Source organism: Gorilla gorilla, chromosome 20, assembly GCF_029281585.2.
Source record: "Gorilla gorilla gorilla isolate KB3781 chromosome 20, NHGRI_mGorGor1-v2.1_pri, whole genome shotgun sequence".
Classification (NCBI taxonomy): Eukaryota; Metazoa; Chordata; class Mammalia; order Primates; family Hominidae; genus Gorilla; species Gorilla gorilla.
In genome coordinates, this window is record NC_073244.2 from 65598049 (window position 1) to 65717519 (window position 119471).

A 119471-nucleotide genomic window follows, 5' to 3' on the forward strand; every position below is an offset into this window, starting at 1 on the left:
AAAAAAAAAAAAAAGAAAAGAAAAGAAATAGAGTAGATGGTCTTAAGGAAACTGGGTGGAGAACATAGAGAACGTTCTGTACTTTTTGTAACTTTTCTGTAAGTCTAAATTTATTCGAAGGCCAGGCGCAGAGGCTCCTGCCTGTAATCCCAAAACGTTAGGAGGCTGAAGCAGGTAGATCACTTGAGCTCAGTAGTTGGAGACCAGCCTGGGCAAAAAAGTGAGGCTTCATCTCCACTAAAATTTTAAAAAATTAGCTGGTTTTGCTGGTGAGCACCTGCACCAGACTGGTTATCCTGGGCAGCATAGTGAGACCCTGTTTCTATAAATAAGATAAAAATCAGCTGGGTGCCAGGCGTGGTGGCTCGTGCCTGTAATCCCAGTGCTTTGGGAGGCCGAGGGAGGCGGATCACCTAAGGTCGAGAGTTTGAGACCAGCCTGACCAACATGGAGAAACCCCGTCTCTGCTAAAAGTACAAAAATTAGCTGGGCGTGGTGGCATGCCCCTGTAATTCCAGGTACTAGGGAGGCTGAGGCAGGAGAATCACTTGAACCTGGGAGGCGGAGGTTGCAGTGAGCTGAGATCACTCCACTGCCCTCCAGCCTGGCTACAGAGCAAGACTCCGTAGCGGGGTATTGCATGAATGTAATCCCAGCTACTCTGGAGGCTGAGGCAGGAGAATCACTTGAACCTGGGAGGCGGAGGTTGCAGTGAGCTGAGATCACTCCACTGCCCTCCAGCCTGGCTACAGAGCAAGACTCCGTAGCGGGGTATTGCATGCATGTAATCCCAGCTACTCTGGAGGCTGAGGCAGGAGAATCACTTGAACCTGGGGGGCGGAGGTCACAGTGAGCCAAGATCATGCTATTCCCGCCTGGGTGACAGAGTGAGACTCCCTCTCAAAAAAAAAAAAAAGAAATGCATTTACAGAAGCTAGGAAAATCAAATTCAGAGAGGAGGCTGGAGGGCAAAGAGTGGGTGTGGCCAGACTTCAATCCATTCTCCATCTGTGGGTGGTCCCTAGGGTATAAAACAGCTCCAGGGCCCCTGCCCTGCCTTTCATCCTCAGGATGGGAAGTCCTCACAGAGTTCAGTAAGTATTGGCTTCCCATGGCGTTTCTGCACTTTCCCCGTGGTCATATGAGCCTCACATTTAGGTTGTAAGACTCCCCCTAAAATCTCCAACACTGACTCCTCTCTATTTGTCGTCATGACTCCCACACCTTGATTCTCTGCCCCTAATACTCTTTTTTTTTTTTTTTTTTTTGAGACGGAGTTTCACTCTTGTTGCCCAGGCTGTAGTGCAGTGGTGTGATCTCGGCTCACTGCAACCTCTGCCTCCCGGGTTCAAGCAATTCTCCTGCCTCAGCCTCTCGAGTAGCTGGGATTACAGGCATGCACCACCATGCCCAGTTGATTGTTTTTGTATTTTTAGTAGAGGTGGGGTTTCACCATGTTGGCTAGGTCTCAGACTCCAAGCCTTGAGTGATCCGCCCTCCTCAGCCTCCCAAAATGCTGGGTTTACAGGTGTGAGCCACCATTCCTGGACTGCATTATTGATTTGTAAAAATTTTTGGATTTTGTTCAATTAGTGATTGAGTCTCACTGTGTTGCCCAGATGGGGTTGTCTCCCAGGCTGGAGTGCAGTGGTGAGATCGTGACTCACAGTTGCCTCAACCTCCCTCACCCCAGCGTCCCGTGTAGTTGGGATGGCAGGCATGCAGGACCATGCTCAGCTATTTTTTTTTTTTTTTGTAGGGTTGGGGTCTCCCACCATTGTCTAGGCTGGTCATCAACACCTGGGCACAAACATCCTCTCACCCCAGCCTCTGAGCCACTGCACCCAGTACATTTTAGGTTCATTTTATTTTTTATTTAGGTGTCCACAAAGGCAGCTTTTTCCTTTTCTTTATTTTTTAAAGAGACAGGGTCTCACTCTGTTGCCCAGGGTGGAGTGCAGTGGCCAGATCTTGGCTCTCTGCAACCTCCGCCTTCCAGACTCAAGTGATCCACCTTCGTCTCCTGAGTAGCTGGGACTATAGGTGTGCACAAACACACCCAGCTGAGTTTTAAATCTTTTGTAGAGAAGGGGGCCTCAGTATGTTTCCCAGGCTGGTTTTGAAGTCCTGTGCTCAAGCAATCCTTCTGCCTTGGCTTCCCAAACTGCTAGGATTACAGGTGAGCCACCACACCGGGCCTGTCCACGTAATTTAAAAGGTGCTGGACGTGTGCGGTGGCTCACGTCTGTAATCCCAGCACTTTGGGAGGCTGAGGTGGGCGGATCACCAGGTCAGCAGTCTGAGACCAGCCTGGCCAATATGGTGAAACCCTGTCTCTACTAAAAATACAAAAATTAGCCAGGTGTGGTGGCAGGCGCCTGTAATCCCAGCTTCTCAGGAGGCTGAGGCAGGAGAATTGCTTGAACCCAGGAGGCGGAGGCTGCAGTGAGGTGATGGTCGTGCCATGGGACTCCAGCCTGGGCGACAGAGCAAGACTAAGAAAAAAAAAAAAAAAGAAAAAGAAAACAGAAAGTAATTTAAAAGGTGTTATTCAGGAAGGTGTTATTCAGGCTGGGGACTCCGAAAGTGCTGGGATTACAGGCATGAGCCCCAGGGCAGGCCTAGGATTTGCATTACAAGGCTCTGCATTGTTCCTGAGAACTGGAGAGAATGCTCAATCTACCTTTCACTATTGAGCAAAATTCAGAAGTCAGTTTTAAATCTCTTATCTTCTGCATAGAGGATGTGCCTGCAGTTTCCAGGTACTGGACAATGCAGGGAGGGTACTTCTCAGTCTGTGGCACTCAGCCTTGGGGGCACTTTCTGGTGTCAGAATGAAAGTGCTGTCATAGCTGAGGTCCAATGACTGAGGCGAGCACCGAAAAAACACCATGGGGCGGGGAGGGGGGACGGGGGGCTCCAGGAGCCACTGCAGGTAAAAGCTAAACCGTGTGCTTGTTCTGCGCCATAAACTGGACTTCAGTCCAGCTTTAAGGAAATGACCAGGGTCTCTGGGTTGTGAGGCTGGGTTCCGTAGCAGCTATAATGCTTGGATTCAGGGATAGCCTGGGTCACACTGTTGCCAGAAAAGAGGCAACCAATCCAGACCCCAAAAGCGGGTTCTTGGATCTCTTGCTGGAAAGAATTTCGAGGCAAGTCACAACACAACGAAAGAAGCAAGCTGAGGCCTGGGCTCAATCCTCCTGCTTCGTCCTCCCAAAGTGCTGGGATTACACGCATGATCCCCTGTGCCCTGCCAATATTTGGTAATTATAACTGGTGGTCAGCTTACAATGTGGCTATTTCCAGACCATAAGTACCAACTTTATAGGTGCCTTGTGAGTGAGTGCCTTGCTACTTCAAGCAGTTACTCTCGTGTGTTATTAAACCAGAGGCCTGCTAAGCCTCTGTGCCTAGTAAAGATTACAATTTGGAATGTCAGCCCCCAGCTGTCCTGTGTGATTGGCAGGTTAGGTCCTTGTTGAACCAGAAGCAACTGGCCAGTCATACGGATGCAACTTTCGGGCCAGTAGAAAATTTCTATGTCAACCTGGAGACATAGGGATTATACCTTTCTGAATACCCTATTAGTAAATAAATAGTATTTATTTATAAATTATTTATAATAGTATTTATCTGAATATATCCCAAGCAGCCCAAGTGTGTTCCAGACATAACATTTTTATTTACATTTAAATATCACTAAGATTAGAGATACACATCTAACTCAGGTTTTCAACTAGTCTTACCATTGAAAGAACTACTGTGGCAGGACGCAGTGGCTCACGCCTATTATCCCAGCACTTTGGGAGGCCGAGGAGGGCGGATCACAAGGTCAGGAGTTCGAGACCAGCCTGGCCAGCATGGTGAAACCCCATCTCTACTAAAAATACAAAAAATTAGCTGGGCATGGTGGCACGCTTGTAGTCCCAGCTACTCGGTAGGCTGAGGCAGGAGAATTGCTTGAACCCGGCAGACGGAGGTTGCAGTGAGCCGAGATCGCGCCACTGAACTCCAGTCTGGGCAACAGAGCAAGACGCTTGTCTTAAAAAAAAAAGAGAGAGAGAAAGAACTACTTGTTATCTGTAAGCCATGCTGGTTTAGCCAAAATGCTGCAGTTGTGTATGGCCAGGGGTGTTGAGGCTGCAGCGAGCCCCTGGCTGTGCTGCTGCTCTGCAGACTGGGAGACAGAGCAAGAACCTGTCTCAAAAAAACAAAAAGTTAGTGAGACAGACATGCCGTTCTGTTACTTTTCCCCTTGCTGGTTCAAAGCTAGGTAGTTGCCAATTAAATGTAATCTTGTAGAGGAAAAATATTTTCCATTTTTTGAGACAGGATCTCACTCTGTTGCCCAGCCTGGAGTGCAGGTATGGGAGCTCACAGCAACCTCCACCTCCTGGGTTTAAGCAATTCTTCTGCATCAGTCTCCCGAGTAGCTGAGACTACACCTGTGCCCAGAGGGCAGTGGCCAGATCTTGGCTCTCTGCAACCTCTGCCTTACAGATTCAAGTGAGCCACCTCCGCCTCCTGAGTAGCTGGGACTATAAGTATGTACCACCATACCCAGTTAATTTTTGCATTTTTTGTAGATAAGGGGTCTAAGTATGTTTCCCAGGCTGGTTTCGAAGTCCTGTGCTCAAGCAATCCTCATGCCTTGGCCTCCCAAACTGCTAGGATTACAGGCGAGCCACCACACCGTGCCTGTCCACCTAATTTAAAAGGTGTCATTCAGGAAGGTGTTATTCAAGCTGGGGACTCCCAAAGTGCTGGGATTACAGGCATGAGCCACCTGGCAGGCCTAGGATTTGCATTACAAGGCTCTGCATTGTTCCTGAGAACTGGAGAGAATGCTCAATCTACCTTTCGCTATTGAGCAATATTCAGAAGTCAGTTTTAAATCTCTTATCTTCTGCATAGAGGATGTGCCTGCAGTTTCCAGGTACTGGACAATACAGGGAGGGTACTTCTCAGTCTGTGGTACTCAGCCTTGAGGGCACTTTCTGGTGCCAGAATGAAAGTGCTGTCATAGTTGAGGTCCAATGACTGAGGCCAGCACCGAACAAACACCATGGCGGGGAGGGGGGGCAGGGGGCTCCAGGAGCCACTGCAGGTAAAAGCTAAACCGTGGTGCTTGTTCTGCGCCATAAACTGGACTTCAGTCCAGCTTTAAGGAAATGACCAGGGTCTCTGGGTTGTGAGGCCGGGTTCCGTAGCAGCTATAATGCTTGGATTCAGGGATAGCCTGGGTCACACCGTTGCCAGAGAAGAGGCAACCAATCCAGACCCCAAAAGCGGGTTCTTGGGTCTCTTGCTGGAAAGAATTTCGAGGCAAGTCACGGAACACAGCGAAAGAAGCAAGCTGAGGCCGGGCGCGGTGGCTCACGCCTGTAATCCCAGCACTTTGGGTGGCTGAGGTGGATGGATCACCTGAGATCACTATTTTTCTTTTTATTTTTTGAGATGGAGTTTCGCTCTTGTTGCCCAGGCTAGAGTGCAATGGCACGATCTCGGCTCACAGCAAACTCTGCCTCCCGGGTTCAAGCCATTCTCCTGCCTCAGCCTCCGGAGTAGCTGGGATTACTGGCATGTGCCACCACGCCCAGCTAATTTTGTATTTTTAGTAGAGACGGGGTTTCTCCATGTTGGTCAGGCTGGTCTCCAACTCCCGACCTCAGGTGATCCGCCCGTCTCGGCCTCACAAAGTGCTAGGATTACAGGCGTGAGCCACCGCACCCAGCCTGTTTTCTGCATTTTTAGTAAAGACAGAGTTTCACTATGTTGGCCAGGCTGGTCTCAAACTCCCGACCTTGTGATCTGCCCGCCTCGGATTCCCAAAGTGCTGGGATTACAGGCGTGAGCCACCGCGCCCGGCCTTATTTTTCTTTATTTTTTGACAGGATCCCACTCTATTGCCCAGCCTGGAGTGCAGTGCAGTGATCTCAGCTCACTGCAACCTCTGCCTCCCGGGTTCAAGCAATTCTCCTGCATCAGCCGCCCAAGTAGCTGAGATTACAGCCGTGCCTGGCTTATGTTTTGTGTTTTTAGTGGAGATGGGGTGCCACCATGTTGGCCAGGCTGGTCTTAAACTCCTGACCTCAGTTGATCCTCCCACCTCAGTCTCCCAAAGTGCTGGGATTACAGGTGTGAGCCACCGCGCCCAGCAAGCATAAGATTTTTTTGACACATGGAGGATCACTTGCTGGATGTGCACTGAGAAGCAATGTACCCATTTCCCAGCCACACTCTCCCAAAGGCTTTTACAGGCGCTGTCCCCGTGAGGTGGTAGAACAGAATGTCAGAATTCAACACATTCCAACACTGTCTTCTGTTGAGCTGTAGGAGGACTGCCTGTGGAGGGACATGGGTTCTATGCTACCTTGCAAGTTTTCCCTGGGGCTTGTGATCATTGTCTGCTTGGTGACATGCAATCTGGGAGTGCTTTCTGGAGTCTGATAAGAACATACTGGCACATTGCCTGTGACGTGTGGGACCCGGGCATTTTCAGTGCTGAGGTGAGTCCTTGATTGTAACTGATGGGGACTGGTATCTTAACTCCAGGTTACTGAAGACTAGGAATTTCTTGCCTTACAGTAAAATTGCAAAGAAGAGTAGCGTAAGAGGTAGATCAGAAGACTGCAGAATAGATTAACAAATGAATGCCCAAATGCCCAATGCTAAACTTGGATTTGCATCAAGAAGACAGATATTGGTCGGGCGCGGTGGCTCACACCTGTAATCCCAGCACTTTGGGAGGCTGAGGCGGGTGGATCACGAGGTCAGGAGATCGAGATCATCCTGGCTAACACGGTGAAACCCCGTCTCTACTAAAAAAATACAAAAAAATTAGCCAGGCGTGGTGGCAGGCGCCTGTAGTCCCAGCTGCTGGGGAGGCTGAGGCAGGAGAATGGCATGAACCCAGGAGGCGGAGCTTGTAGTGAGCCGACATCGTGCCACTGCACTTCACCCTGGGCGACAGAGCCAGACTGTGTCTCAAAAAAAAAAAAAAAAAAAAAGGACAGGTATTAGGATAGTTTTGAAGCCCACTTGCTCCTATCATGGCATTGAAGCATCAGTTTGCTGCCAATCACTCATTCTTCTGTGTTCATAGACAGGACTGTGGATATGTACACTTGGATTCTTTCACAGGTAATGCTGAGAAATTTAAAACCAAAAACGGCCGGGTGCCGTGGCTCACGTCTGTAATCCCAGCACTTTGGGAGGCTGAGGTGGGCGGATTACAAGGTCAGGAGTTCGAGAGCAGCCTGGCCAATATGGTGAAACCCCATCTCCACTAAAAATACAAAAATTAGCCTGGCATAGTGGCGGGCGCCTGAAGTCCCAGCTACTCAGGAGACTGAGTAGAGGAGGAGAATGGCTTGAACGTGGGGTGCAGAGGTTGCAGTGAGCTGAGATCGCACCGCTGCACTCCAGCCTGGGCAACAAGAGTGAAACTCTGTCTCAAAAAAAAAAAAAAAAAGTGAACTTAAAGTGTATGATTAGAGTGTGTGATTGGTTCTGACTGGATGTGTAACATGTGCGTAGCCTTCTCATAAATCAAAGGTTTTTATGTGAAACCTACCACTAGTGATGTAACTGAATTTGTGTAAATGCTGGTGTGTCTGCCTTTTCCTAGCAACTCCCTGGGCAGCCTGAGGATTCTTTGAGGTTATTTTTTTTCAAGATCTGGCTGGGAGCTTTTGCATGAGTGCTGTGTGAACGTCCTCCGTCTGCAGTGTGAGGACAGCGAACCCTAGTGTGAGTTAACCACGTAGGAAGAGTTTGAAGTCAGACATGACATTCAGACTGAGGTCCTCAAAACTGAGGGGCATTTTCTGTGGTTTGAAAGGAAAGTGCACCCAGTTTTGGGGATGTCAATTGTGAATACTCATCATAACCCATCCCCAGTCCCCCATCGCATTGCACCACATGGATGCACCCAGTGGACTGGCCTTTGCTTTTCTATTGTTTCTTTTTCTCTCCACTGCAATCAGCTTTCTCACATTGAATGCATTCCATTTTCTAAGCTCTCTCCTAGGCAAAAATCCCTCTAAAGCAAAGCAAAAATGTCTGTTATGCAACATTGTTCTGAGACCCCAGGAATTGCAGTTAACTTGGCTCCTTAGTATGTGCTTCCTAAGGCAGGTGGGGTGGCTCACGCCTGTAATCCCAGCACTTTGGGAGGCGGGCGAGGCACTTGAAACCCTGTCTCTACTAAAAATACAAAAATTAGCTGGACATGGTGGCATGTGCCTGTAATCCCAGCTACTTGGGAGGTGCAGACAGGAGAATCGCTTGAACCCAGGAGGCAGAGGTTGCAACGAGCCAAGATAATGCCACTGTACTCCAACCTCGGTGACAGAGCGAGACTCAAAAAAAAAAAAAGTGCTTCCTGAGAAGGTTTCCTTTCCCTCCTGCCCCCCATACCAGTCCATCTATTTAGTAGATGTCCTGGTTTCTACCCAGGATATCATGGACCAGGGTTTCTGTCTTCCAGCCTTGAGTACAATGGTGTGACTACAGCTCACTGCAGTCTCAACCTCCTGGGCTCAAGTGATCATCCTGCCTCAGCCTCCAAGTAGCTGGTATTACAGATGCACGTGCCCCCATTCCCAGAGGTTCTTAAATATATGACAAAAACCCAGAAGCTTGGCTGAAGCAGCTTGTTGGGGCCCACCCACAGATTTTGTTTGGTGCCATAGACCTGGGTTGGGATCTAGGGAGCCATTTTTCTTGGTCTCAATGTAAATGTGTAAGCATTTTCTTTTTTTCTTTCTGTTTTTTTTTGAGACAGAGTTTCGCTCTTGTTGCCTAAACTGGAGTGCGATGGCACAATCTTGGCTCACTGCAACCTCTGCCTCCTGGGTTCAAGTGATTCTCCTGCCTCAGCCTCCCAAGTAGCTGGGATTACAGGTGTGCACCACCATGCCCGGCTAATTTTTTGTTATTTTTTAATTTTTTTTATTTTTTGAGACGGAGTCTTGCTCTGTCGCCCAGGCTGGAGTGCAGTGGTGTGATCTCGGATCACTGCAAGCTCCGCCTCCTTGATTCGTGCCATTCTCCTGCCTCAGCCTCCCGACTAGCTGGGACTACAGGTGCCCGCCACCACGCCCAGCTGATTTTTTTGTATTTTTAGTAGAGACGGGGTTTCACTGTGTTAGCCAGGGTGGTCTCGGTCTCCTGATCTCGTGATCTGCCTGCCTCGGCCTCCCAAAGTGCTGGGGTTACAGGCTTGAGCCACTGCCCCTGGCCAAGTTTTTGTATTTTTAGTAGAAATGGGGTTTCACCATGTTTCCTGCCTATCTATCTGTGTATTTAGACAGGGTCTCACTATGTTGCCCAGGTTGGTCTCAAACTCCAGGACTCAAGCAATCCTCCTGCCTCCACCTCCCAGAGTGCTGGGACTACAGGCTTGAGCCATCCTGCCTGACCATTTGAGAGTTTTTTTTTTTGAGATGGAGTCTCTCTCTGTCACCCATGCTGTAGCGCAGTAGTGCGATCTTGGCTCACTGCGACCTCTGCCTCCCGGGTTCAAGCAATTCTCCTGCCTCAGCATCCCCAGTAGCTGGGATTACAGGCGCCTGCCACTACACCCAGCTAATTTTTGTATTTTTAGTAGAGACAGGGTTTCACCATGTTGGCCAGGCTGGTCTCGAACTCCTGACCTCAGGTGGTCTGCCCACCTCCGCCTCGCAAAGTGCTAGGATAAGAGGCGTGAGCCACCGTGCCTGTCTTCAACAATGATTTCTAATTGCATTTTATGGTGGTGATTGAACATAAAGTACTTCAGTCCTTCTCCGTTGTATGCCTCGTGTATTATGTGTCTCATAACGTCTGTCCCGTCCTATGCTACATGTGCATTTGAATGTTGGGGAGGGTTCAGTAGATGTCCATTGAGTTGGTTTGCAAACTTATTTGGAACTTCTACTTACTTCTGCCTAATTCTGCTTATTATTGAGAGTGGACTGCTCTGGGATGCCTTTTGTTTGTACTGTGATTTCAGATGGACCCTGAGAATGCTCAAGCCCCAAACCCTCCTTGGGAAGTGAAGCTCAGGCTGTGATTTCAAGCCAGGGGGCGTTTTTCTATAACTGGATGAAAAGCACCTCCAGGGCTTGAAGCTCACAGTTTGAGAGCAGTCGTCTAAGGAAGTTGATGGCAATGTTAATAGTTTTTTAAACAAGCATGAAATCAGATTCCTGTGTTTACTTCTGGATGCTGTTGATCCAAGAAATGTACTTAGAAAATTCATTTTAACAGAAATAGTCATAAGCATCTTGGTAATTTCATGAAGCTACAGTGAGTAAATTGCCTGAGAATTTCCCTGCCTGAAAGGTCTTCAGGAGTGTAATTTTTTTTTAATATAGCTTATTTAATACAAATAGAGATGAGGTCTCACTCTTGCCTAGACTGGTGTGCAGTGTCATGTTCACAGCTCACTGCAGCCTCTCAACCTCCGGGGCTCAAGCATCCTCCTGCCTCAGCCTCCCAAAGTGCTGGAATTACAGGTGTCAGCCACCACTCCCTACTCATACTTGTATATTTCTCTTCAAATTCTGTTGAGGTTTTATGGCCTAGCCTGTGGTCTATCGTGGAGAATATTTGTGTGCATGACAATGTGTGTGTGTATATATATATATACATATATATATATATGTATATATATATACATATATGTGTATATATATATATATATTTTTTTTTTTTTTGAGATGGAGTTTCACTCTTGTTGCCCCAGCTGGAGTACAGTGGCATGATCTCAGCTCACTGCAACCTCCGCCTCCCGGGTTCAAGCGATTTTCCTGCCTCAGCCTCCCGAGTAGCTGGGATTACCTTCCACCACACCCGGCTAATTTTTGTATTTTTAGTAGAGGTGGGGTTTTGCCATATTGACCAAGGTGGTCTTGAACTCCTGACCTCAGGAGTCCCGCCTCGGCCTCTCAAAGTGCTGAGATTACAGGCGTGAGCTACCCTGCCCAGGCTGACCATGTATATTCCTAATTTTTGTACTTTTTTTTTTTTGAGATGGAGATTCACTCTTGTGGCCCAAGCTGGAGTGCAATGGCGTGATCTCGGCTCACTGCAACCTCTGCCTCCTGGGTTCAAGCAGTTCTCATGCCTCGGCCTCCCAAGTAGCTGGGATTACAGGTGTGCACCACCACGCCTGACTGACAATGTATATTCTTAAACAGTTCAGATTCCATTTTGGATTCTCCCATCAGGACTGTATGTTCGTGTGCTGGAACTTAGGTGAACACTTGGCTCAAAATTCATTGCTGTTCTCTATAAATCTAGCCAGTTCTCTTGGTTAAATTTAAGGTGTGTATAGTAGTCACTGCTTTTTCTTTCGGGGGACAAAACTCAGGAGGATTGCTTCTTGATTCCTAAGGGCAACCGAGATGTTCATTTAATGGGCTTATAATTTGGGATTCCAGAACACATGCAAACAGGGCAAATGAATGTTTGGCTGTATCTTTATTTTTGTGTTCATTTCAGCCTGGTCAAGGTTTTAGAATCCAAGGAAACCAATAAACACCCAGAGTGCTGGAGCAAGACTGTCTCCTGCTGTGACAGCCTGCTCAACCCAGGCTGGAATGCAGTTGCCCTTCAGACCTAGAACTCCTGGGATGAACTGGTCCTCTATGCCTCAGCCTGCTGAGTAGCTGGGACTATAATATAGGGGTGTGCCGCCATATTTGGTAGATTTTTCAATTTTTTGTAGAGATGGGTCCTCACCCTGGCCAGGATGGTCTCAACTCCTGAGCTCAAGCAATCCTACAGGTGTGAGCCACCGTGCCCATTTTAAAGATAGTTGACATGATCAAGCATAGTGGGGCACACAGCCCCAGCTACTGCAGAGGCTGGGGTGGGAGGTTCCCTTGATTTCAATGCTATACTGTGCACTAATGACACCTTTGAATAGCCGTTGCACTCCAGCCTGGGCCAACATAGCAAGATCCCATCTCTTAAAAAAATACATTACATGGCACCTGGTTCCAGAGACACCATTTGTGTTGGTCAAACAATGGCCTCCTATAAATTTAGTTTAATGAATCCAAACCATGTTTCCTTCATTAAGAGAGTAAATAAGCCTCCAAGTCTATCCAGTCTTTTTGAGACAGAGCTTGGCTCTCCTCACTCAGGCTAGAGTGCAATGGTGCAATCTCAGCTCACTGCAACCTCTGCCTCCTGAGTTCAAGGAGTTCTCTCACCTCAGCCTCCCAAGTAGCTAGAATGACAGGCGCCTGCCACCATGACCGGCTAATTTTTGTGTTTTTACTAGAGATGGGGTTTCACCATGTCTGTCAGGCTGGTCTCAAACTCCTGACCTCCGTGATCCACCCACCTCAGCCTCCCAAAGTGTCAGGATTACAGACGAGAGCCACCACGTCCGGCCTATCCAGTCTTGTTCTGCAGTCCCCAGTGGGGATTTTTTTTTCCTGTTCATTTGTCTTTTTATTTTAATCTACTTGTCCCTGACACTGAAAATTTTTCCTTCCTAACAACTTACCATCATTTCTCAGAATAGACCTGCTTCCTCTGTGAGAAGCTTATAGTTGATTCAACCCTCAACCACTAATGCCAACCCTAGTGAGTTCTTTTGACTACAGCTGGACTGGACCATTTATCCTGTTTCCTGTGGGTAATGGCTCCAATGTACCATTCCAACAGGCAAAACCTCGCCTCTAAATACAGGTTGCTTGGCAAGATCTAAAATGTTTGCTGTGCCCAATATAAACTATTGTAAAGAAAATCAATCTCAATCACAGTGACAAATGTCACATGAGACAAAACCACAGATATTTTCACAAAAATAGGGTCCTTTAGAACCCTAGAAGGGTTTCTCTAGTAACAGGTGGGATGTTCAGCAGCTCTTGTTGCCACAGTGAGCAATGCCTGTTCATCCAGCCCTTAACACCTCCTACTCCGTGGAAGTTATGCCTGCACTGCTTTATAGAACACCTCTTGGGTTGAGGTAGAGTTGGAGGGGACCTCAGTGTCCCTTGCTGATGGGATGTGCACTGCTTAGCAAGAGCACGGAGGTGGAGTGCATGGGCTCTGAGTTTTTATTGGGTAAATGCAGCCGAAATGTAGTGTGCATGAACGGGTCAAAAAATTGCACATTTGATTTAATTTTTAAATTTTAGAGATGGAGATCTCACTGTGTCACCCCGACTAAACTGGGCTATGCTCCTATGCGTACCCTAGTAGCTGGGACTTCAGGTGAATATTAACCCATGCATAGGCAAGGAGAGAGGAAGGCTCTGACAGTCTGATCTCCCCTCACTGCAACCTCCACCTCCTGGGTTCAAGCAATTCTGTTTTTATTCATTCAGTCTCTCTGTGTCTCCCAGGCTGGAGTCCAGTGGCACAATCTTGGCTCACTGCAACCTCAGCCTCATGAGTAGCTGGGATTACAGGTGCATGCCACCACGCCTGTCTAATTTTTATATTTTTGTAGATACTGGGTTTAACCATGTTGGCCAGGATCCACCCACCATGGCCTGCCAAAGTGTCAGGATTGCAGGAGTGAGCCTCCATGCCCAGCCCTGCCTCCGACCTTTCTGAAATGAGGAAATGATCTTTTGAAATAGACTCTGAAATGTGAATGTTTAGCATATTTGCAAGAACACCACTCTAGTTTTAGAAGATTTTCATCAGTCCACTCTTATACCCATTTGCAGTCAGTTCCCACCCCACTCATCTACCCAGACTCTGGCAACCCACTCCGCATCTCTCTAGCTCTGGATCTGCCTCTTGTGGGCATGTCACATAGATCAGTTTTGAATAGGTGGCCTGTTGTGACCACTGTAATTGAGGATAATGGGTTGGTTCTGGTTGTCTGCAGTGTGAATCTTACCACTGAAGGGTGGTCCCTGGAGGGAAGCAGGAGGCTGGGAGAACTGGGCAGAACATCCTTTGGGAATGGGGTGGGGCGGGCAGACCCTGATGTCTGGGAAGCTCACAAGGGTGGAAGACCCCATCTTCCTCCCTGAGAACTGCAAAGTGACCCTCCTGGGGCACTGGAAGGAGTGAAGGCCTCTGGACTGGGAACGTCAGGGCACTGCACCGATGCAGGCAGGATGAGCCGAGGGGAAAGGAGAGCCAGGCATCACTGGCTGGGGACATTTTGGGTTTGATCTGGATGGAGCAGGTGTCTTCTGGAGAGAGAGCCCCTGGGATTTTCACTCTGCTCCCCGGCTGTCTTAGTCATGGAATCTGACAACAGAGACTCCTGCCCAGGGCCACTTCATTTGGTTTCTGGAGCCCAGTGGTCCTTCCTGCCTGGACTCGGGATCTTTTGGGGAAGTTTGGGATCTGGCAGGGCGTCTGCATAATCCATAGAAATCCCTGAGAGTCACTTCCCTTGGCTGACATCTCCATGTTCCTACCCATTATCTTCCAAAGTAGACCCTTAACTGAATTACCAAAGGGGGCTTCCCAGAGCAGGGAAACCCGGTTAACTTTGTATTTCAGGTCAACAGTATACTTGAGATGTACTTGAACTAGAAATGATTGGTTGTTTAGGTGTGGGCATTTGTTTTTCCTAACTTAGTCTCCAAGAAAAAAAAAATTATTGAGGTTTTACAGCCTAGCCTGTGGTCTATCCTGAAGAATGTTCGTGTGTGTGACAATGTACATTCTTTCTTCCCCCCCGCTCTGTCAAATCTTACTGAGAGCTTTTACGGCCTAGCCTGTGGTCTGTCCTGGAGGGTATTTGTGTGTACAACAATGTATATTCTTAAACATTATCTTAGATTCCATTTTGGATGTTCCCATCAGGACTGTATGTCCCTGTGCTGGAACTCAAGTGAACACTGGCTCAAAATCCTTAGAAATCCAGCCCAATTCTCTTGGTTAAAGATAAGGTATGTGTAGTAGGCATTGCTTTTTCTCTTTGGGGACAAAACTCAGCAGGATTGCCCCTTGATGAGCAAGGGTAACCTGCTGAGCCTTTGAAGCGAGGAACTGCAGATGGTCCTTTCAGGGGTTTATGTTCTGGATTCCATAAAACATGCAAACAGGGGCAATGAATGCACCTTTTTTATTTTTATTTTTATTTTTTTTGAAATGGAGTCTTACTCTTGCCAGTCTGGAGTGCAGTGGCACGATCTCGGCTCACTGCAACTTCTGCCTCCTGGTTCAAGTAATTCCCCTGCCTCAGCCTCCCGAGTAGCTGGGACTACAGGTACATGCCACCACAAGCGGCAAATGGTTGTATTTTTAGTAGAGACGGAGTTTCACCATGTTGTCCAGGATGGTCGTGGTCTCTTGACCAGCCTCCCAAAGTGTTGGGATTCCAGGCGTGAGCCACCGTGCCTGGCCAATGAATGCATCTTTATTTTTGTGTTCATTTTAATCTGGTAAGGAAAATTCCAACCAAAAACCCAGAGTTTTGGAGCGAGAAGATCTCATGCAGTCATTCTCCAAAAGAAAGCACTTTCTGTTGTCTGAAAGCAGAGTGCCTTCTTTTGGAGCGTTACTGTTTGAGAAAAACCACGTTGAAGTTGATGGTGATCTTGGTAACACATTTGCAGAGCGTGCTTATCATCAGACTTGCATGATGTTGGGGTTCTGTTTTTGTTTAGTTTTTTTGCAACACAGGGTCTCTTGCCCAGGCTGGAGTGCGGTGACACTTCCAACCTAGACCTCTTGGGCTCAGTTGGTCCCCGCCCCCACCCCCCCCCCTTTTTTTTCTCTTGAGACAGTCTCTCTCTGTGGCCCAGGCTGGAGTGCAGTGGTACGTTCTCTGCTCACTGCAACCTCTGCCTCCCGAGTAGCTGGTATTACAGGCACATGCCACCACGCCTGGCTAATTTTTGTATTTTTAGCAGAGATGGAGTTTCATCATGATGGCCAGGTTAGTCTTGAACTCCTGACCTTAGGTGATCCGCCTGCCTCGGCCTCGCAAAGTGCTGGGATTACAGGCATGAGCCACTGTGCCTGGCCCACAACGTATATTCTTAAATATCATCTTAGATTCCATTTTGGTTGCTCCCATCGGGACTGTGTGTTTCTGTGCTGGAACTCAAGTGAACACATAGCTCAAAATCCGTTGCTGTTCTCTAGAAATCCAGCCCAATTCTCTTGGTTAAATATAAGGTATGTGTGGTAGGCTTTGCTTTTTCTCTTTGGAGACAATACTCAGGAGGATTGCCCCTTCATGAACAAGGCTAACCTGCTGAGCCTTTGAAGCAAGGAACTGGAGATGGTCCTTTTAGGGGTTTATGTTCTGGATTCCAGAAAACATGCAAACAGGGACAATGAATGCATCTTTATTTTTGTGTCCATTTTAACCTGGTAAGGAAAATTCCAACCAAAAACCCAGAGTTTTGGAGCGAGAAGATCTCATGCAGTCATTCTCCAAAAGGGAGCACTTTCTGTTGTCTGAAAGAAAACAAAGTGCCTCCTTTTAGAGTGTTACTGTTTGAGAAAAACCACCTTGAAGTTGATGCTGATCTTGGTAACACATTTGCAGAGCATGCTTATCATCAGACTTGCATGGTTCTGTTTTTGTTTAGTTTTTTTGCAACACAGGGTTTCTGTTGCCCAGGCGGGAGTACGGTGGCACTTCCAACCTAGACCTCTTGGGCTAGTTGGTCCCCCCCACTTTTTTTTTTGTTGTTCTTGAGACAGAGTCTCACTATGTGGACCAGGCGGGCAGGCAGTGACACATTCTCTGCTCACTGCAACCTCTACCTCCCGAGTAGCTGGTATTATAGGCACGTGCCACCACGCCTGGCTAATTTTTGTATTTTTAGCAGAGATGGAGTTTCACCACATTGGCCAGGTTAGTCTTGAACTCCTGACCTCAGGTGATCTGCCCGCCTCTGCTTTCCAAAGTGGTGGGATTACAGACATGAGCCACCCTGCTCGGACTCCAGGTTTTTTTTTTTTTTTAATTATTATTTGTATTTTTTTGTGCTGCCAAAGCAAGCACTTGTGTGTAGGAATTTTGTTTTTTTTTTTTTTTTTTTTTGAGATGGAGTCTCATTCTTGTCGCCCAGGCTGGAGTGCAGTGGCATGATCTCGGCTCACTGCAACCTGCGCCTTCCAGGTTCAAGTGATTCTCCTGCCTCAGCCTCCTGAGTAGCTGGGATTTCAGGTGCATGCCACCACGCCCGGCTAATTTTTGTCCTTTTGGTAGAATCGGGGTTTTGCCATGTTGATCCGGCTGGTCTCGAACTCCTGACCTCAGCTAATCCACCTGCCTCGGCTTCCCAAACTGCTGGGATTACAGGCATGAGCCACCGCACCCGGTGAGGAGTTATTTTTAATGTGAGCAAACAGTATATTCTTTTTTTTTTTCATAGACAGGGTCTCAAAAATATACGATGTATATTTAATCATATAGTCTTATCATGTATATAATGTAGTCATATGTACACCAAACCCTGTTCTACACACGGAGAATACTCTTGTATCACTTTGGGTATTTATTTACTTGTTTCTTTCTGTGTTTTTCTTGTTTGTTTGTTTTGTTTTGAGACAAGGTCTAGCTTTATCACCCAGGCTGGAGTGCAGTGGTGCCATGTCGACTTACTGCAACCTCCACCTGCCACCTCAGCCTCCTGAGTACCTGTCTACAGGTGCGCACCACCACACCCAGCTAACTTTTCTATTTTTGTGCACAAGGTTTCACCATATTACCCATGCTGGTTGAGCTCCTGAGCTACCATGCACTCCTGAGCTCAAGTGATCCTCCTGCCTTGCCCTCCTTAAGTGCTGGGTTTATTGGTGTGAGCCACCACGCCCCACCCATACTTGTGTATTTCTGTATTTATTGAGGAGCTTTTACAGCGTACCCTGTGGTCTGTCCTGCAGGATGTTTGTGTGTGAGACAATGTATACTCTTGAACATAGTAGATTCCATTTTGGATGCTCCCATCGGGACTGTGTGTCCCTGTGCTGGAACTCAAGTGAACACTTGGCTCAAAATCCATTGCTCTTCTCTAGAAATCCAGCGGAATTCTCATGGTTAAATATAAGGTATATGTGGTAGGCATTGCTTTTTCTCTTTGGGGACAGAACTCAGGAGGACTGCCCCTTGATGAACAAGGCTAACCTGCTGATCCTTTGAAGCAAGGAACTGGAGATGGTCCTTTTAGGGGTTTATATTCTGGATTCCAGAAAACATGCAAACAGGGCCAATAAATGCATCTTTTTGTTTTGTTCTGTTTTTTTGAGATGGAGTCTCGCTCTGTCACCCAGGCTGGAGTGCAGTGGCACAATCTTGGCTCACTGCAAGCTCAACCTCCCGGGTTCACGCCATTCTCCTGCCTCAGCTTCCCAAGTAGCTGGGACTACAGGCGCCCACCACCACGCTAGGCTAATTTTTTGTATTTTTAGTAGAGGCGGGGTTTCACCCTGTTAGCCAGGATGGTCTTGATCTGCCTGACCTCGTGATCCGCCCGCCTCGGCCTCCCAAAGTGCTGGGATTACAGGCGTGAGTCACTGCGCCCGGCCCCAATAAATGCATCTTTATTTTTGTGTCCATTTAAACGTGGTCAAGGAAGATTCCCACAAAAAAATCCACAGTGCTGGAGCAAGAGGATGTCAGGCTGTGACCCTCTAAAGGGAAGCGCTTTCTGTGGTCAGAAAGAAAAGCAAGTGCTTCCTTTTAGAGGGTTACCGTTTGGGAAAAGCAATGTTGAAGTTGATGCTGATCTTGGTAAAATATTTGCAGAGTGTGCTTATCATCAGACTTGGATGATGGTGGGGTTTTGCTTTTGTTTTGTTGTATTCCAAGACAAGGTCCCTGTTGCCCAAGCTGGAGTGCGGTGACACTTCCAACCTACATTTCTTGGGCTCCGGTTGTTTTTTTTGTTTGTTTGTTTGACAGGGAGTGCCACTGTGTGTCTCAGCAATGCAGTGGCACTATCTTGGCTCACTGAAACCTCAGCCTCTTGAGTAGCTGGGATCACAGGTGCGTGCAACCACGCCCATCTAATTTTTGTATTTTTTGCATTTTCAGTAGAGACGGGGTTTCACCGTGTTAGCCAGGATGGTCTCGATCTTCTAACCTCGTGATCCGCCCGCCTCGGCCTCCCAAAGTGCTGGGATTATAGGCGTGAGCCACGGCGCCAGGCCGAGAAACTAATCTTTTGAGATGAACTCTGAGATGTGGATATTAGCATATTTGCAACCACCCCCACTCTAGTTTTGGAAGATTTTCATCACCCCGAAGAGGCTTATTCCCATTTGCAGTCAGTACCCACCCACCTCTTCCACCCAGACCGTGGCAACGACTCCCCATCTCTCTAGCTCTGGATCTGCCTCTTGTAGGCCGGTCACGTAGACCAATCTTGTATGGGTGTCCAGTTGAGGATAATGGGTTGGTCCTGGTTGTCTGCAATGTGAATCTTACCACTGAAGGGTGGTCCCTGGAGGGAAGCAGGAGGCTGGGAGAACTGGGCAGAACATCCTTTGGGAATGGGGTGGGGCGGGCAGACCCTGATGTCTGGGAAGCTCACAAGGGTGGAAGACCCCATCTTCCTCCCTGAGAACTGCAAGGTGACCCTCCTGGGGCACTGGAAGGAGTGAAGGCCTCTGGACTGGGAACGTCAGGGCACTGCACCGATGCAGGCAGGATGAGCCGAGGGGAAAGGAGAGCCAGGCATCACTGGCTGGGGACATTTTGGGTTTGATCTGGACGGAGCAGGTGTCTTCTGGAGAGAGAGCCCCTGGGATTTTCACTCTGCTCCCCGGCTGTCTTAGTCATGGAATCTGACAACAGAGACTCCTGCCCAGGGCCACTTCATTTGGTTTCTGGAGCCCAGTGGTCCTTCCTGCCTGGACTCGGGATCTTTTGGGGAAGTTTGGGATCTGGCAGGGCGTCTGCATAATCCATAGAAATCCCTGAGAGTCACTTCCCTTGGCTGACATCTCCATGTTCCTACCCATTACCTTCCAAAGTAGACCCTTATCTGAATTACCAAAGGGGGCTTCCCAGAGCAGGGAAACCTGGTTAAATTTGTATTTCAGATTAACAGTATACTTGAGATGTACTTGAAGTAGAAATGATTGGCTGTGGGTGTAGGCATTTGTTTTTTCCAATTTTAAATATGGGACCATCATGAATTTGGGTGTCACTTTGTGCAGGGGACGTGGGAATCTCTGTCTTTTTTTTTTTTTTTAACATATGCTGCCAGAGAAGGCACTTAGGTGGAGAAATTACTCTTCATGTGAGCATTCAGTATATAGAACTTCCTTTTCTGGGGGCTGTGTCTTATATATGATACACATTTTATCGTATCATCTTATATAGATAATATAATGATTAACACAATACTCTTCTACACACACAGAATACTCTTGTATCACTTTGGGTTTTTTTTCCTTCGTGTGTGTGTGTGTGTGTGTGTGTGTGTGTGTTATGAGACAAGGTCTGGCTCCGTCACCCAGGCTGCAGTGCAGTGTTGCAGTCTTGGCCCACTGCAACCTCCATGCCCCACCGCAGCCTCTGGAATAGCTGTCTGCAGGCCAGGCACGGTAGCTCAGGCATGTAGTCTCAGCACTCTTGGAGACCAAAGCAGGCTAATCACCTGGAGTCAGGAGTTTGAGACCAGCCTGGCCAAGATGGCGAAATCTCATTTCTACTAAAAGTACAAAAATTAGCCGGGCGCGGTGGCTCACGCCTGTAATCCCAGCTCTTAGGGAGGCAGAGGCAGGAGGATAGCTTGAGCCCAGGAGTTTGAGACCTGCCTGGGCAATATAGTGAGACCCCGTTCTCCACAAAAAGAAAAGAAAAAAAAAGTGTAAAAATGCAAAATTAGGTGGGCATCGTGGCACGTGCCTATAATCCCAGGTACTCCAGAGGCTGAGACAGGAGAATTGCTGGAAACCTGGAGGCAGAGCTTGCAGTGAGCTGAGGTCACGGCACTGCACTGCAGCCTGGGCGACAAAGTGAGACTTTGTTTCAGAAAAAAAAAAAAAAGTTTTGTTGAGGAGCTTTTATGGCCTAGCCTGTGTTCTATCCTGGAGAATGTTTGTGTGTACAACAGTGTATATTCTTAAACATCATCTTAGATTCCATTTTGGATGCTCGCATGGGGACTGTGTGTCCCTGTACTGGGACTTATGTGAACACTTGGCTTCAAATCCATTGCTGTTCTCTAGAAATCCAGCCCAATTCTCATGGTTAAATATAAGGTATGTGTGGTAGGCATTGCTTTTTCTCTTTGGGGACAGAACTCAGGAGGATTGTCTCTTGATGAACAAGGCTAACCTGCTGAGCCTTTGAAGCAAGGAACTGGAGATGGTCGTTTTCGGGGTTTATATTCTGGATTCCAGAAAACATGCAGAGAGAGTCAATAAATGTATCTTTATTTTTGTGTCCATTTTAACCAGGTAAGGAAAATTCGGTCAAAAAACCCAGAGTTTTGGAGCGAGAAGATCTCATGCAGTCATTCTCCAAAAGAAAGCACTTTCTGTTGTCTGAAAGCAGAGTGCCTTCTTTTGGAGCGTTACTGTTTGAGAAAAACCACGTTGAAGTTGATGCTGATCTTGGTAACACATTTGCAGAGCGTGCTTATCATCAGACTTGCATGATGTTGGGGTTCTGTTTTTTGTTTAGTTTTTTTGCAACACAGGGTCTCTTGCCCAGGCTGGAGTGCGGTGACACTTCCAACCTAGACCTCTTGGGCTCAAGTGGTCCCGTGCTTGCTTTTTTTTTTTTTTTTTTTCTTGAGACAGAGTCTCTCTCTCTGGCCCAGGCTTGAGTGCAGTGGCATGTTATCTGCTCACTGCAACCTCTGCCTCCCAAGTAGATGGGATTACAGGTGCACGTGCCACGACGCCTGGCTAATATTTGCATTTTTAGCAGAGATGGAGTTTCACCACATTGGCCAGGTTAGTCTCCAACTCCTGACCTCAGGTGATCCGCCTGCCTCAGCCTCCCAAAATGCTGAGATTATAGGTGTAAGCCACCCAGCCTAGCCTCCAATTTTTTTTAATGTGTGCTGCCAATGCAAGCACATTTGTGTAGGAATTATTTTTCATGTGAGCACATAGTATATGGAACTTAATTTTTATTGATGTACGGTCTCAAAAATATATATTTTATCATATTCTTATTATACATGTAACATAGTCATATACACACAAAACACTCTTCTATACACAGAGAATACTCTCGTATCACTTTGGGTAATTTTTTGTTTGTGCGTGTGTGTTTTTGTTTTTTTTTTAGGTAAGGTCTGGGTCTGTCACCCAGGCTAGAGTGCAGTGGTGCCATCTCAGCTTATTGCAACCTCCACCTGCCACCTCAGCCTCTTGAGTAGCTGTCTACAGGTGCACACCACCACACCCGGCTAACTTTTCTGTTTTCTCTACACATGAGGTATCACCATGTTGCCCAGGCTGGTCTCAAACTCTTGAACTCAAGTGATACTCCGGCCTCAGCCTCCTAAAGTGCTGGGTTTAGAGGTGTGAGCCACCACACCTCACCTGTACCTGTGTGTTTCTGCTCATTTTATTGAGGAGCTTTTACAGCCTGGCCTGTGGTCTCTCCCGGAGGATGTTTGTGTATGTGACAATGCATATTCTTCAACATCTTAGATTCCATTTTGGATGCCCCCGTCGGGACTGTGTGTCACTGTCCTGGAACTCGAGTGAACACTTAGCTCAAAATCCACTGCTGTTCTCTAGAAATCCAGCCCAATTCTCATGGTTAAATATAAGGTATGTATAGTCGGCATTGCTTTTTGAAACAAGGAACTGGAGATGGCCCTGATAGGGGTTTATGTTCTGAATTCCAGAAAATATGCAAACAGGGCCAATAAATGCATCTTTATTTTTGTGTCCATTTTAACCTGGTCAAGGAAAATTCCAACAAAAAAATTAATGGTGCCGGAGCAAGAAGATCTCAGCCTGTGACCCTCTAGAGGGAAGCGCTTTCTGTTGTCTGAAAGAAAGGAAAGTGCATCCTTTTAGAGGATTACAGTTTGAGAAAAGCAACGTTAACGTTCATGCTGATCTCGGTAATACATTTGCAGAGCGTGCTTATCATCAGACTTGGATGAGGGTGGGGTTTTGTTCCTGCTTTGTTTGTTTTCTAAGGCGGGGTCTCTTTTGCCCAGGCTGGAGAGCAGTGGCACTTCCAACCTAGCTCTCTTGGGCTCAAGTGGTCCTCTTTTCAGGGTCACGATCTCTGCTCACTACAATCTCCCCTTCCCGGGTTGAAGTGGTTCTCCCACCTCAGTCTCCTGTGTTGCTGGGGGTACAGGCCCATGTCACCACGCCCGGCTAATTTTTGTATTTTTAGCAGAGGTGGGGTTTCACCGTGTTGACCAGGATGGTCTCCATCTCCTGACCTCGTAATCCACCTGCCTCGGCCTCCCAAAGTGCTGGGTTTACAGTCATGAACCACTGCACCCGGCCTTTGATCTTAATTTTGAGTATGAGACCCATCATGAATTTGGGCATCACCTCTGTACAGGGGCCATGGTGACCTCTGTCACTCCATTCATTTCTTATGTGTGCTGCCAAAGCAAACATTTATGTGTAGGAATAATTCTTTATGTGAGCATACAGTATATGGAACTTTCTTTTTTTTTTGAGATAGGTTCTGAAAAATAAATGATATACAGCCAGGTGCATGAGTATATGAGCAGTTTTTGTGTGTATACGACATGAGCGGTGGCTCATGCCTGCAATATCAACACTTTGGCAGGTTGAGGCGAGTGGATCACTTGAGGTCAGGAGTTTGAGACCAGCCTGGCCAACATGGTGAAACCCTGTCTCTACTAAAAATAAAAAAAATCAGCCAGCTATGGTGGCGCACGCCTGTATTCCCATCTACTGGGGAAGTTGAGGGAGGAGAATCACTTGAACGGACAGATGGAGGTTGCAGTGAGCCAAGATCACGCCACCACACTCCAGCCTGGGCGAGAGAATAAGACTGTCTCAAAAAATATATATATATACATATATATTTATATATAGAGAGAGACTCTGTCTCAAAAAATATATATATATATATGGGTGTGTTAGTGTGTATACATATATATGATGTATATTTCATCATATAGCCATATATATAATTATATACACAAAAAATACTCTTCTACACACAGAGATGACTGATATCACTTTGGGGTGGTTTTTGCTTGTGTGTTTTTTTAAATTTGTTTTTGCCACAAGATCTGGCTCAGTCGCCCAGGTTGGAGTGCAGTGTTTCAATCCTGGCTCACTGCAACCTCCACCTGGTCTTGATCTCCTGAGCTCAAGTGAATCTCCTGCCTTGGCCTTCTGATATGCTGGGATTAGAGGTATGAGCCACCACACCCAACTGGTACTTGTGTATTCCTGCTCAAATTTTATTGAGGAGCTTTTACCACCTAGCCTGTGGTCTATCCTGGAGGATGTTTGTGTGTGCGACAATGTATATAGTTCAACATCTTAGATTCCATTTTGGATGTTTCCAGTGGGACTGTGTGTCTCCGCACTGGAACTCAAATGAACACTTGGCTCAGAATCCATTTGCTGTTCTCTGGAAATCCAGTCTAATTCTCTTGGTTATGTATAAGGTATGTCTAGTAGGCATTGCTTTTTCTGTTTGAGAACAAAACTCGGGAGGATTGTCCCTTGATGAACAAGGCTAACCTGCTGAGCCTTTGAAGCAAGGAACTGGAGATGGTCCTTTTCAGGGGTTTTATTCTGGATTCCAGAAAACATGCAAACAGGGCCACTAAATGCATCTTTATTTTTCTGTCCATTTAAACCTGGTCAAAGAAAATTCTAACACGAAACCCAGAGTGCTGGAGCAAGAAGATCTCAGGCTGTGACTCTACAAAGGAAAGCGCTTTCTGTTGTCAGAAAGAAGAGAAAGCGCTTCCCTTTTGAGGGTTACGGTTTGAGAAAAGCAGTGTTGAAGTTGATGCTGATCTTGGTAATACATTTGCAGAGCGTGCTTATCATCAGACTTGGATGATAGCGGGGTTATGTTTTGGTTTTGTGTTTTTCTAAGACAGGGTCTCCGTTGCCCGGGCTGGAGTGCGGTGGCACCTCCAACCTAGCTCTCTTGGGCTCAAGTGATCCTCTTTTTATTTATTTATGTATTCATTTTTGAGATGGAGCCTGGCTCTGTCACCCAGGCTGGAGTAGAGTGGGATGATCTCCACTCATTACATCCTCTGCCTCCCAGGTTCCAGAAATTCTCCCACCTCCGTGTCACTAGTAGCTGGGATTACAAATGCTCACCACTATGACCTGCCAGTTTTTGTATTTTTAGCACAGACGGGGTTTCACCGTGTTTGCGGGGCTGGTCTCAACTCCTGACCTCAAGTGATCTGCCCCCTTGGCCTCCCACAGTGCTGGGGATTATAGATGTAAGCCACCGTGCCCAGCCCATTCCTGTCTTTTTAATTTAATCTGCTCATCCCTGACATCGAAAATTTTTCTTGCTTAACAGCTTCCACTTATTTCTCGGAATAGACCCTTTTCTGCAGGAAGGGTGTGGTTGATTCAACCCTCACCCACTCATGCCAACCGTAGTGAGTGCTATGACTGCAGCTGCACTGTTTATCCTGTTTTCTGCAGGTAATTTTTCCAGTGTACCATTCCAACCTGCAAAACCTCACGTTTAAATGCAAATTTCTTGGTAAGCTGTGAAATGTTTGCTGTGGCTAATATGAGAAACAAGCTATTATAGACAAGATGAATCTCAGTTGCAGTGATAAATGTCACATGGGACAAAACCACAGATACTTTCACAAAAACCTTGAGGACCCTAGAAGGGCCTCCCTAGTAACAGGTGGGATGCACATCCGCTCTTGTTGCCATAGTGAGTGATGCCTGTTCGTCCAGCCCTCAACACCTTTTACTCTGTGGAAGTTATGCCTGCACTGGTTTACAGAACCTCACTTGACTTGACTTGAGGTAGAGTTGAAGGGGACCTCAGTGTCCCTTGCAGATGGGATGTGCATTGCTTAGCAAGAGCACAGAGGTGGAGTGCATGGGCTTTGAGTTTTTATTGGGTAAATGAAGCTGAAATACAGGGTGTATGACCACGTTATCAATGCACACTTGATTTAGGTTTTGTATTTTAGAGACGGGGGTGTGTGCTGCCAAAGCAAGGACTTATGTGTAGGAATTATTCTTTCTGTGAGCATACAGTATATGGAACTTTCTTTATTTTGAGACAGGGTCTCAAAAATATATGATATATGGCCAGGTGCGGTGGATCATGCCTGCAATCCCAGCAGTTAGTGAGGCCGAGGCGGGTGGATAACCTGAGGTCAGGAGGGCGAGACCAGACTGGCCAACATGGTGAAACCATGTCTCTACTAAAAACACAAAAAATTAGCCGGGCCTAGTGGCGCACGCCTGTAGTCTCAGCTACTCCGGAGGGTGAGGCAGGAGACTATCACTTTGAGTGTGTGTCTTTGTGTGTGTGTGTGTGTGTGCGTGCGTATGTGTTTCTAATTTTTTCAAGACACGGCCTGACTATATCGCCGAGGCTGGAGTGCAGTGGTGCAATGTTGGCTCACTGCAACCTCCACCTGCCACCGCAGCCTCCTGAATTAGTGTCTACAGGCATGCACCACCACACCTGGCTCACTTTTGTATTTTTTGTACAGATGAAGCTTCACCATGTTGCCCAGGCTTGTCTGGAACTCTTGAGCTCAAGTGATCCTCTCACTTCGGCGTCCTGAAGTGCTGGGGTTAGAGATGTGAGCCACCGCACCCAACAGGTACTTGTGTATTTTTTTATTGAGGAGCTTTTACAGCGTAGCCTGTGGTCTCTCCTGGAGGATGTTTGTGTGTGTGACAATGTACATTCTTCGACATCTTAGATTCCATTTTGGATGCCCCCATGGGTACTACGTGTGCCTATACTGGACCTCAAGTGAACACTTGGCTCAAAATCCATTGCTGTTCTCTAGAAATTCAGTTTGATTCTCTTGGTTAAAGATAAGGTATGAGTAGTAGGCATTGCTTTTTCTCTTTGGGGGCAAAACTCAGGAGGATTGCCCCTTGATGAACAAGGCTAACCTGCTGAGCCTTTGAAAGAAGGAACTGGAGATGGTCCTTTTAGGGGGTTTATATTCTGGATTCCAGAAAACATGCAAACAGGGCCAGGAAATGCATCTTTATTTTTGTGTCCATTTAAACCTGGTCAAGGAAAATTCCAACAATAAACCCAGAGTGCTGGAGCAAGCATATCTCAGGCTGTGACCCTCCAGAGGGAAGTACTTTCTGTTGTCTGAGAGAAAAGAAAGTGCTTCCCTTTGGACTGTTGCGGTTTGAGTAAAGCAGCGTTGAAGTTGATGCTGATCTTGGTAATACATTTGCAGAGCACGCTCATCATCAGACTCGGATGATGTTGGGGTTCTGATTTTGTTTTTTTCCAAGACAGGGTCTCTGTTGCCCAGGCTGGAGTGCAGTGGCAGTTCCAACCTAGCTCTCTTGGGCCCAAGAGACCCTCTATTTATTTATTTATTTATTTATTCATTCATTCATTCATTCATTCATTCATTCATTCATTCATTCATTTAGAGATGGAATCTGGCTCTGTGACCCAGGCTGGAGTGCAGTAGGACAATCTCCACTCACTGCAACCTCCATCTCCCAGGTTCCAGCGGTTCTGCCACCTCAGCCTCCCACGTAGCTGGGATTACAGGCGCCCACCACCATGTCATGCTAATTTTTGTATTTTTAGCAGAGATGGGGTTACACCATGTTTGCTGGGCTGTTCTCAACTCCTGACCTCAAGTGATCTGCCTCCCTGGCTTCCCAAAGTGCTGGTATTACAGTCGTGAGCCACTGTGCCCGGCCTCAAGTGGTCTTCCTGAGTCAGCCTCCCAAGTAGTTGGGATTACATGGCGCGTGACACAACACTTGGTTCAGCTTTTAATTTTTGGTAGAGATGGGGTCTCTGTTGCTCAGGACGGTCTCAACTCCTGAGCTCAAGCGATCCTACAGGTGTGAGCCACCTTGTCCTGATGACCCATTTCAAAGATAGTTGACTTGGCCAGGCATCATGGGGCACACAGTCCCAGTTACTGCAGGGGCCGGGGTGGGAGGGTCCTTTGATTTTAAGGCTATACCATGCACGGATCCCACCTTTGAATAGCCACTGCACTCCAGCCTGGGCCAACATAGCAAGATCCCATTTCTTTAAAAACAGATTACATAGCACCTGGTCCCACAGACTTCATTTGGGTTGGTCATGTCATACAATGGCCTCCCATCAATTTAGTATAATCAATCCAAACCATGGTTCCTTCATTGAGAGAGTGGGTAATCCTCCAAGTCCATCCAGTCTATTCTGTAATCCCCAGTGGGTGTCCGTATTGATACAATTTCTTTTTTTTTTATTATTATACTTTAAGTTTTAGGGTACATGTGCACATTGTGCAGGTTAGTTACATATGTATACATGTGCCATGCTGATGCGCTGCACCCACTGACTCGTCATCTAGCATTAGGTATATCTCCCAATGTTATCCCTCCCCCCTCCCCCCACCCCACCACAGTCCCCAGAGTGTGATGTTCCCCTTCCTGTGTCCATGTGATCTCATTGTTCAATTCCCACCTATGAGTGAGAATATGCGGTGTTTGGTTTTTTGTTCTTGCGATAGTTTACTGAGAATGATGATTTCCAATTTCATCCATGTCCCTACAAAGGACATGAACTCATCATTTTTTATGGCTGCATAGTATTCCATGGTGTATATGTGCCACATTTTCTTAATCCAGTCTATCATTGTTGGACATTTGGGTTGGTTCCAAGTCTTTGCTATTGTGAATAATGCCGCAATAAACATACGTGTGCATGTGTCTTTATAGCAGCATGATTTATAGTCATTTGGGTATATACCCAGTAATGGGATAGCTGGGTCAAATGGTATTTTTAGTTCTAGATCCCTGAGGAATCCCCACACTGACTTCCACAATGGTTGAACTAGTTTACAGTCCCACCAACAGTGTAAAAGTGTTCCTATTTCTCCACATCCTCTCCAGCACCTGTTGTTTCCTGACTTTTTAATGATTGCCATTCTAACTGGTGTGAGACGGTATCTCATAGTGGTTTTGATTTGCATTTCTCTGATGGCCAGTGATGATGAGCATTTTTTCATGTGTATTTTGGCTGCATAAATGTCTTCTTTTGAGAAGTGTCTGTTCATGTCCTTCGCCCACTTTTTGATGGGGTTGTTTGTTTTTTTCTTGTAAATTTGTTTGAGTTCATTGTAGATTCTGGATATTAGCCCTTTGTCAGATGAGTAGGTTGCGAAAATTTTCTCCCATTTTGTAGGTTGCCTGTTCACTCTGATGGTAGTTTCTTTTGCTGTGCAGAAGCTCTTTAGTTTAATTAGATCCCATTTGTCAATTTTGTCTTTTGTTGCCATTGCTTTTGGTGTTTTGGACATGAAGTCCTTGCCCACGCCTATGTCCTGAATGGTAATGCCTAGGTTTTCTTCTAGGGTTTTTATGGTTTTAGGTCTAACGTTTAAATCTTTAATCCATCTTGAATTGATTTTTGTATAAGGTGTAAGGAAGGGATCCAGTTTCAGCTTTCTACATATGGCTAGCCAGTTTTCCCAGCACCATTTATTAAATAGGGAATCCTTTCCCCATTGTTTGTTTTTCTCAGGTTTGTCAAAGATCAGATAGTTGTAGGTATGCGGCATTATTTCTGAGGGCTCTGTTCTGTTCCATTGATCTATATCTCTGTTTTGGTACCAGTACCATGCTGTTTTCGTTACTGTAGCCTTGTAGTATAGTTTGAAGTCAGGTAGTGTGATGCCTCCAGCTTTGTTCTTTTGGCTTAGGATTGACTTGGCGATGCTGGCTCTTTTTTGGTTCCATATGATATTGATACAATTTCTTTTTGTTCCTGTTCACTCGTGTCTTTTTAGTGTAATCTGCTTGTCCATAACACTGAAATTTGTTTTTCCCCAACATCTTGCCATCACTTCTCGGAATAGACCTGCTTTCTCTGCAGGAAGGGTGTAGTTGATTCAACCCTCACCCACTAATGCCAACCCCAGTGAGTTCTTTGACTGTAGCTGCCATGTTTATCCTATTTTCTTTGGGTAACGATTCCAAGGTACCATTCCAATGGGCTTAAACCTTTCAGCTAAATGCCAGTTACTTGCTAAGATGTCAAATGTGTCTTATATTAGCTGTGGCTAATATAAGAAACTGTTGCAGACAAGATGAATCTCAGTCACAGTGATAAATGTAGCATGCGACAAAACCAGTTGTTTTCACAAAAATCTTGAGGACCCTAGAAGGGGCTGCCTCGTAACAGGTGGAATGCACAGCAGCTCTTCTTGTTGCCGTAGTGAGCGATGCGTGTTCTTCCAGTCCTCAACACCTTTTATTTATTTATTTATTTTATTATTATTATTTTTTTTGAGACAGAGTCTCGCTCTGTCACCCAGGCTGGAGTGCAATGGCGTGATCTCAGCTCACTGCAACCACTGCCTCCCGGGTTCAAGCGATTCTCTTGCCTCAGCCTCACGTGTCGCTAGGACTGCAACCGTGCGCCACCACGCCCGGCTAATTTTTGTATTTTTAATAGAGACAGGGTTTTGCCATGTTGGCCAGGTTGGTCTGGAACTCCTGACCTCAGTTGGTCCACCTGCCTCAGCCTCACAAAGTGCTGTGAATACAGGTGTGAGCCAACACGCCCGGCTATCAACAACTTTTCCTATGTAGAACTTATTCAGGCACTGGTTTATAGAACCTCATGTGGGTTCACGTAGTGTTGAAGGGGACCTCAGCATCCCTTGCGGATGGGTTGTGCAATGTATTTGAGATGTACTCGAACATTGCTGTTGAGGTGTGGGCATCTTTTGCTTTTTCCTAATTTTAAATGTGGGACTAGTCTGGGTATGGTGACTTCCACCAGTAATTCTAGCACTTTGGGAGGCTGAGACAGGAGGATCACCTGAGGTCAGTTGTTCGAGACCAGTCTGGCCAGCATGGTGAAACCCCGTCTCTACTAAAAATATAAAAACTAGCCAGGTGTGGTGGCACGCACCTGTAATCCCAGCTACTCGGGAGGCTGAGGCAGGAGAATCACTTGAATCTGGGAGGCGGAGGTTACAGCGAGCAGAGATCGCACCGTTACACTCCTGCCTGGGCAACAGTGTGAGACTCTGTCTCTAAATAAATAAATAAATAAAAATCAAAATAATTAGATGAATATGGGACCAGCATGGACTTGGGTGTCGCCTTTGTGCAGTGGCCAGGGTATTCTATGTCATTTAAATTTTTTTATGTGTACTTCCAAAGCAAGCAGTTATGTGTAGGAATTATTCTTCCTATAAGCATGCAATATTTGGAACTTTCTTTGAGACAGGGTCTCAAAAATACATGATGTATATTTCATTTTATATTCTTATATATTATGTACACGCAAAATACTCTTCTAAACACAGAGAATACTCCGATATCACTTTGGGGGTGTGTGTGTGTGCGCGTGTGTGTGCGTGTGTGTGTGGTTTTTTCTGAGACAATGTCTGCCTCTGTCACCCAAGATGGAGTGTGGTGGTGCGATCTTGGCTTACTGCAACCTCCACCTACCACCTAAGCCTGCTGAATTAGTGTCTACAGGTATGCACCACCACACCTGGCTAACTTCTGTAATTTTTGTACACATGGGATCTCGCCATGTTGCCGGGGCTGGTCTCGAGCTCCTGAGGCAGGTGATCCTCCTGCCTGGGCCTCCTAAAGTTCAAGGAGTTAGAGGTCTGAGCCACTGGGCCCCACTTGTATTTGTGTATTTCTGCTCAAATTTTATTGAGTAGTTTTTACATCCTAGCCTGTGATCTACTCTGGAGAGTGTTTGTGCATATGACAGTGTATATTCTTCAACATTGTAGACTCCATTTTGGATGCTCCCTTCGTGACTGTGGGTCCTGTACTGGAACTCGAGTGAAGATTTGGCTTAAAATCCATTGCTGTTCTCCAGAAATCCTGCCCAATTCTCTTGGTTAAAGGTATGCGTAGTAGGCATTGCTTTTTCTCTTTGGGGACAAAACTCAGGAGGATTGCCCCTTGATGAACAAGGCTAACCTGCTGAGCCTTTGAAGCAAGGAACTGGAGATGGTCCTTATAGAGGTTTATATTCTGGATTCCATAAAACATTCACAGAGGGTCAATAAATGCATCTTTATTTTTGTGTCTATTTTAACTTGGTCAAAGAAAATTCCAGGAAAAAGTCCACGGCGTCGGAGCAAGAAGATGTCAGGCTGTGACCCTCTTGAGGGAAGCACTTTCTGTTGTCTGAAAGAAAAGAAAGTGCTTCCTTTTAGAGGCTTACTGTCTGAGAAAAGCAACGTTGTAGTTGATGCTGATCTTCGTAATATCTTTGCAGAGCATGCTTATAATCAGACTTGGATGATGTTGGGGTTTTGTTTTTCTTTCATTTTTTATCTAAGACAGGGTCTCTGTTGCCCAGGCCGGAGTGCAGTGGCACGATCTCGGCTCACCACAACCTCCGCCTCCTGGGTTCAAGTGATTCTTCTGCCTCAGCCTCCCAAGTAGCTGGGATTATAGGACTGCGCCACCATGCCTGGCTAATTTTGTATTTTTAGTAGAGACAGGGTTTCTTTAGGAGCTTTTAAGGCCTCCCTTGTAGTCTATCCTGGAGGATGTTCGTGTGTGCAACAATGTATATTCTTCAACATTGTAGATTCCATTTTGGCTGCTCTGATCAGGACTGTGTGTCCCTGTGCTGGAAATCAAGTGAACACTTGGCTGAAAATCCACTGCTGTTCTCTAGAAATCCAGCCCAATTCTCTTGGTTAAATATAAGGTATGTGTAGTAGGCATTGCTTTTTCTTTCTGGACACAAAAGTCAGGAGGATTTCCCCTTGATGAACAAGGCTAACCTGCTGAGCCTTTGTAGGAAGGAACGGGAGATGGTCTTTTTAGGGGTCTATGTTCTGGATTCCAGAAAACATGCAAACAGAGCCAATAAATAGATCTTTATTTTTGTCTCTATTTTAACCTGGTCAAGGAAGATTTCTACAAAAAACCCAGGGTGCTGGAGCAAGAAGATCCCATGCTGTGACCCTCTAGAGGGAAGCGCTTTCTGTTGTCTGAAAGAAGAGAAAGTGCATCCTTTTAGAGGTTTACTGTTTGAGGAAAGCAGCGGTGAAGTTGATGCTGATCTTGGTAATACATTTGCAGAGCATGCTTATAATCAGACTTGGATGATGGTGGGATTCTGTTTTTATTTTGTTTTTTTTCTAAGACAGAGTCTCTCTTGCCCAGGCCGGAGTAGGGTAGCACTTCCAATGTAGATCTTTTAGGCTCAAACGGTCCTCTTTTTTTTTTTTTGAGGCAGAGTCTTGCTCTGTGACCCAGACTAGAGGGCAGTGGCGCGATCTTGTGTGCAAGCTCACCTCCTGAGTTCGAGCAATTCTTCTGCCCCAGCCTCCCAAGTAGCTGGGACTACAGGTGCCTGCCACCACTTCCAGCTAATTTTTGTATTTTTAGTAGAGACAGGGTTTCACCATGTTGGCCAGGCTGGTCTCAAACTACTGACCTCAAGATCCACCCACCTCAGCCTCCCAAAGTGCTGGGATTACAGGCATAGGCCACTGTGCCCAGCGGTCCTCTTTTTTGAGATGGAGTCTTGTTCTGTGACCCAGGCTGGAGTGCAGTGGCAGGAACTTCGCTCCCTGTACCCTCCACCTCCCGGATTCAAGCCATTCTCTCCTGAGTCAGCCTCCCTAGTAGCCGAGATCGCAGACGTGAGCCACCATACCCAGCTAATTTTTGTATTTTTATTATTTATTTATTTACTCATCGATTTTTGAAACAGAGTCTTACTCTGTCCATCAGGCTGGAGGTCAGTGGCACAATCCCACGTTCAAGCAATTCTCCTGCCTTATCCTCCCGAGTAGCTGGGATCACAGGCGGACACCACCACGCCCGGCTAATTTTTGTGTTTTTTTTGTTCGTTCGTTTTTTTTTTTGTTGTTTTTTTTTTTTTATAGAGACAGGGTTTCAACATGTTGGCCAGCCCGGTCTCCAACTCCTGACCTTAAGTGAGCCGATACACAATCAAGAAGAGAGCGAGACCTGTTCTTTTTTTCTGTCTTTGACTATTTGAGACAGTCTTGCTCTGTCACCCTAGATGGAGTACATTAGTGTGATCTTGGCTCACTGCAACCTCTGCCTCCTGGACTCAAGCAATTCTCTCTTTTTTTTGGAGACAGAGCCTCTCTGTGTCTCCCAGGCTGGACTGCAGTGGTGCGATCTCCGCTCACTGCAACCTCAGCTTTCCAAGTAGCTGGGATTGCAGACATGTACCCCCATACCAGTTATATATATATATATATATATTTTAGACACAGTTTCACCATGTTAGCCAGGCCGTTCTTGAATCCTGACCTCAGGTGATTTGCCGACGTAGGCCTCCCGAAGTGCTGGGATTACAGGTATGAGCCACTGCACTCGGCCTTTTTTCCTAATTTTGAATATGGGACCCATTATGAATTTGGGTGTCACCTATGTGCGGGGGCTATGGAAATCTCTGTCACCCCATTCATTTGTGTGTGCTGTCAAAGCACCAATATGTGGGAATTATGCTTTATGTGAGCATATAGTATATGGAACTTTGGTTTTTTTTGATACAGGGTCTCAAAAAAAATGGGGTATATTTCATCACAATGTTCTGTATATAATTACATACATACAAAATAGTCTTCTACACACAGAGAACACTCTTATATCACTTTGGAGTTGTTTTTGTTTGTGTATTTTGTTTTAATTTTTATGAGACAGGGCCCGGCTATGTCGCTGAGGCTGGAGGGCAGTGGTGAGATCTTGGCTCACTGCAACCTCCACCTGCCACCTCAGCCTCCTGGATTAGTGTCTACAGGCAGGCACCACCACCCCTGGGTAAGTTCTGTATTTTTGGTACTGATGAGGTTTCACCACGTTCCACAGGCTGGACTCTTAACTCCTGAGATCAAGTGATCCTCCCGCTGTTCAAATTTTACTGAGGAGCTTTTATGGCCTCGCCTGTGGTCTGTCCTGTAGTGTCCCTGTCCTGGAACTCAAGTGAATACTTGGTTTAAAATTGATTGCTGTTCTGTAGAAATCCAGCCCAATTCTCTTGGTTAAATAGAAGGTATGTGTAGTAGGCACTGCTTTTTCTTTCTGGAGGCAAAACTCAGGAGGATTGCCCCTTGATGAACAAGGCTAACCTACTGAGCCTTTGAAGCAAGGAACTGGAGATGGTCGTTTTAGGGGTTTATGTTCTGGATTCCAGAAAACATGGAAACAGGGGCAATAAATGCATCTTTATTTTTGTGTCCATTTTAACCCAGTGAAGGAAGATTTCAACCAAAAACCCATGGTGCTGGAGCAAGAAGATCTCAAGCTGTGACTCTCCAGAGGGATGCACTTTCTCTTATGTGAAAAAAAAGAAGGCGCTTCCCTTTAGAGCGTTACGGTTTGGGTAAAGCAACTCTGAAGTTGATGCTGATCTTGGGTAATATATTTGCAGAGCATGCTTATAATTACACTTGGATGATGGTGGGTTTCTGTTTTGTTTTTTTGTGTTTTGTTTTAAATCAGAGTCTCACTCTGTCGCCCAGGCTGGAGTGCAGTGGCGCGATCTCGGCGCACTGCAACTTCCCCCTCCTGGGTTCAAGCGATTCTCCTGCCTCAGCCTCCTGAGTAGCTAGGATTACAGACATGCGCCACCTCGCCCGGCTCAGTGTTTGTATTTAGTGGAGATGGGGTTTCACCATGTTAGTCAGGCTGGTCTTGAACTCCTGATCGCAGGTGATCCACCTGCCTCAGCCTCCCAAAGCATTGGGATTACAGGCGTGAGCCACCGCGCCAGGCCTCTTCAACATCTTAGATTTCATTTTGGATGCTCCTGTGAGGACTGTGTGTCCCTGTGCTGGAACTCAAGTGAATGCTTGGCTCAAAATCCATTGCTGTTCTCTAGAAATCCAGCCAAATACTATTGGTGAAATATAAGGTATGTGTAGTAGTCATTGCTTTTTCTCTTTGGAGACAATACTCAGGAGGATTGCCCCTTCATGAACAAGGCTAACCCGCTGAGCCTTTGAAACAAGGAACTGGAGATGATCCTTTCAGGGGTTTATATTCTGGATATCAGAAAACATGCAAACAGGGCCAGTAAATGCATCTTTATTTTTGTGTTCATTTTAACCTGGTCAAGGAAAATTGCTACAAAAAACCCAGGGTGCTGGAGCAAGAAGATCTCATGCTGTGACCCTCTAGAGGGAAGCGCTTTCTGTTGTCTGAAAGAAAAGAACGCGCTTCCCTATAGAGGGTTACCCTTTGAGAAAAGCAGCATTGAAGTTGATGCTGATCTTGGTAATACATTTGCAGAGCATGCTTATCATCAGACTTGGATGAAGGTGGGGTTCTGTTTTTCGTTTTTTTTTTTTTCTAAGACAGGATCTCTGTTGCCCAAGCTGGAATGTGGTGGCACTTCCAACCTAGCTCTCTTGGGCTCAAATGGTCCTCTCTTTTGGGATAGAGTCTTACTCTGTGACCCAGGCTGGAGTGCAGTGGCGTGATCTCAGCTTACTGCCACCTCCACCTCCCAGTTTCAAGCTGTTCTCCTGCCTCAGATTCCTGAGTATCTGGGATTATAGGTACCTGACACCACGCCTGGCTAATATTTGCATTTTTCTTTCTTTTTTCTTTTTTTTTCTTTTTTGAGATGGAGTCTTGCTCTGTCGCCAGGCTGGAGTGCAGTGGTGTGATCTTCGCTTACTTCAACCCTGCCTCCCAGTTTCAAGTGATTCTCCTGCCTCAGCCACCCGAGTAACTAGGATTTCAGGCATGCACCACACGCCTGGCTAATTTTTTGTGTTTTTAGTAGAGACAGGGTTTCACCATGTTGGTCAGGCTGGTCTCGAACTCCCAACCTCAGGTGATCTTCCCGCCTTGGCCTCCGAAAGTGCTGGGATTGCAGGCATGAGCCACCCCGCCCGGCCATTATATATTCTTATATATATAATACCATATACGTGCAAAATACTCTTCTACATGAAGAGAATACTCTTATATCACTTTGGGGGTTTTTTTGTTTGTGTGTGTGTGTGTGAGTATATGTTTTGTTTGTTTTTGGATAAGGTCTGGCTCTGTCACCCAGTCTAGAGTGCAGTTGTGCCATCTCAGCTCACTGCGACTTCTACCTCCCACCTAAGCCCGCTGAATTAGTGTCTACAGGCATGCACCACCACACCTGGCTCCGTTTTGTATTTTTTGTACACATGGGCTTACACCACGTTGCCGAGACTGGTCTCGAACACCTGAGCTCAGGTGATACTTCAGTTTCAGCCTCCTAATGTGCTGGGATTAGAGGTGTGAGCCACCGTGCCCCACTTGTAGTTGTGTGTTTCTGTTCAAATTTTATTGAGGAGTTTTTAGGGCCTAGCCTGTGATCTACCCTGGAGGATGTTTGTGTGTACAACAATGTATATTCTTGAACATCGTAGATTCCATTTTGGATGCTCCCATCGGGACTGTGTGTCCCTGTGCTGGAACTCTGGTGAACACCTGGCTCAATATCCATTTCTCTTCTCTAGAAATCCAGCCCAGTTCTCTTGGTTAAATATAAGGTACATATGTCTACGAGGCATTGCTTTTGCTCTTTGAGAACAAAACTCAGGAGGATTGCTCTTTGATGAACAAAGCTAACCTGCTGATCCTTTGAAGCAAGGAACTGGAGATGGTCCTTTTAGGGGTTTATATTCTGGATTCCAGAAAACATGCAAACAGGGCCAATAAATGCATCTTTACTTTTGTGTCCATTTTAACCGGGTGAAGGAAAATTCCAACAAAAAACCCAGAGTGTTGGAGCAAGAAGATCTCATGCTGTGACCCTCTAGAGGGAAGCACTTTCTCTTGTCTAAAAGAAAAGAAAGCGCTTCTCTTTAGAGGATTACTCTTTGAGAAAAGCAACGTTGAAGTTGACGCTTATCTTGGTAATAAATTTGCAGAGAATGCTTATAATCAGACGTGGATGATGTTGGGGTTTCATGTTTGTTTTGTTTTTTTTTAATACAGGGTGTCTGTTGCCCAGGCTGGAGTGTGGTGGCCCCTCTCCAACCTAGATCTCTTGGGCTCAAGTGGCCCTCTTTTTTGGGTCAGAGTCTTGCTCTGTGGCCCTGGCTGGAGTGCAGTGTCAGGATCTCCGCTCACTACAACCTCTGCCTCCTGGGTAAAAGCGATTCTCCTGCCTCAGCCTCCCAAGCAACTGGGATTACAGGCATGTGCTACCATGCCCGGCTAATTTTTGTGATTTCATTTATTTATTTTTGAGACAGAGTCTTGCTCTTTCGCCCAGGCTGGAGTGCAGTGGTGCAATCTCGGCTCACTGCAACCTCCAACTCCCACCTCAGCCTCCTGAATAGCTGTCTACAGGCGTGCACCACCACACCTGGCTAACTTTTGTATTTTTTGTACAGACATGGTTTCTCCATGTTGCCTGGGCTGGTCTTGAACTCCTGAACTCAAGTGATCCTCCCACCTCGGCCTCCTAAAGTGCTGTGATTAGAGGTATGAGCCACTGTGCCCCACCTGTACTTGTGTGTTTCTGCTCAAATTTTATTGGGGAGGTTTTATGGTATAGCCTGTGGTCTCTCCGGAGGATGTTTGTGCCTATGACAATGTATATTCTTCAGTATGTTACGTTCCATTTTGGATGCTTCCATGGGGACTGTGTGTCCGTCCCTGTACTGAAACTCAAGTGAACACTTGGCTCTCCGTCCATTGCTGTTCTGTAGAAATCCAGCCCAGTTCCCTTGGTTAAAGATAAGGTATGTCTAGCAGGTATTGCTCTTTCTCTTGCAGACAAATTCAGGAGGATTGCCCCTTGATAAACAAGGCTAACCTGCTGATTCTTTGAAGGAAGGAACTGGAGATCGTCCTTTTAGGGGTTTATATTCTGGATTCCAGAAAACACACAAATAGAAAAGAGGGCAAATAAATGCATCTTTCTTTTCGAGTCCATTTTAACCTGGTTAAGGAAGATTCCAACAAAAAATCCATGGTGCCACAGCAAGAAGATGTCAGGCTGTGTCCCTCTACAGGGAAGCGCTTTCTGTTGTCTGAAAGAAAAGAAAGTGCTTCCTTTTAGAGGGTTGCCGTTTAAGAAAAGCAACATTTAGGTGGATGCTGATCTTGGTAATAATACATTTGCAGAGCATGCTTATCATCAGAATTGGATAATGGTGGGGTTCTGTTGTTTTTTTTTTTCTGAGACAGGGTGTCTATTGCCCAGGCTGGAGTGCAGTGGCACTTTTAACCTAGATCTCTTGGGCTCAAGTGGTCCTGTTTTTTGGGATAATCTCACACTGTGACCCAGTCCGGAGTACAGTGGCATGAACACCACTCATTGCACGCTTTGCCTCCCAGGTTCAAGCCATTCTTATGACCCAGCTTCCAGAGCAGCTGGGATTACAGGCATGAGCCACCACACTGGCTAATTTTTGTATTTTTAATAGAGATGGGGTTCACCATGTTGGCCAGGCTGGTCTCCAACTACTGACCTCATGATCCACCCACCTCGGCCTCCCAAAGTGCTGGGATTACAGACGTGAGCCACTGTGCCCGGCCAACACGAAGAACACTCTTATATCACTTTGGGGTTGTTTTTGTTTGTGTATTTTCTTAAATATTTTTTGAGACACAGTCTGGCGCTATTACCTAGGTTGGAGTGCAGTGTTGTGACCTCAGCTCACAGCAGCCTCTACCTCCCAGCTGAGCCTCCTGAGTTAGCATCTGCTGGCATGAATCGCAACACCTGGTAACCTTTGTATTTTTGGACACATGAGGTTTCACCATGTTGCCCAGGCTAGTCTTGAACTCCTGAGCTCAAGTAATGCTCCTGCCTCTGACTCCTAAAGTGCTGGGATTACAGGTGTGAGCCACTGCACCCCACCTGTACTTGTGTATTTCTGTTCAAATTTTATTGAGGAGCTTTTACGGCCTAGACAGTGGTCTATCCTGGAGAATGTTTGTGTGTATGACAATGTATATTCTTTTTTTTTTTTTTATTTTTTGGAGACGGAGTCTCACTCTGTCACCCAGGCTGGAATGCAATGGCATGATCTCAGTTCACTGCAACCTCCGCCTCCTGGGTTCAAGCGATCCTCCTGTCTCAGCCTGCTGAGTAGCTAGGATTACAGGTGTGCGCCTGGCTAATTTAGATTCCATTTTGGATGCTCCCATCGGGACTGTGTGTCCCTATGTTGGAACTCAGGTGAACGCTTGGCTCAAAATCCATTGCTGTTCTCTAGAAATCCTGCCTAATTCTCTTGGTTAAAGATAAGGTATATGTAGCAGGCATTCCTTTTTCTCTTTGGGGACAAAACTCAGGAGGATTGCCCCTTGATGAACAAGGCTAACCTGCTGAGCCTTTGAAGCAAGGAACTGGAGATGGTCCTTTTAGGGGTTTATGTTCTGGATTCCAGAAAACATGCAAACAGGGCAAATAAATGCATCTTTATTTTGTGTCCGTTTTAACCTGGTCAAGGAAAATTCCAACAGCAACAACAAAAAACCAGTGTTGGAGCAAGAATATGTCATGCTGTGGCCCTCCAGAGGGAAGCGCTTTCTGTTGTCTGAAAGAAAACAAAGCGCTCCCCTTTAGAGGTTTACGGTTTGAGGAAAGCAGCGTTGAAGTTGATGCTGATCTTGGTAATACATTTGCAGAGCGTGCTTATCATCAGACGTGGACGATGGTGGGGTTCTGTTTTGGTTTTGTTTTTTCCTAAGACAGGGTCTCCGTTGCCCAGACTGGAGTGCGGTGGCACTTCTACCTAGATCTCTCGGGCTCAAATGGTCTTCTTTTTATTTCATTTTTTTAATTGTTTGAGATGGAGTCTCACTCTGTCACCCAGGCTGGAGTACAGTGGCAGGATCTCCACAACTACAGCCTCCCAGGTTCCAGACATTCTCCCACCTCAGCCTCCCAAGTAGCTGGAATTATAAGCACCCACCACCATGCCCTGCTTTTTGTGTTTTTAGACAAGAAAGGGTTTCACCATATTGGCCAGGCTCGTCTCAACTCTTGCCCTTAAGTAATCCTCCTCCCTGGCCTCCCAAAGTGCTGAGATTACAGGCGTGAGCCACCGCGCCCAGCCTCAAGTGGTCCTCTTGAGTCAGCCTCTCAAGTAGTTGGGACTACGTGGGGCGTGCCACCATACTTGGCTAAGTTTTTAATTTTTGGTAGAATTGGGGTCTCTTTTGCCCAGGATAGTCTCATCTCCACAGCTTATGTGGTCCTACACGTGTGAGCCACCTCGTCTTGATGACCCATTTCAAAGATAGTTGACATGGCCAGGCATTGTGGGGCACCCAGTCCCAGCCACTGCAGAGGCCAGGGTCGGAGGGACCTTTGATTTCCAGACTGTACCATGCACTGATCACACCTTCAAATAGCCACTGGGCTCCAGCCTGGGCCAACATAGCAAGATCCCATCTCTTTAAAAACATAGATTACATGGCACCTGGTTCCAGAGGTTCCATTTGGGTTGGTTATTTGAAATGGGCCACTCATCAATTTAGTGTAATCAATCCAAATCGTTTCCTTCATTAAGAGAGTAAGTAGCCGGGGCATGGTGCCTCATACCTGTAATCCCAGCACTGTGGGAGGCAGAGGCAGGCGGATCGCCTGAGGTCAGGAGTTCAAGACCAGCCTGGCCAATATGGTGAAACCCCTGTCACTACTAAAAACACAAAAATTAGCCGGGTGTGGTGGCGTGAACCTGGGAGGCCGAGGTTGCAGTGAGCTGAGATTGCGCCATTGCACTCCAGCCTGGGCGACTGAGCTGGACTCTGACTTAAAAAAAAGGTAAGTAAGCCTTCAAGTCTATCCAATCTTAATTTGTAATCTCAAATGGATGTCCATATTAACAAAATTTTCTTGTTTTTCCTGTTTGTGTCTTTTTAGTTTAATCTTCTTGTCCTTGACACTGAAATTTTTTTCTCTCCAACAACTTGCTATTGTTTCTCGGAATAGAGCTGCTTTCTCTGCAGGAAGGGTGTAGTTGATTCAACCGTCACCCACTCACGCCAGCCCCGGTGAGTTCTTTGACTGCAGCTTCCCTGATTATGCTATTTTCTTCGGGTAATGATCCCAAGGTACCTCGCATTTAAAGGCCAGTTGCTTGGTAAGCTGTGAAATGTTTGCTGTGGCTAATATGAGAAACAAACTATGGTAGACAAGATGAGTCTCAGTGGCAGTGATAATTGTCACATGGGACAAAACCACAGATACTTTTCACAAAAACCTTGAGGACCCTAGAAGGGCCTCCCTAGTAACAGCTGGGATGCGCGGCAGCTCTCGTTGTTGCCGTGGTGAGCGATGCCTGTTCGTCCAGCCCTCAACACCTTTTACTCCGTGGAAGTTATGCCTGCACTGGTTTACAGAACCTCCCTTGACTTGGGTTGAGGTAGAGTTGAAGGGGACCTCAGTGTCCCTTGCAGGTGGGATGTTCACTACGTAGCAAGAGCACAAAGGTGGAGTGCGTGGGCTTTGAGTTTCTATTGGGTAAATGAATCTGAAATGTAGGGCACATGAGCACGTCATCAATATATGATTGATTTAATTTTTGTATTTTAGAAACGGAGGTCTCGCTATGCCGCCCAGGGTAGAATGTGCTCTCTCCCTCTCCTCTTCCTAGTATCTGGGACTACAGGTGAATATTTTAATCTATGCACAGGCATGAAGAGGGCAAGGAGGGTTCTTTTGTTCTGTCTTTGACTTTGTGAGGCAGTGTGACTCTGTCACTCAAGCTGGAGTGCAATAATGTGATCTCGGCTTACTGCAACCTCTGCCTCCTGGGTTCAAGCAATTTTTTTTTTTTTGAGTCAGTATCTCACTCTGTCCCTCAGGGTGGAGTGCAGCGGCCCAGTCTCTGCTCACTGCAACTTCTGCCTCCCAAGTAGGTACAATTGCAGACACGTGTCACCACGCTTGGCAAAATTTTTTTTGTATTTTTAGAGCTGGGATTTTACCTTGTTGACGAGGCTGGTCTGGAACTCCTGACCTCAGGTGACTCGCCCACCTCAGCCTCCAAACAAGTTATGCTGATCTTGGTAATAACTTCGCAGAGTGTGCTTACCATCAGACATGGAGGATGGTGGGGTCCTGTTTTGTTGTTGTTGTTTTTCTAAGATAGGGTCTCTTGCCCAGGCTGGAGTGTGTTGACACTTCCAACCTAGGTGTCTTGGGCTCAAATGGTCCTCTTTTTTCGGACGGTCTTCCTCTGTGACCCATGCTGGAGTGTGGTGACGTGATCTCGGCCCACTGAAACCTCCACTTCCCAGTTTCAAGCAGTTCTCCTGCCTCACATTCCTGAGTAGCTGGGATTATAGGTGCCTGACACCATGCCTGGCTAATATTTGCATGTTATTTATTCATGTATTTGTTTGTTTTGAGATGGAGTCTCACTGTCACTCAGGCCAGAGGGCAGTGGCAGGACCTCGGCTCACTCAAACCTTTGCCTCTCAGGTTCAAGCAAGTCTTCTGCCTCAACCTCCTGAGTAGCTGGAATCACAGGCACCCGTCACCACGCCCAGCTACTTTTGTATTTTTTTTTTCACCATGTTGGCCAGGCTGGTCTGAAACCCCTGACTTCATGTGAGCCGCCCGCCTCAGCCACCCAAAGTGGTGGGATTACAGGCATGAGCCACTGCGCCCGGCCAACAATGTGTATTTTTCAACATGGGAGATTCAGTTTTGAATGCTCCCATCGGGACTGTGTGTCCTTGTGCTGGAACTCAAGTGAACGCTTGGCTCAAAATCCATTGCTGTTCTCTAGAAATCCAGCCCAATTCTCTTGGTTAAAGATAAGGTATGTGTAGTAGGCATTGCCTTTTCTCTTTGGGAACAAAACTCAGGAGGATTGCCCCTTGATGAACAAGGCTAACCTGCTGAGCCTTTGCAGCAAGGAACTGGAGATGGTCCTTTTAGGGATTTATGCTCTGGATTCCAGAAAACATGCAAGCAAGGCAAATAAATGCATCTTTATTTTTGTGTCCATTTTAACCTGGTCAAGGAAGATTCCCATGAAAAATCCACAGTGCCAGAGCAAGAAGATCTCGGGCTGTCATCTTCTAGAGGGAAGCACTTTCTGTTGTCTGAGAGAAAAGAAAGTGCTTCCTTTTAGAGGGTTACCGTTTGAGAAAAGCAACATTGAAGTTGATGCTGATCTCGGTAATACATTTTCAGAGCATGCTTATCGTCAGAGGTGGATGATGGTGGGCTTCTGTTTTTGTTTTGATTTTTTCTTTTTTTTTTTTTTTTGAGATGGAGTTTTGTTCTTGCTGTCCAAGCACTAGTATGTAGGAATTATTCTTTATGTGAGCATATAGTACATGGAACTTTGTTTTTTTGAGACAGGGTCTCCAAAATATATGCATGTTATCATATAATCTTCTATGTATAATTATATTCACACAAAATAGTCTTCTACACACAGAGAATACTCATATCACTTTGGGGTTGTTTTTGTTTGTGTATTTTTTTTTTTTTTTATTTTTTTTGAGACACCATCTGGCTCTATTTTCCAGGCTGGAGTGCAGTGTTTGACCTCAACTCACTGCAGCCTCTACCTCCCACCTCAGCCTCCTGAATTAGTGTCTACAGGCATGAACCACTACACCTGGCTATCTTTTGTATTTTTACAGATGAGGTTTTACTATGTTGGGCAGGCTAGTTTTGAACTCGAGCTCATGTAATTTTCCCGCCTTCGGCTCCTAAAGTGCTGGGATTAGAGGTGTAAGCCACTGCACTCCACCCGTACTTCTGTATCAAATGTTATTGAGGAGCTTTTACAGCCTAGGCAGTGCTCTATCCTGGAGAATGTTTGTGTGTAAGACAATGTATATTCTTTTTTTCTTTCCTGTCACCCAGGCTGGAGTGCATTGGCATGATCTCGTCTCACTGCAACCTCCGCCTCCCGGGTTCAAGCAATTCTCCTGCCTCAGCCTGCTGAGTAGCTGGGATTACAGGTGGGCACCACCACGCCTGGCAAATTTAGATTCCATTTTGGATGCTCCCATCATGACTGTGTGTCCCTGTGCTGGAACTCAAGTGACTATGTGACTCAATCTATTGCTGTTCTCTAGAAATCGACCTCAATTCTCTTGGTTAAAGGTAAGGTATGTGTAGTGGGCATTGCTTTTTCTCCTTGGAGACAAAACTTAGGAGGATTCCCCTTGATGAACAAGGCTAATCTGCTGAGCCTGGAGATTGTCCTTTTAGAGGTTTATGTTCTAGATTCCAGAAAACGGGCAAACAGCGAATAAATGCATCTTTATATTTGTGTCCATCTTAACCTGGTCAAGGAAAATTTCAACAAAAATCCCAGATGGCTGGAGCGAGAAGATCTCATGCTGTGACTCTCTGGAGGGAAGCACTTTCTGTTGTCTGAAAGAAAACAAAGCGCTTCTCTTTAGAGTGTTACGGTTTGAGAAAAGCAACGTTGAAGTTGATGCTGATCTTGGTAATACATTTGCAGAGCATGCTTATCAGGCTTGGATGACCGCAGGGTTCTGTTTTGGTTTTATTTTTTTCCAAGACCAGTCTCTGTTGCCCAGGCTGGAGAGGGAGGGGTGGCACTCCAAACTAGATCTCTTGGGGTCATGTCTTGCTCTATTATTATTATTAATTATTATTTTTGTGTGTGTGTGAGATGGAGTCTCGCTCTGTCACCAGGTTGGAGTGCAGTGGCGCAATCTCAGCTCACTGCAACCTCCGACTCCATGGTTCAAGCGATTCTCCTGCCTCAGCCTCCTGAGTACTGGGATTACAGGTACGCACCATCATGCCGAGCTAATTTTTGTATTTTTAGTAGAGACCGGGTTTCACCACGTTGGCCAGGATGGTCTCAAACTCCTGACCCCATGATCCACCCGCCTCGGCCTCCCAAAGTGCTGGGATTACAGGTGTGAGCCTCCGTGCCCAGCCTGTTATTTTATTTTGTTTTATTTTATTTATTTTATTTTATTTTGAGATGGAGACTCGCTCTGTCGCCCAGGCTGGAGTGCAGTGGCAGGATCTCCACTCACTGTAACTCCCACCTCTGTCACCCAGGCTGGAGTGCAGTGGCAGGATCTCCCCTCACCGTAACTCCCACCTCCTAGGTTCCAGTGATTCTTTCACCTTAGCCTCGCAAGTAGCTGGTATTACAAGCACCCACCAACACGCCCTGCCAATTTTTGTATTTTTCAATGAGAAAGGGTTTCACCGTGTTGGCCAGGCTGGTCTCAACTCCTGACCTTAAGTGATCCACCTCCCTGGCCTCCCAAAGTGCTGGGATTGCAGGCGTGAGCCACCACATCCAGCCTCAAGTGGTCTTCTTGTCAGCCTCGCAAGTAGTTGGGCTCAGGTTTTAATTTTTGGTAGAGATGGGGTCTCTTTTGCCCGGGATGGTCTCAGCTGAGCTTAAGTGATCCTAAATGTGTGAGCCACCTTGTCCCATTTCAAAGATAGGTGACACGGCCAGGCATCCCGGGACACACAGGGTCCCAGTTACTGGAAAGGCTAGGGTGGGAGGGTCCTTTGATTTTAAGGCTATACCGTGCACTGATCACACCTTTGAATAGCCACTGCACTCCGGCCTGGGCCACGTAGCAAGATCCCATCTCTTTAAAAACGCAGATTACATGGCATCTGGTTCCTGAGGCTCCATTTGGGTTGGTCACTTCAAATACAGGCCTTTCATCAGTTTAGTTTAATCAATCCAAACCATGTTTCCTTCATTAGGAGAGTAAGGGCCAGGTGTGTAATCCAAGCATTTTGGGAGACTGAGGCAGGCGGATCACGAGGTCAGGAGTTCGAGACCAGCCTGGCCAATATGGTGAAACCCGTCTCTACTAAAAATACAAAGATTAGGTGGGCGTGGTTGTGCGTGCTTGTAATCCCAGCTACTCAGGAGGCTGAGGCAGCAGAATCTCGTCAACCCAGGAGGCGGAGGTTGCAGTGAGCCAAGATCTCGCAGGTGCGCTCCAGCCTGGGCGACAGAGCGAGGCTCCATCTCAACAAAACAAAACAAAAAATGTAGGCCTCCACATCTATCCAGTCTATTCTGTAATCCCCGACGGATGTCAATATTAATACAATGTTCTTATTTTTTCTATTTATTTGTGTCTTTTTAGTTGAATCTCCTTGTCCCTGAGACTAAGTTTTTTTGATTTTTATTTATTTATTTATTTTGAAACAGTCTTGCTCTGTCGCCCAGGCTGCAGTGCAGTGGTGCAATCTCGGCTTACTGTAGCCTCTGTATCCCGGGTTCCAGTGATTCTCCTTCCCCCACTCCCGGGTAACTGGGATTTTCAGGCACACACCACCACGCCCAGCTAATTTTTTTGTACGTTTAGTAGAGACGGGGTTTCACCATGTTGGGCAGGCTGGTCTTGAACTCCTGAACTGAGGTGATCTGCCGACCTCGGCCTCCCAAAGTGCTGGGATTAGGGATAAGGCTAACCTGCTTATTCTTTGTAGCAAGGAACTGGAGATGGTCCTTTTAGGGGTTTATGTTCTGGATTCCGGAAAACATGCAAACAGGGCCAATAAATGCATCCTCATTTTTGTGTCCATTTTAACCTGGGCAAGGAAAATTCCAACAAAAAACCCAGGGTTCTGGAGCAAGAAGATCTCATGCTGTGACCCTACAAAGGGAAGCACTTTCTCTTGTCCAAAGGAAAAGAAGGCGCTTCCCTTTGGAGTGTTACGGTTTGAGAAAAGCAGCGTTGAAGTTGATGCTGATCTCGGTAATACATTTGTAGAGCATGCTTATCATCAGGCTTGGACGATGGCGGGGTTCTGTTTTGGTTTTGCTTTTTTATTCTAAGACAGGATCTCTGTTGCCCAGGCTGGAGTGCGGTGGCACATCCAACCTAGGTCTTTTGGATTCAAATGGTTTTTTTAGCGGACAGAGTCTCTCTATCACCCAGGCTGAAGTGCAGTGGTGTGATCTCGGCTCACTGCAACCTCCACCTCCCAGGTTCAAGCGAGTCTCCTGCCTCAGCTTCCCAAGTAGGTGAGATTACAGGTGCCCATCACCACACCTGGATAATATTTTCATTTTTTTAAATTCATTTATTTATGTTTTTGAGATGGAGTCTCACTGGTACCCAGGCTGGAGGGCTGAGGCGTGATCTCTGCTCAGTGCAACCTCTGCCTCCCGGGTTCAAGCAATTCTTCTACCTCAGCCTCCTGAGTAGCTAGAATTACGGGAGCCCACCACCACACCTGGCTACTTTTTGTTTTTCATTTTTTGTTTTTTTTTTAGTAGAGATGGGATTTCACCATGTTTGCCAGGCTGGTCTCAAACCCCTGACCTCAAGTTAGCCACCGGCCTCTGCCTCCCAAAGTGCTGGGATTACAGGCATGAGCCACCACGCCTGGCCTAATTTTTATATTTTCAGCAGAGACGGGGTTTCACCATGTTGGCCAGGCTGGTTGCGAACTCCTGACCTCAGGTGATCAGCCCACCTCAGCCTCCCAAAGTGCTAAGATTACAGGCGTGAGCCACCACACATGGCCATTAACACCTTTTAGTCCATGGAAATTATTCTGGCACTGATTTATAAAACCTCACGTGGGGTCAGGTAGAGTCAAAGGGGACCTCGGTGTCCCTTGCAGATGGAATGTGTGCTGCTCAGCAGGAGCACGGAGGTGGAGTGCGTGGGGTTTGAGTTTTCACTGGGGAAATGAAACCAACATCTTGGGTGCATGACCAGGTCATATATGCAGTCATATATGCAATATGCGTGGTGGTGGGTGCCTCTAATCCCAGCTACTCAGGAGGCTGACGCAGAAGAATCGCTGGAACCCAGGAGGCAGAAGTTGCTGTGAGCCGAGATCGCACCACCGCATCCAGCCTGGGTGACAGAGTGAGACTCCGTGTCAAAAAAAAGAAGACCTCAGGCTGTGACCCTCTAGATGGAAGCACTGTCTGTTGTGTAAAAGAAAAGATCGTGCATCCCTTTAGAGTGTTACTGTTTGAGAAAAGCAACGTTGAAGATGCTGCTGATCTTGGTAATACATTTGCAGAGCGTGCTTATCATCAGACTTGCATGATGTCGGGGTTCTGTTTGTGATTTGAAATTTTTCCAAGACAGGCTTTCTGTTGCCCAGGCGGGGGTGGGTAGCACCTTCCACCGAGATTTCTTGGGCTTAAGTGGTCGTCTTTTTATTTTTTGACTTTTTGAGACACACTCTTGTTTCGCTGGGAGTGCAGTAGCAGGATCTCTGCTCACCGGAAACTCTACCTCTCGGGTTCCAGTGATTCTCCCACCTCAGCCTGCCGAATCGTTGGGAATTCAGGCATCAGGCACCCACCATCGTGTCCTGCACTCTTGCTGCCCATCCTGGAGAGCACTGGCATGATCTAGGCTCACTGCAACCTCCGCCTCCCGGGTTCGAGCGATGCTTCTGCCTCAGCCTCCCAGATAGCTGGGATTACAGGCACCTACTCCCCCACCCAGCTAATTTTTATGTTTTTAGTAGAGACGGGTTTCACCATGTTGGCCAGGCTAGTCTTGAACTCCCGCTTTCAGGTGATCCACTAGCCTGTGGCCTATCCTGGAGGATGTTTGTGTGTGTGACAATGTATATTCTTCAACATCTTAGACTCCATTTTGGATGCTCCCATCGGGACTACGTGTCCCTGTGCTCGAACTCAAGTGAACACTCGGCTCAAAGTCCATTGCTGTTCTCTAGAAATCCAGCCCAGTTCTCTTGGTTAAATATAAGGTATGTGTAGTAGGCATTGCTTTTTCTCTTTAGAGACAAAACTCAGAGGGTTGCCCCTTGATGAACAAGGCTAACCTGCTGAGCCTTTGAAGAAAGGAACTGGAGATGGTCCTTTTAGGGGTTTATGTTCTGGATTCTAGAAAACAGGCAAACAGGGCCAATAAATGCATCTTTATTGTTGTGTCCATTTTAACCTGGTCAAGGAAGATTTCAACAAAAAACCCAGAGTGCTGGAGCAAGAAGATCCCATGCTGTGACCCTCCAAAGGGAAGCGCTTTCTGTTTGTTTTCTCTCAAACAAAGTGCCTCCCTTTAGAGTGTTACCGTTTGGGAAAAGCCACGTTGAAGATGATGCTGATCTTGGTAATACATTTGCAGACCATGCTTGTAATCAGACTTGGATGATGTTGGGAGTCTGTTTTTTTGTTTGTTTGGTTGGTTGGTTTTTTTGCTTGTTTGGTTTTTGTTTTTTGTTTTGGTGTGTGTGTTTTGTTTTGTGGTTTTTTTTTTTTCTAAGACAAGGTCTCTGTTGCCCAAGAGAGACTAGAGAGGCACTTTTTAAGATAGGTCTGTTGGGCTCAGATGGTCCTTTTATGGGACACAGTCTTGCTCTGTGACCCAGACTGGAGTGCCGTGGTGCGATCTTGGCTCACTGCAACCTCCACCTCCCGGGTTCAAGTGATTCTCCTGCCTCAGCTTCCTGGGTAGCTGGGATTACAGGTGCCTGACATCACACTCGGCTAATATTTGTATTTTTCTTTTTTATTCATTCATTTATTTATTTTTGAGATGGAGTGTTGCTGTCACCCAGCCTGGAGGGCAGTGGCATGATCCCGCCTGACTCCAACCTCTGCCTCTCAGGTTCAAGCCATTCTCCTGCCTCAGTCTCCTGAGTAGCTGGAATTACAGGCACCCACCACTACAACCGGCTACTTTTTGATTTTTTTTTTTTTTTTTTTTAGTAAAGGTGGGGTTTCACCATGTTGGCCAGGCTGGTCTCAAACCCCTGACCTCAAGTGAGCCACTGGCCTTGGCCTCCCAAAGTGCTGAGAATACAGGCATGAGCCACCGGGCACAGCCATCAACACCTTTTACTTTATGGAAATTTTTCTGGCACCGGTATAGAACCTCACATGGGGTCAGGTGGAGTTGAGGGGACCTCAGTGTCCCTGCAGATGGGATGAGCAAGAGCACGGAGGTGGAGTGCATGGGGCTTCAGTGTTTATTGGGGAAATGAAGCTGAAATCTTGGGTGCATGACCAGGAGATAAATGCATGAGATGGGGGTCTCACTATGCTGCCCAGGCTAAAGTGGGCTTAGATCCTCTTGCCTCTGCCCCTCCCCAGTCCTTGGTAGATGGGACTACATGTGAATATTAACCCCCCATGCACAGACAAGAAGAAAGTAAGGACTGTTCTTTGGTTCATACCTGACCCCAGTTAAACTTGTATTTTAGATAAACAATGTATTTGAGAGGTACTTGAACAACAAATGATTTGCTGTTCAGGTGTGGGCATCTTTGTTTTGTTTTGTTTTTTCCTAATTTTAAATATGGGACTAGTCTGCATATGGTGGCTCTTGTCTGTAATTCCTGCACTTCGTGAGGCTGAGACAGGAGGATCACCTGAGATCAGTTGTTTGAGACCAGCCTGGCCAACATGAAGCCAGGAGGCTGAGCTTTCAGTGAGCTGAAATCTTCTGCTGCACTCCACCCTGGGCAACAGAGTGAGACTCAGTCTCAAGAAAGTAAAAAATAGGCCGGGCACGGTGGCGCATGCCTGTAATCCCAGCACTTTGGGAGGCCGAGACGGGAGGATCACCTGAGGTCAGGAGTTCAAGACCAACAGGGCCAACATGGCAAAGCCTTGTCTCTACTAAAAATACAAAAATTAGCTGGGTGCAATGGTGCACATCTGTAATTCCAGCTACTCTGGAGGCTGAGGCAGGAGAATCGCTTGAACCCAGGAGGAGGAGATTTCAGTGAGCTGAAATCAAGCCATGGCATTCCAGCCTGGGCCACAGAGCAAGATTCCATCTCAAAAATAAATGAATAAATAAAATAAATAAAAATAAATAGATAAATATGGGACATCATGAATTTGGGTGTCACCTTTGTGTAGCAGCCAGCGTAATCTCTGTCATTCCAATTTTTTTTATGTGAACTGCCAAAGCAAGCACTTGTGTAGGAATTTTTCTTCCTGTGAGCATACAATATACGGAACTTTCTTTGACACAGGGTCTCAGAAATATATGGTATATATTTCATTATATATACACTTATATATAATGTAATCATATACACACAAAATACTAAATACAGAGAATACTCTGATATCACCTTGGGTATTTTTTTCTTTCTTTGTGTGTGTATGTTTTTTATTTGTTTGGTTGTTTTTGTTTTTGTTTTTGTTTTTTGTTTTTTGTTTTTGTTTTTGTTTTGAGACAGAGTCTTACTCTGTCGCCCAGGCTGGAGTGCAGTGACAGGATCTCGGGTCACTGCAAGCTCCGCCTCCCAGGTTCATGCCATTCTCCTGCCTCAGCCTCCTGAGTAGCTGGGACCACAGGCACCCGCCACCACACCTGGCTAATTTTTTTGTGTATTTTTAGTAGAGACAGGGTTTGACAGGGTTTCGCCATGTTAGCCAGGATGATCCCGATCTCCTGACCTCGTGATCCACCCGCCTCGGCCTCCCAAAGTGCTGGGATTACAGGCGTCAGCCACCGCGCCTGGCCGGTTGGTTATTTTTGAGACAAGGTCTGGCTCTATCACCCAGGCTGGAGTGTAGTGGTGCGATCTTGGCTCACTGCAACCTCCACCTCCCACCTAAACCTGCTGAATTAGTGTCTACAGGCATGCACCACCACACCTGGCTCTCTTTTGTGTTTTTCATACACATGGGTTTACACCATGTTGCCGGGGCTGGTCTCAAACTCCTGAGCTCAGGTGATCCTCCCGTCTTGACCCCCTAATGTGCTGGGATTAGAGGTGTGAACCAACCCACCCCACCCATACTTACGTATTTCTGTTCAAATTTTATTGAGTTTTTATGACCAAGCCTGTGGTCTATCGTGGAGGATGTTTGTGTATGTGACAATGTATATTCTTCAACATCGTAGACTCGATTTTGGGTGCTCCCATCGGGACTGTGTGTACCTGTCCTGGAACTCAAGTGCACCCTTGGCTCATAATCTATTGCTCTTCTCCAGAAATCTTACCAATTCTCCTGGTTAAATATAAGCTACGTGTAGTAGACATTGCTTTTTCTTAGCAGATACGAAACTCAGGAAGGTTGTCCTATGATACACAAGGCTAACCTGCTGATTCTTTGAAGCAAGGAACTGGAGATGGTCCTTTTAGGGGTTTATGTTTTGGATTCCAGAAAACGTGCAAACAGGACCAATACATGCATCTTTATTTTGTGCCCAGTTTAGCCTGGTCAACAAAAATGTCAACAAAAAACCCAGAGTGCTGGAGTAAGAAGGTCTCAGGCTGTGACTCTCCAAAGGGAAGAATTTTCTCTTGTCTAAAAAAAAAGAACGCACTTCCTTTTAGAGTGTTACCATGTGAGAAGAGCAATGCTGAAGTTGACGCTGATCTTGCTAATAACTTTGCAGAGCCAGCTTATAATCAGACTTTGACAATGGTAGGGGTCTGTTTTTTTTCCCTAAGACAGGATCTCTGTTGCCCAGGCTGGAGTATGGTGGCACTTCCAACCTAGGTCTCTTGGGCTCAAATGGTCCTCTTTTTTGGGACAGAGTCTTGCTCTGTGACCCAAGCTAAAGCACAGTGGCGCGATCTTGGCTCACGGCAATCTCTGCCTCCCAGTTTCAAGTGATTCCTCTGCCTCAACTTCCTGAGTAGCTGGGATTATAGGTGTCTGACACCATGACTGGCTATAATTTTCATTTTTCTTATTTATTTTTGAGTCTCGCTGTCTCTCAGGCTGGAGTGCAGTGGCAGGATCTCGGTTCACTTCAACCTTTGCCTCTTGGGTTCAAGCAATTTTCCTGCCTCAGCCTCCCAAGTAGTTGGAATTATATGTGCCACCATCATGCCCTTTTTGTTTTTTTTTTAGTAGAAAATGGGTTTCACCATGTTGGCCAGGCTAGTCTCAAGCCCCTGACCTCAAGTGATCCTCCCGCCTCAGACTCCCAAAGTGCTGAAAATAAAGGCGTGAGCCACTGCGCCGAGCCATCGACACCTTTTACTCCATGGAAATGATACTGGCGCTGGTTTATGGAACCTCACTTGGGGTCGGGTAGAGTTAAAAGGGACCTCAGGCTGGGCGTGGTGGCTCACGCCTGTAATCCCAGCACTTTGGGAGGCCGAGGCGGGCGGATCACGAGGTCAGGAGGAGACTGAGACCATCCTGGCTAACATGGTGAAACCCCGTCTCTACTAAAAATACAAAAAATTAGCTGGGCGTGGTGGCGGGTGCCTGTAGTCCCAGCTACTCGGGAGGCTGAGGTGGGAGAATGGTGTGAACCCGGGAGGCAGAGCTTGCAGTGAGCCCAGATGGCACAACTGCACTCCAGCCTGGGCGACAGAGCAAGACTCTATCTCAAAAAATAAAAATAAAAAAAAAATAAGGGGGTGGGGGACCTCATTGTCCCTTGCAGATGGGGTGTGCACTGCTTAGCAAGAGCACGGAGGTGGAGTGCATGGCTTTGAGTTTTCACTGAGGCACGGAGGTGGAGTGCGTGGCTTTGAGTTTTCACTGGGGCACGGAGGTGGAGTGCGTGGCTTTGAGATTTCACTGGGGCACGGAGGTGGAGTGCGTGGCTTTGAGTTTTCACTGGGGCACGGAGGTGGAGTGCGTGGCTTTGAGTTTTCACTGGGGCACGGAGGTGGAGTGCGTGGCTTTGAGTTTTCACTGGGGCACGGAGGTGGAGTGCGTGGCTTTGAGTTTTCACTGGGGCACGGAGGTGGAGTGCGTGGCTTTGAGTTTTCACTGGGGCACGGAGGTGGAGTGCGTCGCTTTGAGTTTTCACTGGGGCACGGAGGTGGAGTGCATGGCTTTGAGTTTTCACTGGGTAAATGAAGCTGAACTCTTGGCTGCACGACCAGGTCATATGTGCAACGACACGGGGGTCTCACTATGCTGCCCAGGCTAAAATGGGCTTAAGTCCTTTTGCCTCTGCCTCTCCCCAGTCCTTAGTAGCTGGGACTACATGTGAATATTAACCATGCACAGGCAAGAGGAAAGAAAGGACCGTTCTTTGGTTCACACCTAACTGCCAGTTAAATTAGTATTTTAGAAGAAGACTGCATTTGAGACGTACTTGAACAACAAATGATTTGCTGTTTAGGTGTGGGCATCTTTCTTTTTTCCTAATTTTAATAATGGCACCAGGCAGAGTACAGTGGCCCACGCCTGTAATTCCAGCACTTTGGGAGGCTGAGACAGGAGGATCATCTGAGGTTGGGAATTTGATTCCAGCCTGGCCAACATGGTACAACCCCATCTCTACTAAAAATAGAAAATTAGCCCGGCATGGTGGTGGTACATGCTTGTAATCCCAGCTACTCTGGAGGCTGAGGCAGGAGAGTCGCTTGAAGCTGGAAGGCTGAACTTTCAATGAGCTGACATCACGCCACTGCACTCAAGCCTGGGCAAAAGAGTGAGACTCCATCTCAAAAACATAAAAAATAGGCCAGACACGGTGGTCCACTCCTGTAATCCCAGCACTTTGAGAGGCCAGGACAGGCGGATCTCCTCAGGTCAGGAGTCCAAGACTAGCTGGGCAAACAAGGCAAAACCTTGTCTATACTAAAATTAGAAAAAATGGCTGGGCACAGTGGTGCACACCTGTAATCTCAGCTACTTGGGAGGCCGCGGCAAGAGAATCTCTTGAACCTGGGAAAAGGAGATTGCAGTGAGACGAAATCACACCATTGTACTCCATCCTGGGTGACAGAGTGAGATTCTGTTTCAAAAATTAAATAAATAGGCCGAGCACAGTGACTCATGCCTGTAATCCCAGCACTTTGGGAGGCCGAGGTGGCAGATCACCTGAGGTCAGGAGTTCAAGACCAGCCTAACCAACATGTAGAAACCCCATCTCTACTAAAAATACAAAATTAGCCGGGCATGGTGGCGCGTGCCTGTAATCCCAGCTGCTCAGGAGGTTGAGGCAAGACAATCGCTTGAACCCCAGGGGGCGGAGGTTGTGGTGAGCCGAGATTGTGCCATTGTATTCCAGCCTGGGCAACAAGCGAAACTTTGTCTCTAAATAAATAAATAAAACTATTAAATAAACATTAAACATTAAAAAATAAAAATAGATAAATATGAGATCATGAATTTGAGTGTCACCTTTGCGCAGGGCCCATGGTAATCTTTGTCATTCCAATTTTTTCATGCGTGCTGCCAAAGCTAGCACTTGTGTGTAGGAAGTATTCTTCCTGTGAGCATACAATATATGGAAGTTTTTTATTATTTTTTTTTATGTTTTTGAGACTGAGTTTTCCTCTTGTCGCATAGGCTGAAGTGCAATGGTGTGATCTGGGCTCCCTGCGATGTCCACCTCCTGGGTTAAAGCGACTCTCCTACCTCAGCCTCCTGAGTAGCTGGGATTACAGGCATACACGACCAGGGCTAGCTAATTTGTTGTATTTTAGTAGACGGGATTTCTCCATGTTGGTCAGGCTGGTCCCAAACTCCCGACTTCAGGTGATCTGCCCACCTTGGCTTTCCAAAGTACTGGGATTGCAGACAGCCACCGCGGCTGGCCTTCATATATTCTTATATATATAATATCATGTACACACAAAAGACTCTTCTACACCCTGAGAATACTCTTATATCACTTTGGGCATTTTTTTGTTTGTGTGTGTGCATTTTTTGTTTGTTCGTTCGTTTGTTTTTGAGACAGAGTCTGGCTCTGTCACCTATGCTGGAGTGCAGTGGTGTGATCTCGGCTCCCTGCAACCTCCAGCTCCCACCTCAGCCTCCTGAATTAGTGTCTACAGGCATGCACCTCTATACCTGGCTAACTTTTGTAATTTTACAGATGAGGTTTTACCATGTTTCCCAGGCTGGTGTCTAACTCCTGAGAATATAAGGTATATGTAGTAGGCATTGCTTTTTCTCTTTGAAGACAAAACCCAGGACAGTTGTCCCTTGATGAACAAGGCTAACCTGCTGAACGTTTGAAGCAAGGAACTGGAGACGGTCTTTGTATCGGTTTATGTTCTAGATTCCAGAAAATATGCAAACAGGACCAATAAATGCATCTTTATTTTTGTGTCCATTTTGACCAGGTCAAGGAAAATTTCAACAAGAAACCCAGAGTGCTGGAGCAAGAAGATCTCAAGCTGTGACTCTACAAAGGGAAGCCCTTTCTGTTGTCTAAAAGAAAAGAAAGTGCTTCTCTTTGGTGGGTTACGGTTTGAGAAAAGCAACGTTGAAGTTGATGCTGATTTCGGTAATACATTTGCAGAGCATGCTTATCACACTTGGACGGTGGTGGGGTTCTGTTTTGGTTTTGCTTTTTTATTCTAAGGCTCTGTGTTGCCCATGCTGGAGTGCGGTGGCATGTCCAATATATCTCTTGGCTTCAAATGGTCAGCCTGGGCAACACAGGGAAATTCTGTCTCAAAAAATAAACAAATGAATAAAAATACAAAATAAAGCCGGGCATGGTGGCTCATGCCTGTAATCCCAGCATTTTGGGAGGCCGATGCGGGTAGATCATCTCAGGTCAGGAGTTTGAGACCAGTCTGACCAACGTGGTGAAAATCCGTCTCTACTAAAAATACAATAACAACAAAAATCAGCCCAGTGTGGTGGTGGGCACCTGTAATCCCAGCTACTTAGGAGGCTGAGGCAGGAGAATTGCTTGAACCCGGGAGGCAGAGGCTGCAGTGAGCCGAGATTGTGCCACAGCATCCAGCCAGGATGACAGAGTGAGACTCCGTCTCAAAAAAAAAAAAAAAAAAAAAAAAAGCTGGGCGCTGTGGCTCACGCCTGTAATCCCACCACTTTGAAAGGCCGAGGCGGGTGGATCACGAGGTCAGGAGATCGAGACCATCCTGGCTAACACGGTGAAACCCCATCTCTATTTAAAAATACAAAAAATTAGCGAGGCGTGGTGGTGGGCGCCTGTAGTCCCAGCTACTCGGGAGGCTAAGGCTTGAGAATGGCTTGAACCCAGGAGGCGGAGTTTGCAGTGAGCCGAGATCGCGCCATTGCACTCTAGCCTCGGCAACAGAGCAAGACTCCGTCAAAAAGAAACAAAAACAAAAACAAAAAAAAACCCTACAGTACTGGAGCAAGAAGACCTCATGCTGTGACCCTCTAGATGGAAGCACTGTCTGTTGTCTTAAGAAAAGATCGTGCATCCCTTTAGAGTGTTACTGTTTGAGAAAAGCAACGTTGAAGATGCTGCTGATCTTGGTAATACATTTGCAGAGGGTGCTTATCATCAGACTTGCATGATGTCGGGGTTCTCTTTGGTTTGTTTTTTTCCAAGACAGGTTCCCTGTTGCCCAGGCGGGAGTGGGTGGCACCTCCAACCGAGATCTCTTGGGCTCAAGTGGTGATCTTTTTATTTTTGATTTTTTGAGATGCGCTCTCATTCCATTTCCCAGGCTGGAGTGCAGAGGCAGGAACCCTGTTGACCGGAAACTCCGCCTCCCAGGTTCCGGCGATTCTCCCACCTCAACCTGCCGAATAGTTGGGAATACAGATGCCCGCCATCGTGTCCTGCTAGTTATTATTTTTATTGTTGTTGTTGTTGAGATGGAGTTTCACTCTTGATGTCCAGGCTGGAGTGCAGTGGTGCGATTTAGGCTCACCGCAACCTCCACCTCCTGGGTTCAAGCAATTCTCCTGCCGCAGCCTCCTGGGTAGCTGGGATTACAGGTGCCTACTGCCCCACCCAGCTATTTTTTGTGTTTTGAATAGAGACTGGGTTTCACCATGTTGGGCAGGCTGGTCTCAAACTCCCGACCTCAGGTGATCCACCAGCCTTGGCCTCCCAAAGTGCTGGGATTACAGGCGTGAGCCACTGCCCCTAATCTCACGTGGTCCTCTAGAGTCAGCCTAGACTCTGGTCTATCCTGGAGGATGTTTGTGTGTGAGACAATGTATATTCTTCAACATCAGCCCAATTCTCTTAGCTAAATGTAAGGTATGAGTAGTAGGTATTCCTTTTTCTCTTTGGGGACAACTCAGGACGATCGCCCCTTGATGAACAAGGCTAACCTGCTGAGCCTTTGAAGGAAGGAATTGGAAATGGTCCTTTCAGGGATTTATGTTCTGGATTCCATAAAACATGTAAACAGGGCCAATAAATGCATTTTTATTTTTGTATCCATTTTAACCTGGTCAAGGAAAATTCCAACAAGAAACCCAGAGTGCTGGAGCAAGAAGATCCCATGCTGTGACCCTCTAGAGGAAGCACTTTCTGTTTGTTGTCTGAGAAAAAACAAAGTGCTTCCCTTTAGAGTGTTACCATTTGGGAAAAGCAGTGTTGAAGTTGATGCTGATGTTGGTAATATATTTGCATGCTCATCATCAGACTTGGATGATGTTGCGGTTCTGTTTTGTTTTTGTTTTCTAAGACAGGGTCTCTGTGGCCCAGGCTGGAGTACAGAGGCACTTCCAACCTAGGTCTCTTGGGCTCATATGGTCCTTTTTGGGACAGAGTCTTCCTCTGTGACCCAGGCTGGAGTGCAGTGGCATGATCTTGGCTCACTGCAATCTCCACCTCGTGGGTTCAAGCTATTCTCCTGCCTCAGCTTCCTGAATAGCTGGGATTACAGGGGCCCGACATCACACTTGGCTAATATTTGTATTTTTCTTTTTTAATCATTTATTTATTTTTGAGATGGAGTCTTGTTTCCCCAGCTGGAGAGCGGTGGCATGATCCTGACTGACTCCAACCTCTGTCTCTCAGGTTCAAGCAATTCTCCTGCCTCAGCCTCTGAAGTAGCTGAAACTACAGGTGGCCGCCACCACGCCTGGCTACATTTTGAATTTTTTTTTTTTTTTTTTCAGTAGAGATGGGGCTTACCATGTTGGCCAGGCTGGTCTCAAACCCCTGACCTCAAGTGAGCCACTCACCTTGGCCTCCGAAAATGCTGAGAATACAGGCATGAGCCACTGCGTGCCTCCCAAAGGCGTGAGCCATGGTGCGTGGCCATCAACACCTCTTACTTTATGGAAATTTTTCTGGCACTGGTATAGAACCTCACATGGGGTCAGGTGGAGTTGAGGGGACCTCAGTGTCTCTGCAGATGGGATGAGCAAGAGCACGGAGGTGGAGTGCATGGGGCTTCAGTGTTTATTGGGGAAATGAAGCTAAAATCTTGGGTGCATGACCAGGAGATAAATGCATGAGACGGGGGTCTCACTATGCCGCCCATGCTAAAGTGGTCTTAGATCCTCCTGCCTCTGCCCCTCCCAGGCCTTGGTAGATGGGACTACGTGTAAATATTAACCTATGCACAGGCAGGAAGAAAGTAAGGACCATTTTTTGGTTCACCCCGGCCCTCAGTTAAACTTGTATTTTAGATAAACAATGTATTTGAGATGTGCTTAAACAATAAATGATTTGCTGTTTAGGTGTGGGCATCTTTGCTTCCCCCTAATTTTAATGATGGGACTAGTCCAGGTATGGTGGCTCCTGCCTATAATTCCAGCACTTTGGGAGGCCGAGACAGGAGGATCACCTGAGGTCAGTTGTTCAAGACCAGCCTGGCCAACATGGTGAAACCCCGTCCATACTAAAAATACAAAAATCAGCCAGGCCTGGTTGCACACACCTGTAGTCCCAGCTACTCGGGAGGCTGAGGCAGGAGACTCGCTTGAAGCCAGGAGGCTGAGCTTTCAGTGAGCTGAGATTGCGCCACTGCATTCCAGCCTGGGCAACTGAGTGAGTCTCAGTGTCAACAAAGTAAATAATAGTCGAGGCACAGCGGCACACGCCTGTAATCCCAGCACTTTGGGAGGCCAAGACAGGAGGATCACCTGAGGTCAGGAGTTCAAGACCAACGGGGCCAACATGGCAAAGCCTCGTCTCTACTAAAACTACAAAAATTAGCTGGGTGCAGTGGTGCACATCTGTGATTCCAGCTACTCGGGAGGCCGAGACAGGAGAACCACTTGAACCCAGGAGGAGGAGATTTCAGTGAGCTGAAATGAAGCCATGGCATTCCAGCCTGGGCCACAGAGCAAGATTCCGTCTCAAAAATAAATAAAACAAATAAATAAAAATACGTAAATACGGGACCGTCATGAATTTGAGTGTCACCTTTGTGGAGCAGCCACGGTAATCTCTGTCATTCCAATTTTTTTTATGTGCACTACCAAAGCAAGAGCTTGTGTAGGAATTATTCTTCCTGTGAGTATGCGATGTATGGAACTTTCTTTGCGACAGGGTCTCAAAAATATATCATGTATATTTTATATATTCTTATATATAATATAATCATGTACACACAAAATACTGTTCTAAATACAGAGAATACTCTGATATCACCTTGCGTATTTTTTGTTTCTTTGCGTGTGTCTGGTTGGTTATTTTTTTTCCTCATATTTTTTGTATCCCTATTTATATATTTATTTTTAATTTTATTATTATACTTTAAGTTTTAGGGTACATGTGCACAACGTGCAGGTTAGTTACATATGTATACATGTGCCATGTTGGTGTGCTGCACCCATTAACTCATCATTTAGCATTAGGTATATCTCCTAATGCTATCCCTCCCCCCTACCCCCACCCAACAACAGTCCCTAGTGTGTGATGTTCCCCTTCCTGTGTCCATGTGTTCTCATTTTTCAATTCCCACCTATGAGTGAGAACATGCGGCGTTTGGTTTTTTGTCCTTGCAATAGTTTGCTGAGAATGATGGTTTCCAGTTTCATCCATGTCCCTACAAAGGGGTTGGTTATTTTTGAGACAAGGTCTGACTCTATCGCCCAGGCTGGAGTGTAGTGGTGCCATCTCAGCTCACTGCAACCTCCACCTCCCACCTAATCCTGCTGAATTAGTGTCTGCAGGCATGCACCACCACATCTGGCTCACTTTTGTGTTTTTTATACACATGGGTTTACACCATGTTGCAGGCACTGGTCTCAAACTCCCTCCCAAGCTCAGGTGATCCTCTGTCTCAGCCTCCTAAAGTGCTGGGATTAGAGATGTGAGCCACCACACCCCACTGGTATTTGTGTGTTCCTGTTCAAATGTTATTGAGGAGTTTTTATGACCAAGCCTGTGGTCCATCCTGGAGGATGTTTGTGTGCATGACAATGTATATTCTTCAACATCGTAGACTCGATGTTGGATGCTCCCATCGGGACTGTGTGTCCCTGTACTGGAACTCGAGTGAACACTTGGCTCTAAGTTCATTGCTGTTTTCTAGAAATCCAGCTCAATTCTCTTGGTTAAATATAAGGTGCACGTAGTAGGCATTGCTTTTTCTTTCTGGAGAGAAAACTCAGGAGGATTTTCCCTTGAGGAACAAAGCTAACCTGCTGAGACTTTGAAGCAAGGAACTGGAGATGGTCCTTTTAAGGGTTTATATTCTGGATTCCAGAAAACGTGCAAACAGGGCCAATAAATGCATCTTTATTTTTGTGTCCATTTTAACCTAGTCAAAGAAAATTCCAACAAAAAATCCACGGTGCTGGAGCAAGAAGATCTCGTGATGTGACCATCTGGAGGTAAGAAGCACTTTCTGTTTTGTGAAAGAAAAGAAAGTGCTTCCTTTCAGAGGGTTACTCTTTGAGAAAAGCAGCATTGAAGTTGATGCTGATCTTGGTATTACATTTGAAGAGCATGCTTATCATCAGACTTGGATGATCTTGGGGTTTTGTTTTTTTCTAAGACAGGGTGTCTGTAGCCCAGGCTCGAGTGCGGTGGCAGTTCCAACCTAGATCTCTTGGGCTCAAGTGGCCCTCTTTTTCGGACAGAGTCTCGCGCTGTGACCCTAGCTGGAGTGCAGTGGCAGGAACTTGGCTCACGGCCACCTCTGCCTCCTGGGTTGTAGCAATTCTCCTGCCTCAGCCTCCCGAGCAGGGTTATAGGCATGTGCCACCACACCTGGCTAATTTTTGCATTTTATTATCGATTGATTGATTGATTGTTGAGACAGAGTCTCACTCTGTTGCCCAGGCTGTAGTGCAGTGGTGTGATCTCGGCTCACTGCAACCTCCACCTCCGACCTCAGCCATCTGAATACCTGTCTACAGGCATGCACCACCATACCTGGCCAACTTTTGTATTTTTTGTACAGATGAGGTTTCACCATGTTGCCCAGGCTGGTCTTGAACCCCTGAGCTCAAGTGATCCTCCCACCTTGGCCTCCTAAAGTGCGACTAGTAGTGTGAGTCACTATGTCCCACCCTACTTGTGTGTTTCTGCTTACATTTTATTGAGGCGCTTTTTTTTTTTTTTTTTTTTTTTTTTTGAGACGGGGTCTCGGTCTGTTACCTAGGCTGGAGTGCAGTGGCGCGATCTCGGCTCACTGCAAGCTCCGCCTCCCAGGTTCACGCCATTCTCCTGCCTCAGCCTCCTGAGTAGCTGGGACTACAGGCGCCCGCCACCACGCCCGGCTAATTTTTTTTGTATTTTTAGTAGAGATGGAGTTTCACCTTGTTAGCCAGGATGGTCTAGATCTCCTGACCTCATGATCCTCCTGCCTCGGCCTCCCAAAGTGCTGGGATTACAGGCATGAGCCACCGTATTGAGGCGCTTTTACAACATAGCCTGTGGTCTATCCTGGGGAATGTTTGTGTGTGTGACAATGTATATTCTTAGACATCTTAGATTCCATTTTGGATGCTCCCATCAGTGCTATGTGTTCCTATATAGGAACTCAAGTGAACACTTGGCTTAAAATCCATTGCTCTTGTCTAGAAATTTAGCCCAGTTATCTTGGTTAAAGATAAGGTGTGTCTGGTAGGCATTGATTTTTCTTTCCGGAGAAAAAAGTTAGGAGGATTTCTTCTTGATGAACAAGGCTAGCCTGCTGAGCCTTTGAGGCATGGGACCTGCAGATGATCCTGTTAGGGGTTTATGTTTTTAGATTCAGGAAACACACCAGCAGGACAAATAATTGCATCTTTATTTTTGTGTCTATTTTCACCAGGCTAAGGAAGATTCCAACAACATATCCATGGTGCTGAAGTAAGAAGATCTCGTGCTGTGACCCTCTAGAGGGAAGCACTTTCTGTTGTCTGAAAGAAAAGAACATGCATCCTTTCAGAGGGTTACTCTTTGAGAAAGGCAACGTTTAATTTGATGCTGATCTTGGTAGTACATTTGCAGAGCATGCTTATCGTCAGACTTGGCTGATGGTGGTGTTCTGTTTTTTTTGTTTGTTTGTTTTCTACAACAGGATGTCTGTTGCCCAGGCTAGGGTGTGATGGCACTTCCAACCTAGATCTCTAGGGCTCAAATGGTCCTCTTATTTGGGGCAGAGTCTTGCTCTGTGACCCAGGCTGGAGTGCAGTGGCAGGAACTCTGCTCACTGCAACCTCTGCCTCCTGGGTTCAAGTGATTTTCCTGCCTTGGTTTTCTGAATAGGTGGGATTACAGGCGCTCACCACCACACCCAGCTAGTATTTGTAGTTTTCTTTATTATTCTTTTTTTATTTTAATTTTTGAGACGAAGTCTCGCTGTTGCCTACGGTGGAGTGCAGTGGCGTGATCTCGGCTCTCCCAGGTTCAAGCAATTCTGCTGCCTCTGCCTCCCGAGTAGCTGGAATTACAGGAACACACCACCATGCCTGGCTACTTTTTGGATTTTTTTTTAGTAGAGACGGAGTTTCACCATGTTGGCCAGGCTGGTCTCAAACTCCTGACCTCATGTGAGCCACCCACTTCGGCCTTCCAAAGTGCTGGAATTACAGGCATGAACCACAACGTCTGGCCTAATTTTTGTATTTTTAGAAGAGACAGGGTTTCACCATGTTGGCCAGGCTGGTCTCAGCTCCTGACCTCAAGTGATCCTCCCCCTCGGCCTCCCAAAGTGCTGGGATTACAGGCATGAGCCACCTTGCCCAGCCTCAAGTGGTCCTCTTGACTCAGCCTCCCATGTAGTTGGGACTACATGGGGCGTGCCACCACACTTGGCTAAGTTTTTAATTTTTCATACAGATATGATCTCTGTTGCTCAGGAAGGTCTCAACACCTGAGCTCAAGGATTCCACAGGCGTGAGCCACATTCTCCTGCTGACCCTTTTCAAAGATAGTTGACATGGCCAGGCATCGTGGGGCACACAGTCCCAGCAGATCCCGGGGTGGGAGGGTCCTTTGATTTCCAGACTATTCCATGCACTGATCACACCTTGTTTTTTTGTTTGTTTGTTTGTTTGACAGAGTCTCAGTTTGTTGCCTGGTGGGAGTGCAGTGATGTGATCTCGGCTGACTGCAACCTCTGCCTCCAAGGTTCAAGTGATTCTCCTGCCTCACCGTCCAAGGTAGCTGCGGTTACAGGCATGCACCACCACACCCAGCTCAGTTTTTGCATTTGGTAGAGACAGGTTTTCACCATGTTGGTCAGGCTGGTCTCGAACTCCTGATTTCAGGTGATCCACCTGCCTCAGCCTCCCAAAGAGCTGGGATTATAGGCATTAGCCTATGCGCCCGGTCTGTATTTCCTAATTTTAAATATGGGACCCATGATGAATTTGGGTGTCACTGTGTACAGGGGACATGGGAATCTCTGTCATTCCAATTTTTTTTAATGCATGCTGTTCTGTGTAGGAATTATTTTTCCTGTGAGCAAACAACATAGAGAGCTTTCTTTTTTTGACACCGGGTCTCAAAAATATATCATATACATTTTATTATAGTGTCTGATATTGATAATATAATCATACACACACAAAATACTCTTCTGTACACAGAGAATACTCATATCACTTTGGGGTTTTTTTGTTTGTGTGCGTTTTTGGGATTTTTGGTTTTTTTTTTTTTTTTTGAGACAACATCTGGCTCTGTTGCCCATGCTGGAGTGCAGTGGTGCAATCGGCTCCCTGCAGCCTCCACCTCCCACCTCCCACTTCAGCCTCCTAAAGAGCTGAATACAGGCATGCACCACCACACCTGACTAACTTTTGTATTTTTTGTACACACAGGGTTTACCGTGTTTCCCAGGCTGGACTGGAACTCCAGAGCTCAAGTGATCCTCCCGACTTGGCCTCCTTAAGTACTGCAGTTAGAGGTATGAGCCGCCAAGACCCACCGTACTTGTGTTTTTCTGTTCAAATATTATTGAGGAGCTTTTATGGCCTAACCTGTGGTCTATCCTGGAGGTTGTTTGTGCGTACAATACATAGTCTTCATCTTTTTTTTTTTTTTTCGTTTTTTGAGAGGGAGTTTCGCTCCTGTCACCTAGGCTGGAGTGCAATGACATGATCTCGGTTCACTGCAACCTCCGCCTCCTGGGTTCAAGTGATTCTCCTGCCTCAGCCTCCTGAGTAGCTGGGATTACAGGCACCCGCCACCATGCCCAGCTAAGTTTGTATTTTTAGTAGAGACGGGCTTCTCCATGTTGGTCAGGCTGGGCTCAGACTCCTGACCTCAGGTGATCCGCCCGCCTCGGCCTCCCAAAGTGCCGGGATTACAGGCGTGAGCCACCGCGCCCAGTCATCATATATTCCTATCATATATGTAGTATAATATACACAAAAAATACTCTTCTACACACACAGAATACTCTTATGTCACTTTGGGTATTTTTTTGTTTGTATGTGTGTGGGTGTTTTCTGTTTGTTTGTTTGTGAGGCAAGATCTGGCTCTGTTGCCCAGTCTAGAGTGCAGTGCCATCTCGGCTCACTGCAACCTCCGCCTCCCACCTAAGCCTGCTGCGTTAGTGTCTACAGGCATGCACCACCACACCTGGCTCACTTTTGTATTTTTTGTACACATGGGGTTACACCATGTTGCCGAGGCTGGTCTCAAACTCCTGAGCTCAGGTGATCCTCCCGTCGTGGCCTCCTAAAGTGCTGGGATTAGAGGTGTGAGCCACCGTGCCCCACCTGTACTTGTGTATTTAGATTCAAATTTTATTGGGGAGCTTTTACATCCTAGTCTGTGGTCTATCCTGGAGGATGTTTGTGTATATAACAATGTACATTTTCAACATTGTAGATTCCATTTTGGATGCTCCCATTGGGACTGTGTGTCCCTGTGCTGGAACGCAAGTGAACACTTGGCTCAAAATCCATTGCTGTTCTCTAGAAATCCAGCCCAATTCTCTTGGTTAAACATAAGGTATGTGCAGTAGGCATTGCTCTTTCTCTTTAGAGACAAAGCTCAGGAGGGTTGCCCCTTGATGAACAAGGCTAACCTGCTGATTCTTTGAAGCAAGGAACTGGAGATGGTCCTTTTAGCGGTTTATGTTCTGGATTCCAGAAAACATGCAAACAGGGCCAATACATGCATCTTTACTTTTGTGTCCATTTTAACCCGGTGAAGGAAAATTCCAACAAAAAACCCACAATGCTGGAGCAAGATCTCAGGCTGTGACCCTCTAGAGGGAAGCGCTTTCTGTTGGCTAAAAGAAAAGAAAGCGCTTCCCTTCAGAGTGTTACACTTTGAGAAAAGCAACGTTGATCTTGGTAATACACTTGCAGAGAATGCTTATAACCAACCATGGAAGGTGGTGGGGTTTTGTGTTTGTTTGTTTTGTTTTGTTTTCTAAGGCAGGGTGTCTGTTGCCCAGGCTGGAGTGTGGTGGCCCCTCCAACCTAGATCTCTTGGGTTCAAGTGGCCCTCTTTTTTGGGACAGAGTCTTGCTCTGTGACCCTGGCTGGAGTGTCCTGTCAGGATCTCCACTCACTGCAACCTCTGCCTCCTGGGTTCAAGGGATTCTCCTGCCTCAGCCTCCCGAGCAGCTGGGATTACAGGTATGTGCCACCACACCTGGCTTATTTATTTATTTATTTATTTATGAGACAGAGTCTTGCTCTGTCATCCATGCTGGAGTGCAGTGGTGCAATCTCCACCTCCCACCTCAGTCTCCTGAATTGGTATCTACAGGCATGTACCACGATACCTGGCTAACTTTTGTATTTTTACAGATGAGGTTTTACCATGTTTCCCGAGCTGGTGTCTAACTCCTGAGCTCAAGTGATCCTCCTGCCTTGGCCTACGTAAGTGCTGCGGTTAGAGGTGTGAGCCACCGCGCCCCACCTGCCCTTGTGTATCTCTTCAAATGTTACTGAGGAGCATTTACGGGATAATGCCCGGAAGATGTTTGTGTGTGAGACAATGTACATTCTTCAACATCTTAGATTCCATTTTGGATGCTCCCGTCGGGACTGTGTGTCTCTGTCCTGGAATTCAAGTGAACACCTGGCTCTCCATCCATTGCTGTTCTCTAGAAATCCAGCCCAATTCTCTTGGTTAAATATAAGGTAGGTGTAGTAGGCATTGCTTTTTCTCTTTGGGGACAAAACTCAGGAGGATTGCCCCTTGATGAACAAGGCTAACCTGCTGATTCTTTGAAGCAAGGAACTGGAGATGGTCCTTTTAGGGGTTTTTATTCTGGATTCCAGAAAACATGCAAACAGGGCCAAAAATTGCATCTTTATTTTTGTGTCCATTTTGACCTGGTCAAGGAAAATTTCAACAAGAAACCCAGAGTGCCGGAGCAAGAAAATCTCAAGCTGTGACTCTGCAAAGGGAAGCCCTTTCTGTTGTCTAAAAGAAGAGAAAGCGCTTCCCTTTGGAGTGTTACGGTTTGAGAAAAACAACGCTGAAGTTGATGCTGATCGTGGTAATAGATTTGCAGAGCATGCTTATCATCAGGCTTGGACAATGCCGGGGTTCTGTTTTTGGTTTTGCTTTTTTATTCTAAGACAGGATCTCTGTTGCCCAGGCTGGAGTGCAGTGACATGTCCAACCTAGGTCTCTTGAATTCAAATGGTCCTTTTTAGGGGGCAGAGTCTTTCTCTGTCACCCAGGCTGATATGCAGTGATGCGATCTCGGCTCCCTGCAACCTCTGCCTCCCAGGTTCAAGCAATTCTCCTGCCTCGGCTTCCCAAGCAGCTGAGATTACAGGCGTTCATCACCATACCTGGATGATATTTGTATTTTTTAAAATTTATTTATTTATTTATTTATTTATTTATTTTTGAGACGGAGTCTCGCTGTCACCCAGTCTGGAGGGCAGTGGCACAAGCTCGGCTCACTGCAACCTCTGCCTCCCGGGTTCAAGCAGTTCTTCTGCCTCAGCCTCCTGAGTAGCTGGAATTACAGAAGCACACCACCGCACCTAGTTACTTTTTGTATATTTTTTTTAAGTAGAGACTGGATTTCACCATGTTGGCTAGGCTGGTCTCAAATTCCTGACCTCAAGTGATCCACCCACCTCTGACTCCCAAATTTCTGGGATCACAGGTATGCACCCCCATGCCTGGCCTAATTTTTGTATTTTTAGCAGAGACGTGGTTTCACCGTGTTGGCCAGGCTGAACTCAGCTCCTGACCTTAGGTGATCTGCCCGCCTGGGCCTCCCAAAATGCTGAGAATACAGGCGTGAGCCACCGTGCCTGGCCATTAACATCTTTTAGTCCACGGAAATTATTCTGGCACTGGTTTATGGAACCTCGCTTGGGGTCAGGTAGAGTTGAAGGGGACCCCAATGTTCTTGCAGGTGGGATGTGCACTGCTTAGCAAGAACACGGAGGTGGAGTGCATGGGGTTTGAGTTTTTATTGGAGAAATAAAGCCAAAATCTTGGGTGCATGACCAGGTCGTATATGCAACGAGACGGGGGTCTCACTATGCCTCCCAAGCTAAAGTGGGCTTAGATCCTCCTGCCTCTGCCCCTCCCCAGTCCTTAGTAGCTGGGACTACATGTGAATATTAACTCATGTACAGGAAGAGGAAAGTAAGGACTGTTCTTTGATTCACGTCCCACCCCCAGTTAAATTTGTATTTTAGATAAACAATGTATTTGAGATGTACTTGAACAACAAATGATTTGCTGTTTAGATGTGAGCATCTTTTTTTGCTCCTGATTTTAAATATAGGACAAGGTCAGGTATGGTGGCTCACGCCTGCAATTCCATCATTTTGGTAGGCGGAGACAGGAGGATCACCTGAGGTCAGCTGCTTGAGACCAGCCTGGCCAACATGGTGAAACCCTGTCTGTACTAAAAATACAAAAATTAGCCATGCGTGGTTGTGCTGCACGCCTGTAGTCCCAGCTACTCAGGAGGATGAGGCAGGAGAATCGCTTGAAGCCGGGAGGCAGAGGTTGCAGTGAGCTGAGATCGCGCCAGTGAACTCCAGCCTGGGCAAAAGAATAAGATTCAATCTCAAAAAAATAAAAAATAGGCCGGGCGCGGTGGCGCACACCTGTAATGCTAGCACTTTTGGAGGTCGAGACGGGGGGATCACCTCAGGTCAGGAGTTGAAGACCAGCTGCGGCATCACGGCAAAACCTCATCTCTACGAAAAATACAAAAATTAGCCAAGTGCAGTGGCAGGTGCCTGTAATACCAGCTACTCGGGAGACCAAGGCAGGAGAATCGTTCCAACTGGGCGGCAGAGGTTGCAGGGAGCCAAAATCGTGCCACTGCACTCCAGCCTGTCAACAGAGTAAGACTTGGTCTAAAAAAAAAAAAAAAATTAAAAAAAAAAAAAGATAAATATGGAACCATCATGAATTTGGGTGTCACCTCTGTGTGGGGGCCAGGGTAATCTCTGTCAATCCAATTTTTTTTATGTGCACCAGCAAAGCAAGCACTTATGTTTAGCTATTATTCTTCCTGTGAGCATACAATATGTAGATCTTTATTTTCTTGGAGACATGGTCTCAAAAATGTATGATGTGGCTGGGCACGGTGGCTCAAGCCTGTAATCCCAGCACTTTGGGAGGCTGAGGCGTGTGGATCACCCGAGGTCAGGAGTTCAAGACCAGCCTGGCCAACATGGTGAAAATCCGTCTCTACTAAAAATACATATATATATATATATATATGTATATATGCCGGGCATGGTGGCAGGTGCGGGTAATCCCAGCTACTTGGGAGCCTGAGGCAGGAGAATCGCTTGAACCTGGGAGGTAGAGGTTACTCATATCACTTTGAGTTTGTTTTTTGTTCTTGTGTGTGTGGTTTTTGTTTGTTTTTGAGACAAGGTCTGGCTCTGTCACCCAGGCAAAAGTGTAGTAGTGCGATCTCGGCTCACTGTAACTTCCATCTCCCACCTATGCGTCCTGAATTAGTGTGTCTACAGGCATGCATGCACCACCACAGCTGGCTACCTTTTTTTTTTTTTTTTTTTTTTGAGAGGGAATTTTGCTCTTGTTGCGCAGGCTGGAGTACAATGGCAAGATTTCAGATCACTGCAACCTCCGCCTTCCAGGTTCATGTGATTCTCCTGCCTCAGCCTCCCAAGTAGCTGCGATTACAGGCATGCACCACCACACTTGGCTAATTTTGTATCTTGAGTAGATACAGGTTTCCCCATGTTTGTCAGGCTGCTCTCCAACTCCTGACCTCTAGTGATCCACCTGCCTCAGACTCCCAAATTGCTGGGATTACAGGCATGAGCTACCACACCCAGCCACCTGGCTAACTTTTGTAGTTTTTCTACAGACGGGGTTTCACCATTTTACCTGAGCTGGTCTCCAACACCTGAACTAAAGTGATCCTCCTGCCTCGGCCTCCTAAAATGTTGGGATTAGAGGTGTGAGCCACCGTGCCTCACCCGTACTTGTGTATTTCTTTATTTTTATTTATTTATTTATTTTGAGACAGAGTTTCACTCTTGTTGCCCAAGCTGGAGTGCAATGGCACAAACTCGGCTCAATGCAACCTCCTCTTAGGTTCAAGCGATTCTCCTGCCTCAGCTTCCCGGGTAGCTGGGATTAAAGGCGCCCACCACCACACCCAACTAATTTTTGTGTTTTTAGTAGAGACAGGGTTTCAGCATGTTGGCCAGGCTGGTCTCAAACTCCTGACCTCAGGTAATCCACCCTCCTCGGCCTCCCAAACTGCTGGGATTACAGGCATGAGCCACTGCGCCTAGCCTCAAGTGGTCCTCTTAAGTCAGCCTAGACTGTGGTCTATCCTGGAGGATGCTTGTGTGTGAGACAATGTATATTCTTCAACGTCTTAGATTCTATTTTGGAGGCTCCCAAGGGGACTGTGTGTCCCTGTGCTGGAACTCAAGTCAACACTTGGCTCATAATCCATTGCTCTTCTCTAGAAATCCAGCCCAATTCTCTTGGTTAAAGATAAGGTATGTGTAGCAGGCATTGCTTTTTCTTTCCAGAGACAAAACTCAGGAGGATTGCCCCTTGATGAGCAAGGCTAACCTGCTGATTCTTTGAAGCAAAGAACCAGAGATGGTCCTTTTAGGGGTTTATGTTCTGGATTCCAGAAAACAGGCAAACAGGACCAATAAATGCATTTTTATTTTTGTATCCACTTTAACCTGGTCAAGGAAAATTCCAACAAGAAACCCAGAGTGCTGGAGTGAGAAGATCCCATGCTGTGACCCTCTAGAGGGAAGCACTTTCTGTTGTCTGAAAGAAACCAAAGCGCTTCCCTTTGGAGCGTTACGGTTTGAGAAACTCAATGTTGAAGTTGATGCTGACTTTAGTAATACATTTGTAGAGCATGCTTATCATCAGACCTGGATGATATCAGGGTTCTGTGCTTTTTTTTTTTTTCTTCTAAGACAAAATCTGTATTTCCCAGGCTGGAGTCCATAAGCACTTCCAACCTAGGTCTCTTGCGCTCAGATAGTCCTCTTTTTTGGGACAGAGTCTTGCTCTGTGACCCAGGCTGGAGTGTAGTGGCGTGATCTCGGCTCACTGCAACCTCTGCCTCCTGGGTTCAAGCAATTCTCCTTCCTGAGCTTCCTGAGGAGCTGGGATTACAGGTGCCTGACATCATCCTTGGCTAACATTTGTATTTTTCTTTTTCATTCATGTATTTATTTACTTTTCAGATGGAGTCTCGCTGTCGACCAGGCTAGAGGGCAGTGGCACGATCCCGGCTGACTACAACCTCTGCCTCTCAGGTTCAAGCAATTCTCCTGCCTCAGCCTCCGGAGTAGCTGGAATTACAGGAACACACCACCAGGCCCGGCTACTTTTTGTATTATTATTATTATTATTATTATTATTATTATTATTATTATTATTATTTTTTCACTAAAGAGGGGGTTTCACCATGTTGTCCAGAGAATACAAGCATGAGCCACTGCACAGCCGTCAACACCTTTTACTGCATGGAAATTATTCTGGCACTGGTATAGAACCTCACGTGGGGTCAGGTGGAGTTGAGGGGACCTCAGTGTCCCTTGCAGATGGGATGTGCTCTTCTCAGCAAGAGCACAGAGGTGGAGTGCATGGGGCTTCAGTGTTTATTGGGGAAATGAAGCTGAAATCTTGGGTGCATGACCAGGAGATAAATGCATGAGACAGGGGTCTCACTGTGCCGCCCAGGCTAAAGTGGTCTTAGATCCTCCTGCCTCTGCCCCTCCCCAGTCCTAGGTAGATGGGACTACATGTGAATATTAACCCATGCACAGACAAGAAGAAAGTAAGGACTGTTATTTTGTTCGTACCCAGCCCCCAGTTAAATTTATCATATATATAATATATCATATATATAACATAATCGTATACTCACAAAATGCTGATTTGAATACACAGAATACTCTGATATCACTTTGGGTATTTTTTGGTTTGTTTCTGTGTGTGTGTGTTTTATTTGTTTGGTTGGTTATTTTTGAGACAAGGTCTGGCTCTATCACCCAGGCTGGAGTGTAGTGGTGCGTTCTCAGCTCACTGCAACCTCCGCCTCCCACCTAAGCCTGCTGCGTTAGTGTCTACAGGCATGCACCACCACACCCGGCTCACTTTTGTATTTTTTGTACACATGGGGTTACACCATGTTGCCGGGGCTGATCTCGAACTCCTGAGCTCAGGTGATTCTCCCGTCTCGGCCTCCTAAAGTGCTAGAATTAGAGTTGTGAGCCACCGTGCCCCACCTGTGCTTGTGTATTTATGTTAAAATTGTATTAAGGAGTTTTTATGACCAAGCCTGTGATCTATTCTGGAGAATATTTGTGCGTATGACAATGTATATTCTTCAACATCGTAGATTCCATTTTGGATGCTCCCATCGGGACTGTGTGTCCCTGTACTGGAACTCAAGTGAACACTTGGCTCAAAATCCATTGCTGTTCTCTAGAAATCCAGCCCAATTCTCTTGGTTAAATATGAAGTATGTGTAGTAGGCATTGCTTTTTCTTTCCAGAGACAAAACTCAGGAGGATTGCCCCTTGATGAACAAGGCTAACCTGCTGATTCTTTGAAACAAGAAACTGGAGATTGTTCCTTTAGGGGTTTATGTTCTGGATTCCAGGAAACATGCAAACAGGGCCCATAAATGCATCTTTATGTTTGTGTCCATTTTAACCTGGTCGAAGAACATTCCAACAAAAAATCCACCATGCACCGAGCAAGAATATCTCAGGCTGTGACCATCTGGAGGTAAGAAGCACTTTCTGTTTTGTGAAAGAAAAGAAAGTGCTTCCTTTCAGAGGGTTACTCTTTGAGAAAAGCAACGTTGAAGTTGATGCTGATCTTGGTAATACATTTGGAGAGCATGCTTATCATCAGACGTGGATGACGGTCGGGTTTTGTTTTTGTTTTATTTTTTATCTTAGGCAGGGTCTCTGTTGCCCAGGCTGGAGTGTGTCGGCACTTCCAACCTAGATCTCTTGGTCTTAAATGGTCCTCTTTTTGGGGGATGGAGTCTCACTCTGACCCAGGCTGGAGTGCAATGGCAGGAACTCCGCTCACTGCAACCTCCACCTCCCAGGTTCAAGCGATTCTCCTGCCTCAGCAGCCCGAGTAGCTGGGATTACAGGCATGCGCCACCACACCCTGCTCAGTTTTTGCATTTGGTGGAGATGGGGGTTCACCATGTTAGCCAGGCTGGTCTCAAACTCCTGACCTCAAGTGATTCCCCTGCATCGGCCTCCCAAAGTGCTGGGATTATAGGCATGAGCCTCCACGCCTAGCCTCAGGTGGTCCTCTTGAGTCAACCTAGACTACAGTCTATGCTAGACAATGTTTGTGTGTGTGACAATGTATGTTCTTGAACATCATAGATTCCACTTTGGATGCTCCTGTCGGGACTGTGTGTCCCTGTGCTGGAACTCAAGTGAGAGTTGGCTGAAAATCCACTGCTGTTCTCTAGAAATCCAGCCCAAGTCTCTTGGTTAGAGATAAGGTATGTCTAGTGGGCATTGCTTTTTCTTTTTGGGGACAAAACTCAGAAGGATTGCCCCTTGATGAACAAGGCTAACCTGATGATTCTTTGCAGGAAGGAACTGGAGATGGTCCTTTTAGGGGTTTATATTCTGGATTCCAGAAAACTTGCAAACAGGGCCAATAAATGCATCTTTATATTTGTGTCCGTTTTGAACTGGTTAAGGAAAATTTCAACAAGAAACCCAGAGTGCTGGAGCAAGAAGATCTCAGGCTGTGACTCTGCAAAGGGAAGCCCTTTCTGTTGTCAGAAAGAAAAGAAAGCGCTTCCCTTTGCTGGGTTACGGTTTGAGAAAGCGACGTTGAAGTTGATGCTGACCGTGGTAATACATTTGTAGAGCATGCTTATCATCAGGCTTGGACAATGGCGGGGTTCTGTTTTGGTTTTGCTTTTTCGTTCTAAGACAGGGTCTCTGTTGCCCAGGCTGGAGTGTGGTGGCAGTGGCATGTCCAACCTAGGTCTCTTGGATTCAAATGGTCCTTTTTTGCAAGCAAAGTCTCTCTCTCTCACCCAGGCTGGAGTGCAGTGATGTGATCTCGGCTCACTGCAACCTCCGCCTCCTGGGTTCAAGCGATTCTCCTGCTTCAGCTTCCCAAGTAGCTGAGATTACAGGCACCCATCACCACACCTGGATAATATTTGTATTTTTAAAAATTCGTTTATTTATTTATGAGATGGAGTCTCGCTGTCACCCATGCTGGAGGGCAGTGACACGATCTCAGCTCACTGCAATCTCTGCCTCCTGGGTTCAAGCAATTCTTCTTCCTCAGCCTCCTGACTAGCTGAAATTACAGGAGCACACCACCACACCTGGCTACTTTTTGTATTTTTTTTTTTTAGTAGAAATGGGATTTCACCATGTTGGTTAGACTGGTCTCAAACCCCTGACCTCAAGTCATCCGCCCACCTCTGACTCTCAAATTTCTGGGATTACAGGTATGCGCCCCCACGCCTGGCCTAATTTTTGAATGTTTAGCAGAGATGGGGTTTCACCATGTTGGCCAGGCTGAACTGAGCTCCTGACCTTAGGTGATCTGCCTGCCTCGGCCTCCCAAAGTGCTGAGAATACAGGCATGAGCCACCGCGCCTGGCCATCAACAACTTTTACCCCACAGAAATTATTCTGGCACTGGTTTATAGAACTTCACTTGGGGTCAGGTAGAGTTGAAGGGGACCCCAATGTCCGTTGCAGATGGGATGTGTACTGCTCAGCAAGAGCATGGAGGTGGAGTGCATGGGGTTTGAGTTTTCCTTGGGGAAATGAAGCTGAAATCTTGGGTGCATGACCAGGTCGTATATGCAACGAGACGGGGGTCTCACTATGCCTCCCAAGCTAAAGTGGGCTTAGATCCTCCTGCCTCTGCCCCTCCCCAGTCCTTAGTAGCTGGAACTACATGTGAATATTAACTCATGTACAGGAAGAGGAAAGTAAGGACTGTTCTTTGATTCACGCCCCACCCCCACTTAAATTTCTATTTCAGATAAACAATGTATTTGAGATGTACTTGAACAACAAATGATTTGCTGTTTAGGTGTGGGCATCTTTTTTTGTTTCTAATTTTAAGTATAGGACAAGGCTGGGTACCACGGCTCATACCTGTGATTGCATCATTTTGGGAGGCCAAGACAGGAGGATCACCTGAGGTCAGTTGTTCGGGACCAGCCTGGCCAACATGGTGAATCCCCATCTCTAGTAAAAATACAAAACTTAGCCCGATGTGGTGGTGGTACACACCTGTAATCCCAGCTACTCAGGAGGCTGAGGCAGGAGAATCACAGGAAGCCGGGAGGCTGAGCTCTCAGTGAGCTGAGATCGCACCACTGAACTCCAGCCTAGGCAACAGTGAGACTCAGTCTCAAAAAAATAAAAAATAGGCCGGGTGCGGTGGCACACGCTTGTAATCCCAGCACTTTGGGAGGTCGAGACTGGTGGATCACCTCAGGTCAGAGTTCAAGAGCAGCCCCGCCATCATGACAAAACCTCCTCTCTACTAAAAATGCAAAATATAGCTAGGCGTGGTGATACACACCTGTAGTCTCAGCTACGTGGGAGGCGGCAGCAGGAGAATCTCTTGAACCCGTGAGAAGGAGATTGCAGTGAGCTGAAATCACACCATTGCACTCCAGCCTGGGCGACTCCATCTCAAAAAATAAATACATAAATACATAAATACATAAAAAATAAGCCAGAGTACTGGAGCAAGAAGACCTCATGCTGTGACCCTCTAGATGGAAGCACTGTCTGTTGTCTTAAGAAAAGATCGTGCATCCCTTTAGAGTGTTACTGTTTGAGAAAAGCAACGTTGAAGATGCTGCTGATCTTGGTAACACATTTGCAGAGCGTGCTTATCATCAGACTTGCATGATGTTGGGGTTCTGTTTGTTTTGTTTTGTTTTCCAAGACAGTGTCTCTGTTGCCCAGACTAGAGTGGGTGGCACCTCCAACCGAGATCTCTTGGGCTCAAGTGGTGATCTTTTTATTTTTTGATTTTTTGAGATGCGCTCTCGTTTCATTGGGAGTGCAGTAGCAGAATCTCTGTTGACCGGAAACTCCACCTCTCAGGTTCCAGTGTTTCTCCCACCTCAGCCTGTCGAATCATTGGGAATTCAGTTGCCTGCCATCAGGTCTTGCTAATTATTATTGTTTTTTTTGTTGTTGTTGTTGTTTTTTGAGGCGGAGTTTCTCTCTTGATGCCCAGGCTGGAGGACAATAGGGCGATCTCGGCTCACCGCAACCTCGGCCTCCCAGGTTCAAGTGATTCTCCTGCCCCAGCCTCCCGGGTAGCTGGGATTACGGTGCCTACCACCCCACCCAGCTAATTTTTGTGTTTTCAGTAGAGATGGGGTTTCACCATGTTGGGCAGGCTGGTCTCAAACTCCTGACCTCAGGTGATCCACCAGCCTTGGCCTCCCAAAGTACTGGGATTACAGCTGTGAGCCACCACCCCTAATCTCAAATGGTCCTCTAGAGTCAGCCTAGACTGTGGTCTATCTTGGAGGATGTTTGTGTGTGAGACAATGTATATTCTTCAACATTGTAGATTCCATTTTGGATGCTTCCATCGGGACTGTGTGCCCCTGTCCTGGAACTCAACTGAACACTTGGCTCAAAATCCATTGCTGTTCTCTGGAAATTCTGCCCTAATCTCTTGGTTAAATATAAGGTATGTGTAGTAGGCTTTGCTTTTTCTCTTTGGGGACAAAACTCAGGAGGGTTGCCCCTTGGTGAACAAGGCTAAACTGCTGAGCCTTTGAAGCAAGGAACTGGAGATGATCCTTTTAGGGGTTTATGTTCTGGATTCCAGAAAATATGCAAACAGGGCCAATAAATGCATCTTTATTTTGTGTCTATTTTAACCTGGTCAAGGAAAATTCCAACAAGAAACCCAGAGTGCTGGAGCAAGAAGATCCCATGCTGTGACCCTCTAGAGGAAGCACTTTCTGTTTGTTGTCTGAGAAAAAACAAAGTGCTTCCCTTTAGAGTGTTACCATTTGGGAAAGGCAGTGTTGAAGTTGATGCTGATGTTGGTAATATATTTGCATGCTTATCATCAGACTTGGATGATGTTGGGGTTCTGTTTTGTTTTTGTTTTCTAAGACAGGGTCTCTGTGGCCCAGGCTGGAGTACAGAGGCACTTCCAACCTAGGTTTCTTGGGCTCAAATGGTCCTCTTTTTTGGGACAGAGTCTTGCTCTGTGACTCAGGCTGGAGTGCAGTGGCACGATCTTGGCTCACTGCAATCTCCACCTCGTGGGTTCAAGCTATTCTCCTGCCTCAGCTTCCTGAATACTGGGATTACAGGGGCCCGACATCACACTTGGCTAATATTTGTATTTTTCTTTTTTATTCATTCATTTATTTATTTTTTAGGTGGAGTCTTGCTGTTGCCAAGTCTGGAGGGCCGTGGCACGATCCCGGCTGACTCCAACCTCTGTCTCTCAGGTTCAAGCAATTCTCCTGCCTCAGCCTCCTGAGTAGCTGGAATTACAGGCGCTTACCACCACGCCTGACTGCTTTTTGAATTTGTCGTGTGTGTGTGTGTGTGTGTGTGTGTGTGTGTGTGTGTTAGAAAGAGAGAGAGAGAGATGGAGTTTCACTCTTGTTGCCCAGGCTGGAGGGCAATGACATGATCTCGGCCCACACAACCTCCGCCTCCTGTGTTCAAGTGATTCTCCTGCCTCAGCCTCCTGAGTAGCTAGGATTACAGGCATGCGCCACCACACCTGGCTAATTTTGTATTTTTAGTAGATATGGGGTTTCCCCATGTTGGTCAGGCTGGTCTCGAACTCCTGACCTCAAATGATTCACCTGCCTCAGTCTCCCAAAGTGCTGGGATTACAGGCGTGAGCCAACATGCCTGGCCTGAATTTTTTTTTTTTTTTTTAAGTAAAGATGGGGTTTCACCATGTTAACCAGGCTGGTCTCAAACCTCTGAACTCAAGTGAGCTGCTCGCCTCGGCCTCCCAAAGGCATGAGCCATGGTGCGTGGCCATCAACACCTCTTACTTTATGGAAATTTTTCTGGCACTGGTATAGAACCTCACGTCGGGTCAGGTGGAGTTGAAGGGACCTCAGTGTCCCTGCAGATGGGATGAGGAAGAGCACGGAGGTGGAGTGCATGGGGCTTCAGTGTTTATTGGGGAAATGAAGCTGAAATCTTGGGTGCATGACCAGGAGATAAATGCATGAGACGGGGGTCTCACTATGCCGCCCTGGCTAAAGTGGTCTTAGATCCTCCTGCCTCTGCCCCTCCCCAGTCCTTGGTAGATGGGACTACATGTGAGTATTAACCCATGCACAGACAAGAAGAAAGTAAGAACCATTATTTGGTTCACACCGGGCCCTCAGTTAAACTTGTATTTTAGATAAACAATGTATCTGAGATGTCCTTGAACAACAAATGATTTGCTGTTTAGGTGTGGGCATCTTTGTTTTTTCCCTAATTTTAATGATGGGACTAGTCTGGGTATGGTGGCTCCTGCCTGTAATTCCAGCACTTTGGGAGGCTGAGATAGGAGGATCACCTGAGGTCAGTTGTTCGAGACCAGCCTGGCCAACATGATGAAACCTCGTCTGAACTAAAAATATAGATATTAGCCAGACGGGGTGGTGGTGCACCCCTGCAATCCCAGCTACTCAGGAGGCTGAGGCAGGAGAATAGCTTGAAGCCAGGAGGCTGAGCTTTCAGTGAGCTGAGATTGAGCCACTGCACTCCAGCCTGGGCAACAGAGTGAGACTCAGTCTCAAAAAAGTAAAAAATAGGCTGGGTGTGGGCCGGGCGCAGTGGCTCACGCCTGTAATCCCAGCACTTTGGGAGGCCGAGGCAGGTGGATCACGAGGTCAGGAGATCGAGACCATCCTGGCTAACACGGTGAAACCCTGTCTCTACTACAAATACAAAAAAAAAAAAAAATTATCCAGACGTGGTGGTGTGCGCCTGTACTCCTAGCTACTCAGAAGGCTGAGGCAGGAGAATGGCATGAGCCTGGGAGGCGGAGCTTGCAGTTAGCTGAGATCGCACCACTGCACTCCAGCCTGGGTGACAGAGGAAGACTCCGTCTCAAAAAAAAAAAAAAAAAAAAAAGGCCAGGTGTGGTGGTGCACATCTGTAATCCCAGCATTTCGGGAGGCCAAGACAGGAATTACCTGAGGTCAGGAGTTCAAGACCAACAGGGCCAACATGGCAAAACCTCATCTCTACTAAAAATACAAAAATTATCTGGGTGCAGTGGTACACATCTGTAATTCCAGCTACCCAGAGGCTGAGGCAGGAGAATAGCTTGAACCCAGGAGAAGGAGATTTCAGTGAGCTGAAATCACACCATTGCACTTCAGCCTGGGCCACAGAGCAAGACTGTGTCTCAAAAATAAATAAATAATAAAAATGACATAAAATCAATAAATAAAAATAAATACATAAATACAGGAACATCATTAATTTGGTTGTCACCTTTGTGCAGGGGCCAGGGTAATCTCTGTCATTTCAATTTTTTTTATGTGCACTGCCAAAGCAAGCACTCATGTAGGAATTATTCTTCCTGTGAGCATATAATATATGGAACTTTCTTTGAGACAGGGTCCCAAAAATATGATGTATATTTCATCATATATATAATATAATCGTATACACACAAAATACTGTTTAAATACAGAGAATACCCTGATATCACCTTGGGTATTTTTCTTTGTTTCTCTGTGTGTGTGTGTGTGTGTGTGTGTTTTATTTGTTTGGTTATTTCTGAGACAAGATCTGGCTCTATCGCCCAGGCTGGAGTGTAGTGGTGTGATCTCAACTCACTGCAATCTCCGCCCCCCACCTAAACCTGCTGAATTAGTGTCTACAGGCATGCACCACCACACCTGGCTAACTTTTGTATTTTTTGTACACATGGGGTTACACCGTGTTGCCGGGGCTGGCCTCTAACTCCTGAGCTCAGGTGATCCTCCCGCCTCAGCCCCTAAAGTGCTGGGATTAGAGGTGTGAGCCACCACACCCCAGCCAGACTTGTGTATTTCTGTTCAAATTTTATTGAGGAGTTTTTACCGCCTAGCCTGTGGTCTATCCTGGAGAATGTTTGTGTGTGCGACAATGTATATTCTTCAACATCGTAGATTCCGTTTTGGATGCTCCCATCGGGACTGTGTGTCCCTGTGCTGGAACTCGAGTGAACACTTGGCTCAAAATCCACTGCTGTTCTCTAGAGATCTGTAGGGTCCAGCCCTACTGGGCCTGTGGGTTTTTCTCTTCGTGAGCAGATAGGAGAGATTGTAGAAATAAAGACACAAGACAAAGAGAGAGAAGAAAAGGCAGCTGGGCCTGGGGGACCACTACCACCAAGACGTGGAGACCGGTAGTGGCCCCGAATGCCTGGCCGCGCCGTTATTTATTGTATACGAGGCAAAAGGGCAGGGTAAGAAGTGTGCACCTTCTCTAATGATAGGTAAGATGAGGCGAGTCACGTGTCCACCGGACAGGGGGCCCTTCCCTATTTGGTAGCTTAGGCGGAGAGAGAGAGGGGACAGCTTACGTCATTATTTCTTCTATGTATTTCTCGGAGAGATCAAAGACTTTAATACTTTCACTTATTCTGCTACTGTTATCTAGAAGGCAGAGCCAGGTGTGCAGAGCGGAACGTGAAAGTGGACCAGGAGCGTGACCGCTGAAACACAGCATCACAGGGAGACGTTTAGGCCACCAGACGGCTGCGGGCGGGCTTGCCTGATGTCAGGCTTTCCACAAGAGGTGGTGGAGCAGAGTCTTCTCTAACTCCCCTGGAGAAAGGGAGACTCCCTTTCCGGGTCTGCTAAGTAAGGGGCGCCTTCCCAGGCACTGGCGCTACCGCTATGCTAGGTAACAGGTGCCTTCCCACTGGTGTTACCGCCAGACCAGGGAGCCCTCTAGTGGCCGTGTCCGGGCATGACAGAGGGCTCACACTCTTGTCTTCTGGTCGCTTCTCACCGTGTCCCTTCAGCTCCTATCTCTGTATGGCCTGGTTTTCCCTAGGTTATGATTGTAGAACAAAGATTATTATAATATTGGAATAAAGAGTAATGCTACAAACTAATGATTAATAATATTCATATATAATCATATCTATAATCTATTTCTAGTATAACTATTCTTATTCTATGTCTTTTCTTTGTTATACTGGAACGGCTTGTGGTGAGTTTCTTTATTATACTGGAACAGCTTGTGCCTTCGGGCTCTTGCCTCGGCACCTGGTTGGCTTGCCACCCACAGAAATCCTGCCCGTTTCTCTTGGTTAAATATAATGTATTTCTAGTAGGCATTGCTTCTTCTTTCCAGAGACAAAACTCAGGAGGATTGTGCTATGATAAACAAGGCTAACCTGCTGATTCTCTGAAGCAAGGAACTGGAGATGGTCCTTCTAAGGGTTTATATTCTGGATTCCAGGAAACATGCAAACAGGACCCATAAATGCATCTTTATTTTGGTGCCCATTTTGACCTGGTCAAGAGAATTCCAACAAAAAATCCATGGTGTTGGAGCAAGATCTCAGGCTGTGGCCATCTAGAGGTAAGAAGCACTTTCTGTTGTCTTAAAGAAAAAGTGCTTTTTTTTTTTTTTTTTTTTTTGAGACGATGTCTTGCTCTGTGGCCCAGGCTGGAATGCAGTGGCGTGATCTTGGCTCACTGCAAGCTCCGCCTCCCAGGTTCACGCCATTCTCCTGCCTCAGCCTCCTGTGTAGCTGGGACTACAGGCGCCCGCCACCAAGCCCGGCTAATTTTTTGTATTTTTAGTAGAGATGGGATTTCATCTTGTTAGGCAGGATGGTCTCGATCTCCTGACCTCATGATCCACCCACCTCGGCCTCCCAAAGTGCTGGGATTACAGGCGTGAGCCACCACGCCCGCCCAGAAAGTGCTTTCTTTCAGAGGGTTACGGTTTGAGAAAAGCAGCATTGAAGTTGACGCTGATCTTGGTAATACATTTGCAGAGCATGCTTATGGTCAGACGTGGATGATGGTGGGGTTTTGTTTTTTATCTGAGACAGGGTGTCTCTGTTGCCCGGGCTGGAGTGCAGTGGCACATCCAACCTAGATCTCTTGGGCTCAAGTGGTCCTGTTTTTGAAACAGTCTCACTCTGTTACCCTGGCTGGAGTTCAGTGGCAGGAACTTGGCTCACTGCAATCTCTGTCTCCTGGGTTCAAGCAATTCTCCGGCCTCAGCCTCCTGAGCAGGGTTACAGGCATGTGCCACCACGCCCGGCTAATTTTTGCATTTTTTAACTGATTTATTTGTTTGTTTTTGAGACAGAGTCTCACTCTGTTGCCCAGGCTGTAGTGCAGTGGTGTGATCTCAGCTCACTGCAACCTCCACCTCCCATGTCAGCCTCCTGAATACCTGTCTCCAGGAATGCACCCCCACACCTGGCTAACTTTTGTGTTTTTTGTACAGATGAGGTTTCACCATGTTGCCCAGGCTGGCCTCGAACCCCTGAGCTCAAGTGACCCTCCCACCTGGGCCTCCTAAACTGCTGTGATTAATGGTGTGAGCCACCGTGCCACACCCTTACTTGTTTGTTTCTGCTCAAATTGTATTGAGGAGCTTTTACATCCTAGTCTGTGGTCTATCCTGGAGGATGTTTGTGTATATAACAATGTACATTTTCAACATTTTAGATTCCATTTTGGATGCTCCCATCGGGACTGTGTGTCCCTGTGCTGGAACTCGAGTGAACACTTGGCTCAAAATCCATTGCTGTTCTCTAGAAATCCTGCCCTATTCTCTTGGTGAAATATAAGGTATGTGCAGTAGGCATTGATTTTTCTTTCTGGAGACAAAACTCAGGAGGGTTGCCCCTGCATGAACAAGGCTAACCTGCTGAGCCTTTGAAGCAAGGAACTGGAGATGGTTTTTTAGGGGTTTATGTTCTGGATTCCAGAAAACATGCAAACAGGGCCAATACATGCATCTTTATTTTTGTGTCCATTTTAACCTGGTCAACGAAAATTTCAACAAAAAACCCAGAGTCCTGGAGCAAGAAGATCTCATGCTGTGACCCTCCAAAGGGAAGAACTTTCTGTTGTCTAAAAGAAAAGAACGCACTTCCCTTTAGAGTGTTACCGTGTGAGAAAAGCAACGTTGAAGCTGATGCTGATCTTTGTAATAACTTGCAGAGGCTGCTTATCATCAGACTTGGACGACGGTGTAGTTCTGTTTTGGTTTTGAATTTTTTGTTTGTTTGTTTTGTTTTGCTTTTGAGATGGAGGCTCGCTCTGTCGCCCAGGCTGGAGTGCAGTGACGCGATCTCAGCTCACTGCAACCTCCGCCTCCCAGGTTCACGCCATTCTTCTGCCTCAGCCTCTCGAGTAGCTGGGACTACAGGCGCCTGCCACCACGCCTGGCTAATTTTTTGTATTTTTAGTAGACACAGAGTTTCACTGTGTTAGCTAGGATGGTCTTGATCTCCTGACCTTGTGATCCACCCGCCTCGGCCTCCCAAAGTGCTGGGATTACAGGCGTGAACTACCGCGCCCAGCCTTAATTTTTGTATTTTTAGTAGAGACAGGAGGCCGAGCTTTCAATGAGCTGAGTTCACGCCGCTGCACTCCAGCCTGGGCAACAGAGTGAGACTCCATCTCAAAAAAATAAAAATAGGCCGGGCATGGTGGCGCATGCCTGTAATCCCAGCCCTTTGGGAGGCCGAGACAGGTGGATCACCTGAGGTCAGGAGTTAAAGGCTGGCTGGGCCAACAAGGCAAAACCTCGACTCTACTAAAAATACAAAATTACACTTGTAATCTTAGCTGCTTGGGGGGCTGTGGCAGAAGAACCTCTTGACCCAGGAAGAGGAGATTGCAGTAAGACGAAATCATACCATTGCACTCTAGCCTGGGCGACAGAGCGAGATTCTGTCTCAAAAAATAAATAAGTAGGGCAGACAGGGTGGCTCACGTCTGTAATCCCAGCACTTTGGGAGGCCAAGGCGGGTGAATCACAAGGTCAGGAATTCGAGACCAGCCTGGCCAACATGGCGAAACCCCATCTCTACTAAAAATACAAAAAAGTAGCTGGGCATGGTGGCTGGCACCTGTAGTCCCAGCTACTTGGGAGGCTGAGGCAGGAGAATCGTGTGAACCCGGGAAGCGGAGGTTGCAGTGAGCCGAGATTGCGCCATTGCACTCCAGCCTGGGCGACAGTGCAAGACTCTGTATCAAAAATAAGTAAATAAATAAAATAAAAGTAAAAAGAATTAAATAGATAAATATGGTACCATTATGAATCTGAGTGTCACCTTTGTGCAGGGGTCGTGGTAATCTGTGTTATTTCAATTTTTTTATGCGTATTGCCAAAGCAAGCACGTATGCGTAGGAATTATACTTCCTGTGAGAATACAATATATGGAGCTTTCTTTTTTGTTTTTTTCTGTTTGTTTGTTTGTTTTTTGAGACACAGTTTCACTCTTGTTGCCCAGGCTGGAGTGCAATGTCACGATCTCAGCTCACGGCAACCTCTGCCTCCTGGGTTCAAGCGATTCTCCTGCCTCAGCCTCCCAAGTAGCTGGGATTGCTTGCATGTGCCACCACGCCTAGCTAATTTTTTGTATTTAGAGTAGAGATGGGGTTTCTCCATGTTGGTCAGGCTGGTCTCGAACTCCTGACCTCAGATGATCCATCCACCTCAGCCTCCCAAAGTGCTGGGATTACAGATGTGAGCCACCATGCCCGGCCATCGTATATTTTTATATATGTAATATCACATACACACAAAATACTCTTTTATGCACAGAGAATAGTCTTATATCACTTTGGGTATTTGTGTGTGTGTGTGTGTGTGTGTGTGTGTGTGTGTGTGTGTGTGTTTGGTTGGTTATTTTTGAGACAAGGTCTGGCTCTGTCATCCAGGCTGGAGTGTAGTGGTGTGATCTCAGCTCACTGCAACCTCCACCCCCGACCTAAGCCTGCTGAATTAGTGTCTACAGGCATGCACCACCACACCTGGCTCACTTTTGTATTTTTTGTACACATGGGGTTTCACGATGTTGCTGGGGCTGGTCTCGAACTCCTGAGCTTAGGTGATCCTCCCATCATGGCCTCCTAAAGTGCTGGAATTAGAGGTGTGAGCCGCCACGCCCCACCTGTACTTGTGTATCTCTGTTCAAATGTTACTAAGGAGCATTTACAGCGTAACCTGTGATCTATCCTGGAGAATGTTTGTGTGTGAGACAATGTATATTCTTCAACATCTTAGATTGCAGTTTGGATGCTCCTGTCAGGACTGTGTGTCCCTGTGCTGGAACTCAAGTGAACACTTGACTCTCCATCCATTGCTGTTGTCTAGAAATCCAGCCCAATTCTCTTGGTTAAATATGAGGTATGTGTAGTAGGCATTGCTTTTTCTTTCTGGAGACAAAGCTCAGGAGGATTGCCCCTTGATAAACAAAGCTAACCTGCTGATTCTTTGAAGCAAGGAACTGGAGATGGTCCTTTTAGGGGTTTATATTCTGGATTCCAGAAAACATGCAAACAGGACCAATAAATGCGTGCTTATTTTTGTGTCCGTTTTAACCTGGTCAAGGAAAATTCCAACAAAAAATCCACGGTGCTGGAGCAAGAAGATCTCAGGCTGTGTCCCTCTAGAGGGAAGCGCTTTCTGTTGTCTGAAAGAAAAGAAAATGGTTCCCTTTAGAGTGTTACGCTTTGAGAAAAGCATCGCTGATCTTGGTAACACATTTGCAGAGAACGCTTATAATCAGACGTGGATGATGTTGAAGTTTTGCATTTGTTTTGTTTTGTTTTTTTTTCCTAGATAGGGTGTCTGCTGCCCAAACTGGAGTGCGGTGGCACTTCCAACCTAGATCTCTTGGGTTTAAGTGGCCCTCTATTTTGGGATAGAGTCTTGCTCTGTGGCCCTGGCTGGAGTGCAGTGTCAGGAACTCTGTTCACTGCGACCTCTGCCTCCTAGGTTCAAGTGATTCTCTTGCCTCAGCCTCCTGAGCAGCTGGGATTACGGGCATGTGCCACCATGCCTGGCTAATTTTTGTATTTTTTATTATTTATTTATTTATTTATTTTTGAGACAGAGTCTCGCTCTGTCACCCAGGCTGAAGTGCAGTGGTGCAATCTTGGCTCACCGCAACCTCTACCTCCCACCTCAGCCTCCTGAATAGCTGTCTCCAGGCGTGCACCACCACACCTGGCTAACTTCTGTATTTGTTTTACAGACATGGTTTCACCATGTTGCCCAGGCTCATCTTGAACTCCTGAGCTCAAGTGATCCTCCCGCCTCAGCCTCCTAAAGTGCTGTGATTGAAGTGTGAGCCACCGTGTCCCACCAGTACTTGTGTGTTTCCGTTCAAATTTTATTGAGGAGCTTTTACAGCATAGCCTGTGGTCTCTCCGGGAGAATGTTTTTGTTTACGACAATGTATATTCTTCAACATCGTAGATTCCATTTCGGATGCCCCCATGAGGACTGTGTGTCCCTGTACTGGAACTCAAGTGAACACTTAGCTCAAAATCCATTGCTGTTCTCTAGAAATCCAGCCCAATTCTCTTGGTTAAAGGTAAGGTATGTGTCGTAGGCATTGCTTTTTCTCTTTGGGAACAAACCTCAGGAGGATTGCCCCTTGATGAACAAGGTTAACCTGTTGATTCTTTGAGGGAAGGAACTGGAGATGGTCCTTTTAGGGGTTTATGTCCTGGATTCTAGAAAACACACAAACCAGACAAATAAATGCATCTTTATTTTTGTGTCTATTTTAACCTCGTCAAGGAAATTCCCACAAAAAATCCACAGGGCCGGAGCAAGAAGATCTCAGGCTGTGACACTCTAGAGGGAAGCGCTTTCTGTTTTCTGAAAAAGAAAGTGCATCCTTTTAGAGTGTTACTGTTTGAGAAAAGCAACGTTGAAGCTGATGTTGATCTTGGTAATAAATTTGCAGCGAATGCTTATAATCAGACTTGGATGATGTTGGGCTTCTGAGTTTTTTTTGTTTTGTTTAGTTTAGTTTTGGGGTTTTTTGGTTTTTTGGTTTTTTTTTTTTTTTTTTTTTTTTTTTTTTTTGAGGCCGAGTCTTGCTCTTTCGCCCAGGCTGGAGTGCAGTGGCGCTATCTCGGCTCACTGCAAGTTCTGCCTCCCGGGTTCACGCCATTCTCCTGCCTCAGCCTCCTGTGTAGCTGGGACTACAGGCGCCCGCCAGCACACCCGGCTAATTCTTTGTATTTTTAGTAGAGACTGGGTTTCACCGTGTTAGCCAGGATGGTCTCGATCTCCTGACCTCGTGATCCACCCGCCTCAGCCTCCCAAAGTGCTGGGATTACAGGCGTGAGCCACCGCGTCCAGCCTTGTTATTGTTTTTGAGACAGAGTCTTGTTCTGTGGCCCAGGCTGGAGCGCAGTGGCGTGATCTCGGCTCACTGCAACCTCCATCTCCCAGGCTCAAGCAATTCTCCTGCCTCAGCCTCCTGAGTAGCTGGGATTACAGGCCTGTGCCACCATGCCTGGCTAATTATTTGTATTTTTAATAGAGACAGGGTTTGCACCATGTTGGCCAGGCTGGTCTCGAACTCCTGACCTCAGGTAATCCGCCCACGTCGATCTCCCAAAGTGCTGGGATTACAACCGTGAGCCACTGCACCCGGCCTGTTTTTCTCTACCACAGGGTGTCTGTTGCCCAGGCTGGAGTGCGGTGGCATTTTTAACATGGATCTCTTGGGCTCGAGTGGTCCTTTTTTTTGGTTCAGTCTTGCTTTGTGACCCAGGCTGGAGGGCAGTGGCAGAAACTCTGCTCACTGCAACCTCCGCCTCCTAGGTTCAAGCCATTCTCCTGACTCAGCCTCCTGAGCAGCTGGGATTACAGGCGTGAGCCACCACACCCAACTAATTTTTGTATTTTTATTTATTTGTTTATTTATTTATTTATTGTTGAGACGGACTCTTGCTGTGTCTCCCAGGCTGGAGTGCAGTGGCGCGATCGTGGCTTACTGCAACCTCCTACTCCTTGGTTCAACCAATTCTCCTGCCTCAGCCTCCTGAGAAGGTAGGATTACAGGCATGCACCACCATGCCTGGCTAATTTAGATTCCATTTTGGATGCTCCCATCGGGACTGTGTCCCTGTACTGGAACGCATGTGAACACTTGGTTCAAAATCCATTGCTTTTCTCTAGACATCCTGCTCAGTTCTCGGTAAAGATAAGGTATGTGTAGTAGGCATTGCTTTTTCTCTTTAGAGAGAAAACACAGGAGGGTTGCCCCTTGGTGAACAAGGCTAACTTGCGGATTCTTTGAAGCAAGGAACTGGAGATGGTCCTTTTAGGGGTTTATGTTCTGGATTCCAGAAAACATGCAAACAGGGCCAATAAATGCATCTTTACTTTTGTGTCCATTTTAACCCGGTGAAGGAAAATTCCAACAAGAAACCCAGAGTGCTGGAGCAGGAAGATCTCAAGCTGTGACTCTGCAAAGGGAAGCCCTTTCTGCTGTCTAAAAGAAAAGAAAGTGCTTCCCTTTGGTGAATTACGGTTTGAGAAAAGCAGCGTTGAAGTTGATGCTGATCTCGGTAATACATTTGCAGAGCATGCTTATCACACTTGGACGGTGGCGGGGTTCTGTTTTGGTTTTGCTTTTTTATTCTAAGACAGGGTCTGTGTTGCCCATGCTGGAGTGCGGTGGCACATCCCACCTAGGTCTCTTGGATTCACATGGTCCTTTTTGGGGGCAGAGTCTCTCTATCACCGAGGCTGGAGTGCAGTGACGCCATCTTGGCTCACTACAACCTCCGCCTCCCGGGTTCAAGCAAGTCTCCTGCTTCAGCCTCCCAAGTAGCTGAGATTTACAGGTGCCCATCCCCACACCTGGATAATATTTGGTTTTATTTATGTATTTATTTATTTATTTTTAAGATGGAGTCTCACTGTCACCCAGGCTGGAGGGCAGTGGCAAGATCTCGGCTCACTGTCACCTGCGCTTCCCGGGTTCAAGTAATGCTTCTGCCTTAGCCTCCTGAGTAGCTGGAATTACAGAAGTACGCCACCACACCTGGCTACTTTTTATATTTCATTTTTAATAGAGACTGGATTTCACCATGTTGGCTAGTATGATATGTATTTTGTCATATATTCTTATATATATAATCATATACGCACAAAATACTCTTCTGCACATGAAGAGTATTCTTATATCGCTTTGGGTTTTTTTGTTTGTGTGTTTGTTTTGTGTTTGTTTCTTTGTTTTTGAGACAACGTCTGGCTCTGCTGCTCAGGCCAAAGTGTAGAATTGCAATCTCAGCTCACTGCAACCTCCACCTCCCACCTAAGTCCCCTGAATTAGTGTCTACAGGCATGCACCACCACACCTGGCTCACTTTTTTTTCTGAGAAGGAATTTTGCTTTTGTTGCTCAGGCTGGAGTGCAATGGGGTGATTTCAGCTCACTGCAACCTCTGACTCCCGGCTTCAAGCAATTCTCCTGCCTCAGCCTCCCAAGTAGCTGGGATTACAGGCATGCACCACCACACCTGGCTAATTTTGTATTTTTAGTAGAGATGGGTTTCACCTTCTTTCTCAGGCTGGTCTTGAACTCCTGACCTCAAGTGATCCACCTGCCTCGACCTCCCAAAGTGCTAGGATTACAGGCGAGAGACATTGCTCCTGGCCACCTAACTTTTGTAGTCTTTTTTACAGACAGGGCTTCACCATATTGCCCAAGCTGGTCTCCAACTTCTGAGCTCAAGTGATCCTCCTGTCTCGGCCACTGTCCCTCACCCAAACTTGTGTATTTCTTTTCTTTTCTTTTCTTTTTTGAGATGGAGTCTGGCTCTGTCACCCAGGCTGGAGTGCAGTGGCACGATCTCGGCTCACTGCAAGCTCCGCCTCCCCAGTTCATGATGTATTTCTGCCTCAGCCTCCCAAGTAGCTGGCACTACAGGCACCCGCCACCGCGCCTGGCTAATTTTTTGTATTTTTAGTGAAGACGGGTTTCACCATGTTAGCCAGGATGGTCTTGATCTCCTGACCTCGTGATCTGCCTGCCTTGGCCTCCCAAAGTGCTGGGATTACAGGCTTGAGCCACCGCACCCAGCTTTTTTGTTTTTCTGTTTTGTTTTTTTGAGATGGGGTCTCGCTCTGTCACCCAGGCTGGAGTGCAACGGCATGATCTCGGCTCACGGCAACCTCCCCCTCCCACATTCGGGTGATTCTACTGCCTCAGCCTCCCAAGTAGCTGGGATTACAGGTGCCCACCACCGAGCCTGGCTAATTTTTTGTATTTTTAGTAGAGATGGGGTTTCGCCAAGGTGGCCAGGCTCGTCTCAAACTGACCTCATGATCTACCGGCCTTGGCCTACCAAAGTGCTGGGATTACAGGCATGAGCCACTGTGCCCAGCTTCTGTATTTCTGTTCAAATTTTATTGAGGATTTTTTATGTCCTAGCCTGTGGTCTATCCTGGAGGATGTTTGTGTGTGAGACAATGTATATTCGTCAACATCTTAGATTCCATTCTGATTGCTTCCGTAGAAACTGTGTGTCCCTGTGCTGGAACTCCGGTGAACACCTGGCTCAATATCCATTCCTCTTCTCTAGAAATCCAGCCCAGTTCTCTTGGTTAAATATAAGATATGTGTAGCAGGCATTGCTTTTTCTTTCCAGAGACAAAACTCAGGAGGATTGCCCCTTGATGAACAAAGCTAACCTGCTGATTCTTTGAAGCAAGTAACCGGAGATCCTCCTTTTAGAGGTTTATATTCTGGATTCCAGAAAACATGCAAACAGGGCCAATAAATGCATCTTTATGTTTTTGTCCATTTTAACTTGATCTAGGAAAATTCCAACAAAAAACCCACGGTGCTGGAGCAAGATCTCAGGCTGTGACCTTCTCGAGGAAAGAAGCACTTTCTGTTGTCTGAAAGAAAAGAAAGTGCTTCCTTTCAGAGGGTTACGGTTTGAGAAAAGCAACGTTGAAGTTGACGCTGATCTTGGTAATACATTTGCAGAGCGTGCTGATCATCAGACGTGGATAGTGGTGGGGTTTTGTTTTTTATCTAAGACAGGATGTCTGTTCCCCAGGCTGGAGTGCGGTGGCACTTCCAACTTAGATCTCTTGGGTTCAAGTGGCCCTCTTTTTGGGACAGAGTCTCACTCTGTGGCCCTGGCTGGAGTGCAGTGGCAGGAACTTGGCTCACTGCAATCTCTGCCTCCTGGGTTCAAGCAATTCTCCTGCCTCAGCCTCCGGAGCAGCTGGGGTTACAGGCTGTGCCACCACGCCCAGCTAACTTTTGCATTTTTATTATTGATTTATTGATTTATTTTTGAGACAGGGTCTGGCTCTGTCACCCAGGCTATAGGGCAGTGGTGCGATCTTGGCTCACTGCAACCTCCACCTCCCACCTCAGCTTCCTGAATACCTGTCTCCAGGCATGCACCACCACACCTGGCTAACTTTTGTGTTTTTTGTACAGATGAGGTTTCACCATGTTGCCCAGGCTGGTCTCGGACCCCTGAGCTCAATTGCTCCTCCCGCCTGGGCCTCCTAAACTGCTGTGATTAATGATGTGAGCCACCGTGCCCTACTCTTACTTGTGTGTTTCTGCTCAAATTTTATGGAGGAGCTTTTACATACCAGCCTGTGGTCTATCCTGGAGAATGTTTGTGTGTGTGACAATGTATATTCTTCAACATTTTAGATTCCATTTGGATACTCCCATCCGGACTGTGTGCCCCTGTCCTGGAACTCAAGTGAACACTTGGCTCAACGTCCATTGCTGTTCTCATGAATTCCAGGCCAGTTATCTTGGTTAAAGACAAGGTATGTGGGCTGGGCGTGGTGGCTCATGCCTGTAATCCCAGCACTTTGGGAGACTGAGGTGGGAGGATCATGAGGTCAGGAGTTCGAGACAAGCCTGACCAACACGGTGAAACCCATCTCTACTAAAAATACAAAAATTAGCTGGGCGTGGTAGCTCCACCAGTAATCTCAGCTACTTGGGAGGTTGAGGCAGGAGAATTGCTTGAACCCAGGAAGCAGAGGTTGCAGTGAGCTGAGATCGTGCCACTGCACTCCAGCCTGGGTGACAGAGTAAGACTTCATCTCAAAAAATAAAAAATAAAAAGGTATGTGTAGTAGGCATTGCTTTTTCTCTTTGTAGATAACTCAGGAGGACTGCCTCTTGAACAAGGCTAACCTGCTGAGCCTTTGAAGCAAGGAACTGGAGATGGTCCTTTTAGGGGGTTATGTTCTGGATTCCAGAAAACATGCAAACAGGGACAATGAATGCATCTTTATTTTTGTGTCCATTTTAACCTGGTCAAGGAAAATTTCAACAAGAAACCCAGAGTGCTGGAGCAAGAAGATCTCATGCTGTGAGTCTGCAAAGGGAAGCCCTTTCTGTTGTCTGAAAGAAAAGAAATCGCTTCCCTTTGGAGTGTTACGGTTTGAGAAAAGCAGCGTTGAAGTTGATGCTGATCTCGGTAATACATTTGCAGAGCATGCTTATCACACTTGGACGGTGGCGGGGTTCTGTTTTGGTTTTGCTTTTTTATTCTAAGACAGGGTCTGTGTTGCCCATGCTGGAGTGCGGTGGCACATCCCACCTAGGTCTCTTGGATTTAAATGGTCCTTTTTGGGGGCCAGAGTCTCTCTCTGTCACCGAGGCTGAAGTGCAGTGATCCCATCTTGGCTCACTACAACCTCCACCTCCCGGGTTCAAGCGATTCTCCTGCTTCAGCTTCCCAAGTAGCTGAGATTTACAGGTGCCCATCACCACACCTGGATAATATTTGGGTTTATTTATTTATTTATTTATTTTTAAGATGGAGTCTCACCGTCACCCAGGCTGTAGTTCAGTGGCTTGATCTCGGCTTACTGCAATGTATGCCACCCAGGATCAAGTGATTCTCCTGCCCCAGACTCCTGAGTAGCTGGAATTACAGGCACCTGCCACTACACCCGGCTACTTTTTGATTTTTTTTTTTTTTTAAGTAAAGATGGGCTTTCACCATGTTGGCCAGGCTGGTCTCAAACCCCTGACCTCAAGTCAGCTGCTTGCCTCAGCCTCCCAAAGTGCTGAGAATACAAACATGAGCCACTGCGTGGCCATCAACACCTCTTACTTTATGGAAATTTTTCTGGCACTGGTATAGAACCTCACGTGGGGTCAGGTGGAGTTGAGGGGACCTCAGTGTCCCTTGCAGATGGGATGTGCACTGCTCAGCAAGAGCACAGAGGTGGAGTGCATGGGCTTCAGTGTTTATTGGGGAAATGAAGCTAAAATCTTGGGTGCATGACCAGGAGATAAATGCATGAGACGGGGGTCTCACTATGCCACCCAGGCTGAAGTGGGCTTAGATCCTCCTGCCTCTGCCCCTCCCCAGTCCTTGGTAGATGGGACTACATGTGAATATTAACCCATGCACAGACAAGAAGAAAGTAAGGACTCTTCTTTGGTTCACACCCTACCCCCAGTTAAACATGTATTTTAGATAAACAATGTATTTGAAATGTACTTGAACAACAAATGATTTGCTGTTTAGGTGTGGGCATCTTTTTTTTTTTCCTAACTTTAAATATGGGACTAGTCCAGGTACGGTGGCTCATGCCTGTAATTCCAGCACTTTGGGAGGCCGAGACAGGAGGATCACCTGAGGTCAGTTGTTCGAGACCAGCCTGGCCAACATGGTGAAACCTCGTCTGTACTAAAAATAAAAAAATTAGTGAGACGTGGTCTTGGTGCATGCCTGTAATCTCAGCTACTCGGGTGGATGAGGCAGGAGAATTGCTTGAGGCTGGGAGGCTGAGCTTTCAGTGAGCTGAGATCAAGCCTCTGCACTCCAGCCTGGGCAACAGAGTGAGACTGAGTCTCAAAAAAAGTAACAAATCAGCCGGGTGCGGTGGCAAACACTTGTAATCCCAGCACTTTGGGAGGCCGAGACAGGAGGATCACCTGAGGTCATGTTCAAGACTAACAGGGCCAAAATAGCAAAACCTCATCTCTACTAAAAATACAAAAATTAGCTGGGTGCAGTGGTGTATATCTGTATTTCCAGCTACTTGGAGGCTAAGGCAGGAGAATCGCTTGAACCCAGGAGGAAGAGATTTCAGTGAGCTGAAGCCATGCCATTGCACTCCAGCCTGGGCCACAGAGCAAGATTCCATCTCAAAAATAAAATAAATAATAAAAATGAAATTAAATAGATAAAAATAAATAGATAAATATGAGACCATCATGAATTTGGATGTCACTTTTGTGCAGGGGCCAGGGTAATCTCTGTCACTGCAATTTTTTTTATGTGCACTGCCAAAGCAAGCACTCAGGTGTAGGAATTATTCTTCCTGTGAGCATATAATATATGGAACTTTGAGACAGAGTCTCAAAAATATATAATGTATATTTTATCATATGTTCTTTATATATAAAATATCATATAGACACAAAATACTGTTCTAAATACAGAGAATACTCTGATATCAACTTGGGCATTTTTTGTTTCTGTGTGTGTGTGTTTTATTTGTTTGGTTGGTTATTTTTGAGACAAGGTCTAGCTCTGTCACCCAGGCTGGAGTGTAGTGGTGCGTTCTCGGCTCACTGCAACCTCCGCCTCCCACCTAAGCCTGCTGCGTTAGTGTCTACAGGCATGCACCACCACACCCAGCTCACTTTTGTATTTTTTGTACACATGGGGTTACACCATGTTGCCGGGGCTGGTCTCGAACTCCTGAGCTCAGGTGATTCTCCTGTCTTGGCCTACTAAAGTGCTGGGATTAGAGGTGTGAGCCACCGTGCCCCATCGGCACTTGTGTATTTAGGTTCAAATTTTGAAGAGTTTTTATGACCAAGCCTGTGGTCTATCCTAGAGAATGTTTGTGTGTTTGACAATGTATATCCTTCGACATCGTAGACTCGATTTTGGGTGCTCCCATTGGGACTGTGTGTCCCTATACTGGAACTTGAGTGAACACTTGGCTCATAATCCATTGCTCTTCTCTAGAAATTCAGCCCAATTCTCTTGGTTAAATATAAGGTATGTGTAGTAGGCATTGCTTTTTCTTTCCAGAGACAAAACTCAGGAGGATTGCCCCTTGATGAACAAGGCTAACTTGCTGATTCTTTGAAGCAAACAACTTGAGATGGTCCTTTTAGAGGTTTATGTTCTGGATTCCAGAAAACACGCAAACAGGGCCAATAAATGCATCTTTATGTTTTCGTCCATTTTAACTTGATCTAGGAAAATTCCAAAAAAAAAAAAAAACCCACGGTGCTGGAGCAAGAAGATCTCAGGCTGTGACCTTCTCGAGGAAAGAAGCACTTTCTGTTGTCTGAAAGAAAAGAAAGTGCTTCCTTCCAGAGGGTTACGGTTTGAGAAAAGCAATGTCGAAGTTGACGCTGATCTTGGTAACACATTTGCAGAGCGTGCTGATCATCAGACATGGATAATGGTGGGGTTTTGTTTTTGTTTTATTTTTTTATCTAAGACAAGGTATCTGTTGCCCAGGCTGGAGTGCGGTGGCACTTCTAACCTAGATCTCTTGGGTTCAAGTGGCCCTCTTTTCGGGATAGAGTCTTCTTTGCTCTGTGGCCCTGGCTGGAGTGCAGTGGCAGGAACTCGGCTCACTGCAATCTCTGCCTCCTGGGTTCAAGCAATTCTCCTGCCTCAGCCTGTCGAGCAGCTGGGGTTACAGGCATGTGCCACCACGCCGGGCTAATTTTTGCATTTTTATTGTTGATTGATTGACTGATTTTTGAGACAGAGTCTGGCTCTGTCACCCAGGCTGTCGGGCAGTGGTGCGATCTTGGCTCACTGCAACCTCCACCTCCCACCTCAGCTTCCTGAATACCTGTCTCCAGGCATGCACCACCACACCTGGCTAACTTTTGTATTTTTTGTACAGATGAGGTTTCACCATGTTGCCCAGGCTGGTCTTGGACCCCTGAGCTCAAGTGCTCCTCACACCTGGGCCTCCTAAACTGCTGTGATTAATGGTGTGAGCCACCGTGCCCCACCCTTACTTGTGTGTTTCTGCTCAAATTTTATTAAGGAGCTTTTATGGCCTCGCCTGTGGTCTGTCCTGGAGGATGTTTGTGTGTGTGACAATGTATATTCTTCAACATCTTAGATTCCATTTTGGGTGCCTCCATGGGGACTGTGTGTCCCTGTACTGGAACCCAAGTGAACACTTGGCTCAGAGTCCATTTGCTGTTCTCTAGAAATCCAGCCTAATTCTCTTGTGCAAATACAATGTATATCTAGTAGGCATTGCTTTTTCTTTCTGGAGACAAAACACAGGAGGATTGCCCCTTGATGAACAGGACTAACCTGCTGATTCTTTGAAGCAAGGAACTGGAGATGGTCCTTTTAGGGATTTATGCTCTGGATTCCAGAAAACATGCAAACAGGGCCAATAAATGCATCTTTATTTTTGTGTCCATTTTGACCTGGTCAAGGAAGATTCCAACAAAAAATCCACAGTGCCGGAGCAAGAAGATCTCAGGCTGTGTCCCTCTACAGGGAAGCGCTTTCTGTTGTCTGAAAGAAAGGAAAGTGCATCCTTTTAGAGTGTTACTGTTTGAGAAAAGCAACGTTGAAGTTGATGCTGATTGTAATACATTTGCAGAGCATGCTTATCATCAGACTTGGATGATGTTGGGTTCTGTTTTTGCTTTGTTTTTTTTTCCAAGACAGTGTCTGTTGCCCAGGCTGGAGTGCGGTGGCACTTCCCACCTAGATCTCTTGGGCTCAAGAGGTCTTTTTTTATTTTTCTTTCTCAAGAGAGAGTCTGGTGGTGACACTCACCCAGGCTGGAGTGCAGTGGTGCAATATCAGCTCACTGCAGCCTTCCCCTCCCCGGTTCAAGTGATTCTTTCACCTCAGCCTCCCGAGTAGCTGGGATTACAGGTGTGGGCTACCACGCCCGGCTAATTTTTGTATTTTTAGCAGAGACAGGGTTTTACCATGTTGGGGAGGCTGGTGTCAACTCCTGTGCTGAAGTGATCCACCTCCCTTGCCTCCCAAGTACTGGGATTACAGGCGTGAGCCACCACGCCCGGCCTCAAGTGGTCCTCTTGAGTCAGCCTACCAAGTTTTGGGACTACATGGGGCATGCCACCACACTTGGCTAAGTTTTTATTTTTATTTTTATTTTTTTTTGAGACGGAGTCTCACTCTGTCGCCCAGGCTGGAGTGCAGTGGCGCGATCTCGGCTCACTGCAAGCTCCACCTCCCGGGTTCACGCCATTCTCCTGCCTCAGCCTCCGGAGTAGCTGGGACCCCAGGCGCCCGCCACCACGCCCGGCTAATTTTTTGTATTTTTAGTAGAGACGGGGTTTCACCATGTTAGCCAGGATGGTCTCAATCTCCTGACCTTGTGATCCGCCCGCCTCGGCCTCCCAAAGTGCTGGGATTACAGGCGTGAGCCACCGTGCCTGGCCGATAGTTTTTAATTTTTGATAGAAAGGGAATCTCTCTTGCCTAAGATGGTCTCAACTCGTGAGGTCAAGGGATCCTAAAGGTGTGAGCCGCCTTGTCCTGATGACCCATTTCAAATGTAGCTGACATGGCCAGGCATCGTGGGGCACACAGTCCCAGCTACTGCAGAGGCCGGGGTGGGAGGGTCCTTTGATTTCCAGGCTATACCATGAGCTGATCACACCTTTGATCCCGAATAGCTGGGATTACAGGCAGCCACCGCCACGCCGGCTAATTTTTATTTATTTACTTATTTTTTCAGACGGTGTTTCCCTCTTGTTGCCCAGGCTGGAGTGCAATGGCACGATCTCGGATCACTGCAACCTCCACCTCCCTGGTTCAAGCGATTCTCCTGCCTCAGCCTCCCGAGCAGCTGGGATTACAGGCATGCATCACCACACCCAGCTAATTCTTTGTATTTTTAGTAGAGATGGGATTTCTCCATGTTGGTCAGGCTGGTCTTGAACTCCCAACCTTAGGTGGTCCACCCACCTCAGCCTCCCAAAGTGCTGGGATTACAGGCACGAGCCATTGTGCCCGGCCCATTTCATTTATTTTTATGTGTGCTGCTGAAGCAAGCACTTATGTGTAGGAATTGTTCTTCCTGTGAGCATATGTTGGCCAGCCTGGACCACATACCAAGATCCCATCTCTTTAAAAACACAGATTACGTGGCACCTGGCACCTGGTCCCAGAGACTTCATTTGGGTTGATCATTTGAAACACTAGCCTCCCAGCAATTTAGTGTAATCAATCCAAATCATGTGTCCTTCATTAAGAGACTAAGAACGGCTCCACATCTATCCAGTCTATTTTGTAATCCCCAACGGATGTCAATATTAATAAAATTTCTTTTTTTTTCCTATTCATTTGTGTCTTTAGTTTTTCTTCCCCAAAAACTTGCCATCATTTCTCGGAATAGACCTGCTTTCTCTGCAGGAAGGGTGTGGTTGATTCAACCCTCACCCACTAATGCCAACCCCAGTGAGTTCTTTTGACTACAGCTGCCCTGTTTATCCTATTTTCTGTGGGTAACGATTCCAAGGTACCATTCCACCGGGCAAAAGCTCACATCTAAGTGTCAGTTGCTCAGTAAGATGTGAAATGTTTGCTGTGGCTAATATAAGAAACAAACTATTGTAGACAAGATGAATCTCAGTGGCAGTGATAAATGTCGCACAAGACAAAACCACAGATACTTTCTTTTTTTTTTTTTAGACAAAGTTTCACTCTTGTTGCCCAGGCTAGAGTGCAATGGTGCGATCTCGGCTCACTGCAACCTCCGCCTCCTGGAGGTGATTCAAGCGATTCTCCTGCCTCAGCCTCCCAAGTAGCTGGGATTACAGGCATGCACCACCATGCCCAGGTAATTTTGTATTTTTAGTAGAGACGGGGTTTCGCCGTGTTGGTCAGGCTGGAACTCCTGACCTCAGATGATCCTCCCACCTCAGCCTCCCAAAGTGCTGGGATTACAGGCGTGAGCCACTGTGCCCGGCCAACCACAGATACTTTCACGAAAGCCTTTAGGGCCCTAGAAGGGGCTCCCTAGTAACAGATGGGATGCACAACAGCTCTTGTTGCCACAGTGAGTGATGCCTGTTCGTCCAGCCCTCAACACCTTCTACTCCATGGAAATTATGCCTGCACTGGTTTACAGAACCTCCCTTGACTTGGGTTGAGGTAGAGCTGAAGGGAACCTCAGTGTCCCTTGCAGGTGGGATGTGCACAGCTTAGCAAGAGCACGGAGGTGGAGTGCATGGGCTTTGAGTTTTTATTGGGAAAATGAAGCTGAAATGTAGGGTGCATAACCACATCATAAATGCACATTTGATTTAATTTTTCTATTTTATTTTTATTTATTTATTTTGAGATGGAGCCTCGCTCTGTTGCCCAGGCTGGAGTGCACTGGCCTGATCTCAGCTCACTGCAACCTCCACCTCCTGGGTTCAAGCAATTATTGTGCCTTAGCCTCCCAGGTAGCTGGGATTACACACATGCTTCCATGCCCAGCCGATTTTTGTTATTTTTAGTAGAGACGGGGTTTCACCATGTTGGCCAGGCTGGTTTCGAACTCCTGACCTCAAGTGATCCGCCCACCTCGGCCTCTCAAAGTCCTGAGATTACAGGCGTGAGCCACAGTGACCAGCCTAATTTTTCTATTTTAGAGACAGTGGTCTAGCTATGCCACCCGGGCTAAACTAGGCTTTAGAGATCTTCCTGCCTCTGCTCCTCCACGGTCTCTGGTAGTTTGGACTACAAATGAACATTAGCATATTTGCAACCACCACCACTCTAGTTTGGAAGATTTTTATCACCCCAAAGAAGCTTATACCCATTTGCCTTCAGTACCCACCCCCCTCTTCCACTCAGACCCTGGCAACTACTCTATATCTCTCTACCTCTGGATTTGCCTCTTGTGGGCATTTCATAAAAACCAGTCTTGAATGGGTGGCCTGTTGTGACCACTTTTAATATAATGAGTTGGTTCTGGTTGTCTGAAGTGTGAATCTTACCAATGATTACCAGGTGGTCCCTGGAGGGAAGCAGGAGGCTGGGAGAACTGGGCAGAACATCCTTTGGGAATGGAGTGAGGCAGGCAGACCCTGATATCTGGGAAGCTCACAAGGGTGGAAGACCCCATCTTCCTCTCTGATAACTGCAAGGCGACCCTCCTGGGGCACTGGATGGAGTGAAGGCATCTGGACTGGGAACACCAGGGCATTGCACTGGTGCAGGCAGGATGAGCCGAGGGGAAAGGAGTGCCAGGCATCATTCTCTGGTGACAGTTTGGGTTTGATCTGGATGGAGCAGGCGTCTTCTGGTAGAGAGAGTCCCTGGGATTTTTGCTCTGCTCCTGGCTGTCTTTCAGTCATGGAATCTGATGACAAAGGCTCCCACTCTGGGCCACTTCATTTGGTTTCTGGAGCCCTGTGGTCCTTTCTGCCTGGACTCAGGATCTTTTGGGGAAATTTGGGACCTGGCAGGACATCTGCACAATCCATAGAAATCCCTGAGAGCCCCTTCCCTTTGCTGACATCTCCGTATTCCTACCTATTGCCTTCCCAAAAAAGACCCTTATCTGAATTGCCAAAGGGGGCTACCCAGAGCAGGGAAACCCGGTTAAATTTGTATTTCAGATCAACGGCATATCTAGAATCTACTCCAACAAGAAGTGATTTGTTGTTTAAGTGTGAGAAATTTTTTTCCCCTAATTTTAAATACGGAACCCATCGTGAATTTGGCTGTCACCTTTGCGCAGGGGCCGTGGGAACCTATCATTTCATTGTTTAATGTGTGCTGCCAAAGCAAGCACTTAAGTGTGGGAATTATTCTTCACGTGAGGATACAATAGACGGAACGTTATTACTTTTTTCTTTCATAACTGAGATTTTATTGGTTGAAGATCGGTACAGACATTTCCATTTGTACACAATTCTTAACCATGTATTGGTTAAGAAAGCCATGTATTGTAAATCGTTTTGTTTTGTTTTGTTTTGTTTTTTTGAGACGGAGTTTCGCTCTTGTTGCCCAGGCTGGAGTGCAATGATGCAATCTCGGCTCACCACAACCTCCGCCTCCCGGGTTCAAGCAATTCTCCTGCCTCAGCCTCCCAAGTAGCTGGGATTACAGGCGAATGCCACCATGCCCGGCTAATTTTTTTTTTTTTTTTTTTTTAAGTAGAGACAGGGCTTCTGCCTGTTGGTCAGGCTGGTCTCGAATTCCCGACCTCAGGTGATCTGCCCGCCTCGGCCTCTTAAAGTGCTGAGATTACAGGCGTGAGCCACCGCACCCGGCCATGTATTATAATTCTTCTACAAAGTTATTCCGGCGACTTTCCAGCTTAAAATTTGGAAGCACATTTTCCTTAAGAGGCTATCAAGTACCAGTATCTTCACATGTTGATCAGCTGTTACGGACGTCCCTCCAATTCACAATTGAATAGCATGTACCCTACATATTCAAATTTTTCATCTTTCACAGCGCAGAAACAAACTTACTAGGAAAACAGAACTACCACCATCAAAGATGTTACAGAGTCCATACAATTCTAACAGGGAGAGCCATGGTCAAGGAGTGGTTTTCTTTAGGAAACAATTCCAAAATACGACATGAGAATAGAAGTAATTTAAAATGTTCAAGACACTAAATGCGGAACTGATTCCATATTGCCATTTAATATGCTTTGTATTATAGGATATAAACACGAACCCTGGCCGGGTGCATTGGCTCACGCCTGTAATCCCAGCACTCTGGGAGTCCGAGGTGGGCGGATCACCTAAGGTCAGGAGTTCAAGGCCAGCCTGGCCAACATGGTGAAACCCTGTCCCTACTAAAAATATGAAAATTAGCCGGGCATGGTGGTGCACGCCTGTAATCCCAGCTACTCCGGATGCTGAGGCGTGAGAATCGCTTGAACCCGGGAGACGGAGATTGCAGTGAACCGAAATCACACCACTGCCCTCCAGCCTGGGCGACAAGAACAAGACTCTGTTTCAAAAAAAAAAAAAAGTTTCTGGAACTACTGAAAAACTTGCATTTACAAAATAGTTGATAAAAAGATTCCTCTGGGTTTTACAAGAAGGGAGACAGGGAGCACTGATGAGACGTGGTATATGGTGAATCAGACTGGGCATCAGAGGCTGGGCCTCCTCAGTTTTCCTTTCCCCATTTTCTGCAGATAAATCTTTAGTTTCTTGGTTAGCCACTTTGGCCCGTTTTCCCTTTGCTCCCCTTTGCCCTTCTGTTCACACTTTTTTGTCTGAAGATGTATCCTTCGTTGCTGCCTTTTTCGGCTTCATTTCCACTGTTTTTTTTTTGTTTTGTTTTGTTTTGTTTGAGACGTAGTTTCACCCTGTTGCTCAGGCTGGAGTGCAATGGCGTGATCTCGGCTCACAGCAACTTCTGCCTTCCGGTTCAAGCGATTCTCTTGCCTCAGCCTCCCGAGTAGCTGGGCTTATAGGCGCGCACCGCCATGCCCGACTTATTTTTGTATTTTTAGTAGAGACGGGGTTTCACCATGTTGGCCAGGCTGGTCTCGAACTCCTGACCTCAGGTGATCCGCCCGCCTCAGCCTCCCAAAGTGTTGTGATTACAAGCGTGAGCCACCCCACCCGGCCTCGCTTCCACTTTTGCAGGAGCAGGTTTAGCTGACAACCGCGCGATCTCCTCGTGGGCTCTTCCTTGGCGGCCCCTTTGGCGGAGCTGACCTTCCTCTTGGGCATCCTTGTGGCGGAGAGGGCGCGTGCCGGCTGTCTGCGGGCCGCGGCTGCCGAGAGCCTTGGCGAAGCTGGGCTGCCTGGTCGCTGCGGCTCCTCCCGCCGCCCGAGCTGCTGAGACCCACAGCCGGGGGGGTGGGAGAACCGAATGGAACTCGAAACTTTCTTATTTTGAGACAGGATCTGGCTCTGTCACCCAGGCTGGAGTGCTTGGCTCACTGCAACGTCTGCCTCAAGTGATCCTTCCACCTCAACCTCCCAAGTAGCTGAGATTACAGGAGCGCGTGCCACTATGTCTGGCTAATTTTTGTACTCTTTGTAGAGATGGGGGTCTCGCTATGTTGCCCACGCTGGTCTTGAACTCCTGGGCTCAAATGATCCTCCTGGCCTGGCTTCCCAAAGTGCTGCTTGTAACGCCAGCAGTTTGGGAGGCCACAGTTGGCGGGATGGATTAGCTAGCAACAAACATACCAGGCAGAGAATGGTGCTCTCTCAACTCTCAGTCAGCAAGGGGCTAGTATATATTGAAGGGGCTCAGGGCATGTCACCCCAAAGTCATAGCGTCAGCACATGGATTATTTCGACCTGGAAGCCTGTGGGAAAAAGCAGATGCATCTGACCTCCCCCTTCCTACGTAAAAGTAGATCGTAAAATTTATCATGAGAAAAACGCCCTTCCTGCGCCAGGAAGAGAAGAATGTTCCTATCAGCAGGGGCCAGGAGTCCATATGCTAAACAACTCAGCTACTAACCCTTATCTTCCTTAAGTTCCCCACTGTTTCCTGGTCACTTCCCCTAGCCCAAGCCCCTTTGTCTTGTCACAATCACACAATTTATCATTCTTTTTTTTTTTTTTTTTTTTTTGAGGTGGAGTTTAGCTCTTGTTGCCCAGGCTAGAGTGCGATGGCACAATCTTGGCTCACCGCAACCTCTGCCTCCTGGGTTCAAGCGATTCTCCTGCCTCAGCCTCCCAAGTAGCTGGGGTTACAGGTGCCCACCACCACGCTCGGCTGATTTTTTGTATTTTTAGTAGAGATGGGGTTTTGCCATGTTGGCCAGGCTGGTCTTGAACTCCTGATCTCCGGTGATCTGCCCGCCTCAGCCTCCCAAAGTGCTGGGATTACAGGCATGAGCCACCGCGCCCGGCCATCATTCTCTTTTTTGTTTTGTTGTGGTTGTTGTTTGAGACAGAGTCTGGCTTTGTCACCCAAGCTGGAGTGCAGTGGCGCGATCTCAGCTCACTGCGACCTCTGCCTCCCAGGTTCAAGCAGTTCTCATACCTCAGCCTCCTAAGTAGCTGGAACCACAGGCATGAGCCACCATGCCCGGCTAGTTACAGGGTTTTCCTATGCTCTCCAGGCTGGAGTGCAGTGGCGCAATCATAGCTCACTGCAGTCTTCAACTCCCGGGCTCAAGCAATCCTCCCACCTCAGCCTCTTCAACTGCTGGGATTACAGGTGGTAGCCATCATGCCCTGCCCCAGAGAAGTCTTTAGGCTTCAGCCAGGCACGGTGGCTCAGGCCGGTAAACCCAGCACTTTGGGACGCTGAGGTGGGAGGATTGCTTGTGCCCAGGAGTTGAAGGCTGCAATCAGCTGTGACTGCACCACAGCACTCCAGTCTGGGCAACAAAGTGAGACCGTGTCTCAAAAAACAACACCGTAGGCCCAGCACGGTGGCTCCTGCCTGTAATCCCAGCACTTTGGGAGACCAAGGCAGGCGGATCACTTGAGGTCCAGAGTTCAAGACCAGCATGACCAACATGGTGAAACCCCGTCTCTACTAAAAATATACAAATTAGCCAGGTGTGGTGGCAGACACCTGTAATCCCAGCTACTTGGGAAACTGAGGGAGGATAATTGCTTGAACCCGGGAGGCGGAGGTTGCAGTGAGCCAAGATCGCGCCATTGCACTCCAGCCTGGTTGACAGAGCAAGACCCTGTCTCAGAAAGAAAGGAAAAGAAAAAGAATACAGCAGAAGGTACCCAGAGAGGCCAGTGTGGATGTACAGCGAGCGCATAAGATGCTGGTTAGGGATAGGCGCGGTGGCTCACTCCTGTAATCCCAGCACTCTGGGAGGCCCAGGCAGGGGGATCACCCGAGGTCAGGAGTTCAAGACCAGCCTGGCCAACATGGTGAAACCCCGTCTGTACTAGCAAATACAAAATTACTTGGGTGCGGTGGCACATGCCATAATCCCAGCTACTCCGCAGGCTGAGGGTGGAAAATCGCTTGAACCCGGGAGGCGGAGGTTGCAGTGAGCCGAGATCGCGCCACTGTACTCCAGCCTGGGCAACAAGAGCGAAACTCCGTCTCAAAAAGTTAAATAAATAGGCCGGGCGCGGTGGCTCACGCCTGTAATCCCAGCACTCAGGGAGGCCGAGGAGGGCGGATCACGGGGTCAGGAGATCAAGACCATCCTGGCCAACATGGTGAAACCCCGCCTCTACTAAAAATACAAAAACTTCGCCCTGTATGGCGGCGCGCGGCTGTATTCCCAGCTACTCGGGAGGCTGAGGCAGGAGAATTGCTTGAACCCGGGAGGCAGAGGCTACAGTGAGCCGGGATCACACCATTGCACTCCGGCCTGGGCAACAAGAGCAAAACTCTGTCTCAAAAAACAAAAAACAAAAAAACAAAAAGAATCAAGTAAGTCGAAGCCACACTGGTAACAGCCAATTTTTGTGAACCAAGGGAGTGTCAGTTCAAGAATTCACATAGATGTTTACTTTTGCTATCTCCTATGTGCCAAGCAAGATACAGGTTCTGGGCAATCAGAAACAAAAGAGACTCACTCGTTCCTCTCACAGTACTCAGTCGTTACTGAGATAAGGACAAAAGAAAATGTCCTGTCTGGAATGCAGGGAAACCAGAACTTCAGGTCAGGGGACATTTCCATTGAATTGTATGGAGTTGAAGCTGAAAATACTTTTTTTTTTTTTTTTTTTTTTACATCACGACATGGTTTATTACGTGATTTTTTTACTATACAAACAAAAAATACAGAAATGCAATATGTGAATACAGCTAAATGCAGAATGGTGACTTTTTTCTCTTCAAGAGGCCATGATTCCCATTTCTAGTAAAATAAAGAGACCACATACACGTTGGTTATCAGATTCACAATTTTGCCTAGAAATGATCTATAAATGCATTTTCCCCCCTGCTACCTACCGTAAAGCGTAAAAAGGGAGTTAAAGCAAAGTTTCCTTGTTGGTTCCTACCATATGAAAGATGCTATATTCTATTTTAGCAGGGTCAATATATGGAAAATATCTAAATTAAATGTTATTACAAAAATGAAGCCGCAATGAGATTCTGGCTAAAGAGGGCACTAAATGAGAATAATATGTATTTAAAGAATCCAAAACAAACAAACAAAAAGAGGTTGTTATAAAAAGCTCTAGGTGCACTGTAAGCATATAGGGGTTTTTTTCATGTGTTTTTTTTTTAAACAATGGAAGTGTCAAAAAATAGGGTCAACTGTGTTAGACTAAATTACATTATTGTATATGCTGCATTGAATGGAACCTTTGTATTATAATTATCATAGAGAAGCACAGTTTGCATCATATTATGGCAATTCATCGTCAATGAAAACCTTCCAGAGTCCTTTTATTTTGGAATCTCCTGTAAACTATCAAACCACCAGAACATGATTGTACAACAGTAAAATGTTCTCTTGCATTAAACTGAAGAGACCTGTTTAATAAAAAAAGAAAAAGAAAATGTAGGAAAGGTACTTAGAGCTGTTACTTCCTAAGTACACAACACCCTAGACAATTCGAGGCATCTTAATCTCCATCAAGAACAACAACAACAGAAATAATTTTTGTCATGTTGTTAAATCCATCATTATGGATCAAACTGGTGCAAATTGGTCAAGTGAATCCAACAAACACTGATGTCCAAGCTGGCATATTGGCAACTAATACACAACTGGTGGTCAATAGAGAGTTTAAAAGATCTTCCCTTTCTTCTTGTTATTTTCCAAGGTTCTCGAAGAGTTCTGTTGCTCTAAAATACATTGTTGAGCTTCCCAGATTGCTTTCGCATCCTCAAACTGACGACGTTTCTCCTCTAATTCTTTGTGCTGTGCTCCCAAATTCTTTTTCAGTTGCACATGTCACCGCTGGAGCTAAATCACAGCACAATATATACCCCAAGGATACTGCCTTCCTTTGACCCTTCTGCCATTAACTTCAGTGATAATATCACTATCCACCACAGCAAGAGGTAAACGGTCCTTTATCTTTTTAACACGTTTCTTTTCTTCTTCATCATCTGTTTCTGGAAATTCATATATTTTAATTTTATGTTCTTGGATTTCTTTCATTATCTGTTTTGTAAACTGTTGGCATTCCTCTGGTGTGAGTGTGTCTGCTTTGGCAGTAAGTGGGATGATATTCACTTTTTCATGCAAATGTTTCATAAACTCAATATCCAGTGGTTTAAGTCTCAACAAAAGGCAATGTCAAGTAGCTACAAACATGCACTACCCAATCCTGCCTGAAGGTGGGAGTCTTCAGTTATGTAATGGTCCTGTTATCAGGCCTCTGGCGTCTGCTCACTCGCGATTCTGCATTTAGGTAGTCCTCAAATTTACTATCAATGTAATCGATAACAGGCTGCCAGCAATTACTACTATCCACTGCATCTCCAAATCCTGAGGTATCAACTATCGTGAGCAGCAACTAAACACCACCTTCTTTGATTAAAACTTTGGATTGTTCCATCCAGGCTTCTATTTTCCCATAGAAGTCCAAAAAACGCCCTTGTTTGTTAAGTTGATATATGTAAACCTTTTCTCCAGGCTGTTCCTTGAGGTTTACATAATTGGGAACTCCTTCAAGCATCTGTAAATAAACCTTTTCAGCTGTAGATCTCTCTATTTTCAGTTAATTTGCAGACCACCAACTATAGGAGCCAAGTTGAAAGAGGAAAAAGTTTCTCTTCCCAGCACTTTCTTTAAGATGCTTTTCATTGCTTCCCAACTGGAGGCCTCGCCCCTCCACCCACCTGCCCTAGTCCTCAGCTGCCTCCAGTTCTGTCCACTTAAATACAGACTCCCGGTACTAGAGAACTTTTTTTAAATTTTGTTATTATTATTATTTTTGACACAGAGTCTTACTCTGTCGTCCAGGCTGGAGAGCAGTGGCACAATCTCAGCTCACTGCAGCCTCTGCCTCCTGAGTTCCAGCGATTCTCCTGCCTCAGCCTCCTGAGTAGCTGGGATTACAGACACGCGCCACCGTGCCCGGCTAATTTTTGTATTTTTAGTAGAGTCGGGGGTTTCACCATGTTGGCCAGGCTGGTCTTGAACTCCTAACCTCAGGTGATCCTCCTACCTCGGCCTCCCAAAGTGCTGGGATTACAGGGGAGAGCCAATGTGTGCACGGCCCAGGTATTAAGGAATTCAATCTCTATTTCTCACCAATGAATTAGGCTCTGGAAGTTAGTAGATTTTAACAAATACTTGTTAAACTAAGTTCTTCTCAAAGGTCTTTAGGAATATTCAGTAAAAGAGGACTCTGTAAACTAAAAACCAGTTCTGTTCCAGTAAATCCTCAACAGATGGAGAAAATGAGGCTATGCCTCACCCCTTCCCCTTAGGGCCTCCACATTGATTAGAGGAGGAATTCTCCTTTTAATGACTGACTGAGCTATCACTGCTCTCTGTCAGTAAAAACAGCAGCAAAAAAAATGTCTTGGCTGGGTGCAGTGGCTCATGCCTGTAATCCCAGCACTTTGGGAGGCCGAAGTGGGCAGATCACCTGAGGTCAGGAGTTTGAGACCAGCCTGGCCGAAACCCCATCTCTACTAAAGATACAAAAATTAGCCGGGCGTGGTGGCAAGTGCCTATTGTTGTACCTGAGCGAGTTAGAAAAACGCCACACTTTGAGACGAATTAAGAGTCCTTTATTAGCCAGCGCCTGAGAGACGGCTAAGGCTTAAAATTCTCTCAGCCCGGAGGAAGGGGCTTGATTAACTTTTATACCTTGGTTTAGGAAGGGGGGGCGTCTAGTTAAAACAATTTTACAGAAGTTAAGTAGTCAAAAAGTTAAAAGGATAAATGGTTACAGTAAAGTAAAACAGTAAAACAGTTCCAGGTGCAGGGGCTTTAAGACTATTACAAGATGATAGACACGGGGCTTTGGGTGTTATCAATCAGACGAATTCTTGGGGACTGCGGATATAGCTTGCCACAGTATCTTATCAGTTAATTGCATTCTTGGATGTGCTGGGAGTCAGCTTGCACAAGTTAAGTCCTTGAGGAAGGGACTGCCAGTGAAAGAGCCAAGATGGAATCTGTCTGGCTTTCTTAGCTAAGGGAGAGTCAGTTCAGGTGGAAACAAGGCTAGGTGATTAAAGGAAAGGGAGAGTCTAAAAACAGGGTTAGTAAAAACCAGGTTGGGTATTACACTATAATCCCGGCTGCTTGGGAGGCTGAGGCGGGAGAATCGCTTGAACCTGGAAGATGGTGGTTGCAGTGAGCCGAGGTCGTGCCACTGCACTCCAGCCTGGGTGACAGAGCGAGACTCTGTCTCAAAAAAAAAAACAAATTTCTTGGCTAGGCGCTGTGGCTCATGCCTATAATGCTAGCACTTTGGGAGGCCCAGGCCGGCAGATCGCTTGAGGTCAGGAGTTCGAAACCACTCTGGCCAACATGGTGAAACCCTGTCTCTTCTAAAAATACAAAAAAGTTAGCTAGGCGTGGTGGCAGACGCCTGTAATCCCAGGTCCTCGGGAGGCTGAGGCAGGAGAATCGCTTGGACCCGGCAGGTGGAGGATGCAGTGAGCAGAGATCGCACTACTCACTGCCCTCCAGCCTGGGCGACAGAGTGAGACTCTAACAACAACAACAACAAAAAAAAAAAAGAAAAAGAAAATTCTGACATCAAGCTCATCGAAATGTATTCTTCCCTTTCCTCAGCTGCTGCCAAGGTGCTCGGTCCTTCCGAGGAAGCTAAGGCCGCGTTGCAGTGAGGCCCTCACTTCATCCCGCGACTAGCACCGCGTCCGGCAGTGCCAGTCCCACACTCGCCCGCGCCATGGCCTCCGTCTCCGAGCTCGCCTGCATCTACTAGGCGCTCATTCTGCACAACGATGAGGTGACCGTCACGGAGGATAAGATCAATGCTCTCATTAAAGCAGCTGGTGTAAATGTTGAACCTTTTTGACCTGGCTTGTTTGCAAAGGCCTGACCAATGTCAACATCGGGAGCCTCATCTGCAATGTAGAGGCTGGTGGAGCTGCTCCAGCTGAGGAGAAGAAAGTGGAAGCAAAGAAAGAAGAATCCGAGGAGGCTGATGATGACATGCGCTTTGGTCTTTTTCACTGAACCTCTTTTTATAACGTGTTCAATAAAAAGCTGAACTTCAATTAAAAAAAAAAGAAATAAATGTATTCTTTGCATCTGGCATAGTGTGCCCAGCGCGTGTGATCCCAGCTATGCAGGAGGATCATTTGAGTCCAGGAGTTCCAGTCCAGCCTGGGTTAACAGGTAGAACCCCTTCTCTGGAAAGAAAAAAATGTAAAAAGGCATTCTTTGTGTATTATGTTTTTGAAACAGGGTCTCCCTCTATATCCCAGACTGGAGTGCCTTGGCCTCATCACAGCTTACTACAGCCTTGACCTCCTGGGCCCAAGCAGTCCTCCCACCTCAGTCTCCGGAGTAGCTGGGACCACAGGTATGCACCACCATGCCCGGCTAATTTTTTATTTATTATTCTCTTTCTCTTTTCTTTTTTTTTTTTGAGATGGAGTTTTGCTCTTGTTGCCCAGGCTGGAGTGTAATGGCGCGAACTTGGCTCACTGCAACCTCCACTTGCTGGGTTCAGGTGATTCTCCTGCCTCAGCCTCCCGAGTAGCTGGGATTACAGGCACCTGCCACCGTGCCCACCTAATTTTTGTATTTTTAGTAGAGACGGGGTTTCACCATGTTGGCCAGGCTGGTCTTGAACTCCTGACCACAGGTGATCCACCCGCCTCAGCCTCCCAAAGTGCTAGGATTACAGGCGTGAGACACCACGCCCAGCCTAAATAATTCTTTTTTTTTTTTGAGACAGAGTCTTGCTCTGTCGCCCAGGCTGGAGTGCAGTGGCCCTATCTCGGCTCGCTGCAACCTCTGCCTCCTGGGTTCAAGCGATTTTCCTGCCTCAGCCTCCCAGGTAGCTGGGATTACAGGCGTCTGCCACCGTGCCCAGCTAATTTTTATATTTTTAGTAGAGACAGGGTTTCACCATGTCGGCCAGGCTGGTCTCGAACTCCTGACCTAGTGATTCACCTGCCTCGGCCTCCCAAGGTGCTGGGATTGCAGTGTGAGCCACCACGCCCAGCCATATATTTATATATATATGTATATATGTGTGTGTGTGTGTGTGTGTGTGTGTGTATATATATATATAATTTTTTTTTTTTCTAAAGATGAGGTCTCCCCATATTGCCCATGCTGGTCTCAAACTCCTGGCCTCAAGCCATCCTCCCACCACAGCCTCCAAAAGTGCTGGGATTACAGATGTGAGCCACTGCACAGGGCCAAAAAACCCCACCTTCTTTTGGGGGTTAGTAGGCACCTGAAGCCAATAATAATAATAAAAATAAAAAAGAAACCAATAATAATAGGCCGGGCATGGTGGCTCGCGCCAGTAATCCCAGCACTTTGGGAGGCCGAGGCAGGCGGATCACCTGAGATCGGGAGTTCGAGACCAGCCTGACCAACGTGGAGAAACCCCGTCTCTACTAAAAATACAAAAAAGTTAGCCAGGTGTGGTGGCACATGCCTGTAATCCCAGCTACTTGGGAGGCTGAGGCAGGAGAATCGCTTGAACCTGGGAGGTGGAGGTTGCGGTGAGCCGAGATCGCGCCACTGCACTCCAGCGTGGGCGACAGGAGCGAAACTCCGTCTCAAAAAATAAATAAATAAATAAATAAATAAACGGGCACCTGAAATCTCTTTTTCCGAAGCTGCAAATTATCCAATTCATGCCTTAGAATTTAGTCACGTTTCCAGGCCTGTCCCCTGACTTCCGTTTCCATTTCCTCAGTGATGTCCCCCAACCTCTCTGCAGATCCAAGCCTTTTCATTGAGGCCATTTTACACATCAGCACCATCCAACAGAACTTTTTTTTTTTTTTTTTGAGACGGAGTCTTGCTCTGTTGCCAGGCTGGAGTGCTGTGGCCCTATCTCGGCTCACTGCAACCTCTGACTCCCTGGTTCAAGCGATTCTCCTGCCTCAGTCTCCTAAGTAGCTGGGATTACAGGCACATGCCACCATGCCCAGCTAATTTTTGTATTTTTAGTAGAGACGGGGTTTCGCTATGTTGGCCAGGATGGTCTCAAACTCCTGACCTCATGATCCGCCTGCCTTGGCCTCCCAAAGTGCTGGGATTACAGGTGTGAGCCATCGTGCCCGGCCCATCCAACAGAACTTTATATGCAAGGATGCACCTGTTCTGTACCTGCACTATTCAATATAGTCCTGATGTGGGCCAGGTGCGGTGGCTCATGCCTGTAATCCCAGCACTTTGAGAGGCTGAGCTGGGCAGGTCACTTGAGCCCAAGAGTTTGAGACCAGCCTGGGCAATATGGTGAAACCCCGTCTCTACAAAAAATACTAAAATTATCTGGGCATGATGGTGGGTGTGTGTAGTCCCAGCTATTCAGGAGGCTGGAGGTGGGAGAATCTCTTGAGCCCAGGAGGTCAAAGCTACTGTGAGCCGTGATAGTGCCACTGCATTCCAGCCAGGGTGACAGAGTGAGACCCTGTTTAAAAATATATATATATTTATATTTATATGTATTATTATATGTAATATAAAAATATATATATTTATTTATCCTAACCTCCGAAAGTGCTGGGATTACCGTCGTGAGCCCCCAAGTCCAGCCTAATTTTATTTTTATTTTATATTTATTTATTTATTTATTTATTTATTTATTTGAGACAGAGTGTCGCTCAGGCTAGAGTGTAGTGGCACGATCTCAGCTCACTGGAACCTCCATCTCCCGGGTTCAAGCAATTCTCCTGCCTCAGCCTCCCGAGTAGCTGAGATTACAGGCACACACCACCACGCCCGGCTAATTTTTGTATTTCTACTAGAGATGGGGTTCTACCTTGTTGTCCAGGCTGGTCTCCAACTCCTGACCTCAAGTTATCCTCCCCCTCAGCCTCCCAAAGTGCCAGGATTACAGGCATGAACCACTGCACCCGGCATATTTATTTATTTTTTTTAGACAGAGTCTCACTCTGTCACCCAGGCTAAACTGCAGTGGCTTGATCTCAGCTCACTGCAACCTCCGCCTCCCTGGGTCAAGCGATTCTCATCCTCAGCCTCCCCAGTAGCTGGGATTACAGGCTCCTGCCACCATGTCTGGATAATTTTTGTATCTTTAGTAGGGCGGTTTCACCATGTTGGTCAGGCTGGTCTCAAACTCCCGACCTCAAGTGATCTGCCTGCCTTGGCCTCCTAAAGTCCTGGGATTACAGCCGTGAGCCACTGGGCCTCGCCTTTTTTTTGTTTTTCTTTTTCAGACAGAGTCTCATTTGGTCGCCCAGGCTGGAGTGCAGTGGCCCGATCTTGGCTCACTGCAACCTCTGCCTCCTGGGTTCAAGCGATTCTCCTGCCTCAGCCTCCCAAGTAGCTGGGATTACAGGCTCCTGCCACTACGTCCAGGTAATTTTTTTTTGTATTTTTAGTAGAAACGGGGTTTCACCATATTGGCCAGGCTGGTCTCAAACTCCTGTCCTCAAATGATCTGCCCACTTTGGCCTCCAAATGTGCTGGGATTACAGGTGTGAGCCACCGTGCCCAGCCCTGTCCACATTTTCTAACAAGCACTCTATCAGCCATAACTCTTGAGCATGGAACCCAAATATAAATTGTATGGCTCTGAGTGTCTGGCAAGGCAGGCTCTAGAAGAAGGCAGCTGGAAGACGGTGTTCTTGACCACTGCAGGGTTCAGCCACTTTAGAGATAATTGATAGTTCCAGTGAGGACTTATTCAATAGAAATATAAAAAGCAGGCCAAGTGCAGTGGCTCAAGTCTGTAATCCCAGCACTTTGGGAGGCTGAGGCGGGAGGATCGCTTGAGCTCAGGAGTTCAAAACTTGCCTGGGCTATGTAGCGAGACCCTTTCTCTACAAAAAATAACAAAAGTAGTCAGGCATGGTGGAGTGCACCTGAGGTCCCAGTTGCTCAGGAGGCTGAGGTGGGAGAATCACTTGAGCCCAGGAGATTGAGGCTGCAGAGAGCTGTGACAGCGTCACTGTACTCTAGCCCGGGCAACAGAGCAAGACTCAAAATGAAGAAACAGATTTTGGCTGTGCGTGGAGGCTCATGCCTGTAATCCCAGCACTTTGGGAGGCCAAAGTGGGTGGATCATGGGTGGTAAGGAGTTCAAGACCAGCCTGGCTAACATGGCAAAATCCCATCTCTACTAAAAATACAAAAGGTAGCTGGACATGGTGCTGGGTGCCTTAATCCCAGCTACCTGGGAGGCTGAGCCAGGAGAATCTCTTGAACCTGGGAGGCGGGGTTTGCAGTGAACCCAGATAGCACCACTGGACTCCAGCCTGAGTGACAGAGTGAGACTCCACCTCAAAAAAAAAAAAAAAAAAAAAAAAAAGCTGGCCCCGAGCACGGTGGCTCACTCCTGTAATCCCAGCACTTTGGGAGGCCCAGGTGGGCGGATCGCCTGAGGTCAAGAGTTCGAGACCAGCCTGACCAACATGGAGAAACCCCCCCCTCTCTACTAAAAATACAAAAATTAGCTGGGTGTGGTGGCACGTGCCTGTAATCCCAACTACTCGGGAGGCTGAGGCAGGAGAATCGCTTGAACCCGGGAGGCGGAGGTTGCAGAGAGCCGAGATCCTGCCATTGCACTCCAGCCGGCAACAGAGAGAAACTCCGTCTCAACAAAAAAAAAAAAAAAAGAAAAGAAACAAATTTTGAGCATATACCTTGACAGACTCCCCCCTTGACCAAACTTTACACAGGCTGTCCTGAGCCCTCCTGACTAGGCCTGGGCCTTGGCTGCTATCTTATCTTTGACCTTACCAGCCCACTCTTAGCAGAGATTCCTGCTGAGTTATCTCTTGACTCTTCCCATCTAACTGCCCCTGATATCTGATGAAGTGCCTCACCCACCACCTTTGATGTAGGAGGCCTTGGCCCACCTTTAGCAAGAATCCCGTTAGGCCAGTTGAAGCAGAAATCCTCTGTCCAGGGTGCCACCTTTGTAATTTTCCATCCATGAACCCATTTCTCTGTTCTTTGGCTAAATCCCATTTTTGCTTCTTTTTTTTTTTGAGACGGAGTCTCGCTCTGTAGCCCAGGCTGGAGTGCAGTGGCGCGATCTCGGCTCACTGTAACCTCCGCCTCTCCAGGTTTAAGCAATTCTCTGCCTCAGCCTCCGGAGCAGCTGGGATTACAGGTGCGTGCCACCATGCCCGGGGAATTTTTTGTATTTTTAGTAGAGACAGGGTTTCATCATCTTGGCCAGGCTGGTCTCGAACTCCCAACCCTGTGATCCACCCACCTCGGCCTCACAAAGTGCTGGGATTACAGGCGTGAGCCACCGCATCCGGCCTTTTTTTTTTTTTTGAGACAGGCTGGAGTGCAATGGCATGTTCTCAGCTCACTGCAACTTTCGCCTCCCAGGTTCAAGTGATTCTCCTGCCTCAGCCTCTCGAATAGCTGGGATTACAGGTGCCCGCCACCACACATGGCTAAATTTTGTATTTTTTGTAGAGATGGGGTTTCGCCATGTTGGCCATGCTGGTCTCGAACTCCTGACCTGAAGCGATCTGCCCACCTCAGCCTCCTAAAGTGCTGGGATTACAGGCGTGAGCCACCGCAGCCTTTGTCCACTCCTGCCTCGATACTGAGGTCAGCAAACATTTTCTCTAAAGACCTAGATAGTAAATGGTTTAGGTTTTGTGGGTCACATGGTCTCTGTCACAATTTCTCAACTTTGCAATTACTATAGCAAGAAAGTGGCCATAGGGTCAGGCTCTGGCTCTCCTGCAATTCCCACGCTTTGGGAGGCCCAGGCATGAGGATCACTTGAGCCCAGGAGTTTGAGACCAGCCTGGGTAGCATGGCAAAAACCCATATCTACTACAATTGCAAAAAATTAGCCAAGTGTGGTGGCACGAGCCTGTAGTCCCAGCTACTAGGGAGGCTGAGACAGGGGATTGCTTGAGCCCAGAAGTTCAAGGTTACAGTGAGCCATGATCCAGCCACTGCACTCCAGCCTGGGTTACAGAGTAAAACTCTGGCTCTTTATGAACTAAAAATGAATAAATAGGGTGGGGGCTAGGGGAGGGAAAACGTTAGGAGAAATGCCTAATGTAGGTGACGGGTTGATGGGTGCAGCAAACCACCGGGGCACATGTATACCTATGTAACAAAACTGCACGTTCTGCACATGTAACCCAGAACTTAAAGTACAATAAAAATAAATAGATAATTTAAAAATGAATAAATAAATAAGCAGAGCCCAGAGGCTCTTTTCTTTCTTTCTTTCTTTTTTTTTTTGAGACGGAGTTTCTCTCCTGTTGCGCAGGCTGGAGTGCAATGGCGCGTTCTCAGTTCAGAGTCTCTTCCCTTTACTCCCAGAGACTCAGGAGGCCGAGATGGGAGGGATACTTGAGACCAGGAGTTTGAGAACAGCCTGGGCAACATGGCCAAGACCCTATCTCTAGTTTAAAAAAAAAATGCCACCACGCCTGGCTAGTATGTATACATAGTATTTTTTTTGGAGAGACAGGGTTTCAGCATGTTGCCCAGGCTGGCCTCAAACTCCTGAGCTCAGGCAATCTGCCACCCTTCACCTCCCAAAATGCTGGGATTACGGGCTTGGGCCACCACGCCTGGTCTAATCTTTCTTATACAATGTCCCCCCCACACCCCCGAATCGAGGATGGACGCCAGCACCTTTTAGGTGTTCCACATATTAAACGATGTGTATTAAATCTCGGAGTGTTAAGAACACAGGCAGACAAAATAGGCAGCCATTAACCGGGGAAAGGTTTAATCTAGTCTGGCAAGAATCTTTCCTTCCTGAACTCATCCCATAGCAGAAAAGGTGGATAAAATGGTAAATTCTCCTTAATGTCATAAGGAGGTTTATCATGCACCCACCCAAAGTCTGTAGATAAACAGTGACTGAGAGAAAAATGGGATTACAGGAACGAATATTATACATAAAAGGATTTCTCAAGCTGTTAGGTTGTTTACAAAAAAAAAAAAATGCTAATCTCATTGTTATGGGGAGCTGGGGCAGATTATGCGAAGGGCTGGGTTTCAGGGTGAGGATTCAGGGTGATTATCATGACAAGGAGGTCTGTTGGTTTGCAAACGATGACCTTTCAGCTCAGCAGGAAGAACTTCTGATTAGGCAAAATTTCCTCTATCTGTCCGCTCCTCCCAAGAAGCACGGGCTATGAAATCTCATGTCCTAAATATTTGGGATTTCTGATTCCTTCTGTTATTTTATTTATTTATTTATTTATGTTTTGAGACGGAGTCTCACTCTTGTTGGCCAGGCTGGAGTGCAGTGGCATCATCTGGGCTCACTGCAACCTCTGTCTCCTCGGTTCAAGCGATTCTCCTGCCTCAGCCTCCCAAGTAGCTGGGATTACAAGCATGCGCCACCACACCTGGCTAATTTTGTATTTTAGTAGAGATGGGGTTTCGCCATGTTGGCCAGGATGGTTTGGAATCCCTGACCTCAGGTGATCCACCCACCTCAGCCTCCCAAAGTGCTGGGATTACAGGAATGAGCCACCATGCCCAGCCCATCTCTATATTTTTAAACAAATTATACAACAAAAAAGTAAACTATCACATTGGATCTTTTTTCTTTTTTCTTTGTTTTTTTTTTTTTTGAGACAGAGTTTTGCTCTTGTTGCCCAGGCTAGAGTGCAATGGTGCAATCTTGGCTCACCACAACCTCTGCCTCCCGGGTTCAAGCGATTCTCCTGCCTCAACCTCCTGAGTAGCAGGCACCACCACCCCGGCTAATTTTGTATTTTTAGTAGAGACGGAGTTTCTCCATGTTGGCCAGGCTGCTCTTGAACTCCCGACCTCAGGTGATCCGCCCACCTCGGCCTCCCAAAGTGCTGAGATTACAGATGTGAGCCACCGTGCCCAGCGGATCTTTTTTCTTTTCTTTTTTCTTTTTTTCCAGGGATGGGGTCTTGCTCTGTTGCCTGGGCTGGAGTTCAGTGGCAGGATCAGGCCTCACTGCAGCCTTGAACTCACGGGCTGAAGAGATCCTCCCACCTCAGCTTTCCAAATTGCTGAGAAATGCCTTAAAAATCGTCTTTGACTA

General features: G+C 46.8%; 1 long non-coding RNA gene, 31 other non-coding genes and 3 pseudogenes across 32 annotated transcripts; 32 read left to right on the forward strand and 3 right to left on the reverse strand.

The window, feature by feature from the left end:
• Positions 1 to 15394: 15394 nt before the first annotated feature.
• On the forward strand, positions 15395 to 15509 carry MIR515-1 (microRNA mir-515-1). Its single transcript, NR_128572.1, is given in 1 exon segment — positions 15395 to 15509. It is a non-coding gene; the product is annotated as a microRNA mir-515-1 (primary transcript).
• An 821-nt stretch (positions 15510 to 16330) lies between these two features.
• On the forward strand, positions 16331 to 16450 carry MIR519E (microRNA mir-519e). The gene has a single exon (NR_128573.1). It is a non-coding gene; the product is annotated as a microRNA mir-519e (primary transcript).
• Positions 16451 to 18556: 2106 nt separating this feature from the next.
• MIR520F (microRNA mir-520f) lies at positions 18557 to 18655 on the forward strand. The gene has a single exon (NR_128574.1). It is a non-coding gene; the product is annotated as a microRNA mir-520f (primary transcript).
• A 2725-nt stretch (positions 18656 to 21380) lies between these two features.
• MIR515-2 (microRNA mir-515-2) lies at positions 21381 to 21495 on the forward strand. The gene has a single exon (NR_128575.1). It is a non-coding gene; the product is annotated as a microRNA mir-515-2 (primary transcript).
• An 11506-nt stretch (positions 21496 to 33001) lies between these two features.
• On the forward strand, positions 33002 to 33120 carry MIR519C-1 (microRNA mir-519c-1). The gene has a single exon (NR_128576.1). It is a non-coding gene; the product is annotated as a microRNA mir-519c-1 (primary transcript).
• Positions 33121 to 35326: 2206 nt separating this feature from the next.
• MIR525 (microRNA mir-525) lies at positions 35327 to 35445 on the forward strand. The gene has a single exon (NR_128577.1). It is a non-coding gene; the product is annotated as a microRNA mir-525 (primary transcript).
• Positions 35446 to 36190: 745 nt separating this feature from the next.
• MIR523 (microRNA mir-523) lies at positions 36191 to 36309 on the forward strand. Its single transcript, NR_128578.1, has one exon. It is a non-coding gene; the product is annotated as a microRNA mir-523 (primary transcript).
• Positions 36310 to 37812: 1503 nt separating this feature from the next.
• Positions 37813 to 37928, forward strand: MIR518F (microRNA mir-518f). The gene has a single exon (NR_128579.2). It is a non-coding gene; the product is annotated as a microRNA mir-518f (primary transcript).
• A 1091-nt stretch (positions 37929 to 39019) lies between these two features.
• On the forward strand, positions 39020 to 39118 carry MIR519B (microRNA mir-519b). The gene has a single exon (NR_128580.1). It is a non-coding gene; the product is annotated as a microRNA mir-519b (primary transcript).
• Positions 39119 to 40527: 1409 nt separating this feature from the next.
• Positions 40528 to 40647, forward strand: MIR518B (microRNA mir-518b). The gene has a single exon (NR_128581.1). It is a non-coding gene; the product is annotated as a microRNA mir-518b (primary transcript).
• A 4696-nt stretch (positions 40648 to 45343) lies between these two features.
• On the forward strand, positions 45344 to 45461 carry MIR518C (microRNA mir-518c). The gene has a single exon (NR_128583.1). It is a non-coding gene; the product is annotated as a microRNA mir-518c (primary transcript).
• A 2150-nt stretch (positions 45462 to 47611) lies between these two features.
• Positions 47612 to 47717, forward strand: MIR524 (microRNA mir-524). The gene has a single exon (NR_128584.1). It is a non-coding gene; the product is annotated as a microRNA mir-524 (primary transcript).
• A 1161-nt stretch (positions 47718 to 48878) lies between these two features.
• On the forward strand, positions 48879 to 48989 carry MIR517C (microRNA mir-517c). The gene has a single exon (NR_106467.1). It is a non-coding gene; the product is annotated as a microRNA mir-517c (primary transcript).
• A 970-nt stretch (positions 48990 to 49959) lies between these two features.
• MIR519D (microRNA mir-519d) lies at positions 49960 to 50076 on the forward strand. Its single transcript, NR_128585.1, has one exon. It is a non-coding gene; the product is annotated as a microRNA mir-519d (primary transcript).
• A 5934-nt stretch (positions 50077 to 56010) lies between these two features.
• Positions 56011 to 56112, reverse strand: LOC115931677 (U6 spliceosomal RNA). The gene has a single exon (XR_004068124.1). It is a non-coding gene; the product is annotated as a U6 spliceosomal RNA (small nuclear RNA).
• A 1885-nt stretch (positions 56113 to 57997) lies between these two features.
• Positions 57998 to 58112, forward strand: MIR517C-2 (microRNA mir-517c-2). The gene has a single exon (NR_128590.1). It is a non-coding gene; the product is annotated as a microRNA mir-517c-2 (primary transcript).
• Positions 58113 to 59099: 987 nt separating this feature from the next.
• Positions 59100 to 59214, forward strand: MIR520G (microRNA mir-520g). Its single transcript, NR_128591.1, has one exon. It is a non-coding gene; the product is annotated as a microRNA mir-520g (primary transcript).
• Positions 59215 to 62364: 3150 nt separating this feature from the next.
• Positions 62365 to 62483, forward strand: MIR516B-2 (microRNA mir-516b-2). Its single transcript, NR_128600.2, has one exon. It is a non-coding gene; the product is annotated as a microRNA mir-516b-2 (primary transcript).
• A 1352-nt stretch (positions 62484 to 63835) lies between these two features.
• LOC129528679 (uncharacterized) lies at positions 63836 to 67000 on the forward strand. Its single transcript, XR_008673960.2, has 4 exons — positions 63836 to 63867; positions 65062 to 65162; positions 65823 to 65908; positions 66838 to 67000. It is a non-coding gene; the product is annotated as an uncharacterized lncRNA (long non-coding RNA).
• Positions 63869 to 63952, forward strand: MIR526A (microRNA mir-526a). Its single transcript, NR_128586.1, has one exon. It is a non-coding gene; the product is annotated as a microRNA mir-526a (primary transcript).
• A 197-nt stretch (positions 67001 to 67197) lies between the features above and the next one.
• MIR518E (microRNA mir-518e) lies at positions 67198 to 67295 on the forward strand. The gene has a single exon (NR_128587.2). It is a non-coding gene; the product is annotated as a microRNA mir-518e (primary transcript).
• Positions 67296 to 72173: 4878 nt separating this feature from the next.
• Positions 72174 to 72292, forward strand: MIR518D (microRNA mir-518d). The gene has a single exon (NR_128588.1). It is a non-coding gene; the product is annotated as a microRNA mir-518d (primary transcript).
• A 1888-nt stretch (positions 72293 to 74180) lies between these two features.
• Positions 74181 to 74290, forward strand: MIR516B-1 (microRNA mir-516b-1). Its single transcript, NR_106505.1, has one exon. It is a non-coding gene; the product is annotated as a microRNA mir-516b-1 (primary transcript).
• An 892-nt stretch (positions 74291 to 75182) lies between these two features.
• MIR1283-1 (microRNA mir-1283-1) lies at positions 75183 to 75302 on the forward strand. The gene has a single exon (NR_128589.1). It is a non-coding gene; the product is annotated as a microRNA mir-1283-1 (primary transcript).
• A 9193-nt stretch (positions 75303 to 84495) lies between these two features.
• MIR521 (microRNA mir-521) lies at positions 84496 to 84605 on the forward strand. Its single transcript, NR_128593.1, has one exon. It is a non-coding gene; the product is annotated as a microRNA mir-521 (primary transcript).
• A 1113-nt stretch (positions 84606 to 85718) lies between these two features.
• On the reverse strand, positions 85719 to 85819 carry LOC115931678 (uncharacterized; annotated as a pseudogene).
• A 1243-nt stretch (positions 85820 to 87062) lies between these two features.
• Positions 87063 to 87169, forward strand: MIR522 (microRNA mir-522). The gene has a single exon (NR_128594.1). It is a non-coding gene; the product is annotated as a microRNA mir-522 (primary transcript).
• A 1094-nt stretch (positions 87170 to 88263) lies between these two features.
• Positions 88264 to 88371, forward strand: MIR519A-1 (microRNA mir-519a-1). Its single transcript, NR_128595.1, has one exon. It is a non-coding gene; the product is annotated as a microRNA mir-519a-1 (primary transcript).
• Positions 88372 to 89896: 1525 nt separating this feature from the next.
• On the forward strand, positions 89897 to 90004 carry MIR1283-2 (microRNA mir-1283-2). The gene has a single exon (NR_128596.1). It is a non-coding gene; the product is annotated as a microRNA mir-1283-2 (primary transcript).
• A 2297-nt stretch (positions 90005 to 92301) lies between these two features.
• Positions 92302 to 92411, forward strand: MIR516A-1 (microRNA mir-516a-1). Its single transcript, NR_128597.1, has one exon. It is a non-coding gene; the product is annotated as a microRNA mir-516a-1 (primary transcript).
• Positions 92412 to 93793: 1382 nt separating this feature from the next.
• On the forward strand, positions 93794 to 93912 carry MIR1283-3 (microRNA mir-1283-3). Its single transcript, NR_128598.1, has one exon. It is a non-coding gene; the product is annotated as a microRNA mir-1283-3 (primary transcript).
• Positions 93913 to 96711: 2799 nt separating this feature from the next.
• Positions 96712 to 96821, forward strand: MIR516A-2 (microRNA mir-516a-2). Its single transcript, NR_128599.1, has one exon. It is a non-coding gene; the product is annotated as a microRNA mir-516a-2 (primary transcript).
• Positions 96822 to 97927: 1106 nt separating this feature from the next.
• On the forward strand, positions 97928 to 98038 carry MIR519A-2 (microRNA mir-519a-2). The gene has a single exon (NR_128601.1). It is a non-coding gene; the product is annotated as a microRNA mir-519a-2 (primary transcript).
• A 9800-nt stretch (positions 98039 to 107838) lies between these two features.
• On the reverse strand, positions 107839 to 109252 carry LOC101141885 (septin-7-like; annotated as a pseudogene).
• Positions 109253 to 111026: 1774 nt separating this feature from the next.
• On the forward strand, positions 111027 to 111472 carry LOC115931559 (large ribosomal subunit protein P1-like; annotated as a pseudogene).
• The last annotated feature ends 7999 nt before the right edge of the window (positions 111473 to 119471 follow it).